The sequence below is a fragment of the Cygnus olor genome, chromosome 3 (genome assembly GCF_009769625.2).
Source record: "Cygnus olor isolate bCygOlo1 chromosome 3, bCygOlo1.pri.v2, whole genome shotgun sequence".
Lineage (NCBI taxonomy): Eukaryota > Metazoa > Chordata > Aves > Anseriformes > Anatidae > Cygnus > Cygnus olor.
Genome location: NC_049171.1, coordinates 92,788,499 through 92,905,490, shown reverse-complemented (window position 1 = coordinate 92,905,490; position 116,992 = coordinate 92,788,499). Strand labels below are relative to the sequence as shown.

The 116,992-nt window shown below is 40.9% G+C and overlaps 1 protein-coding gene across 2 annotated transcripts; it reads left to right on the top strand.

Annotated features, from left to right (window-relative positions):
• Window positions 1-2,175: 2,175 nt before the first annotated feature.
• Window positions 2,176-116,543, top strand: EPAS1 (endothelial PAS domain protein 1). 2 transcript variants are annotated; one of them, XM_040550879.1, is made up of 17 exons: window positions 2,176-2,213; window positions 31,635-31,709; window positions 79,627-79,817; window positions 90,980-91,131; window positions 91,572-91,656; window positions 92,146-92,264; window positions 92,418-92,620; window positions 101,786-101,892; window positions 107,073-107,220; window positions 107,981-108,189; window positions 108,514-108,701; window positions 109,617-109,727; window positions 110,920-111,404; window positions 112,486-112,609; window positions 112,700-112,817; window positions 113,347-113,535; window positions 114,245-116,543. In XM_040550879.1, the coding sequence occupies exons 1-17, from the start codon at window positions 2,191-2,193 to the stop codon at window positions 114,394-114,396; spliced, it is 2,679 nt and encodes an 892-aa protein (XP_040406813.1). In that variant the 5' UTR covers window positions 2,176-2,190; the 3' UTR covers window positions 114,397-116,543. The 2 variants fall into 2 exon arrangements, with proteins under 2 accessions (XP_040406813.1, XP_040406815.1); XM_040550881.1 differs by lacking the exons at window positions 2,176-2,213; window positions 31,635-31,709 and adding an exon at window positions 35,788-36,131.
• Window positions 116,544-116,992: the final 449 nt, after the last annotated feature.

Sequence of the window (116,992 nt, the reverse complement as noted above, 5' to 3'; positions counted from 1 at the left end):
GTATTTGGAGTATTGGTGATATTCCTGTGCTGGGACCCGTAGAGGTGCAGTGCGTTTACTAGAGACCCGAGAGCTATGTTTTTGAACAAGTGAGGCCCTTAACAGTATTATTTGGAGTGCAGCACTTGGAGGTATCTAGCTAGGATTTAATCATGTGTCTTCTCCACAGTGTGCTGCTAGTTATGCTATCCCCCCTTCCCCCCAGCCTTTATTTTCCCCTTCCTGTGTTTTCTTTCAGCCAATAGAAATTTGAAAGCTATGAAAAGAAAGGATTTTTTTTACAAGGATCTAGAAGTGCACAGTTTTTCCTCTTATTGTAAGTTTTAATATTGCTGATATCCATCAAATTTACTTGTTGCTTGACATGTCAGTGTGAATATATACAACTCTCTTTCCTGAGGATAGCTGAAGTGACAGATGATTTCATTGTTGGGTGTACAATAGGCATAAGTACAATGGAAAAGAAGAGCTGACATCTGCTACGGTGATATGTTTTCAAAAACATGTATTGTCATCCCTTTCTTTTGTGTGTTATGCAATGATAATTAGGAGTGGCAAAGTGAGCATCAATTTGACTGCTTTGCAATGATTCAGAGTTTCCACTCAGCAATCAGTATAAGTGCCTTCCAGGGTCTGACCGTGTAGCAAGCATTTTCAGATGCCACATCTTTCTCTTTCTGAAGTAGTGTGCTAAATGTGCAGAGACAGCAAAGGATCTGCACTTTACATGAACTGCAATCTACCCGTCCTTCTGTAGGCCAGCTCCAGGTACCTCCATTCTGTCTATGCAATGCCCACAGATTGATCCACCCTGGAAAAGCCTCAGGTTAATTTTCTATGTCATGTGCTTTTTTTCTCTCCTGGCTTTCTCTACCCTGAGCATGAAGTTTCCATGATGTTTCACACCCACAGAATGCCATGCTGGTGAAAACTGTAATACTGTAATGGCCGTTCAATGACTAACCTGTTTCTGAGGAATAATCTTTACATCTATGCTGAATTTGACTCATACTTCCCATTTGAAAAACTGTAACAAGCCCAGATATGATTGATGGGCAATAAAGTAACACTGTCCACTTGAAATATTAACATGTTTTCTCAGATGATAGCCTTATTTCCAAGCAGCTCAGGATCCCACTGTGTGGGGGTCTACATTTTTAGTTAACGTGATAGTTCTTGCCCTAAAATCCATTTCTAATCTAAGATGAAGAGTGAACAGGTAGATGAGAGAAGCAGAGGAGGGAATGAAAAAGCTGTATTTGAAAGGTAGATTGGAAATCAGTAGCTGCAGTCACAGCTGTGAGCACAGTGCGGTGCTTGATGTGCATTGTACGGAATGGGAGTTTTGAGCAGGGAGCTGAGAGACATCAAAGGTGGTGCTTGCAAAGCAAGAGCTGATTCTTTGTGTAAGAGGTAGTCTGGGAAGAAGTTAAAGAATTGGCAAGGGAATCAGATTTTGGCAGAGTAGGGCTGATCTTTTAATGAGATAAAGATACAACAGGAGAGGGGAGCTGCATTGTGAAGAGTTTTCAGAGAAAAAATACCAAAGAGTTTGCATTTCCTTTCTCCTTGTTGAGCATTTCATTTTCCCCCCAAATGCCCTGCTTACCACATCACCTGGACATATTGTGCTCTCCAGTCTATGCCCCAACCACCTCCCTAAGGAAAAGTTGCATTCCTTGTTTTACAAACACTGACTAAATGATTTACTCATTCAATCTTTACGTATGTTAATTTTTTTCCCTATCGAGGGCTGGCTGTGGTTCCCATAGCATTTTTAATTACTGGTAGCTATTCGTAGAATGTCGCAAGTTGGAAGGGACCCACAAGGCTCATTGAGTCCAACTCATGGACTCGGTTCTCCACATGGAGGTGACATTACTCAACCCTCTCATTCACGTTTGGAAGGCTTTGGCAGCAGCTCCTGCTACACGTGGGTTTGGGAGGTTTTTGCCTCCAAACATATCTGGAGAAGCATGTTGGGAGAGTATGCTTCCTTGCTCCCATCAAAGGTGCAGGCCATTTAGCAGTGATGTGGAGCTGGCCAGGACATCATGAGCAGCAGCTGTGCTAAGGCCAGCACCAGCAGCTGGGGCTGATGAGAGCCGTGGTAGCCATAGCAGGCCTTGAGCATGTCCTGCAGTCATGTCTGAAGATGTTCTTTCATCCCTCTCTTGAGATGGGCTTGCAATGCTGCTGCTGGAGAAATACAGGTAGCATACTAAGCAGTGAAGTTGATTTCTGAAGTGGTGTTGTAAGGGATTAGTTTAAGGGGCGGGAAGGGCAATGTCATTTGCCTGTGTGCATACTTGGTGAAGAGGCTGGTAAAATTGGTCCCTTGTGAAATATGACTTAACTTTCAAAGGTGTTGGGAGAATTTACTGTTCCCTTGGAAAACCTCTGACATGTGGGGTGTGTATTTTCCTGCTACCAGTTACATAGTGCATGTAAGCACTCAGGGTTTCCAGCAATTTTCTAATAATATGAATATGGGGGTTCAGGGTTATTAGTAACTGAACTATTTCTTGTAGAAGCTGATGAAAGTTTCAGTCAGGCTTCTGTTGCGCTAGACTGTGTTCAAATGCCAAGCCTGTGTCTGAGTCTGCCCCCCTCTCAAAAAGAGTTTTCTGGTGTTTGTTACTAGATACAAGGTGCCTTATATTTTGTGAGCTCTGTGGTATAATAGAATATGGTAAAAATAAAGCATGCTACTTTGCTGATATGTAATTAAATGAATTTACTGATATGCAATGTAAGAATATTATGTGGTACTAAAAAAAACTTGGTGTGTGAAGTCTACGCTTGAGCATAAACTGAGTATAATCATTAGTCTCTTACTTTATTTCTAGAAGAAACTACCATTACACTTCACTCTATGTTGATGCGTAGGTTGATGTTGGGTAACTTTTATTGATTATATTTATCAGGAAAAATAAAACTAAGAGGAGCTACTGAGACAAAATCATTCCTCAAAATATCAGCATCATATTAAAGTTTCAATAACTGTTCCTTGATCTCTGCTTCTGATGTACTATAATTTTGGTAAATTAAGTGAGTTCTGGAGGCTGATCTATACTGGCAAGGTGTTTTGTGTGGTTTCAGTAGTAGAAGAGCAAAAGCTATGAGGCAGGATCCTCTAACTTTAAGATCAGCCAATTTTTGTCCCTTTCTCACTGTGGAGATGACTAGAAAAAGGAGTTGTACGTGAAGTTTCTTTGTGCTTTAGGCTTGCACAGTGGCTAAGGAATGCTTGTGCAGCTGGACAAAGAGATGAGTGGTATGTGAAGGGTTGTGTTTCAGTATCCATGTGCAAAAACTACCTATTACTGATAATTCTCTGCCTCTTTGAAGGACTGAAATATAATTAATGGATGAAGGTTCAGGCTAGCTTCATCTGTGCATGGTTTATCCTTAGTTTAATGGCAAACATTTCTCTTTTTCTGGTAGGAAGTTACATTTTTAATGTTACTCTGTGACTCTCCTCTCAGCAGGTGTGGGACCTGTGTTAGATTTCTCCTGAAGGGAGAAAAGACCATTGAATTTGGCTGACGACTAACACTTGGCCTGATGTTGATAACAAGAGACAGGAGGTCTCTTGTGGTTAAGTACTAACTTGAACAATGGAGGCTTTGCCCCTTGTCCTGGAGCCTGTGGAAAGAATACAGAAATTATTCATATTGTCTGGGATGGTTCTTGGAGTGGGACAGGCTGTGGTGGGATGTATAAATGAAGCAGTTCTTACTGTCAACCTCTCTTGGTTTGTTTTTGGCTACCAGCGCGTTTGCTATTAATGTGGTGCAGTGGGTGGTGTCCTGAGCTGCCATTAGCTGGAAAGCAGAGGGAAGCTAGTATGTTGGCTTCAGTCAATTCTTTTTCTTCACCCTGTGTGTGCATGTGTGTATATATATATATATATATTTAGCTGCTCTTTTTTTTTTTTTTTTTCCTAGAGGTAATTTCCCTGTATAGGTGTTTGGAAAGATGTGAAAATCCCTGTGGGAAACCACATGTCAAAGTGACCTATGGAACTTGTACAGTTTTCTGGGCAGTGACAGAAAGGCCCACCTCTTAACACCTCTTCCACCAGGCTGAGGCCAGCCCTCCTGTTACATTAGGAGAGCTTTGCAGGAGTTAGCATCAGTAGGCAGGGCAGAGTCAACCAGAAAGTGCTACCTCTTGCAGGAGGAGAAGGATGGGCAGTGTGGCAGGGGATTCTGCTAAATACTGCTGCTGAAAAGTGTCTTCTGCTAGGTTTACAGAGAACCTTCAAGTCAGAAGCAGGAAGAATGCATTAATTAAAGCAATATAAACACCGCTGTAAATGGAGGCTGAGACTAAGGTCTCACAGGCACTTTTGAGGTGGCATAGGTTGCAGTGGCACTACCACTGTTCAGGGGAAGAAAAGTCCAGCCATTTCCTGCTGCCTCTGCCCTGTACTGGCTTCGTTTGTATGCGCTGCGTGGAGACCTGGTCTGATGGTGCTGGGAGGACTTCCCTAAGTAGCAGTGCTGGCTTATTCCAGCCTCGAAAGCGTTTGTGAAATTAGAGCCTGTGAGAGAGGATTTACACTTGTATAGCTTGATCTCAGAGAGCTTACGGAGGCAGGGTCATATAGAATAAATACTATTAGAGTTGCTCCATCTTGTGCAAATTTAACCCCCTACAAAAATGCAACAAGAAAGTGAGAAGTGAGAAGCCCAAAGGCAAGGCTACTCGGATTTCTTTTTCTTGGTCTGCGCTCATGTAAACAGTCATTTTCTTACAGTGCTTTATATTACAGTAGAATCAATTCTCCATGTGTTTTCTTGTATTCATGAAACAATTAGAAGAAAGGATGCTATTGCTGTGGCTCAGGCAGCAATGTTCACAAAATGTCAAGGAACATCTCTGCTGAATTTTTACCATTGTTACAGTCTTTAAGATTGAAGGTCTAGAAGAAGCACACGATAATTCCTTGAAGAATTTTATAATCATGCCCTCAGTCTCTCTGTAAATAAAAAGATTTAAAACACTCTACTTCCCTAAAGTGAGGCTTCTCAGATTTCCTAGGGGAGAAAAATCTGCAGACAATTGTATTTTAAATACAAACTAGATGCTAGACTGTGTTTTGAATATTGGCTATATTTGTTCAACTTTGTTGCAAGAAGAAACATGCTAGTGGGTTGTCTTTTTCTTAGTTGCTTGGACAGCTGCTGAAATATCTCAAACTGCAGACTGAGAAATACTTCCTTGATTCATCTTTTATTCAAATTTTGATGTCTATTCTCTCTCTTACCATTTCCTTTCTCCTTTAGGCAGCCTAGTTTCTCTTCTGATTTTTGAAAAGAACAACAACAAAAAAAAAGTGTAAAAAATAAATTAAAACTGCTCTTAATGAGTCTTATGCCAATTGAGGGTGGATTTTTTTTTCTGAAATCTTAATTTCAAGTCACTTGATTGTATCTCTGACTAAGAGGAAGGATGGTTTTGTTTGTATTGTGAAACCTTTCTATAACGGATGAAGTTTGTACTTAATTTGAGCTACAAGAACAATATCTTTTTCTTTTCTTTTTTCTTTTTTTTGTTATATTTTAACCTTCAGTTTATCACTTGCAGTTTTCATTTCGGTATGTACTTGCATTACTGTACTGGGGCCTCTTTATCCCTCTCTTCTCACCTATGTCCATTGCTTGGCTAATGAAAAATGTATAATTGAGGTAAAGCAGGGAGCAAAATTGGTAGTATAGAGCTCTTAATAGTGATTATCTTTATTGTCACTTGTGTGGTTCTGCAGAAGAGGAGGACTGGAGTGGTGTTAGAGGGCACGGGGGCTGGGGGAGCATCAGTGTTGGAACAAGGTGCCCTGAGGGTGACATAGAGGTTCCCATAGCATGGTCAGTCTTTGCTTTCTCCTGAACAGGAAGCAAGAGGGCTCTTGATGTATATAACCGACAGGTTAATAACCCAGAACTTACCATCTACATCTCCTCTTTGCCAAAAGCCAACCAGGAAGACAATAGAGTTCCGGGTTGGGTGGCAGCAATATAGATGGAGGGCAAGGTGCAAGCTGTGGGAGGAGTCTGAACACACCTTTCATAGAGAGAGCTCTCTTAATCCTCCTATTTACTTTCTGTTCCTGTTTTACATGCTTACTGGTACACACCAAGCAGAGTTGTGCTGGTTGGACCAAACTATGAATAGTCCCATGCTAAAACTAAACATTTCTGGTAGGCTATTTTTAACTTGAGTCAGTTGTTATTTGGCTGAATGCACAACCGTACGAGCAAATGTGCTGGCATAATGTGAATGAGAATGCAGAGCAAATGAGTAAGAGTGAGGAAAAGGGATAAGGGGCTGCAGAAGTTGGAATTGCTGCTGAGTAACGTGCTGTCAAATTACAGTGTAAGAGTCTGCTTACAGCAGCAAAGCAGTGTGTGTTGTGCTTGAGAGCCACCAAAATGCATCTCCTGAACAGGCTGCAGAGGCACCTGATCTTAGCTTATTGCATGTGTCAATGGGTATTTCCCACAATAAGGAAAGACTTTTTCCTTTGATGGCAGGAATACAAATACCATGTACTTGAGAGATTCACAAGTGGGGAATAATTTGTCTCTTAAGGACTGGTAGATGCCCAGCTTCCACCAAAAGCTATTTTAAGTACCTCTTAAATGCTGTGTTCTACTGATTTCTGTGAAGTCTTTGGAAAGAGAGGACTTTTGACAAGAGGTTTGGTGTCATCAGTGACCCCTGAAGTAGTTCCCAGAACCTTTTAATGGGACTTAGTGCACAGCAGAGGTTTTCACATCGCTTACCAGGATTTCCAACCTCTTGATCAAGCAGTGTTATGATTGCAATATTTTAAAAGATTGAATTAATTCTCTTTATATCTAAAGAGTGGATTGAAAATGTAAATGGGCAACATGCCATAGTGCTTACATACAGCTGTCCTAATTTACTGTTGACTTGGCAGCATAAAGGCTTGTGACTCTACAAATTTGCAGTTTTGTACAAACAAAAAAAAAATCCCTTGCTACTTGCCAGCTGGGTATAGATCAGTGGTGGTAAATGATGGAAAGTAAATAACAAATCACAGAATGTAGTATTTGTGGTTCAGTTTCTGTTGGTCTCTGCAGCCAACTACCTTTGAATCGCAAGATAAGAGTACATGTGCATGAAGTTCATGGATGTTTACAGTAAATAAGGTAACATTTTGGAATGTAATACTGAAGGCAGTGCATCATTTCATCACAATCTTCACCAGCATTTGCTCCAGAATGCCTTAAGGGTGCAATAGCCTGTTGGGTCTCCAGGAGATAGAAAGCATAGTTTTGTATTTGCATTCTAAATCATGCAGAAGAGGAGGGGTTAAACCTAAATTCTCTGTATGCAAACAGAGCACTACTTGAGCCCTGGTTATTTTGGAGCATGAATATCTTGTTTTTTCATGGAAAGGCAACCTGTTTAGATATCTAACTCCAGAGGGGAGAATTTCCAGGGAATTAGGCACTACTTTGTGAGGTTGCTATTTTTTTAATTATTTGTATGAAGAAGTCGGCTTGCAGCCAGAAGACAGCTGTTAGCTGCAGCTCTGGGATATGTGAAGGAATAACAGACTAGGTGAGAATATCCAAATTCATCCCTGTCTAGAGCTGCAGCTTTAACATCCACTGGCCCTTTAAGAGCTGCCTGTATCACTTAGCGATGTTGTTTGTGGATGCTGGAGTCTTCTTAATCATGATGGGGAAGGTTAAAAGCAGCCTAATAGTGCAGGCCTTTGAATTCCTAGATTTGATAAACTTTGTTCAAATGAGGTATGGGTCCAAGAAGTCTGTCTCCACTACCAGCTATTTTCAGCTGGACTAATTGTTCAAAAGACTGCTGTTCAAATTTGATGAGTGCCGATTACCTGCCCTTGCTCAAAATGAGTGGGCAAGAGGAAAACAAACAGGCTCTTGTGCATTCTTACAGAAAGATTTCAAGTTGGGAAAGGCTGCTTACAGGTGAAAGTAGTAGAGTATTTCCAGAAGAGAGATAGCTGATGTGAAACCTTTGCTCTCATTCCTGAGGATTTTGACACATAATAACTTTCTACTGCCTGTCCCTCTCTCTTCCCCTATACCTGCTGTGGGGCTACCCTTTGCTGTTTGCATTCCTCACTGCCCCTTTCTGCAAAAATTGCCTTCCCATTTCTCCCACATGCACCCAAAATAATAATAATTTTTTAAAACTATATTCAGTTGATGTTAATGTTCTCTAGAAAGTTTAATCACGTCCTAGCTGATAGTACTTCTTCAGTATTGGTTTTTCCTGCTTTATTACGAGCCCTGGGATATGGATATGTACTTAGATCTTTAATTCAATTTGTGGTGTTCACAAATAATTTTCTAGATTGAGGCTGGAAGAATGCATTAAGGTACACTACCCTGACCCTCTGCAAAGAAAGCATGTGTGATCTCGGCCAGTGATGCCTGCAGGTAACCCAGTGACTTATGAGTGAACCTAGCATATCTTGCAGAAACTACTCTTCAGCCTCGATCTGAAGATCGTTACTTCTGGCACATTGATTGTATCCTTGTGTAATTTGAATTTCTAGTGCTTGTTTGCTTTTGTCTAAGAAATGGAGCCCTCTAGTTATAGCTATTCTCTATTCTTACACATACCTGTAGATTATGATCAAGTTAACTTTTGACCTTGTCTTTGATAAGTTAAATCCCCAAGTCATTCTCGCTATGAGCCCTTGTGTCAATGCTGTGTCACTCTTCTAGACAATTTTTTGCAGGAGGCTTGGGGGGGAGGGGGGAATGGAAAGGTCAGATTCTTGGTGAAAGGAGCTCCCATGTACGCAACTTGTATTTCTAATGTGGAAGTACCATGGCCTTTTTGGTATTCATGTGTACAAGTTGGTTTGTTTAGGTAGTTAAACATTAATATTCCCATTTCACAAACTGGGAAACTGGAGCTGAACAGTCAAATACCTTATCCAGGGTCATGCTGTGATCCAGCAATACCTGCTCCAGTGCTCTGTGCTGGATGTCTGCTGCGATGCTACTGCTCAGATCTGAACTTGAACACTCCTTCCACAATCCTTTGAGATGATGGGCATTACCACAGCATGCATGCAACGCACATTCTCATTTTAAATATATATATATATATATATGTTAGAATATTATTAAAGTTCAAAAGTCTAGTGCTTAAAAGAAACAAATCACCGGTAATTAAAAATTAGACACTTTCATAAGGTATGGGAAAAGTGATAAATATGTCAATGCACATGTTTTTATTTTATATTTCCACAAATACTATTTGTCTTGCTAAGCACACAGAACAAAAGCAAATACATAAGTAGCCAAAATAGGGACTCTGTCAAAGATGTTAAAGTAAATTCAGCTTGTAATTGAAAAGTGCGTGTTAGGCATTTCTTCCAAAATTATTCTGAGAATAATTTTGCTTTTGAAGTATTCTTTGAATTAACATCTGGGTTGGACTTCTGTCGTCAAATTGAGGAAAAACAGATGATCTGATGTGAACAAATATATGTTTTGTTTTGCTTTTAACAAACATATCTATAGAACTTGCCTTGGTTACAGATACTATTAATGCACCAGCATCTATGTTACTGAGACATGAACACTTGAAGCAATCTGTAACCTAGGCTTTGAAGAGGCTTGCAAATCCATTTGGCAGTGTCTAGAAGGAATATGAATATTCTTACCGTGTTGTGACCCTGTAAATTCCTTCATAGGGCATGTTCTTTGTTAATATCTCTGAGGCTGAAACTGTTGAATTTCAATGCATTTAAATTCCTTTCCTTTGTTTGCCCTTGGAATGCACGTTCTTAGTCATACAGCTATTGAAGAGTTGGATATCTTTTTGTCTCTAACCTGCCATAGAACATTACTGTCTTCATCGTAGAAAAGGATAGGTATGGCTGATAGCTGTATCAATTTAATACTTTCCTCAAATAAAGCCTCCTGACAAGGAGGAACAGGCAGGTTTGAGCCTGCTTTCAGGTAGTTTTGTAAGCTTCTATTATGGTATTTAAGACACTTGTTACAATTGCTGGGGGTGGGGGGGAAATATGTTTTCTTAGTTCAAAGGGTCCCCAAATGGATAATGTAGTTTATCAGAAATTCAGTTTATTCCCTGACCAAGCAAGTTTGCTTTTGTGGGTTGCTGGTTTTTGTTTGGCAGAAGCAAGCATAGTTTATAAAGGCTAGCTTGATCTAATCAAGAAGCACAACAGCAGCCAAGATAGATTTTAAAAGAGCCCAGTTGGGAAACTGATATCCAACCGGTGGAAATGTTGTTTGTTTATTTTAAATAGGGTTTCACCTTTTGATTTGAGAAGGAGGTAATTAAAAAGATATCTGAGAATCCACCTTGGTAAGTCTCTACATCTTAGACTTCCTAGTAACATGCTTCAAAAATCTGTGCTGGAACATTTGCAATCAGTCTGTTAAGTCAGATGTTTGATACAACCATCTTGAACAATCCCAAACAATATGAGGGAGGGGAGGCCCCAGACATGTCTTTTCCTTATTAAGTTAGCACAGGAAGGATAAACTCATCAAATCACAGTAAATATTTCAGCGTGTTCCCATAGTTATCTCCTGTCTTGTCACTACTAGGACTAGAGTCACTGGGACTTGAGTAAATTTGGGTTTATTATTAACCACAACTTATGTAAGAGGTTATTGCATCTGATTCTATTTTTTGAAATTACTTGGACTCTATTGATCTCTTTCAGGCAGGCAGTGTTTTGTGCTGCCTGCACACAACTGCTCTCATAAAGCAAATGTAACGTGCAATGGGTAGGCAACAAACTGGGACCTCTGAGGTGATGGTCTCCAGTCGTGATGGGCACCCCACCAGCTCCTGGAGGCCATGCAGGCTCCATCGTCTGCCTGTGGAGTCCCAGGAAAGGGTTCCTTGCACACCAATAGCAGAGCCCCTCATATAAATGCATGTGTGGAGGAAACAGCACAGGGTATGCAGGCTTCCCAAGCAGCCTGCTGGCCTATTGTAGGAGGCCAGCAAAATCAATGTTTCCTGGTAACAGTCCCTATGCTGAATCTTCTGAAGGGAGCTTGTCCAGAGCTGCACGAGCCTAGGGGGAGCCAAAATGTGCTGCTCTTTGTTTCACAGAAAAGCACGTGTTTGTGCAACATGTGACGGGTGCAGGATCAATGCATTACTACACTCTGCAATGAGGTGCCAGTTTGACCCTTCAGGTTTTCTTGGTGTCACCACCACTACATTGATGTTTCAGGGAGGCATAAGTGGAAACAGGAGAGTGCAGGCAGGACACAGGAATTCCAGCATGGATGTGAATGGGATTTCTTTCTCAGGAGCAGACACAGCCTTGCCATGAAGGATGGTTCTTATAGGGAGTAACTCATGCCCTTCCTCTCCTTGCCCACCCCCAAACCACGTGCTGGTGCTGAGCTCCATCTGCCCTGGGCAGGTATGTGGCACCACTGCCATGTTCCCCCATGTCTCCCACCCCAGCCCTATCAAATTGTGCTAGTGCAGTGCGCGGGCTGGTTCTCCCATACAAAGCTGAGGAACTGTGAAAAAAGCTGAAGTACAGCCTCCTATCCACCAGTACTGCACCCCATGTCCACCATAGCAAGGGGTCAAGATATGGAGATTTAGCAACATAGTTAAGTCCCCCTGCCGCTGTGACACAAATACATGATGCATTTAAATGTGCTGTGTGCATATGCAACCTGACAAAGGAGGGAAGGGAAGACTTTTTCTCATGTTTTGGGTTTGTTTGTGTGCTAAACATATATATAAATAACTGTGAGGGAATTCCTTAAAGCTTTCAGTTTCTGTTGCATATTTTATCCCACATCACATGGGAAGGAGTGGAGGGTAAAAACTGGAGAGCTGCAAACTGGGACCTGTAGCTCCTGTGTGGAACTGCACGTCTGTTTATGGAGAGGTATCCCACTATCTCCCATCCACTTATCTGCAGGCAGGCTGTGTTCTTTACTGATGCTGGCACCGTAAACACGGCACTTGCAAGGCATTCTTTGCCATCAGGCAGCGTTGGAGCTTCTCACCTGTCACCCCCAGGCTCTTTCCTGCTTGAGTCTTCAAATTTTCTACCTAAGTTAGCCCAGGTGAGATAGTGTCCCTAGAAACGAGGGTATTTTGCTGTCTGAGGGTCAAATCTCACTTTCAAATCTGCTTCGTACTTCTCCTTGGGGATGAAAACATTCTGGGGCATGGGGGCATCCTGAAGTTTTTGAGATGGCTGTCTGTGAGATAATTGACAGAGCATGTAGCAGCCATCTCTGGATGAAAAAGGCAACGCATCTGTACACTGACATGAAGTTTGTGATAGCTCGTCCACAGTTTGCCTAAGCCGGTTCCTTTCTTTTCTTTTTTTTTTTTTTGGCTGTTCTTTAGGAATATGGGGTGTATTTCAGGGTGTGCCAAAGAGCCCCAGTGCATTGAGCTGGAGCTGTGGGTGTCTTCTGCATGAAGGCTGGTCTGTCAGTGTGAGCACCTCTGTAGAAAGGTTAGTGTTTTGAGGAGGGGAGCATTGGACTTTGATGTGATCGTTTGTTTCTCTTTGACTTAACCTGAGTTGCAGACATAAATGGCTGAAGAACGTAGGCTAGTCAATAAGTCTTGTTGCTAAAAAGCATTCCAAATCAGTCTGCTTTTTCCCAGGAAAGGGGAGAGGGGAGGAACTTATTTTTCATCTTTCTCCTCTATCCTCCCATAATTTAAAATAATAATAATAATAATAATTTAAAACCTTCCAGGACCTTAATTATCTTTTGATATCTTTGCCAAGCTGGATTGACATCAGTCAAGTCCAGAAGCTGTGTAAGTGGATGGGCGGTCTGAGAGTTTAATTACCTTTTAGGATCACGAGACCTCTCAGGTTGGAAGAGGCTCGAGTGGATCATCTAGTTCAAATTCCTTATCGGAGCAGGGTCAGATATTTTAGCTTATGAAACTAGGCTATCAAAACAAAACCTATTGAATCTAAATTCTGCAGTAATTACTGAAGACCAAGGTGTAGCAAAACATATATAACTGTATATGTGTGTGTTGTATGTATGGGTGCGTTTAGCATTTGGACAACACTCTCAGTCTTATTTTTTTGGGCGGTCCTTTGGGGACCCAGGAGTTGGACTCAATGATCTGTGTGGGTCCCTTCCAGTTTGGGATGATGATTGGGATTGGGATTATGATTTTGTGATTCGTTTTACCCAGGCTATGATTTCTGCGGAGCAACAGGCCTATTCCTTAGGCTTTTGTTACGCCTGTGCTTGTATCTCCCCAGTTCTCTCCTTGGAGTAGGGAGGGATGTGCCGGATAAGAAGGGTTTGAATGGGCTTGAAGTCCTGGCCCTGCTCTCAGTCTTAGCTAGAAAGTGAAACCGTTCTGAGGGCTAAAAGAATGAGCTTTCCTGACAGGCCCTGGAAGAGGGCAAACCTTTACTTGTCTCTCTCAAAGTAGTGGCATTATCCATAGGGAAATTGAGCAGCTGCAAAAAGACAAGCACTGGCCTTTGGTACCACTCAAGCTCTCAGTAAAGCTGAAAGGGGTTTTCTGGAATAAATAAGAGGAAAAAATAGAGAAAAAAAAAAAAGACTTAAAAACTAGGGTGGCTTTTTTTTTGTTTTGTTTTGTGTGTGTGCGTGTGGTTTTTTTCTATTTTTAAGAAGCATGAAAACCAAGGTGGCTTCTATTAAAATCTGTCTTTAAAAGAAAGTGAGCCTTCTAACATTTTCCTACGGTGCAGTGAATCCAAACATAACAGTGACAAGCTGGTTCATGGGAACCGGAAACTGAGACAGACTAGAAAACAACATCCTTGGAGGAAAATAAAAAAAAAAAAATACACCACAGTGCTGCTTTAAGGGCTGTTTCTTTCTTTCTTTTTCTTTTTTTTTCCCCTTTCCTTTCTTTTTTTTTAATTTTAATTTTTATTTTTATTGCTGTTGGAAACAAGTGACCTACTGGAGTCAAGTAGGCCTGGGGCTAAAATAAAAGGACCTTAAGAAGGCAACCAAAATATGCAGCCCAAATGCTGTACTCAACATGTGTAATTGCTACTGTGCTGTCCTTTTCCTCTACCACTGTGTATCATTTTAATTTCTGGGGGAAAACCAAATGTAACTGGAAAGTTTCTATTGCCTGAGTTATTGTTCCCAAGGGGGAGAAGAATTGAGCTAAAGGGGAAAACAGACAAGAACACGAAGTTTGTATGCAGATAGTTGTCTGTGGGGAAGGGACTAGAGGAAGATTTGGTGAAAAACATTTCTCACCAACGTAAATGGAAAGATATGATATGCAGAAAATAAACGTTACTATATTTGTATATCTATGTGCCATAAAGCTGACAAATGCCAAGCTTTAGGCAAGACAACAGTTACAGCTTATTTTAAGCTGGAAGGAGATGCAGGAAAGATTGCCAGTTTTCAGCAAGACATAGTAGGTCTAGGAGTTGGAAAATACTTATTAGATCACGGTAGCCTGTTGTTCCTGCCAATACACTATTCCCTTGTGAGACACCAATCTGGTAATGTAACTGTGTGCTCTAATGTAATTAAATACCAAAATAAAAATGTACACTTTCAACTAATGCGTCAGTCAATATTATAGACATAAGGATAAGAAACAGCAGAATTATGTGCTCTGTTCATTTTTCTGCTTTTTTTTCTGTGAACTTGAGAAGACTCAGTTTCTGACAGTGAAATCAAAATGCTCTGGTTATAGCTGTGTTCTGAGGACTTCTACAGTACTTACTGTATTTTATGCAGTCTGTTTTATCACTGAACAAATGCATGCAAAATGGTTGTCATCAGTTGTAACAATTTTTTTTCCCTGTGAGGATGATCTTTCTGCATAAAATTGCAGGTCAGTATTTTTATTTTTATTTTTATTTTGAATAAAGCATTCTCCTAGATGCTTGAATTAGCAGCACTCCAATTATTTCAAGAATTTAGGGGAATACTTTAGACTTTGAATTTGGAAAACACCAAAAAGTCTGTCATCCATAGGATGTTATTTTCTGTTATCTCAGTTTACTAAGTGTACTAATCCTCAGAGCTCTGTATAATTCCAGTAAATAACACCCCATACATTTGGTCAGTACCTGATAATCTGGGCTGACACAGCTGCTTTCCTCTCCTACTTTCCTCTCCTATTTACTTCACAGCAGAATCATTCCTGGGTACACTTTTCCCTACAGCTTACTTTCTATATTTTAATTTTAACCTGTGACACTAATTTGCTTTGTAGTTATGTGAGAAACTTCACTTCGCTTTTGGGCTTCAGGTGAAGACTCTTTCAAAAATTCTCAGGTCTGTCTCCCATTGCTGCTGGAGACTGCTCGGCCACACTAGATATGTTTAGCTCTTATGAAGGAGCCTCATTCCACATAATTGTTTTGAACAACCACATAATTGTTTTGAAGCTCTTCTCCGAAATCCCTCACGATTGCTTACATCTTTCTGAAGTGAAGATGAAAAATCCTGCTAGGTTGTCACTGGGCTTACAAAGAAATGCTTGCTGATTCAAGCCTCTAAAGACCATCTGTTGTGGCTGATGGGGTCCTGAAGCAGCAAATCTTGTTCATGCATTCATACAATTTTATACCTTAACTAGCTCATGTGGTTTAGTTAAGGATAGATCCTTAATATCTGAACTGTCCATTGGAGGTCTCAGGCTTCATCAACATCACTGCCTCAAGGATTGTACTATCTCCATATATTTTTATAGGAGTTGCCCCTTCATTCTGCTCAAGTTGGACACTGTGAAATCTTAGTATTCCTGTTATCCTGGAATAATTTCAAAACTATTCATTAACTGCTCTGTGATCTCCAATTCAGCATTCTAGGTGAATACCTTCCCAATCTTACATATGTGACGTCGGTGTTTAAAGTGAAGTGTATGCTCACTGCAGTGAGCAAGGGGGTGAAAGTGAATTCAGATGTTGACTAGTCCAAAGTAAATGGCTAAAAGTGAATGCTTGTGGTTTGAAAAAAGTCAAGTTTCACACTTTACTTGCTGTGTTAGAGTACCTCAAGTCTTTCACCTACTCTGTATTCGGCACACTCAGTCAGCCACTTTTCTTTGTAGAAGCACATACAGGTTCTTGCTTTTTGTGAGAACTGACCCTCCGAGGAGGAAAATGCTCTAGGACCAGATCAGAATGCAATACTAAGCAATGAAGATAACCACAGCAAAGCAGAGAAACTGACAAACTTGTAGATGACTTGTGGAAGACGCATTGCGCTGCATTACTGCTTATCAGCTGGCACGGGGTGCATTGAGGTATCATAGTTGTGTGGCAAGCTTCCTCAAGCCTTTTGTAGTCCTAGAGGCAGCCCATCTATACCAGCCATTAGCAGATGGTTACATTAGGAAACTCACAAAATGTTTATTGTATCACACAAAGTTGCAGATTTCCTGTGATAAGATTATTTTTTTCATCCTGTTTGGAATTTCAAAAGCTTATTGTAAACCTCCTCCCTCTTTCAGCCCCAAGGTTTGTGTGAAAGAAAATACCTTTCCTATACCAGTATGTCTAATAGGGTAGTGCTGTACTGACATGCCTGTTTCTTCTGCACTGTTCCTGCGTCTCAAAGCGTGCTCAAGTAAATGTTGCATCTCCTGAGCTGCCTGGTGAGGCCAAAGGCTTTTAACCCCCTTCTCCTCTGCCCCTTTTGGGAGAGGCACCAGGCAGAGCACGAACTGGTGGCCCCACGTGCCAGCAATTCCAGGTGACTGGTGGAAAAGCAGCCAGCTACTGCAGGACTGGCGTGCAGTTGATGTAAGGCAATTTAGATTGAGATCAGGGCTGGTATTGTTTTCCCCTCTAAGAAGAGGGAATTCAGTGCAGCGCCTGTGGCTACTGCTAGGCATGAACACTGATGGCATTGCTAGAGAGCCTCTGCAGTGCATTTCTCCAGTGGTTTTATGAGCTAACCACACCCGCCGCTGGTTTCTACAGTACCAATTTACAAGATTGGCTGGTTTGGATGAGGAAACCCACATTTCCTGAGGTATCCCAGGGAGCTCGAAAGCCAAGATCTTCAGAAAATTCACAGAAGTGGTGATTTTTTTCAGCACTGGGCTTTAGGAAAGCCTGTGTGCTTCTCCCCCTGTTGAGGAGGGAGGTGCAGTTGCATGCTTACAGGTATTAGGAACTTCTGGCATTTCTCTTGTCACACAGCTGGGATCACTACCCAGTTGTTTGTTTTGTTTTGTTTTTATCTTGATCCAAAACTAACATTCTGCCCAAAGGCCTTGTGTAGCCTTACTCAGGTAGGCAAGGGGATAGCAAGTCTCTGGCCCCACAAAAGGGGAAAAGCAGATGCATCAGCTTTTCACTAGAAAGAGGAGGAGGTCTGGCTCACTTCTTTGCACCAGCTGCGTAAGATTTTATTTATTATTTTTTTTCCTGGTATTAAGACTGAATCATCTACTTTATTTCTTGCTGGGTTGTTTTCCTCCTGGTTTAATAAGTTAAAGTGGCTGATAAGAATAGTCTAATTAACATCAGGCCTGGCACAACTTAAGGCAGGCATGGGTGTGGAAAGGTGGAAATGCTTTTCACCTGTGGTGAGCCATTAGGTGGCTCATTGGGTCTTGTGGAGCTCTGGACCTATTCCTTCAGCAAGGCCGTAATGCTTTGAAGAATTCCTGGGAATGGGGTGAGGGCTGGAAGTAGGAGCCCCTGGTCAACACCAGTTGCAGTCCTCTGGCCTCCAGTTGCCCTCCTGCTGAAATAGGAAAGCGGTGCTTTCCTGCTGCCTCTGGAGCTCTGTTGAAGTGCTAGAAAGTGTTACACAAACTCTTGTGCAAGCATAAGAGGGTGGAGGCTTTTTTATTTGAGTTGCTTAACTCAAAATTTTGAGGCATTCCTTTTCTTTTTCCAAAATTACCAGTAAATACACCGAGATAAACATTTCTTAAAGAAGTAACAACAACAAAAACAAAAAAGCAAGACGTGCTTGTCAGGAATTGCTGACATAGTTGTAAGAAAATCATTACTAAAACTAGGGGATAGCTGTTCAAAAATACTTTGTAGTATAATAATTACTGTTAAGTGCTGGGTAGTGCCTTTGATACTTCAAGGAACATGAAATGCAACTTACAGTTCTAATTCTAGCCTCTGTAGTTCTCAACTGCTATTATTGCAAATGCATTATATGCAAAATCCGTTCTAGGATAGTGCAAGGCTAAGCCTATAGACCTGGAAACTGCAGAGTCAACCCATGCAGGATATCCAGCTGGAAGACAATGATGCAGTGATGTACCCACATGATTTTTATGGCACATGTTTAGCATATGCTGAAACATGAGAGTCTACTGCTTAATGACTGTATCCCACTTAGTGAAACTCCCTGGGAGCTGTCTTCATATTTCCAGGTAGTGCTTTGGGCATCTTGCAGGAAAAAGAAAATGGAAAGAAATGTTCCATCCTTGAAGAAGCTACAGCCCAGTGCTGGCAACAAGTTAATATAACGTGGAGAGGGGAAGATACAGGGAATTGTAAGGGTCACTCTTAGATGGCTGTGTGATTACACAGCCTGGGCATGTTCATGACTTGATGGCTGATTCCTGATCCACCCACTTGCTGCAAATCTGAAGACCCAGAGACTTTGGGGGATTCTGCAATAGGTTCTCAGTGTGGTACATACTTCAGGAAAAGTTTTTTGAAAATAACAGTAGTGGATATTTCACAGCTAAATGCTAATTGCTGTTGGAAACTTAATTCTTAAATTTCTTACCTTTTAGGGAAGAGGTTGTTTGTTGTTTTTTTTTTTTTTAATTTGGTTTCCTTTGAAAATAATAATCTACTAAACCTTCCTCATCGTTCATCCTACCAGTTAGTTTACATGTTCTTTTTGAAAGTGGTCATAGTATACATCTAAAATTTGAAAAGGTTTTCTTATGTGTAAGATATCTTTATGCCCTACCTCCTAGCAAAGAAACCCTCTCACTCAGGTGTCTGCAAGGAAAGCTTTGGATCTGGACTGCCAGTCCCAATTAACCTTGAATGTGTTTTTGTGTCAGGAAATGAAACTCTTTTGGCCAGTGAAAGGATTTGTCATGTGGTCATGAAACATTCAGAGCACAGTGGTTTCATCCATGTATGTTACCTGATAAAGAATCCAGGAGCTAAAAACCCAAGTACTGTTACTTACATAGTTAAAATACTGTAAATGCCTACCACACCCTGTTTGGGTCCTGTTTGAAGGAAAGTAGCACATGCCACTTCATCTGGCTTGCTCTTTAAACCAAATACTCTTTTCTTTGCCTCAAAGTGTTCCATTTTAAATGAATGTCATGTAACTGTGAGACTTTTTTTTTTTTTTTAATGAGGAATAAGTGGGAAACGACAGTTGCGTTTTCATTACTGGGGAGACTAAGCAGGTGATTTCTTTCAACTTCCTTTTCATTAGGAAGTGTCCCAGAGGTTTGCACAACTGGGTTAGAAATTAAGGATCCAGCCAAATACACTTCAGTAGTTGCACACTTGTGCTCAAGGATGAGTTGCTATGGGATTTACTGATGCTCTTAAAAACTAAGTGTATGCTTTATGTCACAGAGCTAAGGCAGTTGGCTTTCTAACTTCAAGATGATCTTTTCTTCTTTCTGTTGTTACAACATGAACCTAAGGTAACCAGCACAATTATAAATGCTGACGCAGATGCATACATTTGTTCATTGCTGCAGATGGCCCTGAATCTTCCCATGAAAAATATGGAATAGGTTATCCAAAATGTAAGCTGCTTTACCCCAAATGCCCCTAAAATTGCTCCTTACTTGCTCTGCTCATAAAGGGATAAAGAAGGTATTATCTCCTCATGTCTTTGGCTAATGATCTGGCCAAAAGTAAACAGAGGCCATATCACAGGAATGTGCAGGGCTTAACTGTTGCTGCTCTCTGGCTCGGGGACAGCCCTCCTCTGTGTCTGCCTCACTGGCCCAACAGCGACTCGTGCCGATGGGGCTCTGCCGATGGAGCATGTGCGTGCCCTTGGAAAGGAGCGAAACCACAGTGCTGGATGAAGATGTGGGGCTTCCTGTGAAGCACACAACCTGGTGGCAGCTATTCCATCTTAAAAACATTGCAAAGAAAGCGTGTTCTTCTGTGAGTTTGTCCTGGTTCTCATGTTTCTGCTGTGCATGATGATATGTACTGGCAAAGAGGAAATGGGGTTTCTTTTTTTAGAGGTGAGAGACACCCCTACATGAAAGAAACAACCATGTGTGGTGGCAAACAGCAAATCATTAACAGCAGCCATATACTCTTATCTAGCTATAAGCGTATCAGTTCCACATCAGAACTATCAAACCTATTCTTCCAAGAGCCCCAGACCAGAATTTGTGTTTTGCTGCCTGATAGTCAGTCTCTTGAACTGTTGATGAATAACTAAATGTCATAAAGGCATCAGCAAGCACACTTTAAAAAAAAAAAAAAAAAAAAAAACACGCAACTGATGTTTCTTGGCTCTTTTGATCTGCTATGAGTAACTGCCCTTAAAGGATACTCTCTTGATCAATATGTCCGTATTACAGATTACTGAAAAAGATTAATTGTAGTCTTCTCCATACATTGAGGTCTGGAGATGGAGTGAATAAAACTCCAGCAGGAAGGAATCAAGATGGAGACAAGAGTAGGAACTGTGTTTTATTGGGGGAATTTGTGGACTTCTGAAATTTGGAAGAGTGCAGTCTTTTTAGTCTTTGCCAGATGGTCACACAGTTTAAAAAAATAAAATAAATAAAAAATCAGTGCAGTTGTAAGAACTCATTTTGGTGCTCTTAGTCAATATTAATAATAGTCATAATAAGGCTTTAAATACTTGGAATAATGGCATGGCTTGGTTTGAAAGACACCTTAAAGATCATCCTGTTCTAACCTCCTGCCCTGGGCAGGGACACTTCCCACCAGACCAGGTTGCTCAAAGCCCCACCCAGCCTGGCCTTGAACACTTCCAGGGATGGGGCATCAACAGCTTCTCTGGGCAACCTGGTCCAGTGCCTCACCACCTTCTGAGTAAAAGGTTTTTTCCAAATATCTATTCTAAACCTATCTGCTTTTATTTTAAAGCAATTCCCCATTGTCCTATTACTGCATTCCCTGACAAAGAGTCCCTCCCCAGCTTTCCAGTGGGCCCCCTTTAAGCACTGGAAGGCCATTATAAGGTCTCCTTGGAGACTTATCCAGGCTGAACAACCCCAACACTATCAGGTTTGGTTTACAGGAAAGGTGCTTCAGCCCTCATCATTCTGGTGGCCCTCCTCTGGCATAGCTGTAATAGTATCATGTCCTTCTTGTGCTGAGAGCCCAAGAGCTGAACTCAGGACTCCAGGTGGAATCTCACAAGCATGGAGCAGTGATACATCTTAATATGTTTTTTCTTGTGTTACTATGAGTGAGTCAGGGTTAGCATGTCTAATGAATGCAAATAAAATTGAAATAAAACACAAGGCAACAATAAAGTGATTTGATTGGAGCATAATTCTGGGATTTACACTGATTTCGTAGGTTACGTATCATAACACTGTGGTATTTTGTAGGAGATGCGTGTGTTCGGGGATGCATGTTTATATTGCAGTCTTAGTTACTGAGCCATGAACACTTATATATTATTTTTCCAGGGCAGGAAACCCTGAGCTAGTGTGAATTGACTAAGTTCATTTATCATGATGTTGGTGTAGATCAGGTGCCTCTGATCTACAGCAACTGAGTGTCAGCATGCATTCAGGCTTCCTCTGCCAGGAAGTGACAAATGAAACCTGTGCAAATAAGTAAGAAAAGGCTTTCTTATACTGTAGTCATATTCACTGGACACCTAAGACAATTTCTGACTTCTTGTTAATTAATACCACGTGCAAAAATTGTTCTATTGTTATTGGAAGTCACTGGTTTTTAGATGGAGTCTGAATATGTGGTATTGGTTATGAAGCTGGGAATAAATCATTACAATTTAATTCATACAAATCTCTATCAGAGTTTTTCATTATAATCAAAATATTGTGTAAAAGCTTGTTGTCTGATCAAGCGTGCAAACTGGAGCTGTTGCTCACCTGTGGAATTTGCATGGTACTTAATTTGATCTAATCCCCACTGCAGTCAGTGGGAATCTTCTGACATTGTTATTCGAGAATTGGTTAAAGCCTCCAATCCCTTGTTGTTCCCATGCTAGCTGGGTGGCTGAGTAGGGAAATAAACTTGAAAATGATGTTAAATTTAGACATATCAAAATATCAAAAGATTATTGCGGTAAAGGATCAACTTGAGTGAATTCTTCTGTTTTTCTAACTTCTAAATGAAGATTTATTTATTTTTTTTTTTTAAAGGGTGATAGCGGTGAAGAAAACTTCTTTTAGAAGCTGAGGTCCATAGGACATATTGCATAGATTGAAGACCAGATCCTCAAGCAGAGTAACTGGTGCAATTTCTATAAAGACTTGACCTGTCATCTCTTATATATATTGACCATACGTATGTACGAATATCCCTGTTTAAACACATTATTTTAATTTGCTTTATCTTGCAAGTCTGCCACACATCCTCCCATTCAACATACAGGAAAAAAAAAGTAAAAGATGACAGGAAGTAGTTAATAATTCATCACTTCTGCAAACCATGGGTAACATTTAAATGCCTGTTTGTTTCTGTTTTAGTGCTTAAATGGCAGTATCAAAATGTACTGTAAACAAGAGATAACCTTCTGTGAGACAGCTGCTTTAAAATCCTTCTTAGAATTTTTCTTACTGCTGAAAGAACATTTAAAAAAAAAAAAATGATTTCAGGAGCTGATCAATCCTTCTAGGAAAACGCCAATTAATAGAGGACTCACCCTATTTCTAACAACCACACACAAGCCTTTTTTTTTTTTTTTAACTGAATTAAAAAATACTTCCTCATGCAGCGCAGTTGGAGAAATTGGCAAGCAGTCTACATTTAAATGGAGTACAAGTACTGTCTTTTCTTCCTTTGGACTCTCTCAGCCCAGCTGTAGTGGCTTCCTCCCTCCGCTGGCTCAGCTCCTTGTGCCAGGTGGAGTCTGGGTCTACAGCTATTTACATCAGAGATTTAATTCTGCTCTTCCTGCAAAACTTCATGGTCTCTTGCTTCACCATATTCAAATATTTATGCTCGAGAATAGAAATGTTTATTGTGGAGACAGTAATAATATATATTAAAAAAAAAAAAAAAAAAAGTATATCTATTTTCTATTTTAAAAGGATTAATAGAAAACCTGACTGAGAAACAGATGATGGTACATCATCACGATATCGAGAGATATGTATCACTTGGCTGCTACCCACGGCGGTGGCTTGTATTGGAATTAGTCATGTCTAGAGCTTCATTAGGAGGTTTGTGGCTAAGGCACTCGGAAACTGTCTGTGAAGTCTCAAAGGCTGATATCCTCTCACCAGGTCGCTTCAGTGGTATTCACTTTGCACTTGGGTACATGGTAGTTCTTTGACACTTGTGGCTTTTCTTTGAAGCTAGTTTTTCCCTATTGAGTCCTAAAGAAGAGGAAGCAACGAAAGACATCTGACACCTCTGGCAAAATTGACCAGACAGTTTCAGCGCAATTAACATGTGAGTTGTCATAATTTCTACTTTGGGTTATATTGTGCAGTTATCTCTGTGTTACAGACCTCTGCCCAAAGGTAGTTCTGCACTGTAATGGTGTTAAATGCCTGGTTTTGTTACTCCCATGTTGTACCACGTGAGAAAAATCAAAAGGTCTCACCCATATGATTTTGTTGGCTTTCTTGTGAGGCAGTGAATAACTTCAGGAAGCTTGAGTGCACATGCACCCTCTACTGAGATTTGCTTGCATGCCCTCTCTGTAACACGTGGAAGCAGATGACTCGGTGCAGTCAATCAGTTGCACAGAAACCCGATGGCTTTCCCTGTCCTCTCAGCTACCACCCAGCTCACTCTAACAAGAGCTAGAAGTTGTCAAGTACCTGTATCAAGGTGCTTTGACTCATCTGACTTTCTGACTCACCTAAACTAATCTCTCTTATTGCATACGAATGTAATAAAACCTTTTTTTAAATGTATAAAGTGACATCTGAACTATTGTCTTCCCAAATATTTTTGCTACACGGCTATGTAGGCTGTTATTCCTCCAGTTCTCAATGTTCTTTTCAGCCTGAACGCCTTATCTTGCAGAATTGCTATTGATTTACCAAAAGTTATATGTTAATTGATTACTTTTCTAGAGGGTAAGGAATGTAATATAGTTCTAGTTTGTCTTCTGTGTACAACAGATAAGTTGTGTTGGAGGGTTTGCAAAACCTGGTACCTGGTCTATGCAGCAAAACAAAACCAGTACCAAGTTTTCATGGAAGACTTGTATATGACTGTTTCATGCTGCAAGCTCTGAACAAGTGGTAAACACACAAAAAAAAAAATTTTCAAATGCAGAAAATGGATACCCACCATTAAGGAGGAGGAAAGAGAAGATGCATCTTCAAAATATTATACTACCATAATTCGTCCTCTATTATAAAATTAGAGCAAAAAATAGTGGAATTGCATTGATCAAGTTTTAACTCCTCTCTTCCACTCACACCGGTCTGTAAGCTGTGTCCTACGCACATTTTCCAGTTTCATGCTGCTGAAGCTGGGCTTTCCCATGCCAACCACAAGAAACACAGGACCGAGGCACCTGAGGAGATGATCTTTCAGCTGCATGTCTGTCCTCATCAGCTAGTCACGCATTTTCTAAGAACTGTTTGTGTAAGTCAATATCTAGTCACAGCTCCCTCTTCCTATTGTTTAGTTTTCACTAATATCAGAGTCCGTATAACTTAAGTCTTAGTTTTATCCTTCTCACCACAGATGATGATTACCTTTTTTTTTTTTGAAACCTTTCTGAATTTTGAATGCAGTAAGGAAGATGCCCATGCTCATAAAACTAAAGGGTAATGAAGATCAGTCCATTGATGACAGAGCACTTGCAAGAAAAGGAAATCAAAATGGTAGAGCCATGAATGGTAGAGTCTATGAAGATAGGGATTTGAAAATATTATTTTTATATATATATATTAGTTCACTTAAACATAAAAACAGAAGAATAATCAGTGATGGTGAAAAGCTGAGCATGTTTATTTGTGTTTTGTACTTGAGAGAAGTCCAATGACAAAAATGACAGGAAGAAATCAAACGTGTTTCAGTATTACTCAAAGCAATATACAAATGAGAAGTTTCTTGACTTGCATATTGACAGACTCAAATGACTTGCATCATGAGCTTTAAAAGACATGGCTGAATGGGTCTCTGAGATGCTGATTTCTTCTCCAACAACTTCCCCAAATAGTTATTTGAAACCTTTGAAAAGATTAAAAGATTTGACCAAAATGTTTTTAAAAGCATAAATTATAGATGTATTTGGGGGAAAATAACGAAACAAACAACATGAAATGTGATAAAGAATTAACAGATAAACCTAGTAGAATGCAATAGTGCTGCAGTGTAACGTACGCCCCATTAAAAAAATCTTTCTGGAAGTTTTGCTAATAAAAGTAGTCTTTTAGTAATATCTTTTACTTTCTATAAAACAATTCAATTGATGTTATACATGCTTTAAATTAGAATAGTGGCAGGTACTGAGTGGATTAAAACTACATGACTGATGGGTCTCAAAGAGTTACTGTGAATAGGGACTGTTTCTAGAAAGGTTTGGTCAAGTCTAGTTCTTACCAACTCTGCTTGCTTTTAAGGACTGATGTGATCCTTAGATTTATGAGCAGAAGAATTCCGGGTAGATCAATAGAACCTACCCTTGTTCTGTATTTGACACAAGAGATGCCTTTATAACATGTTCTATTTAGGCTAGTATAGAAATAACAGGAAATCTGCATGGGGGTGATTAAAAGAGTAGAAAACTGTGTTTGTAGTGCAACCCAGGGAGAACATACTTACTTGAAGAGTCAAGCAGAAGGACAGGAGTTGAGTAGGACACAGATCATGAGCTTCTCCACAGGAAAAGGGAATTAAGTTGAAAAAAAACTTATTTCTGATTTAGAAACACACATAGCATGATAGTAGAAGCCAAGCCATTTCACACTTAGTGTAGATTTATAACTGCGGGGATAAAACATGAGAACGGTTACCAAGAGTTGAGATGTATTCTCATCAATCACCCAAAATATACTAGAAAACTTATCTGGGATGTGCTGTTTTACTGGCTTTTATCTATGGATTTATGACAACTGTATTTAGTGTATGTGAAATAGAGCATTTTGAGCAAAAGTGAACTGTCAGTTTGAGAAAAATGATAAAGAGTGACATGGGCAGAGATATGTGAAGGGGGGGCGTGGAACAAGACTTCCAGCTGCTAAGAGGGAAGGAGGAAAAAAAAAGTGAGGATTTAAAGGACAGTAGAGAGCTGACGTCTCATCAGCAGGCTCCTGCAGGAAAAAAAAACTAGTTAGGATGCAGCTCTGACAGTGTCAGAAGGCAGACAAAGCCATGGGACTGGCTGAAGGGGGAGCTTGTGGCGATGCTTGAAGAGTGCTTTCCTTCCTCCCAGCTTGGGTGCAACCTCAAGCTGCTAACAATACCATTTACTTCTCTGTTGATCCAGAAGGGATGTGTTAGGCTCCTCAAAATATAAGAACTAGAAGTATAATTTTATGGATCTCTTCTAAATTATGAAGATTAAAATCAGCTCAGCTTCTATAGGGGGAAAAAAATCCAAGAGAAAATCAAACAAAGCCATTTACAAGGCATGGAATGTTTTCGTCAGTCAACAATACTTAGTGATTTTCTCCTTTTCTTTTCCCCTCTTTTTTTTTTTTTCCCCTGCTGTTATAGTCCCAAGTCCACTGCCTGCTTGAACACTTAATTTGTGGTTGAAGTTTCCCTACCACTAAAGGGGTACTTCACCGAGGGTTTTATGTTTGAAGCTAATAGGAGCTAATCATCCATGTTGTTTACAGACCAAAAATCTCAGCTAGAAAGCGAAAGTTATCCCACATAAGTATAGCAATTCTTAACCTCTGAGCTCAGGACTAGTCCTGGTTTGATTCTGATACTTAACCATATAATTACACACTTCATATCAACACAACTTCCAGTCGCAACTCTTTCATCTGAATCCTTCGTAATCTGTGTCTGTTATTTATTACACAAATTTAAATGTTTTGACATACATTACATATTCATCTCTCAGAAGATTACTTCTCTATTTGCCAGGTTTTGCTGGAAAAGAATTGAAAATCACATTCAGAATAGATATTCAAGTCTTGTCTTTTTGTTTTTCATTGTTTTATGCTGCATGGTAAGGGATATCAGGTGTTTTCTTGTTTAAAAAAAAAAAATGTCTAAAGAATATTCAGTATTTTTATGTGAATTAGCTTGTCATTTGAATAGAAACTTCTCTGTTGCATGTATTCAGACTACAAAAGTCACTGTTTCCATAAAAAGGCATCTGTTCCTCTTGTTTCTCTTCCAAAACATTTTTAGGAGACAAGACTACAGAACACAGAAATTAAAATTAAATAAGAAACAAAAATATTTAGGGACAAAGTGAAAACTCTGTTAATGTGAACACTGGGTTAATTCAGCTTGTTAGAGAACTGCTGAAGTCATTTATGTGCCTGTAACTTTGGATGTATGCCAGCACCCTGTGTTAAGCCAAATCATATGAGTATCCAGTCAATGAAGGACTTAAAAACTTAAGTTCTTTACTGTGCTTGGAACAAATCTGGGTTTATTTAAGTAAGATGCTGATTCCCTGTTGTTACCTTGCCTTTGGACATTGCTAAAATGTATGAATGTCCTTTTATTTTTCTGACAACATAATGTGTGCAGACTTTCAAAAGCTTTTCTGAGGCCTGGATGCATTGAATGGAATGGCTCGTAAGACTTCTGCTAAAACATATGTCTGGATAACCAGATCAGTGTCTGGAAGTGTATAGGTTTGGGGGAAAGTCTTGATAGCCAAAGTGGTTTTAGCTAAATTGTTGTAATAACAATAGGTGTTATGATTTCAAAATCCTACTGTTTTATTGAAAACTGGTGTCAGTGAGGACTTAGGAAAATCCCACCAGTGATCATTTAGCATAATGAAAACAACTCGTGCTGACAGTGGGAAATGTCTTAGATTGACTGATGTAGATGCCTTTAATGTTAATGAGGGGAGCTGTTTTCAGTGGCATAATTTGTCTTGATGTTCTGCTGGACTCTTTTAGCAAAGTTTATACCTGTGTTTCTCTGAAAATTTGAGCACAGAGTTCATGTATCGCTTGTTGTTTCCTTCTGATGCAAGGCAAGTCTTGGGCTCTGCTATACTTGTTTCAGGGTTGGTGACACAATTCAGGGAGAAAACCTGCTGAGCCTGTCAGGCTGGCCAAGATTTTGGGCCATACTGGCCTAACATGCTCCGTCCGCTATTTGAAAAATGTAATAGGAGGTTTTAACCGGGTTCCTGAAGCCTCTCTGTCTAAAGAGAAAAACTCCATAAGTCAGCAACTCCAATAGCTTGATCAAATGTGAGGGTTTTTTTTTCTTGTTTGTTTGTTTTGTAACTGTTCTGAAGAAAGCTTGGTGTAGAGCACTAAAAAAAACATCCTGGAGATGAAGATTCACAGCTTTTAGCACTTTTTAAACTTAATTTAAAGATAGTTGAAGGATGATATGAGTCTTTGGGCTAATTCCTCTGTCACCGGTAGAGAGAGAAGAAAAACAACACGTGATGACGTCCTGGATTCCATGTTACTGAATTGGATTTTCAGGTACTTGAAACCTGATTAGTTGTCTGTATCAATGGAAAAGTGACTTGGAACCAGTGACTACCTAAAGGTATTCATGTGGTCCCCAGTTTTGGTTTTGTGGAAATGTAAGCACATATAGTTGTTAGTTCTGCTGCTTAATATTAATTTTGTGTATGCAAAAATGGGATGATGAGCTCTTATTTGAATGGATATGTTGTGACCAAACACCCTGCCAGTTTGGGGTTCACCATTAGGGAACCTAAGCCAAAGCCAGAATGGTGGTTCTTGTTTTCATTCTTATGACTAATGAAACCCAGGAGGGTAAGGGTTTGGCAAACAGTAAAGCCTTCCTCTTCCCCCTTGCCAAAGCAACTTGCAATGAATTTCTATTTTTCCCAGAAATAAATGACTTGGGATACAACAGTTGCAGTTTTCTACTTTTTTTTTTTTCTTTCTTGTTAAAATGGTACATAGTATCATAAATCATGTATTGTAATCTAACAACATTAATGAAGAGAAATGTCTCAGTGTCATTACTGGTAGAAGGTACTTCATGCAAAGAGTGCAGCACGTAGAAATAGGAGAAAAAAAGAAAGCTCAGAGATGTTATTTGTGGGGGAACGCGGGACAGCTATCCAACTCCTTGTCTGTATGTGAATCACACTGTTACCAATATCTTATGTTATCAGTACTTCAGAGCCTATAAATATTTCCAGGAGCAGACCTGCTTGAGAAGCAAGTGTTAGGCCCTGTGCCAAATGGATCCTGGAGTGGTTCCCCAAAATAGAACAAGTTTCAGGGTGAAGGAGAACAAGGTGAATGTTACCAGCACTTGAAATAGTCAGTGTGCCATAGTCTCGTGAAGGCTGAGCAGGCAGCTCATGAGCAGCTTGGCTGTTTGCGCAGGGCAGCTGTGGGAGGGAGGTGGAGGCAGTCCCACCTGTCACTGAGCCCCAAGTTAGGCTCTTGCTCTAAGGCACTCTGTCATTGAAATTATGTTTTTTGTTGACTTAGAGGGAGCTAAGGGAGGTTTGGCTGGGGGAGACCCACTGTGATTACCCATTACTGTCTCAGATAGATTAAGGTTTAAATTATCCAGGATACATCTGGGAGCTGCACAGAGTAACTTAGGGCCTGGGATTTCAATTACCAAGAACACCACACACCAAAAAAAAAATAGCCTTTTATATTTTTTTTAGGACAAAATGAAAAGGTTTAGAAGTCTAGGAGCTCGAGCAATAATTTCAAAGTGTGCAATGATAAATTCTTTATCTCTTTAATGACGTTTTCCAGTTCCCAGAAAAGCTGGTATTTTGGAGGGCAGGGATTTGTCATTTGGTATGGCAGTGTCAGGAGAATTTTGGGATTTTTTCCAGTTTCACAGTAATTTGTCACCTTCTTTAGGTGACAAGTGTCCATAGGGTTAACAGGTTCAGTACCTTTGTTGAACATCAGTAATTTTAGAATGACTATTTTAAAACAAGCACTTTTTGAGGTCTTTAAAGTTAGACTCTTTGGGGAATAAAAACAATGCCCAAATCTCTAGAAGAAACTGCCACAGATTAAAAGATTTAGGAGCAGCATTTCCAATGGCATTTAGGTTCCTAAAATAAAATACACACAGGCGTGAAAAATCTCTTGGCTCTTTTTAAAACTCAAAGTTCTGCAGTGAGCACGTTACACTGCCTCTAAATAAATATTTGGTGAGTGACTGAACGTTAACTATTAGGCACTGGTATCGCTGCAATGTTGCAAAAATTCTCAATCACATCTTCCCATCTCTTTTTGGACGTTTATCCAGCACACAGTGCTTTCTGGGAGTGAGAGCCTCATGTTTACGAGGCTGTCTCTCACATAGGAGAAGCAACTCCTGTGTGAAGACAGTTGTTTCACTAGCATAGGAGGTAATGAGTATGAAAAACATTGCTACAAAATTTGGCTTTTAAAATCCAGTGAGAGGAATGTTTCCCTTCCCATCTGAATGTTACTGTTGTTTTTGTTGGCTCTGGGTAAAACTTGTCTCTGGTGATCCCTCAGTTGTGCTTCCTTCGAAGAGCTACTGTCGAGGAGCAGCAAGCGGCTGCAGACCTCTGCTGCCTGACACGAGGGCTGGCAGCTGGTGGGGGATGGCGGGGGACAAAGTAAATGGGTTAAAATCGAGTAGGAGGTGGTGATTACTGGTACATCTATATGGTGCCTATCTTCCAGAAACACTGGGTTAGAATTTCTGTAAATGAAGGCTATATCTGCCTCATACTTTATTTTCATTAAATCGAACTACTACTGCCTTATGTATCAAAAAGCATGCAGTAAAGTTCTGTATTTCCAGATTTTACTCTCTCCTATTTGGTGGTTGTGTTTTTTTGTTTTTTTTTTTTTTTCATTTGTTTGTTTTTGGATGTTGGTTGGTTTTAGTTGTTCTTTCTGGTTGTTTTTTAGTATGCCATAGTCTAACATGTGCCCTAAGTTTTTAAGGTTTGGGGTGGTTGCCCTGGCTGCATTGGAGTTGTTTGTGCTCTAAATGATGTATTTAGCCTTCACTCTTTACAAGTCAATAAGAAAATGTAGCTGAAGCGCAAACAAAAATGTAGCTGTGAATCAGTATTTCTAAATAATATGCTATTGAAGGTCAGGGGAAAAACCCAAAATAAAAGCCTTCTTCATTTAGCAAGCTGGATTGGTTTCTTGATTGAGCTTTCCCAAAATTTCAAAATGATAGTTCCCAGTACCAAGCCAGGAGTGTTTCTGTGTACATATTCATCATCAGTTTTCTTTTCCAGCTGGTCCTATTACAACACATCACTTTCTTTGTTTTACCATCTTTGCTTGGGATCAGTTTGAGACATCCTCAGTATGTAATTTTGAAAAAGTCTGAAAGATAAGCTGAGTAATTTTAATCCTTTTAATATTTACAGGTACATTCCCTACATTTTGGCCATCATGTCTTTTTTTCATGGGAGTGTGATGACTGAAACGCCTGGAATGTGTCTGTAAGTAATCAATGCCTCAAAATCCCTGGGCTTATCAGTGAGCCTTGCTCAAAGGTGTGCTCCTAGTATTTAGAAGCTTTGAGTTACATCTGCATGTGTTCCCTCAAAATAGCACTTTACACTAGCAGTTACAGTATTGCCTATAGTGCGTTGCTTTCTGCGTAGGGCAACAGGGGTGAGTGCTGTTATAAATTGTTGGTAGTTCTATTTTTTTTCCCGATTTCCTTTCTAGTATTAAACTACACAGAAGGCAAAGAAATCTTTAAGAAAGTCCACGTTTGCTAGCTGAGCTCCTGTTTACCACTGATAATTGGTTGGTGCTGCTGTGTGAAGAAAGGGCCCAGCTACTGACTGTGCAGGAAGTACTGTGGGCCAGCAACCATGAAAGAAGGTGTAAATGAGCATAAGTGACTGGTGACTAAGAAACACTATTTCTTTGCACTCCAGCTCAGGCATTTTTGTTACATCTTCATCTGAGTAGTCTCTGCCTTGTCCCATGGACCTTTGTGTTTTATCCAGTTTACAATTACCACTTTTTCCCCTTCAGAAGGTTAATATATTTTTTGTCTCATTTGCTATCACATATAATAGTGTTCTGTGGCTGTAACTTATTCTGGTATGAGTAAGTGAGGAATCTCTTCTATTTTCTTCAAAGGATCAGATGTGTTGCAATAACAGGACTCTCCTTTCTCCCCTCCCCTTTCCCATAAGATAATTGTTTGTTATTACAGGTCTCAACTTTTTGTTGTCATACTTTCTGGTTGTGTTGAGGAGCCAGAAAAAGAAAGAAAATGACCAGGGATTACTTATGAATCTGAAACACTTCAACCTCTCAAGTTGTTTTTAATTTTAATACTAATGCCTCCCTTGAAAGAAATGGAGTGTCCATGTATTCTTTTGACTGCCCTGGAGCATTAATTGCTGAACAATCTTGAACGTCTGTATGTTTTACCAATACTTTTCTAGTAAATACAGGTGCCAGTAGCATGCATGCATAATACAGAGTCCAAGAAGTGCTCTTCCTTCGTGGCTGATAGCTATGCGCATTCAAATTGGCACACGCACTGATTTGGATGGTTGATTACATACATATGTATATCCTGAGAAGACGCCATGTAGCATAACTGGTCCTAAATCAGTGGTGTGTTTCAGAATAAAGGGCAGTAATCAGGAGCTTGCCTGCTCCTTGTTTGGGTGATGCGGTGTTCCTGCCTTGGCACACCAGAAGAATGAGTTGAGCTCCAGTGGCCTAGTCCCTGCCGTATGCAGATTTTCTAATTTCTCAGTGCAGTTTGACCTGAGGGTAAATCATGAAACTTGCTAACACAACATGGCTTTATTTTTGTAAGTCTTCCATTTGTTTTCTCCCTAGAGTCTAGTCCAAAAGCAGTTGACATAAACTGGTCCCTGTTGACTTGAGGGACACTTTGAGAACAAACCACTGTTATCCTGGCAGATGGTAACGAGTCATTTCCAATGCCTCTCATCTGAAGATTGCTCTTAGGAAATCAAGAACTTTCTGTTCCTATATCATTTCTAGAGTAATTCACACGGGAGCAATGTGGGGCACTTCCTATAATTCCCAAAGTAGAGGGGACCAAAAAAAACTGCTTATATTTTCACTGACCGCAGAGAAATCTGTGGATCTAGGAAGCACATCTAGATGAATTGTTGCATTGATTCTGCTGTAAACCTTCACAGTGTGGGGAAAACAGAAGCTAACCATGTTTTCTGAGTACTTTTTCCTCTTCTGTGAGCTTTCCTCCGAGTGATGCCTATAAGCTAGCTGTAAAATGTAGCAAATATGAGATAAAATGTAAGGAGTAATATAGGAGTATGAAACAGAAAGAGCCCATACAATGATGATAGTAATTGAGAGGGCAAGCTGTGTTTACTGCCTTGAACCAAAACTGTTTGAGGTTTCTCTTGGCTTTCCTGGAAGTTGTCATCTCCTGCATATTAAATATGGCATCTCTCTGAAGTAATTTCATTCCCAGTGTGGCTCCTATGGAAACTTCCAAGAGTCTAAGACCAGAGCAAGTCCACCTTATGGTGGACACTACTGTTAATAAATAGTGAGTGTCAGTAAAGAAGATTAAAGCAGTAATGAGGTGCATTTGAAAATAAACTCTTGTGATTCTCTCTAGTGTTCTCCATCAAGGCAAAATCTTCCTGCCTCTCTCTGTAGGAGCCATGAGCCAGGATTGTCACAGAATGGGTTGAGTAGAGTGACAATGCTATTAAATATATTTGATCTTTCCCTCCTTGAGTAGTCCTGGGAAAGGGAGGGAATTAACAAGTCAAGTAAGCTCCAGAAGGCAGGACATTTGTTTGCCTTGTGATCAAAGTGAGGAGCTCAGCTGCCAGAAACAATAGTATAGACAGCTTCGGGAACTAACATTGTGATGGAGCTGCAAGAACGGCTCGGTCTCACTCGCTTTACCTTAGTGACTCAGCAGCAAGGTTATGGTTTTGCTGGACACAGCTCTGCCCTGAAGGCCCACCAGCCCCTCTCCACAAAGGAGCACAGCTGGTGCTCAGAGGCAAATGCTATGATTGTGAAAGCACTTTCAGACCTCACTGGTCAAGAGCATGAGAAGTTTAGGCTGTTAATCAACTACACTAGGTCCATGTGGGCAGAGCCAACAAGAGCTAGGCCAATGGGCTGGACCTGAAATATTTGAAATTTACTGAGTGGTTTAGATTTAGCCAGTTTAAATGCTTTTCTTGTCTGATTTTTGAAGGCAAGTTGTTTATCCAAGTGAAGTGCTCTAAGATACAGCAAGGAGCATTGACATCAGCAGAGATCAATGAAGGACGAAGAGGTCTATTTAATCTAGGAAATGAGTGACTTGGCTCTTTGATCCTGTTGCATTCTTTTATTCCCAGAAGGTTAAATTTAGTCCTGCATACACAAATTCTGTTTAACTAAGTTTACTTAGGTTTTAAATATTTGTGGGTTTCTTTTGTTTAGGTTCTGTTGTATAACAAGAAGGAAAAAAAAAAAAAAAAACCTGTTACCACATAATTAGGCTGTTGCTGTATAAGCATATGTAGCTCTTTTCAGACCTGAGAACAGCATATGCAAATTCAAACCCAAATGCATTTCTTTAAACACTCGTATGGTATGAAAGAGAAAAACCTCTGACCCATTGTACACAAAGCAGCCTATGATACGGCCCAGGGACAATGCTCAAATTTGAATAACCGAGGAATAAATCTAGTTTGGCTCATTTTGCCTGCAGTACTTCCATTTCCCAGAAGTACAGGAAGCCTCGCACAGCTTAGTGCGAAGGTGTGCCTTTGGGTTGGTGATGGGCGAGTGTAAGTGTTGGAGAACATGAGGGTGAGTGAATTTGTTACTGTGATGAAGGACAATCTCAAAAAAAAATCTCATAATCTCCTGTCCAGAAAGATTAGCTCCTCTCGTGTAAAATAAGAAAAGAGAACCTGTGGTTTCATTTTTATGTTGACCCTAACTCCAGCAACCTGTAGCAAGTGCTATCAGGAGCTGAGCTTGCCGCGCAGCCCTACCTCACTGTGTTTCCAACAACCCCGAGCTTTTTGAAAGTTCAGGCAGCAGAACCCCCCCGCAGCCCAGGAATCGAACTCGAGAAGCAAGGCGGAGGCAGAAAGCCCAAATTGCGAGTCCCAAGTGCGGTGCACCGTGGGGGCAGCGGCACCGCGCAGCCCGGGGCTGGTGGGGGCGTTTTGCGGGTACCAGAAAATCCTTTATTTTTTGCGTGTGTATTTTCTTTCTTTCTTTCTTTATTTTAGAGGGTGGTGGGAGTCCCCCTTTTATCGTAGGTGCGGCGGCGGCGCCCCCAGGCCGGCCGGGAGGCGCTGGGAATTACGGGGCTCAGCCCGCCTTATTATGGACAGGGAAATAAGGCGAGCTGGAAGAACCGGAAAGTAAACGGGGTTTGGGGAGGGGGTCCCGGGGCCGGTTTGTGAGGGGATGTCCCGGCGCCAGAGGAGGGGCGGGGGGGGGGGTCCCGCTGACCCCGGGGCCGGGGGCGGGGAGGCCGGGGCTCGTCGGCAGCGCCCTGCCGGCCCCATGGGCGGGCGGGGCCGAGCCGTGCCGTGCCGGGGCCGTGCCGGAGGGGCCGGCCCTGCCCCCGCGGCCGGCGGCGGCCCAAGGTTTAAAGTGAGAACTTTCTGCGGGCGGCGCCGAGCCGCGCAGCCCCGACATCGCCACCCGGCCGCTGCTGCCCGCCGTCGCTGCTTCCCCCCCCACCCCCGGGCGGGCCGTACAATCCTCGGCAGTGTCCTGAGACTGTACGCCCGCCTCGGGGGCGAGCCGGTGCGCCGAGCCGAGCCGTGCCGAGCCCCGCGGGCAGGTGCTGAGCCCGCCCCGGCCCGAGAGGCGGCGCAGGAGCCGGCCGCTGCCGCCGCGATGACAGCTGACAAGGAGAAGAAAAGGTGAGGGGTGGCGGGAGGGGGGGGGGGGGGGTCCCGAGGTGTGGAAAAGAAGCTGAGGGCCGGGGGAGAGGCGCTCAGGTCCTCTGGGCTCCTCTGCAGGGGGAGCGGCGGTGCCCGTCCCGCTGCCACCCCCCCGGGGCCGGCCGCCGCCACCCGGAGCGATGTCCCCGGCTCTGTCCCCATCCCCATCCCCGGGCAGGTGCACCCGGAGGGGCTGAAGGCAGGGTGACCCCCCTGCCGTCGGCTGCGGGGCTGCCGCTGAGTTTCGTAGCGGAGGACGAAGTGTTTTAAGGGAAGCATCCCGAGCCCGGCGTGCCGGGGGGCTGCAAAGGCCTGGCTGCGGGGGGACCGTGGGCACGGGAATAAATCTCTAATAAATGCCGGCTCCTCCTGGCTGCAGCCCCTGGGGTGCCCGGGGAGGTCCCCCCGGCTGCCGGCCGCTTTTCCCGGTGTCCGGTGCGGGCCGAGGAGCGGGGAAGCAGGCGATGCCTTGCGCCGGAGCGGGTTTTCCGAAGGGAGCAAAAGCGGCTTGGAGGGCTGGAGTCCTGCCGGAGAATCCCTCTGCCGGCCCCGGAGGCTGGACATGGAGCTCCAGCCGCGATCCCTACCGTAGGAGGTGCAGGTGGAGAGTTAGGAAAGTAAACACGTCGTGGGGATGAGCGAGGGCGCTGATAAGGGTGAGGAGTAAGCAGGGGAATAAAGGTCCACGAAGTCTCACAACAGGGTGTTTATTCGGGCTGTTCTGTACAACAGGCAGGCACAGGGCTGACCCTGTTATTGGCTCAGGTTGCTCTTCTTTTCTGACTGGAGATTGTGTTCATAAAAGACATGATTTACCGAGTAAGAATTTTATCTTGTTATTTGTCATGTGTACTTTCCAGTTGATGATGCAGTAAACACTGGCTTTGGTTTGTAGAATAGCTGCTTTTTTATTGAGTCACCATATGACCACGGAACAGGGGAGCTATCGTCGTACATCCCATACGTTTCCCATGTAGCCAGTCTCTGTCTATCAAACACTGTTAGAGAATTACCTCAAGTGTATTTTGTTCTAGGCATCAGGCTTCTGCTCAGGGTATAAAACGTGGGTACGTTACCTCTTTTGTGGAGGTCTTTTGTTGGAGAGAGTAAACAATCACAGTGCAGTAAGATGCGCTCATAAGAACGTGTTATAGGAGTTTATGGGAACTAGAAGAATGAAATAGTGTACGCACCAGGAATACGCGGCTCTATGCATTTATCCTATCACCTCATTTTATGAGCAATTCTTAATCTCTTCGGGTTTAACCTCTTATGTTCAAACACAGTAAGGGAATGAGTCTAATCTTTCAGTACAGCACACTGAAGTGCCCTGTAGAGCTACTCTTAAGATACAGCATAGAAACTTCACAGAACTAGAAACTTGGAGCGTTCGAATGCTAATTCCAGCTCTGTCCTCAATTTCACGTAAATATTGTGACATTCCACTGGCAGTTTTCTGTCTCTCACAGAAGTAGGCTAATAGTTGTTATCTGGCTCATGGGATTGTTGTGTAAATTGATGTTTGTGAAAGAACTGGGAGAGTATCACATGAGTGATTGAAGATAGCACGCTCAGCGCCTCCCTGGCCGTGCGAACATGTACCTCGCTACTGGAGTACTCTGTAGCTTACTGAAGCAAGAGTATATATTTTCTTAATTTTCCAGTACTATTACAGAATAGATTTATTGCCTTGAGTTCAACAGTTGTTTTATTATTTGCTTGATTTCTATCCAGATGTACAGCTGGGATCTCTAACCTGACTTGCTAATAGCGTTTATAAATCAATTTCAGGGAGAAAAGGTGGTGGGGGTAATCTGGTTTACCAGATTTGCAGGCAGCTCTGGAACATGTTTGGAAGAGCAGTTCTCTTACTGTTAAGCAGATACTCTGTGGAAGATAATCTTTGATTCTTTTAATGGTCCATTTAAGTTGAAGAGCATCCTCAGGTTTTCATTTAAAACTCTGTCTGTCAATGGAAAAGAGCAGTTGCTTTCTCTGCAACAAACATTGTAGCACATTTAACTATGGTCATTTCTTACTTTTAAAGTTAGTACGAGGTACCGAGTTGAGATTAATGTGATTATTGTTTTTAATCAACAAAAATGTTACCTCTACATAGTCTTAATAACAAAGTCTGATGTTTCTTTCAATGTCAGTAATTAAAAACTGAGAAATGGATGAGTAATGAAAGGGTAAAACTCATTTTGATAAAATAATAAAAGCGGGGAAAAAAATCTGTATTTATGATCATGTGCAGCACAATAACAATTCGTAAATAGGTCCCATGGGGACAGCCTTTTAGAATATCCTTTTTTTTTTTCTTTAATTATTCAGTCACCATGTGTTTTTGTTAATTTTATTTGAGGGAAGTTGTTATTTTGTTAGGAATGGATGGTTTGTTAAATGGACTGTTCTGGAAGGACAACAGCTTATGTTTGAGAAAAGTTTGAAAGCAGTCTCAGGATGAATCAGGTACCAGTGCGTAGAATACATAATTTCATCTGGGCTTTGTAATTGTGTTGTTTGTGGGGTTTATGTTTGTTTTCTAGTAGTATGAGAAATAAGCCAGTTTTGCAGCTTAGTGAGATTCTGTAATAGTGGTTCCCATATAACTACAAAGTACTGTTTTGGTCCCAAAGTTCAAAAAAAAGTGTCTAGTTTTGTGATCCAAAGGCTGTAATGTTATATAAATTTGTTTAACTTCTTATCCAGAGAGTAAACAAATGAGATTCATCCCAGTTAATGACTAGATAACTAACTGCTTTCAGTTACTCTTTCATATTTGGCTTTATTATTTGTTGAGCTCCTCCAATGAGACACTTTGTGCCTGAATTTCCACTTACCTTTACTTCAGCAGAGTGATTCTGAAGTCACTCCTGGCTGTTCCTCCTCAGGATGAGGAAACGGGCCTGACAGCACCGCTCTCCAGAGCTCAGGTAGTCACTTGCTCTTAATGGATGCATTCAGATGCCAGGAAATGCGAATGTCTCGATGTGCCAAGGTGTTAAACTGCAGATTTCAGGAAATGTACACTCTCAGCTTTATGCTACCCAGCATGCTTTCTATTTTAAGGGGTGTCACTATTGTCTGATATAGTGCCTCTTATCTGTTATGTTGTGATGACGATTAGGTCATCCACTTGCCACTGTAGTTTTGTCCTTATATTCCTGTAAACCTCAGTTTACATGCTTCAGATGATGGAGCTTTGAACACTTTCCTCAGCAGACTATTACATAGATTACTCGACCTCATCTAAAATTTTTTCAAGTTTTATTATTGCTCAACATTTCTCTATACGTGGCGCACGTATTTAATTCACTTCTGATTGCTTCAATATTAACATCTGCCCAACATTTTTTCTTACTGGAGTTTCCAAAAGGAAATGTCATCTCCTGAATTCCTGATGAGCAATCTGTTTATGGTATGTTAACAAGAAGTTTGGACTTCAGCACCAAAAATGCAGGTGCTTCATAGCATACAGGTCTTCTTCAATGACCGGGGCCACTCAATCAATACTCATCAGTTTAACTGCAGAGTGACTGGATGTCTGCTACCGTGTCTGGATGGGACCTTCTGACCCACATGGCTTCTATGCACATTGTACAATATTGGTCTATGTTGTGGAACAATTTGGGAAGTTGGAAATGTTTGCAGCTGGTGTATTTTCTGTCCAGAGGCTAGTTACCAGTTCTGAAGGACCCAGCATATTCCCCTTCTCATTCTAATTCAAAACTCAGTGATTTTTAGTTTATTCTCTCTGGAAGAAGGTAAAGTGAAGAGTAGTAGGCACCTGAGCTGGAAATTCTTCCAGTAGGCCTACTGTGACAATTACAAGTGCTTGAGAGGAAGTTTTTATTGAAAAGTTACTGGCAATGACATCACCAATCCTTTGAGAAGTCTTGAGTGTGACATTTGATTTTGGCCCTCCTGCTTTCTGCATTAACCACCCTTTCTGTATTTCTACAGATGTGGAAAGGGCTTTTCTACCATGGGGTGGCCAAAGGGCACAGGAGTGAGGAACAATAGGCTGCACGTGGGTACATCCCCTTCTGCCAGCAGTGGCACATAGCAGAGGTTGGGCTGAGCTCTGACTTGGGTGCCCTGGCCTATTTGGAAAAGCTTGACTTGAGCTGCCCAGCTACTGTGGCTTCACATCCGTGGAGCTGAAGTGTTCGAGCTTAATGAGGGCTGGATGGCTTGGTGTGCAGTGTGAGTGCTTCCTGGTGTGTGCAATCCTCCCAAAGTTACCTGAGCTCCTGAGGATTTGTGCATTGCACAGATGCCACAAGGGCCGGTTCTGTTCATGTGCAGCGCTTATCCCAAGAACAAGCTTATCTACGACTGCTGTATATGATATAGCATCTTCTGTTGTCATCTCTTTTTTACTTCATCTTAAGATGTTGTTTGTATTCTATCATGTTTATCCTGTTTGACTCATTGGGAATATCTTGCTTATTGGTGGTACTTCACTGATAGAAGTTTTGGGATTATGCTGCTAATTTAAGAGTTCCATCAAGAACATTAAAAATGGGTCTCTCTGCTTTTCTATAATGTATTTCACTATGATGGATTCATAAACACTAGGTATTTTAGTTTTCAGGCTCCAGGTAGGAACTGCTGTTAGATGTGGTGGGGATAGAAGGGTTCCATTGCTTAAATCTTTGCCAAAATTTACCTATCTACAGCCAAGTATAGAATCACATTCTCTAAAAGTCAACTTTCACATCTTCAAGAGCTTTGTAGAAAAAAGTGTTGTTTTTTTTTTTTTTCATGATTCTGAATTTTAAAATCATTTGTTATCATGGGAGGCAGTCTTGTGCATGTGAGACAGCCAACATTGGCAGCGGGACAAGGGCAGTAAACTGGTTTGCAAAGAAGAAGAGGCCTTAATGAAAACAATAACAGTTGGCATTCTGACGTTGTGTCAAATTTCAGCGTAGCTTTTCCAAAAAAGCACTGGTTAAATGTGCTGTACAAAGAGTATTTACTGTACAAAGATTTAAATACTGTACTGGGATCTATTAAGTGAAATCTGTCACTCTTCTTGAGCAATGATACATATGCTTTAGTTTCAAATGCAAAAAAAACATTAGAGTAAGCAAATAAACAAAGAACAGGTTGAATTTAAATAATTTGGATATATGGAAAGTTTTTATTCCTCTAAAGCTATATGTGAAATCCAATGATCCTATTCTCTTAATTACACCAATATTCATAGTGCCATGTATACATATCCTAGTAGTTAAAAATACTTTTACTCCTAGCAGCTGGAAAAATGGCAGAACCTTTCTCTTAAATTAGGCAAAACTGCAAGTGTGGTTATTGTGAAGCTGGTTATTTTATTTTATTTTATTTTTTCTCCCATCATTTTTCAGTCTTGTGCTCTATTTGCTTAAAAGGGAATATAATAGTTAACTGCTCAGGGTAAAAACTTGACTGCTTATATAAGAAGAAATAACTGCCTTCTTGGATTTACAGGGCTACTTTTCATGGTGTCTCTTTCTGAAGTAAGTTAAATAGGAAACTATTTTACTGTGCATTTAGAAAGTAGTTTAATGAAGTACAGTAGGCCAATTGGCTGATAAATAAGTAATGTTCCAAAGTAACTCTCATTTAATTACGCTTTTTACTTCTTGAGCTCAAATCTAATTATGATTTTGGTTTTTTCCTCTGTGACTTTATTTAGCTCTAGAAAATTAAGCTGAAACAAAATCTATCATAATATATTTTGATTAAATGTGCATATTTAGCTCTTAAAACAGTTAGACTTGTAATTTAATTTACTTGACTGCTATTACGAGGAGTTTGGAGTAGGATAAAGTATCCATTATGCTTCTCTGTCCAGTGCATTACATGACACAGCAAATATTCAATATTCTATTCTATAGAAACTCATCAAATGTTTTGCCAGGCAAGAGCAAAGTTGCTTTAGTTGAATTTTTATGTCTGATCTTCAGTCAAAGAGGTGCCCTGGTCTTGACCCTTCCTCTGTGCGTGAATATGTGGAATCAGCAGTTTTCTTTGATTAGGGAAATGTTTAGGGTGTTGCCTCCAAAAAGATTGTCTGAAAAATTCAGAAACTTTACAAATGCTTTATGTTAGCCTGTGGGTGTGCGATTAATACTGGCTTATTGCAGATTTATGAATGTTATGTGCAGAAGTTATGAATAAGTTATCTGAGCAGAAGGAAAAAAATATATATATTTTTATTTCTGCTTCCAAGTGGGACAAAAACAGGATAATAGAGGCCCTTAGCATTTTTTCTTTCATTCTTAATACAAAGTTAAAAATATTTCTTCATCCTGCTGTGTTTGCATTAGATAGCGATCTGCTTTCAAGCAAAGAAACTTTTACAACATATATTTTAATCTCAAGTATTTAACATGTATCTGTAGAACTAAACAGACTTTTTCATAAATATCTCAACAATTTATTGATGTTTCCAACAAGATACAGGAGAAGGGAACACATCTCTAAATATATGTCTTGTCCATGCTTCTTCTTGAGGCCCATCCCTCAATCTCACCGGTGACCCACATGAGTTAAAAACCTGGCCAGAATGCACATGGGCTGTAAAGTAGAGTCATCAAGGAGAGAACAACACGGCTGTGGCTGTTTATGGGATATATGGCTAGGATATTTGTGTTTGTTTGTTTTCTTGCTATATCGTCAGTAAGGCTAAGAGTTAGTGCCCCACCAAGATCTTATGATAACTCACAGCGACTGCTAGGTCTTCTCAACTATTTTTTCCAGCTAGGTGTAGCAGAGATTAGGTCACCTACCATTTGCTCTGTGAAGGCAGTGCTTATTTTACAGTTGCATATGTGGTAAAACAAAGGTGAAGTTAGGAGTGATGGTTCCCCACAAGCATCTGCTTCAGTACATCAGATCTGTAAGATAAAGGACACGTTTATGAAATAGGTGATGGGAAGAGGATACTGTTTCTTAGGGATCAGAGCTGGTGTAAAACCTGCCTTAAGTTTCTTTGAACTCAAAAAATAATTTGTTGCCCCTTTTGCACCGGTGTAACCGCTAGCGCTTCCCTGCTTAGAGGGGGCTACTCTGTTGACCAGCACACCCCATGAGACCTTCCTGACCTGCCACTTCTGTGTGCCTACAACCTATCTAACATCCTGGATGTCTTGCTGGTCTTGGTATGGGGGCTGTCCCTGGAAGCCAGAGCCATGGCATCACGGCGGTGGGCACACAGGGTGATGGTGCTGGAGTGGCTGTCACACATTTGGCTGCTGTCCTGTATCCATCTCAGGGTTTAGGATGAACCCCATCTCATTCCCATTGTCTCACTGCTACTGAGCTACTCCAGTGGGCTGCCCTACTGCTGCTGCTTCCAGAGAAAAGCTACCAGTGGTGTGCGCCAAAGTATCTATTCTCTGTTGGCCATCTCAGGACTTTGATTTTCTTTTTTCTTTTCAAAAATTTCTATGTCCCTGTTGCTTTCTTTCCCTTTTTTGCAGCCCCAACAGGACAAAAGTTTCAAGCAGTGCAGCATCCCTTTACATTTGGATATGAGTCACTGTGTATGTTCAAGTATTTTTACAAAATTTTTCAAATAACATTTTGGAACTAGAGTCTGAGCAGGCTCACCCTCTTTTTTTTTTTTTTTTTTCATGTTTCAGGAAATTGTGTTATCTAACAAGGGGCTAAAATTAGTAGGAGTATGGAGAGGTGTTTTTTCTTTTATAAAACTGAGCAACTCTGCTAATGGATGAATCATGTGGGTGTAACGTAAGGCACTTGATAGCAAGCAGTCTGGAGATATATGTGCAGTAAGATTACTAGGATCATTCAGAAACTATTTCAAATGGCTGAAACATGAACTTAATCTATTGTAAATATTTGTTACTCATATTCTAATATATCAAAATACATTTGGTTAGAGTTAGGCAAATGAAGGCAACATACAAGCTACAAAGTTTTTAACAGTGGGTTACTAACCACTGGAAGAGCTATACTCGTACTTGGTGGAACTGGGTGCTTTTTCAAATGAATGTTTTCTGTAAAAATAAATATTTTCTTGGAAAATAATTTTCCAAGGAGGAAATGAGAGCTCATAATAGATTAAAATGAAGGGATGGGATTGAGAAATTCTCAAAAAAAAAAAAAAAAAAAAAAAAAGGAGAGTGCTTAAATGTTTTTTAAGTTTTACTGTATTTTAATTATCTTTCTGAATTCCTGTGTTGCACTCTATTGCTCATCTAGAACTAGACAATTTAAATTTAGCTTGAATAAGGCTTTAGATAATGTTTAATCTCTTTACAGTAACAGATTTCTTTTTGGTATTTGACTTAATTTCTATGGTTTTTCAGATGTTCATTTTTTTTTACTGAAAGCCATGATACACATGCATAAATCTGCTTTGGTGGCTTGACCTGAATCAAGCTCCAGTCTTCCTTTGGCGTAGACTCTTTTTAAGTTTGTCCAATAAACCAAAATACTAAATATTCCTTTTGCACTTCTGATGGAGCCTTTGTCACTTGAGGCCTTGAACTAAAAACAGTCACAGTCTTTTTAAAATGGCAATTGCTCAAACAAATTACTGGGTCTGATGAAAACATTTAGTTGACTTTGGATTGGTTTAGGCAGGAAGAGTGACTCGTTGATGACAAAGGTCTTCTCTAGCTTTGGTTATGGCAACAGATTTTTAAAAACGTTAATGTAGTGGAAAACATAGCAGAAAGGTACACCCTCAGCCCACATCTTGTGACAACTTGTGACATTACGAATGAGAAAGTCAAAATGCGGAAGAGATGAAAAAAGCGTGTTGCCAAATTTCTAACTTGGTTGTTCTCAAAGGACTGATAATTTTAGAGTCACGTTCTTGAAAACCTGCCTGCGTATGGTGAGAGATAGAAATGTTTGTCTTTCCCACAAAAGCTGTTGCTTTAAGTAACAAATACAATAATATCTTGAAATACACAGATCCTAGGTGACATCCACCTTTGGCCTAGTACATACGTTTTCTTTAGGTAGTCAGGTTCTGAGTCCCTTAATATGTACTGTTTTATGTACAGAAGGTGGCTTGCTGAATTACTGCATTTTAAGAAGCCAATGCAATGACCTGATTTAGTTGAGTGATATCTAAAAAATGTGCCCTATTGCCCTTCTTTTCTTGAAAGGGAAATATTTTGCTAATTTACAGTGTCAGAGTCCTTATTAACTTCTTAAAATCACAGTACTGGAAAAAATCTTTTAGGAGCTGAAAATTTTGCTCCAAGTCATCTCATAGTGTTCAAAAGTAACTGTATAGTGTTTTTCCTTTAAAATATATAAGATAAATAATGGTTAGAAAATAAGCTGAAGGAAGGATGAAGTATTGTGTTTATGAAGGACGTTTTTTAAAGGTGGTGGAAGTATACTTAAAGAACATTCCTTGTATTTAGTTTCGGCCCTTAACATATCTAAAGTCTTTAATGCCATAAAATGGTCCTTAAACTCTTGGTATCGCTGTTGCCTTCGCACTTGCATTTGTATGATAAACTACAAAGCAGCCCCATTCAGTCATTGTTTTCAGAACATTGTAGAGGCAGTTGTTGGTCCTTTAGCTCTGTCCATTCACCATTGTATTGCCCTCTCTGTGAGTAAATTCTTGGTGTTACTGGCTACTTGTTGTCACAATACTTCAAAGGTCTTTGTGACATTAACAAACACTAAGGGGAAAAAAAAACTCTGATTTTTTACATTTTTAAATGGGAAATGTTGCTATGAGTGTACCAAACTTTAACTGTCACGGACTTTGTATCCAAGACTTGTTGCAAATACCAGAACGTCTTCTGATACTACACACTGTTGTTCTTGGTTAGATTTTCATATCCCGTTATGACAAAATAAGGCACTTTTCAGGTGATGTCAGTGACAGTATTATCAGACTTAGGAAATTATGGAAAGTATTGACTTTGAAGCTGGTATGAACTTCGCTGGGAACAAACATGTGGAATACCAGAAGCTTACAAAGAAGTACGAAAAGAAATTCTCACATTAGGTGTCTTTATCGTGCCATGATTTTTTAAGCGGTATTTCTCTGGAATACAAGTTCATTGACCAACAAGAGCTATATTCAGCTCCAGGATTTTAACAGAGGACTAGTACGGTGCCTCTTGTGCATTTGATAACTTGACAAAGGAGACTGGATATTGGTGGAATTCCTGTAGACGTTTTGCCAAGTGATTATTATGACAAGGCTGCATTTGCCCACTTCCCCAGAGGGGGTGAGCCTTTAGGAATGGCCTCTGCATGTAGCTTTAACCAGGTAGGGAGAGCTTTCTTTGAAGGACCAGTCAAGCTTTGCTCACTGCTTGATCTAGCTGACCCTGACTTTTCACATCCCTCCTTAAAGGGAACCTTTGTTGCAAAGGAAATCTCAAACTGTAGGTTTGGGGGTTTACTTCTAGTGTATCCCCATGGTAACCTGTCTGATCCATGTCCCGTTGTCATTTTAAGCTGACTCTCGCACTTTATGGAATGCGGAGAGTTGGAATTGGCCAACTTTTGCCTGTGAGATGGGTGACCTTCACTTACACAGGAGTGCCTCTGCCTTCCTACCCTATCTGGTCAAGAAGACAATGTCTGGTCTTAACAAAGCAGCATCACTTACATTTTCAAGGAAACGTGTAGACATCTGGAGGGATTTGACCCCTTTTATTGTTTTCAGCAGGTTACTGCTACACTTGTACAAGCGTGATTTGGAGGAATATTTATTGGACTGATGGATAGTCTTTCTGGTGGTTTGGTTCAGCTGAGGGTGGGCTGTTTATGTGCTAAAGCTGTAAGGTTATCAGTCACATTTAATAACTTCAGTTCTTGTTTTTGTGTCGTCGTCCCCTGTCCCCGTCCCCCCCACCCCCCCGATTTGAAGGATGTGTTACTGCCATTACTAATCAGAGGGACATTTTTATGAGAACATCCTTTCCACACTCAAATTGTCTTAACACTGCTACTGGCTTTTACATAACAGTGAAGCTGTATTTGCCTTCCAAGTGATTCACAAGAGGGACTATGCTATTCGCTTAGGCATGTGCTGACCTGAAAGCAGAATAGAAGCAAGTGCAGGTAACTTGAGGGAAACTTAATGCTGGTGTTTTGAAATGCCCATTATTTCCAGCTTAGGGAAAAACAAACCCCCCAACCCTACTTTTGTTTGTTAACCACACGGCTGGCCCGGACAAAGCCTCTCTGGAACGGGGGACCAGGGCCAAAGCACAGCACAATGAGTGGCTAAGCTGAATAAAACCATTTTCTGGACTCCGTCTCTTGAGCTGGTTTGCCACGCTTTGCAGAGCTGGCTGTTAAAATGGCATCTGGCTATTAAAATGGTATCTGGCTGCTGAACAGCCACTCCAGCGAGCAGCTCACATCTCTGCAGTTTCTTCTGCCCTCACTTTTCCTCCACCATGCTCACTGAAGGCCCTGCCACCTGGCCAGGCTCCCTGTCTTGCAGGGGCCTGGGGCAGCTGTTGGATTGGTAACGTAGCTCGTCTGGGGCAGCTGATCTCTGTCATTAATCCTCACTCCCTAGTCTGGAAAACTGGGATGGTAGTATATCCTTCCTTCCCCCTTTTGTGCGTCTTATTTATTTAGACTGTAAACTTCTTGAAATGGGGACTTTCTACTTCCATGCCTCACACAATGCCATAGCAGTGTTGGCAAGAAGCTCGTCTGATAAACCTCACTCGAAAATGCTCAAGCAGGAGGTTGTCAAATGCAAGGGGCTAGGTTATCTCATGCTCCCGTGGCTATTTGCTTTCTTTACTGCACCACTCCATTTTATCCCTCAATATGTTGGTTACACCCACATGCTGACGTGTGGCCTAAGCCCTCGTTTGCGTCACCTTTGAAGTGGGCCCTCTTGTCGTATGAGATCAACGTGCAGTTTGGGAGATGGAGTGAGGGGGGGGGACAGGGAGTTGTACCGCCCTGAACATGTCTGGGAGGTGATAAACCCCCTTATTCCTTCAGATTTCCTCAAGACATGGACAGGCAAGCAACCCAAAGGTGTGACAAAAACGAAAAGGAGGATCTGTGTGTCGCACCGATCTAGAGCTGTCTGCACACGGGGAGGTTGACTGTGTTTCAAGTGGCAATTGTTTTGTCTCCATTTCTCTGAACTGAGAGCTGCAATGGAGGAGAACACTGCCAAATTACAAGGCTAACCTGGAGTGGTTTTAGAAAGGTGAGCATGCACAAGCTCCTTTCCTGGGCCCACAGGTCTTCCATCAGGATAAAGGTTCTCCTGCCTGTGCTTGGCAGGCAGGCCTGGAGAGGGAGCAGGCATGTTCTTCAGGCTGAAGAGAGTGAGAAAAGCATAACATTTTATACAGGCTTTTATTGGCAGCTTTGCATACTGTGTAAGCAGGACCTGAAGAAGATAAAGCAAGAAGCCACGTTATCTGTACAGCACCACTCCTGTCCTTTAGCCTGCCAAATCTTAGAACAACCTCCACCCCCCACCCCCCAAAGCTAAACTTCACCGTAAACACAGTGTGACACAATTGCAGCTTCTCGAAAATGAAGTAATGAACGACAGTGAACAGTATTTTTACTTTTTTTTTTTTTTTTTTTTAAAGGGTGACAGCAGATAGTGCCTATTCTAACAGTATTGACTTTTCAATACTTTTCAAACCTGGGAAGTAAAATGAGCAGAATGCTGCAGGGAGCAAAGTCAGCATTGCAGGTCGCAGTAAAGGTTTCAGGTTTAATGATGCCTGATGTGGAGCAGAAGTCCAGCTAGACAAAGCTGAAGGAGGAAAGGTGTCTGGAGCCTGACGTGTTAAAAGCTTTAAAAGCAAATCATGCCAACATGAGGTCAATGTAACGTGCTCCTGTGGAGGGAGTCAGTGTAATGGATATAGTGCAAGCATGAAATAATTTCATGTTGTATTGCATTTTGAGTAAGTTACAGCCATGGAGAGAACCTACTGAGTCATTTGTGTGCTGGGATGTGTGCTGCTGTTTGTTGGGTTTCTTAGTTTGCATTTGTGCCTAATTTAGCAGATTGAGTGCTCTGGCTTTTGTACCAAAATAACTCCCGCTCCAAAATCTATGAAGTCTGATAATATATGTAGACCTTCTTGCAAAATAGTGTTCAGTCCTTGTCTGAAGTCTCTGCAAATTGCTTTGTGAAAATACATTTGAAGAAAATAAGATAAGCTGGGTAATGTGTGAACCTTTATCCCTCTTAAAAGGAAACTTCATGATCAAGTGAAGAAATTGAAAATCAAATGGAAATTTGGATTCTACCTCAATTAAGCAGATAATATGGTCAAACACTCAAAAAGTTATAAGAAAAGCAGGCTAACAATCTATTCTTATGTACTTATTTGTGTGGGAAGTAGCTTCTCATTTACCAAGTTATAGAAGAAAATATTTAGTGGGCAAGTCTATTTTAATGCACTGTTCTAAAAGTATTTAGTTTGCTCACATACCAGGCATTGTTATAGGACTTACAGGGAAGCTCTGTAGTATGAAATTACGGTACCAAAGGAATATAAAGAGAAGGCCTGAAGCTAGAGATATCACAGAATCATAGAATATTCCAAGTTGAAAGGGACCCACAAAGCCCACTGAGTCCAGCTCCTGGCTCCACACAGGACTACCCAAAAATCAAACCATGTGTCTAAGAGTGTTGTCCAAACACTCCAGCAGGATTGGTGTTGTGACCCACTGCCCTGGGGAACCTGTTCCAGTGTTTAACCACCCTCTCAGAGAATAACCTTTCACTAATATCCAGCCTTAACCTCACATGTCACAGCTTTGTGCCGTTCCTTCGGGTCCTATAGTATTAGCTATACTAGCTGGTGAGAGTCAAAACATCTCTCACTCCACCCAAAGACAGTAAATGCTTTATTTCTTGTGGTGGTAGGTGTATTTTAGTTTGTTGTAACTGAATATGAATTGGATATGTGAAGTTCAGGGAATCATTTTGGGTCGTTGTGAATTGCCTTTAAACTAATGCAGTCATCAAAATAAATTTCAGTATAAGATGTAGTTTAATAGTAATCAGGCAGCGATTAGAAGAGCTGTTCTCTTTCAGTTTGTTCTCCTAAACAAGCCTAGTGGCAGCAACTCCAGCCAGCCCCATGCTTGCAGCTCACGGCTACAGATACCAGAGTCCAGCAAGAGTTTGTGGAGCACTGAGAAGCAAGGTTTTGCTCGCGCAGTAGTTTGCAGAACAACTCATTGCCTTTGTAGAATGATTTACTAATTTAACTCCTGTGGCATTTCAAAACTCATTATGAAATATTTGCCTTGATATATGGTTGAAATGGAGGCATATAAAAAGTTTTTCCTTACTCTTGGTATTTCAGGGTAATTCAGAATGCTTAAACCTTAACAGTTCTAGACAAAAGTGAGAAATGATTAACATTAACACTTGATACTACGAGATATTTTACGCTGGCCGGGTTAAAACCTTCATTGTGAGTTTGACTCAAAACCTGAGTAGAGCTGTTGGAGTTCTTTGTTCTGGAAAGGAATCGCTGTCTTCAACTGGAGAAACAAATAAACTTCTGAACCAGCAATAGCTTTGGATCCAGCTGTAGAAAGGTCAGTTTTGGTTGGAGAGGTCCAATTGTGTATGCATTTGGTATTTATTGTCAGATTCATGATTAATTTTGGTCATTGTTATACTAGCGTAACAATGAAGGCATTGTCACCAGTAACATTTTCACTTTCCTGTGTTGCTGCAGTGGTCATTTAATTATTTTTGCAAAAGTGCTAGGTTATGGGAACCTTTTCATGAGTGAACCATGGGGAAGACGGGAATCTCCTATTAAAAGTGTGTTTGTTGTTCCCGTAAGTGATGGTAATAAGGGAAACTTCAAATCATTTCATTGCTGTTGGCAGTCCATATCAACTGAAGATCTATTATACTTCTCAGAATCTTTTCCCCCTATCAAGGCAGTAGGACTGTTTGGTTTTTGTTTGTATTGTGTGTTTGCTGGAAGGAGAGCCCTATTGTTTTTTAGGAGGTTGATTACAAACATAAAATAGATTCTCTTGAGAATGCTTTGTCTACACTCATCACAATTGGTAATTGTTTTGCGTTGTGTAATACTTTACATGCTGCACTTCTTATTTGGGGGCATGTGTGTGAATCTCAAAATGGATTTCCACCTCAAACCATTGATGTTTTTAAGGTGGGTCCTTGAACGAAGCATGAAACTTCTCCATGCTCAAGTGTTTGTAGATGATGATGCCAGACAGAGGCCACCTTTTTCAGCCGTCAGCCGTTTGCAGACACATTTTGCTGCACTCGAATTGATGTCTTCTTCAAGTAAGACCTGGATAAAATAGTTCTTGAAAATGAAAAAAGAAACAAACAAAAAACCCACCACCAACTTTATGCATGAAAGCAGATTAAAATAGCACCATTGAGCGAGAGGTGGGTGTCGTTTTATTTGCGCCAACTCCACTTGCAGCAGTCATTCCGAAATGCCAAGGGAAGAGGAATCCAGGACCTTCACGCATCCTATTCGCAGAGTATCTTGAGGTGGAGATGGGCAAAACGCATGGAAAAAATGAGGCTTCTGCCACACATTTTCTTTGTAGGTCACTTATTGTAGTTGAAATTATAGGGAGCGTAAGAACAAGCGGTGTATTAGCAAAGCCATGAAAACAAACCATTTGCCACTTCTAACAAATGTCGGACAAAAATATGCTCCAAATTTTAAAAATAAATGAAGACTTGGCGAAAAATAAGACCTGGGTTTATCTGCGTCTCATCAGGTACATGGCGTCCTGGACCGCAGCCCACTGGCAAAAACATGGGGAGTGTTATCCTTTGCAGCACTGGGAATGTTCTCTGCTGAATTTGGCGCCAACGACCGAGCTTTGCTTGTTAGCTGAAGTTCACACAGACTCCTTGCCAGGCCTGCCCAGAATACTGTCTCCTCTGACTTCCTGTGGTCTTGCATAATATTTCCTTGCTCCTTGTATAACTGCGACTTGATCTGGTCACTGCCCCGTCAGACGGCTGACTTTTAAAAGGCCAGCCCTGCAAACGTGCGGGCGAGTAGCCTCGGCTGCGGGAGCCATCCCAGCGGTGACGCTGGCGGAAATGTCCTTCCACGGGGAGCCGGGAGCACGGCGTGGGCGTGCAGCCATGCGGCCACGGCCGGGAGCAGTGAGGCTGCCTGCCTCGACCTCGTGATGAGACAAGTGCCGGACAAAACGTCGGGCTGAGTACACCTTTGAAATATGTGCCGCTGTTACTCTGATTTCTGTGACAGATAGAGACGTCGATTAACAAAGGGGAGACAATGCCGCAGGCAGCGTTATCAATGAATGAGCACGTTTCCAGAGCAGTATGCAATTCTCATTATGGCTAGTCGTCACTCAGTTAGGAGTCCTCACATGTGCCTTGCAAATGTGCTCCAGGTACCTTGAGTACTAATTTTGAGACAAGGATAGCAAAACTAAGGTATTGAAGAAAAAAGTCTTCGAATTCTGCTGATTTGCAGCGCTTTTGCACAAGTTGTTTCTGCAGTCGTCCGTGTTAATAAAGTAATGCAAAATTAATGCGTATTTCAAAGTTTACTGCTTTTTAGCCTGGATTATTTTTATATATGTTTTAGAAGTGATTTTTATAGCAGTTTAAACTGCGTTTATACCAATAATTTTTTTAATACTTGTTTTCACGTGTATTTACACATACAGCACTGCATGTAATTACAGAGCTTTGTCCGGAGCTCATTTTCAAAAAGACAGCTGTCTGACATGACACCTTCAACAGTCCCCTTTCTAAATGCAGCTTTCAAGCTGTTAATCCTGTTCTTTGGCAACCCCATTCCTGGCATAAGTTTGAAAAGCTGAAGAGTAAAGATTACAAAATAGTTGTTTCAGTACACTTGTAAATTTCCTCAATAGACTTTCCTGATTTGTGCATTACAGTTCTCAGATCTCTTATGGTCTTTCAGTTAAATGTTATCTGCTGTGAAGAAATAGAAGAATCATTTTAGGGAAAACATTTGAAGTGGCTTAGTCATCCCAGCTATGTGAGACTTTGTTTAAATCAGCTCATACTGTCATCTCTTCCACAAATCCAGGTTATCCAGTTGCCATAGTAACTTTGACATGCAAAAGTTCATGCTGCCTACACATGACTTCTTGCAACACTGTTTATTAATCTGATTAATTTAATGGAAAATATTCTTTATCAGTTAATGTGTATTATGAGGTCGCTTTTCTGGTCAGTTAAGAGCAGTTTATTACTTTGTATTCTTAGGATCCAAACCTTAACGACTTTATGATAGTCTAGCTGATAGGGCAGTTGGAGAACTCTCCAAGTAACATAATGTCAATACTACTGACAACTAGCAGACCATTTTGAAGTATTGTGAATACCACCATTTCTGGGAGGATTGTTTAAATATACCACATTTTTGGAAGATGGCTGCCTGATAAACCAGGTTCATCTGAGCTTTTTTTTTTTTTTTTTTTTTCAGGTGATGGGGAAGCCACTATATGCCAGTACAAAGCTAGCTTCTCACTGATGGTTTTGGGGTCCTGGATAAGCCATTCAAATATAAATCACGTTGTACAAGTAGACCAATGCTGGATTGGCTCTAAGATTACAGAAGAAGTGTAAGAATTAGAAAAGATATTGGGCTGATCATAGCATAGCCAACCATAGAACACATGCCACAGCCAATAAAGAAAGATTTCCCCTCTAAATGGAAGTAGTTAGAGATGAATTTTAGTACACAGCAGCCTGTCTTTCAAAAAATATTTGTCCCTACTGTGCAAAACATCTGAACAGTTTTATAAGATTTTAGAAAAAGTGGCTTATCAAGTCACAGGGCCACAGAATAAAGAGTTTCAGAAGCTCTCCTTCAAATCAGATCAGTGCAACCACAGTAAAGAATTACAAGCCTCAATTTTTACATGAGCTTTAGATCTGAACGGCAGTGCTAGAGCACTGTAAATGCTCTCTTGAGTTAAAATGCGGCTGAATGTCTGAGAGGCCCACAGTCACATGGTGATGCTCTCCCTCCTTTTATTTTCTTTTCTATTCCTTTCTTTTTCTTTGATGATTTAGAAAGGTGCAAGTGATCGCTGCAGAGCGTTTAAGGGTTTACTCCTCAGCTGCGTCCGCAGACAAATGCCCACTGCATTCAGCGGGGTTTCATCTGAATAAACAGCTCAGGGTTGTGCACTTGTACACATGTCTAAATATGGATCTCGGTCAAGTAAACAAGCATGTAGCCCTGCACAGTAATCTACTTTCGGAGCAGGGGAACACCCTGTGTCACTTGCGTGGCTGAGTACATGTCTACAGGTCGAGCTCGGAGCAGGCTGGGGTTGAGGACGGTGATCACGAGTCCACACGCGTCTCGCCACAGGAGGGGAGCGATAGCTATCTTTGGGGGGTAGCAGCCTCCGTCACTCGCCTTTTGGTGCGGGGAGATACTGTTCGCCTTTGAAGGATGTATCAGGGCAGATACGTGCTTTCAAAATGCCTGTGCTCACAGATAAAGGGAGAAGGGAGCAGCTTGCTTAACGCTGGATGTTTTCAGTCCTGAATGCCTGTCGATTTGTGAAGCCAAAGATCTCGCTCCTTGCTCCTCAGGCTTAACTTCTGCAGGAGCAAGACTAACCTTCTTATCTAAGGAAGAAGCTGTGTTCAGACTAACTGGAAACATTAGAAATGAGGTTGTGCTTGTGGTGCCAAAGACTATTAGAGCATTTTTTGTGGACTGCATTCTGCAGCTGACAAAGTAGACGACATTTGTGTAAACCTCTTCGTATGTATCATGCAGAGAAATACTTGTGACTTTGTTTAGATACTCCTCGTGTGTATTGCAGTGGAGAGAGAGTTGATGATAAATATGTATATAAATGTATATTTTATACATTTTTTTTAATTTTCATATTATAATTTTAAATTTCTTTATGAAACTTGCCTGTAGGCTGTAGTCCATCCCCAAAGAAAGCCAAACTTGTGATGCCACTGCAGAGTACGCCATGTCTCATGCAGTGTTATAACTTGTATGCTGTAATTAGTGATCTGTGCACACGAAGGAATGTTGTAGGTGTGTAATGATAATTTTCTTGTATGCCATAAAATCCAGTCTCCTTAAGACCGCAGGAGTTTTGGAACAACTTCTCCTACTTTCTGAAGGAGTAACTCAGCATACTTAGCCCCGTAGAGGACAGGTCTCAATAGCAACAATTAGTACATTTGTGTGTCTAAGTATGCTTGAAAAGCTTAAATGGATGTGGTTTGAAAAAGTGAAGTGAAGGAACTGTAAAATTAACAGTGAAAACCAGTGCATGCTATGGTGAGGAAGTCTAGTCTTAGGTATACTACAAAAAATAGAGATCTGAAAAGCTCCTGGTTGTCAGATCTGCCAAATCAAGCAGAAGTGAATAGTAAACATTACTGTTGCTTGTGGTGCATTGGTTTTTGGTTGTGTTTTTAAAAGCATTAAGGAATCATGCAGGAGGTCTGGAATCAAGTTATGAAAATGCACCTTTTGAAATGTCAGCAAAAAAGTCCCAGAAAGAACAATGACATCTTACAAATTTTGTACACTTAAGTTTCTCTAAACAGCAAAAATAAGGAAATTTCTGTTTCCTTTAGTAAGGAAATTTCTGTTTCCTTTAATGGGGGACATTGTTGAAACAAAGGCAAAGAAAAGCGTAGTGCTCTGCACTGTGAGTGTTGCAGAGGACAAGAGGTACGCTTTCCTTTTCCTGATCCTAGTGCTAATTGAGGCTTGGCCTTTCTGCAGAGCCCTCTTCCCCAGCATGGGTCTCTCCTGATGCGGCTGCTGTACGGTGCCTGCTGCATGGCAGGGCTGGCAGGACAGTACCATGAGCAGTTTCAGCTGTGAGTGCCATGCTGGCCTACCACTGCGTGTAATTTGAAAGGTTTTTGCTGAGGATTAGGCATGTGCTAGTCATCAAAAACATCTGTAGCCACTAGAGGTTTGACTGAACCAAACATCTTGGGGACAGTACTCCATCCCCACAATGGACAGGTGGAGGTTTTGGGGAAGCACTACTCTGCTTTCTGTGCCATTTTTTGGGTATCCACTGATTGAAACAGTCAGATGGGAGGACGCTGGGTTAGATCTACCCCTCACCTGGCCCCCCAGGGCTATTCCTCTGCATTCCTCTACAGACGAGGATACTCCAGGAGGGCAGAAAGGATTGAAGAAGTAGGGACACAAATCACCTAAACGGGCAAACGAGCTTTACTTTCACTCTATCTAAATTCTCTGCAAAAATCCCTCCTGCTGATTTCAGCGGCTGTATACGTTTTTTAAGCAGACATTCTCATCACTATGTGTCTGTTATTAATATGTGTGTAATCAACTTTTAATCTGATGATTAATAAGGGCTGTTATGAAATAAGTATCTTTGTTGCTTCTGCTTTGCTTTGTTTTGCAGGAAAATAAACATTTGCTACTAGCAACCGTAATTATTCCTTAGCAGTTATTGCTTCTTTTCTCCAAATGGTATGTTGTTTTCTTTTTCCTCAGCAAAGCACATTTTACATACCCTTAGCACAACTTTAGCCTTGGTCTAACGCTGGGGGATTACTTCGATAAGATACCAGCCATGGCTAGCATAATCTCCTGATAAACTGGAGCATCATTAGGGTGCAGAGTTATAGCCTTGGAAGGCAGAGAAATAGCATTTGAAACTCTTCTTTAAGGTTTGAATAAGAGTCATGAGCAAATAGATTTTTGCAAGGATTATGGGGATCCTGTTGTTAACTTTTGCAATAATCATTAAACTCTCTTCTTGTTGCTTAAAAGTTGGTGCTCTCAGTTGTTTGTTACTGTTAAATGAATGAAGTGAATTACTTGGTAATAAATTACAGCATATGGAAATAGTAGCATAGTCTGTTTCAAGCAGAATTTGAATACTGGAAACAGGTAAAATGAAAGGTGAAGGTTAATGATTTAATAACAAGGTCCCTGGGACCGTGCCTTATATATGGAGGGCAGTAATTTGCATTTGCTTCCTGTAGGATGACTTCAATGAGGAACAGAAGGCATTTAGCATGTGCAAATGCAGAGTCTATTTTATGCATCTGTTGTACCTGGAAAGTGTAAAACCTGTGATGGAGACTTGTAAGATGTTGCACAGACAGGCTTGAGAGCGCTGGTGTAGGCAGGGAGTTGGTGAGGAGAGGAAATGGTAATGAGCACTCCAGAAAGCTTGGGGGGCATCAGGGTAGCTAATGTGGGGTTCTGTTTGAGAGAGGGATGTTTATATGCTAGATAGAATTGCATATGCAGCAAATAGCCTGAAATATATTTTGTGGTTACCACTACTTATATACAAAGCAAAGCCATAATTACAATGCTGTTCTTGTTTTTGGAACATCATCATGTGCCAAACAAGTTCTGGATATTTGTAGGGCACAATAATGTCAAAGATCGACTGAGTGTGAAGAGGATTGGTTTACAGGTACCTGCCATATTCACAAAAACAACAAAAGCTAAATTCTCATTCACATCGTGTTGTGAAGATGTTAACCTTCAAGTGTTTGTCTACGGCTTCTGCAGCACCTGCTCGTGCAGCCCGCGTGTCCCAGCAAAAGCAGCAGGCGGTGGATGGCTGGAGAAGGAGCAGCTGGAGCAGTCCTTTGACTCTTGCCCGGTGATGGTTTGGGCTGTCATATGTGCAACAGCATCGTTAAGGTCCCTTTGTTCTTCTCCAGTGCTGTACGAACAGCTTGGGGCAGAAAATTCTCCTTAAACTGAGTTTGTTGATGATGACAACGTCTTTTGAAACACTGCAGTTTTTCTTTCCTGCTGTGATCATTCTGGTAGCTTCTTTTGGAACAATCCCCAGTATATTGGCTCTTACATTTCTTTAAGTGTTTTAGAAAGTTCAAGGAAAAAAAATGGCGTTATTGGTTGATTGGAAAGAGTTTTAGAATGAGCAGTCCTAACTGCAGTTGGAATGACAATTTCCTAGACAGTTTAGCATACTTATTCAACAGCCCTCCCTGTCCTACCAATGTCCGTCCCTGCTGTTGGTTTTAAGATAAATGATAGATCTGGAATAGCATGCAGGTCAGAAGCCTGGCATAAGAGCCAAAGATTTCATCTTTGGCAGTGTCCAAGCTCCCCCTGACCACATGTCTCCAGGATTTCTCCAGGTTAGCCATAGGGTATGATCCTACTCCTTCGGTCCAGCTTGGAGAGCTCATGGTCTCAAATTATTCATTGGACTTCTAATGAAAACAAAAAAATCTGAGCACTCCCAAGTATCTTTGTAATGCTTAATAATTGATCACTAATAGTTTAAATACATTAGAAAAGAATACACTGCTTATGATGAAACTTGTGTTACCATCATCCTCTCATAGTGTGTTTTAAAGAGCATAAGAAGCACTAACTTTTTACAAGGATGAGTAACAAAGCAAAATGAAAATGTGGAGGATCTCGTGCCTTTGTCTGCCTTTATTTATGCCCTGTTCAATACTAATGGGACTGTATGGGATGTAAATGGCCACAGCACTTGGGCTGTTATATGTAAACTAAATATGGGGAATTCTTAGTGTTTGTTATGCACAGTGAACCTCTGGGAAAGCTTCAACCTTTGACCTCTGTAGTGGGTTATGACAGGGAAGAATGGTAAGAGCTGGATTTAGACCCATCTGTGGAAAGCTGGTTAAAAATATTCAACTAACATGTTCTTCCTCCTCCCCCTGCTCAGTAAAGGTCCTCTTAAAACACATGCTCTGTGACTTCATTTTTATCATTGCTTTGGGAGCCCTGTACCCAAGCCTGCTCGTAAGGAAATGATTAAATTATATTCATGTTTGCGCTTTGAAACTGCCTTGGTGGAAGTCCAAGAAGTTTTCTTTTTTTTTTTTTTTTTTTTGCTCTTCCAAATTTCCATGCTCTTTAATATTAATCTATTTTCATCAGGGTGCCTTGCCCCAGCAGTAAAATTTGTTTGTAATTGGTCATGTAATGATTGTTGAAGGGACATAAAAAATAAACTAAATTTATCTCAGACTAAAAAATGTATTCTAGGAAAAATAAAGCTTTTATTAGAAAATGAAATGGAGTTTGACAAGTATCAGTGGGTAATTTGTCACACAACTGAATAGTCATTAAAGAAATTATGGTAGCAGAACTCTAATTTTGCTTTTACTATATAGAATATTATTTTCTTTGAAATACTTTGTCACTAGCTTTTAATTTTGCATTATATGTTAATAAGTGTTTATGTTTGGATTGTGGTGGCAATTTCAAAGTGAACAAACTGTAATGACATCTATTGCCTTTGAGAACCTTTTTACATGGTTTGTATGTCACGAGTTAAAACTATCCCAAATATCTAGAATTAAGAACTTATTATAATTCTTTTCTTGAAATATTAGCCTAGGTGGTCTTCAACAAAAGTCAAAACATCTGGCTGCAAGTTCACAGACTTGAGAAATTCTGTTTTGCTAATGAGGCTTTTTTGTCAGGTTAAGGTTGAAAGGATGTTTCATGGAAGAAAATAATTGACTTTATTGCTTACGAGAATGGCTATTACTAATGAAATATTAGTTGCATTTTTAGAGGAGTTGATAATATTTTGTTGGTTTTCTTGCAAAACTGTTTGTAATCAAAGCCATTATGCTATCACTTAAATGGAAAGGCCAACGTTTGCCCAGAACAGCTGTGAACTTACATTAGCTTCTATAAATAAGTTTATTATTTTAGATGAAAGTTATAAAGCAATCTGTCTACCTCTATTGCGGTAAATAGAATAGCTTAAAACATGCCTAAAAAAGAGGATAAAGAACAGCATTGGAACAACATAACATCCTTCAAGGGTTCTGTATGCATATATAATAATTTAATCAAACACAACTCTGTGGTTTTGTGGTCTTGAGAAAACTGGAAGGAAGGAAAGTGCTATTTCACTGTTCAGCTGTCTGAGATGCGGTAATGTCCTTGTTTAAGACATTGATTCTCTCTGTTTTCATTTAGATGTGTTTGGAAGCAGAACAGAGAAAAATGTGAGAATGTGCTATGCCATTTTCTCTAAAATACGAAAGGTTCTATTCACTGTGTGGAGAAAATAAAATCATTAGCATGCACTCTGTTCTCCTTTAGAAACATGTATTGGTTAGGTACAGAAGTTTCATTACCATGCATGCTGAAAATATGGTCTAAGAGCTTTAATTTACCTTCATCTGTCAATGTTAATGGACAGAGCAAGTGCTGGAGCTGCTGTAAAACAAATCTGTTTTCCTTTTGTCTGCTGTGCTAGATAATGAAATAAAAGCTAAATTATCACTGATAAAAGTAATTTGCAGAAAAGCAATGATAAAAATATAACAACAGAGCTTGCTATTAGCAGTTTAAATGGATAATGTTTGCTAGTGCTTCTAACCTACTTTTGTCCTCTGTTTTTTGTTGTCTTCTCCTCCTTCCCATGCTGGCAAGGGCCTTTAAAAAGGGTATACTAAATCCCAGCACGGGTATCTTTTTTGGGGGTGGTGGTGTAACTATTAAATATAATAATAATGTGTGTGTGCATATATATATACATATATATATATATATATATACAAACATATAATCTTTTTCTTTACAACAATATTGGCAAGTCCAAGCATGTTTATAGTGCTTTGAAGTGCTGTATCAGTATAATTTTATCCTCCCTAACTTTAGGAATGTATCTGCTAATGATGAATACTGAAAAAGTGGTTTATCTCATTGCAGCGCTGGTATCTCTTGTAAACTTATCCTGAATTATGTGAGGCTGTGAATTATGAACTAAGGTTGTGAACGCCTTAGGTCTTAGAGCCGTGTGTAGGTAAGGCTCATACTTCCCTTTTCTGTCTGTCTTGTGTTTTTTGTTGTTGTTGTTTTTAAATTTTTTGACTCTAAGATAGAAATAAGTTTGAAGCCATGTCCCAGTCACTCACATAACTCAGAAATGGGAAGGCAGGTGCACAGACTGCTGAGCCTGGTGGTTTTGTGTGCATTTTGCGATTCCAATGTGTCTGTTTAAAGAAACATAAACATTCACATATTCTTAAATCTTATACTTTACTTTTAAACCAGCCTTACTCAGTTGAAGTTGAGTCATTTTTTTAAATGGTTGGAATTCAAACTACTTTTATGACGGAAAACCAGTGTCCAGGGTAAAATATTAGCCACGGAATTTTTAGAAGAGGATTGATTTCTTGAGGACATGCTGATTGTTACATTTGTAGTCTGTCAAAGTATTTATTTAAAGACATTCAGTTATGCATGGCTACATCGGGAACAACTGCTAAACTCTAATTGCAGTACCTAAAAGTATTCTGTGTTTGCGGCCTGGATACTGCTGTACAGTGCTTGCCAGTTTGAAAATGTCAAGGACAGTTACACTGTCACATTCCTGAATGGCTTGCCTCTGACCATCCTTCAAAAAACCTGCCCTTTCTCCAGTGCTCCTTCTGCAGCTACTGCTGCCAATTGCTATTTTGCTCTATCGCTGCACTGCCTGCAGTCCTCGGGAAGCCAGGGGCCTTGCTCAGCTGGGGCCTTGCTGGGCCAGGCAGTCTGTGAAAGCATAGGAACTCACTTTACCTGCCCCAAAAAATAAGACAAGGGCACCTTGGAAGTTAGGGAAACTCTTACCATCTGTGTGTCTGTGCAGGGTATCGGCTGCAGCACGCAGTTCTGCTGCTGCTGGTCAGACAACTTCTCATAGGTGCAGGCTTGTATGAGGTACAAAGTTACTATTCTAATGTTTTCCTGTGCAAGAATGTCCTGATTTTCATGAGTAACGTAGGAGAAAATATCACATGTAAGAACTTCTTTATGAAGTACTTTTATCTGGCAAATATGGGTCTGTGTTTTTGTAAACTGCTTTACTATTTATTGTGGCTGAATACTACTGTTATAAGTATGATGTTATACTTCTTCCAGCTTTGCTTCTATATTATGCCTGTTTTGTGTTTTTCTTGTATTCCCTCTGCAGCTTCAAAGTGTTTAGGAAAAAAGAAAAAGTGTTCTGTTAAAATATGTTAATACGTCAGTATAGATCATTAGGTTCTTATTTTGTAATACAGTTCAGATAGATGAATGCCAGCTGTATTTCACGTAGTGGCCTTCAGAGATGCTTTTGTGGCATAATAATTAGATATCAATGTAATAGAATAATCACAATACCAGAATGGAAGAAAACCTAAATCTTACTTTACTAATATAAAACAAAATTATGAAAATTTTGTTCAACCTGAAACCATGATGGCAGAGGTCTGCTTGCCAGTAGCAGTTCTTCTGTTCCGAATAGCTGGCTGTTAACAGGCAGGCAGGATGTGATGCACAAGCTGATGCTTTTCGCAGTGTGTTAAACACAACTTCAATGAAGTAAAACTTTGAGTAACATCAAAGCTATATCACCATAGCTGGATAGCAAAGCAGTCTAACACATCGGCACTATGTTCAAGTGCTGGTTAACAAACACATCAGAGAACAAAATGGAGCAGCAAAATTGATGTTCATTTAGAAACAAAGGCCTGAAGGTGAACGAACTCCAGTGCACAAGCAGAAACAGGACTAGCTCCACTGTTGGTCTTATCTACATACGTATTTGTCGTCTTGTAGTTATGAATGGTTGTTGGACAAAGCTATTTCACTGCAGAAAATAGTCCCCTATTCCCTGATGACATAGGAAAACAGGGGAGAATAGACCACAAAAGCACTGAAAACAGCAGCATTGAAACAGGGAGAGCTTTAGGAAAATGGTCTCTTTGCTGAAAAGTCAGTGTAAAATGCATGGGGAGATGCACACTACTGCAGAACTGAGTCCTGAGACTAGCTGGTCTCAGCCTAAACTCTTGTATATCCCATTCCTCTTTGGGAGGAGGTTGCAAAGTGCTCAGCACCTCCAGGCCTGCTGAGTTGTGTTACAGTTATGCTAGAAAATTTACTATTTTAAGGGAATTTAGGTGAGCAGCCAGACCAGAGGGTAAAGCATGCAAGACCAGAGCTGTTTGGACTGACAGAAGTTTGTTCAGGCCAGAGGTAGGAAAAACAGTGTCAAAGGCTTTCCAGTAAATGAAATTGTCGCTACTGGAAGGGAGAGTTGTCCTTAGGAGAGCATGTAGCTTTCTGAGCAGGGCAGAGTGGTCTCGAATGTGCAAGTGCTAGCATGAGGCTTACTGAGCAGACTTGGGAGATTTGCATGGGTGAGGAAAGAGCAGCTTGGTGGGCAACAGCATAGGGAGGAGGGAAATACTTGCGTGAATAGAAAATAGATCCTGATGTAAAGTTGTGTCTGCATGGCTGTAGTCTTATATGTTTATGTGAAGGTATTACTGAATATAGAGGGTATATTTTTATCATTTCTAAAAGTTTTTATCCAGTAACTTTTCTTCTTGTGGGGATGAGATGTGGCTCCTTCTTTAGACCATTTCTGATTTACTAAGTCTTGGTACATCAGGCTGATGAAGCTACTGGGCTGACTGGACCCTTTTGATCTTAAAAGTGCTAACAGAATTTATCTTTGTCCTTCTGACTGTTCTCAAAACCTGGTTAATTAAGGTGATCACTGCTTGCATAACTGGGACTTAACAGAGTCCAGATGTTCCTGTATTTCAGCCACACTTGCACCTTTCACGCTGTGTGAAGCAAGACACTTAGGGTGAAAAGTTCTTCCACTTCTCCCTCTATCTAATTCTAGGTCTGCACTTAAAAATATTTTCCATGCCCTTGAAGTCTTTCTGCACCCATGGGATTTTTTTTGGTTGTCTCCTTTCCCCTTCCTCTCCCTAAGTCTGCTGACGGCACTCCCAAATCTTTCTCCCATTTTCTGAATTGTGTTATCTACTTCCGCCAGAGAAGGTTTGATAAAAATCTGGTTTCCAGTTCTCTCCATGCTTCAGGCCTCTTTATGGTAGAAAACATTTAATGAAACTCTGTTAGTGACCCTTCATGCTTTACTTAGAGAGGTATTGATTTCAAATATTCCTCAATACTTTTATATATTAATATAAATATATAGTGAATTTGTCAGTGATTTTTTATTATATAAGCTTTTTTTTCCCTATAATAATATATTTTTGAGGCACTGAAAATACTGTACCATAAGTTAGCTAAACATTCATTCTTTCCTGGACTATAAAATTGCATGAAATTTTCATTGCTTTTTGTAATGGACTTGTAGAAATAGTTATTTCTTCCATGCAGACCTCTTGTTTTGTTTGAAGTTCCCCCCAATTTGTTGTTTCTATCTACTTTATTTTCTAAATCTTTATGCTCCTCTCTTGGCAGCCAAGTAACAGAATCAATATAGAAACTTGGATGGTCCTGGCCACGCCGAAGTGTCTGTCTTCTTCTAGCAGCTGCTCTGATATAAGGAGCATGACATGTCAGAGGCAAATCTGAAAGCAAAGTTTTTTATGTTTATTGGCATTGGCACAAGACAAGAAAACAGAAGACAAAACCTATTTTGAAGAGGTGTGTTCTAGTTTCTTACCGATGGATAACTCCACTCCCCATTAACGTAGTGAGGTGAGACTAGGTCCCAGGGATGGGTGTGATCCCCCGTAGGGGCACTTGCGAATGGGAGACTTTGCCTTTGCAGCATTGCAGGCTAGTTCTTCGTCCTGGACTCTGCTGGGTCCCTGCTGTGTCCTCTTCCCTTGTAACACCGCAAGTACCATCGCTTGGATGGAATTTCTGATTATTTTTATTTTATTATTTCTTTTTTGCTGATCCCTACCATGTTTAGGTTCCTTGTTTGTTTTGGGGATAAGCGTGAATACTGGAAGTGTGCTCTGGGTTGGAGTCCGATGGGGCAGGCTTGCAACATCCTGAACCACATGTTGAGGGTGATTTTCCCAGTTGTTTTGTTGCTGTTTTGTTTTTAATGCTAAAATGAGGTAGTGCGGTGCTTAATATTTCAAGATGATCATTTAAGTAGCAGTAGATCCCAAAATACATGAGAAAGACATGTTTGGAGGCTGGCTGTGCAGAGTTGTCCTGAGTCAACCCGAAACCAGAGGGTATGCTCCTTGGCAATTCAGTTCTTCCCATGCAAGCACTGGGGAGATGTCATAAGGCAGCAGCAGGCTTACTTTATTTAAGAGCAGGCTTACTGGCACTACCTCTAGCTACCTATAGATTTTTACAGTCACAACTTGTCTGTAGAAATGTTCATGACAGGCAAAGTTGTGTGATGGTGAGTACTAGTGAACGGTGTAATTCCAAAAGCACCTAAATAACGATTTGCTGTGGCTGGTACATATGTAATGCAGGAGGAGCATTCACCAGGGTAGGTGCAAATGCTATTTTCTGGGAGTTGTGGGCTGTTTATTTTTTTTTCCTCTCCTCAAACCCTGCAGCTTATCTTGCTTGTTTCCCTGTCTTTCCTCTCCCTTCTGGCCAGACTCCAGTTTGTAATTCTGCATTCTTTACTGCCTGAAGTTTTCTCATTTTGAATGTTTGTTTTGAATTTGCACAGTGTTTTTGCACAGAACGTATCAGTGATGCAAGACCTGCTAGTTAGAAGATTTTTTTGAGAATATAAAACAGAGGCTGAAAGTCAAGTGGTATCGGGCTGGCACGCCTATATGCCCTAAATAACTTCAGACCTATAAAAATAGGCAGTGAGAATTAATTCTTATGCAGGAAAAATAAAATCTGTGCAAATATTTTGACAGTGAAGGTGACTGACCAGTAGAACAACATACTAAATGTTAGAGTGGGTTGGTTCTCCAGCCCTGAAAGTTGCTTAAATTGACTGGGTTGTTCTTCTAAAGAAATGCTCAGGTTCAAATTGTATTAATTCAAGTGAATCCTGTAACCTCTGATGTACAGGTTAGGCAAGTTGTCGGCATTCATCCTCTCTGGGCTGGTGAGGTTTGGCACTGTCATTCATCCTTCTCCCAGAGCTGTTAGTAAGCCGGAGCTTTGGGGAAACATGTCTTCATGCAGGATTTTAATAAAACACACTATAATCATAATGAATAAAATCCCTGCATCTGCACAAGCATGGGCCTGCGCCCTACCTCCACTCTGATTTGAAGCTTTATTGAAAATACAGTAGATAAGTGGACTTTCCTGTTTCTTGTCACACTGTGGACAAACTATACTCACTGTGCTTTCCAACACAGCTTTTTCCAACTTTTGTAAGATAAGGCTAAACAACCTCTTCTCAGCTATGATAAACATTTATTGGTAGATAATAAAGCTTTATTTAGTACTGTTCATAAAAATCACCTATTTGATCCTTAGGCAGTGATCTGAGATAGTGGACCCTCTAAGGCGAAGAAGTTGTCATTGAAATGCTCAACCAATGTGGGTTTGTGCTGTTAATGACTTGTTCTTCTACAGTCCTTGGAGATTTATTCCAAATGTTTTCAAGTTTTCTTTGAGAGACTAGTGGGAAGGTCAGCAGAAATTGGTGGCAGTCCATTACATGTATGAAGGAATGATAATAAGAACTAGGGGAATTTTTGATGTTGGTGGTTGTTGTGTACAGTGGTGAATAACACACAAAAAAAAGGGGAGTGAAACGATGTACATAATCTGTGTTTCTCTATGGTTTGTTATTTCATAAATGCACTATTTACAAAAAACTATACTAAATCATCTTGAAATCGCATACAATGGTGTGGCATGCCTTGCTCTTTAAAACTAATTATTGATGTTGTTTACCATACGCATTGCAGTGTAAAGGTTTCTTAATCTTAAATGCATTTCACACTGGTTGTTCCAGTAAAAGATTTAAATATTTATTCATGTTCTGTACTGTGTATGAAAGCACTTTATCTTTTTTTTTCTGTCTATGAAGGGATAAAAATTCTTTTATAACTGCTCTTGGCCATGGCACCATGTTTTGTACAAACATAGTTAACCACACTGGCATACAAATGCAACTCGAAAGGATACACTAATACAAGCTACGTTGCCTTTTGGATTCAGCTTGTACCCACACAGGTACATCCTGCTCACTCTGTGCCTGCCTCATCATTCTTTTGCACTGGCATTTTCAGTAGGCTTGTTGTACAATTGTTTCTCAGCATACCTCATCTTTGGCCTGTGTACCATCTCAGTTCTGTTTTCTAATGACAAAACCATGGGGTTTGGCAGTGAGTGCAGCTTCTCTCCCTGCCCCCCCAATTTTTTTTTCCTTTCTGCTTCTCCTGAGAAAGCAGTCATTCTTGGAACAGCCATTCAGTTTGGTTGATAAAGCTATTTAATTTAGAAAAGAACAAGAAGAAAAAAAGTTGCATTTTCCAAGAACTGCTCTAAGCAGAGACAAGGTATGTTTCCAAAACGGTGCTGGTAATTATTGAGACTGTCAGCTCAAAAAGTCTGAGGGCACCTTCGCTCTCGTCTTGGGGAGTACCATCTGTTTTCTGTAATCCTTGCAACCCCTTATGCATGTACCGATACAGTTGTGTACATTTCAGCATGTGTATCTTGGGCTGTCTTGTCAGAAATTTGGCTGCCTTACAGTTAGAATCAGAATAATGAAATATCGAGGTACCACGCCCTGACAGATGCGAACTGGAGCGTCACTGCTAAGCCCATGAAGTCATGCTGATTTACATGAGCAGAGAGGATGGTTATTCTTCCTGTGCTTGTTTCATTGCCCTGCTGATGCTGACTTAGGCACAACTGAAAGGCGAAGTTCTGATGTATGTCCAAAATCTGGATGATTGTAGTGTGCCTTTTGTTAAGAGAATGCAAGGGCTTTAATAATAAGATGATGACTGTTAATTATAATGAATTAAACAAAAAAGTAGACTATTTTCTGGAAAAAAATGAGTTTTATCAACCTCATACTGTTGTCATAACTATAATTTATTACTGTTCTTAGACTCCCCTCTCCTGTCCTTCTGGGGTGATGGGATGGTGATGAAGATGAGAATTAGGCCCGGTATATGCGCACATGCCCTGTTTGCTTAAATTTGGGAAATAAAAGCTTCAGCAGGAATAATGGCAAAATACTGATTTATTTATTAGTTCTGAAGTTAAAAAAATAAAAATTAAAAAAAAATGGAGAAATCTGGCATTGTGAATATGCCTTTGTATACGCTCTGAATGCTCCCCAGGTTTGGGGCCTCCATTCATTCATTATCATCTTTTACACTTGTCTAGAGCAGCTACCCTTTGGTTCTAGATACACAGAATTTTAAAGAGTTAGTAGTTAGGAGTGGGAAAAGAAACCCAGATAAAGCAAGAAATGCTGAAAGAGAACAGCTACATCCGGTTATTCACGGTTTGTAATACAACTGCAGACTGCCCTTATTACTATCAGTTCCCTTTGAAAGTCTTTGTGTAGCGAGCAATTAATTATTCAGGGCTACGCATCAGAAGAGCTGGCGGCCATTTCCTGACAGAACCAAGCCTTAATTTTTAAAATACTTGAAATTCTGCAGTTGAGCATGGAGAGGCCACAAGTGTTTCTTCCTCAAGTACCGGAGTTTCGACAGTCGCCCTCACTTCTGCCGTATCCTGCAAGGCAGGTAGCCATGAGAGCACTCACCATGGCACTGCCAGCAGCCGAAGGAAAGGCTTTGCTAAGAAATGATGAGGGTTTTGTTCGGATAAATAGCGACTTGTGCTATTGCGACTTGTGTGACTGGTGTTACTTTCTTTAGATGACACATACGTTGGTTAAGCTCACCTCTGGTGCAGCCACGCAGGGAGATGGTGATAGCGCCAGGGAGCGAGTCTGGCTGCCCTGGCAGTAGGAGCGCAGCGTTGCAGCGTGTGTTAGCCCAAAGCACTTGACCTGAGGCTGGAGCAGAGGAACGTCATATCTGCACACTGGGAACAGAGCAGCAGAAAATGCTGGCGTGATCACCGGTTGATTCTTCCCAGTATAACACTGCAGTTGTCTTAATGATCCAGACAGGAGGTGATTACAGGGGAGCTGTGAAGAGGTGTGTGTGCAGAGGGCACTGATTCCCCTGAAGTACATGGCTCCAGTTTGTGATTTAGCTGTAAATCTAGAAGAATTGCCTAACACTGCTGAAATGACTACTGCTTTTTTGGCCAGATAGGTGAAACAATCTCAACCTTTGGTAGGTGACTCATTTTCCTGTGTAGAAAGAGGAGACCAAAATCAAGCCACTAATCTTTTATTTTATCAGTTTAAACTAGTGACAGACCTAAATACCAATGGGAGATCGAAATCACACCATGTGAAGTTGTCACTATTTCAGTTTACCTGATGGCTTACTTAAGAAGAGACAGACAATTAAAGAGCCACTGCGTAAAGTAACAGCCCCCTGGAAAGAAAGCAGGGACTAAGAATGAGGTTTGTCCCAGGATGTTTGTACAGACAAAACTTGCACCCCGAAGGGCAAAAAAATGCAGCCTGGCTCTGAGGATTTACAATGGATAGTTGTTTCAGGAAGTCGAGGAAACTGCGTTACATGGAATAATCAAAATTTAGAAACATCAGTATTGTTGTTCTGAAGAATTATTATTCCCTCTTTGCCAAAGAAGTGGCTGTTTAATCTTTCTGGGTCTCTGGACATCCGCCTTATTGTGGATGTCTGCAATGACCAAGAGAGGGAGATGGAGAAACCATTAAATTGCATTGTAACTGATCACATATTAAAATGATATAGGTCCAAAAGGGAAAAAGAGAGTCAACATCATTCCATAAAGATTTGTATTGCAAGAGCTGTTTTCTTAACTTTATTAACAGAGGCGTTTAAAGGATTTGACACTTAGGGAAGGACAAGACGCAGCTTATTAACAGGCAAAGTAATGTTGATGATTGCTTTGAATTTGGTTGTCAGAGCACCGTGGAGGGCATCATCACAGAGCAGCCCAAAACCTTAGGAGAAGAAGGACATCATTTTGTGTTCTCAAGGCTGGGAGTGTCTCACCTGTGCAATCTTTGCTTTTCTGGTAACCTCACCGTCTGCAGTGGAGACAAGCCTCTGTGAAAGCCTGGCCTCCTTACCTTGAAAACTGGCCTCTAGCCTTTGAGGATGTGCTGATTTCAGAGACCTATTTCATTATGTATTGGTTTTATTGCTCCTTTTCTGACTTGCAGCCGTTCTATCTTAAATATTTTATTAGTTCTAACTACTGCCCTAATTGGTAAAATTAGCAAATGCAAGGCAAAACGCACAACTGGAATGCATTGTGGAAGGCCATTCACTTCTCTAACAATTTTTTGAGTTGTCACAATATATTTACTTTATGATCTCTATAAATGCTCACTGTCATTTCTTTACCAGCCAATGCAGTTTGAAATTTTGATGGCTTTACTCTGAAAATAAAGATATCTAATTGACTCTGATTATATAGAGAGACTGGAGACATGTGAGACTCCTGGTGGGGGGAAGGTTACAGTGGATGCTTGCAGACCTCTTACACAACTCTGCTTGGTGAAGATTTCTGCAGCATTATGGCTTGCTGATCTTTTTTTTCAGGGGTTGAAGAGCCTACAGCATATTGAAGGGTGGGCTGTTTGTTTTCCCTGTGTTGTTTTTTATGTACTGAAATATTGTAGTGAAAATAGCTGGGTGGGGTGTAATGAATGTTTTCAAAGACCTTCCTTTGAAAGAGGCTTTTTTCCAGTTCTTGGTGGTCACCACCCATTTTCCTGTTCTGTGCGCGCCTCTCTCATTGTTTCTATCCACAAAGGCCCCTTGTGTGAACCTGTCAGCGTATGTGCCAGTGCGACAAGATAAAATGTTGTGGGATATGTGTCTGAGCCTGGTGAAGCGCCAGAGATTTTAACCACAGGCTCCACAAATTTCAGTGGGTATTGCCCACATTGTAACGCAGCATTAGATCGTAAAATTCCGGATTTGTCAACAAGCTTCAGCGTGACTCCTTCAAATGTTTATAGTTGAGGGGGTTTCAGGCTGAAGTGCTACCAGGGTAGGTATGTGTGCTGGTGATATTATAGTCATGTGATGGTAATATTTGTCCCTTAGGCTTGAAATAAAGCTTAATTGAAAAATTGCCCTTGTTTATGTGTGCCATCTTGATAAATAATGCCCGTTGTGGTTGTGTACGGGCTGGGATGTGGTCAGTGTCCCATCTGAAAAACGAGGATGGTTTTGAGTTTAACTTCTGGGCCTGTGAATTGCACTTTGTTCACCTTTAGCTTAAACCCACTGGTGAGGAGATAAAGCACATCCTTTGGTATGTGTTTTTTAAAGTAGGTAAATAGTTGGGTTATCTAAAAACAGATCTCAGCAATACCTGCTGAGCTTCTGAGCAACAATATCTATGGACCTTTAGATTAGCTGTCAAAATTGACTGATTACTATAAGTAAAGCCACAGGATAAGAATCTGTAATCTCTCGGAACACAAATCATTGATAGAGATCTCAGGTCATGCATTGTCATAACCTTATCCCCGCTGTTGCGGTGCGATTCCAGCTCTAGCTGGGCTGCAGGTACATTTGAATGTGTGAGTGGAAACCATGAAGAAAAGCAGACTTGTACATTTATCACCCCCAAAATGGCTGTTTGGAAGCATGTTCAGTTTCAGCCATTACTGAAACAGTCCTTTTCCGTAGTGTTATTCAGTGGGTCTGTTTTTCCCTTTTAGTCTACGAGTTATCTCTGAAGCTTGCTATGTCTTGGCTGGTATCAAAGAGTTGATTGCCACAGGGAAGGAATCCATGATCCCGTATCTTGACTGAGCAGAGCAGTACAAAACCAGTCTTGGGAGAGAAGATTGAGTTTAGAAGCCTTTATGCTCCTCCAGTCGAGGTTTGGCCATGTGCTGGGCATTTTGTTTCTCTCACAATTTCCTTAGTATTTGAGAACACAGGGGAGTTGGTTCTCTGATCTGTTTAAGCGTTGGCTCTGGCTTTATGGGATGACCAGAGCCATCCTCCCTCTTTCTGTGGCTGGCACTCAGGCTTGCTGAGTGCACAGTGACTTGGTGAAGTAAACTGCTCTGACTGAAAACTAAGCCATGAGAAATGTTTCTCACCATGCTGCGCTCCTCTCACCTGAATCCAGGGAATGGGTTGAAAAGGCAAAAAGGCAATGCCTACATCTGCTCTACCTGATGATCAAACAACAGTCTGGCATCTTCTCTGCATGGCACAGTCCTCATACAGTTCCCAGGAGCTACATCTTGCCCCAGGAGCAACGTGTTTGGCGTATCTTCAGAGGTGCCAGGTCCATGCTGGCATGGTGACTAACGGACGGACTGCGCTCCCAACATCATAAAATAATAATCCAGGACCAGATTAATAGCTGCTGAAATCCTAACACTTATCTCTCCAGTTCAAGGTACTCATAATCCTAGAGAGAAATGGTAGGACATAAATCCTGTGGACATTATTTTGCTTACTGTGATTAAATTTATCATACTTTGGTGACATATTGCAAACCTTAATGCTTTAAAAAATACAAGGGCTCCAGCAGCATCAGTAAGATTCTCATCATTGAACTCCCAAAAGTACTTTTTAGCTGCTGTGATAGCTAGTATTCACAGTGGTACTTCAAATTGGAGGTACAAAGAGTTATCTTACAAGCTGCATAAAATGGAAGATGCAAATGATAAAAATGTTTTAAAATGTGTAGTTATAATGTTTTTTGTCTCAGCATCCCTTTTTTTTTCAGAAATGGATGCCAGGAATTTTCCTTGAAATAAATAAAATGCAAATCCAGTAATGCAGAATTTTCATATAGATTTTAGATACTATCAGAGCTTTGGATGTTGGGGAAGTTGGTCTCACATGTGGTTTTAAGGTTCATATGGGATTTCACAGAATCACAGAATGGCTGAAGTGGGAAAGGGACATCTGGAGGTCACCTGGTCCAACCCCTGCTCAAGCAGGTTTACCTACAGCAGGTTGAACAGGACCACGTCCAGGCAGCTTTTGAAGATCTCCCAGGATGGAGGCTCCACAGCCTCTCTGCGCAACCTGTACCAGTGCTCCATCACCTGCATGGCAAAGCAGTGTTTCCTTGTGTTCAGAGGGAACCTCTTGTGTCATGGTTTGTGCCCATTGCCTCTTGTCCTGGCACTGGGCACCACTGCATCTTCCTTGTACCTATCTAAAGATTTGATATGTTCCCTGTTCAAGAAAGCATACTCATGGCTATGTTACTGTCAGCTGTGGTGGTCCTAGAGTGATGTGGACTTAGTGAACCATCAGTATGCCCAGCTTAAAGACACCAAAAGTTTGGTGTGTTCTCTTAGGCCTCATCTCATGATACTCTACTTGTACTAGCCAATTCCCATATCACACTAAGCATTGTTTGGAAATGTCTAATGAGAACAGAAATGAGTTCCTTGCCCTTAATGTGAACTCTTCCCTGATCTGTCCCTGAGTTGTTCGTATTTCTCATTTTCCCGACTTTCATTAAATCAACCCTTTGGTTTTAAACTTGGAGGAAAGAATGGCATCACCTATTGATATGGCAGTTGGTGCCAACGTTTACTGAACTAGCCATGATTTGTTGTTTAGTGGGTATGTACATAAATTATAAGAAATCCCCTGATCAAACCCAAGGAGTCAGTGGTGAGATGCTGTAAGTTAGAGCAGCTTTAAAGGAAGGGTGGAAGGTATTTCATTTCCTTATTTTTGTAATGGCCTTTTCTGTTAGTAGTTTTTCTTGTTACCTTCGAACTCTCATTTCCTCTATTAACAAATTCCCTATTTTGCTGGAGTTTATATTTGTTTTGTCTGTGTACTGGGTGCAATATCCCAGTGTGCAACAACACTGCTTTAGCACTTAACAGCCATGAGCAGTACACATATTTTCAAACCATTTTTTTCCTCTCTGTCCAAGAATAACTCTCCATCCTCCTTCCTCCCCTCTTGCTGCTGTGCTGAACTCACTCATCTAGTGCATATTCAGATTTTAGAAATAATTATTTTCACTGGAAAGAGTTCAGGTATAAGGACAGATCTGTATGGCACTATGTATGGGTTTCATTGACAGCTTTCATATTTGGGCCTGAGTTCCTGGTGAGTGAGTAAATTGCTGTTTGTAGCACTTTTTATTTACTGATGGTCACTTTTATTACTTTAACGGAGGGGGCTTTCGAAAAGCACAGCATGTCATCCAGAATAAACTGCTTGTCGGGTAGAATGGTTACAAAGCTGTGTGAATACTTTTTAAAGGAATTTTAAGGCTAAGTAAGCATGACTGCTGGCTGCGTGGTGCCCATGGAAGCACGTATCTGGAGCCGTCAAGCTGTATGGTTCTGAGATAGCTATGGAGTGCCTCACAGTGAGAGAAACTCCTTTTTAGATAGTACGGTAGATTATAAATCATCTAGGGATTTGCTAAGCAGAAGGTAAAGCAAAATGTAAACACAGCAAAAAAATGGACTTGCTAGTTTGAAATAAATTGTTGTTGTTATCTAAGATAGTACTGCCCATTAAAATATTTTTATTGGTTTTTTACTGGTTTGAATTGGAAAAACTTTTTTGTGATATATTTTGTAATCCTTTCATCCCTAGAATGTATTTTTCTTGCTCTGCAAGTTAGCTTTTGAAACTTTAAGGCATTTTAAATGAGAATTTACTACAGAAATTTCATGTGACAGCTTAATTAACTGTGGATTCTTGACCTTTAAAGAGCTGGAGCTAGAAGCATTTAATAACCAGCCACTGGATATAAAGTAATATGCTTGCTGTTTTACTAGCTTGCATACAAGGCAGTCTGAAGCAAAGTCCAAGGGTCACCAAAATAGTGAAGGAAATAGAGGGAAGTCAATCTGAACTATGTATTTCAAAAGGTTTTATGTGCGTGTGTCACAGTGTGCAGGTATGAGTGAAGGCTACCAGATATAAGGTATTCTCATTCAAGGTGCAGGCTGTGATTTCTCTAAAATCTTCTGAGATCTGGGGCCTACAAGGTGGGAGAATAATTCAGCACAGTTACTGTGCTGCCTAGTCTTACACACGCATGGTATCGACCCATGTGGACTTGTTGAGAGCAGCAAAACCCTGAGCCGGAGGTTGGTATCTCAGCCTGGGACGCAGAGCAGGCTGCTCCATGAGTTTCAAGGAGGCCACCAACACTCTAGACATCGGGAGGATGGCTGAAGCTGACTATCCAGCGTCATCGTTGGCTGGGTAGGTACCAAGGGCTTTGACGGGTAGCCGCAGGCTGGGATTGCTCCTGCCTGCTGCAGGGGGTCTGAAGCCGCCGGGAGGATGGGTCCCCAAGCCCACATGATGGTTTTGCAAGGTTGTTTGGACGGGAGTTGTTATGTGGGGCTTCAGGTTTTTCCAAGCCTAGAGTTTCCAGTACTGCAGCCAGAGAGGCTGCTGAAAGCCAGATTACGATCTGAACCCCAAGCGAGCAAGCAAGGCCTTCGTCTGCAGGCATTCCCGCTGATTTCAGTGGAGCCGTGTTGCAAGGGTGCCAGGGTGAGTGAGGGGATAGGAATCCAGCCCCCGCCGGCACTCCTGGGCCTGCTCGGGTGCTCCCCACCGGCGGAGCCGCATGCTGGGCGAGCGTGGGTGTACCCTTTGGGCTGCCTTGCTGCCTGGGTTGGTGGAAGAAACGCAGAGAGCTTTGGCTCCTGTCAGCTTGGGAGCTTCACCTGAAACTGCCACACTTGCTGGTTGTTGGGTGTCGCTGCTTGCAGGCTGCAGCCCCTAACTTCTGTTTTCTGAAGGCAAACCGAATGTGGCCGGCAGCGAGTGGCCTGGGTCCTGACTGGAGACCCTAGGCCTGCTCCTGAGCTCCATCACCCTGTTTTCAGTGGAGATTTGAGCTTTCTCATTCCCCTGGTGTGATTTTAAGGGGAACAGTCTGTGATCACACTGCGATTACAGTGTGAGCGTGAGTGTCTGTGTAGCGGGGCCTGATTGTGCCAGGGACTCCTGAGAGAAAAAAGCCGTGAGGGAGGCTTCCCTGCAGGACCTCCCGGCCTTGTCAGTGAGCTTGGGTGGGTTGACCTGTGGTGGCTTTCTCCTCTCTTTTCCCTCTGAAGTTTTAAAAATCTGACATGGGTTTGGGTGAGGAAGGTTTCTGCCTTTGCTTGCGTCACTTTCTCCTAGCAGTGACGCACACATGTGCTCGATTTTGCCACATAAGTGGGCGGTTTATACACTGGGAGGGAATGATTCATAAATTAGCTGGAGCCTATGCCTTTGCTCTGTTGCCCTAATGAAGTGTGAGAAGGATTCAGTGTAGACCTTTCTGCCTGGCCCTCAAACAAGGTTGTTGTGGAGTTACGTTTTTGCTTTCTGCCTGCAGGTAGTCAACCCTTGCCCAGGGAGAAAAGCTCACCCAGTGAATAAAATGGGGGCAACTGCAGGGAGATGTGATGGCCTGCTATCTGCAAAGGAAAACCCTGCACATACTGCATTCTGCAGAGTTGTAGCACTTGACTGCAGGTTTTGGAGGCTTTTGTGTAACCAAGATGAATGAGGGCTAGATGATAGTCTTTGAAACAGGGAAAGAACAAACATACCTGTCTGCTTGGGGGAAATGCTATGGGGCGTGAGGCCAGGGGGTTGTTTTGTGCCTCCATGCACTTGTACTTGTCTGGCGAAAACAACAACACAACTTGAGGGTGTGCTGAGCTAGGGAAGAAGAGGAGGAAAATTGAGGTACAGGGAAATGCTTAACAAGCAAATTGTTTATTTAAAATGATAATGTGCAAGCAAGAACATCTTTTGATAGCAACCAAACAGGCTGATTCTTCCTCTCATTTTCCAAGTCAAGAAGACTCTCAAATGGTGTACGATGAACTGTGTCTTGTTTCAGAAAAGCTGCAAACTACCATCGGAGGCAGTGGTGAGGGAAGGCATCTGCAGCACAGAGTTAAAAATCATGCTTTGCTCATAGCATTACTTGTTAGAAATCTGGGGCATCCCATGGTTAATGAAACCAGCTTGTTGTCTTATTAGCCACCCTTGACAATTATATTTACAGAGGTTAGCAAAACTAAATATTTTTCTTCGTGGCTGGAGTGGCATCTTGAGAGACCCGACCCCCTCTTATAAAACCCATTTTTCCTGCTTGAATTGCGACATGGCTTTGGCCTTAGTTCCCAAAATTCAGTATTTAAATGAGGAGAGCTTGGACCGTGTTTTCCCCAAGTTGGTTCAAATGTGAAAATTGCAGGCTCTAGACTTAGAGTAGAGCTCAAGCGTTTGTGGTTCAAGTTAGATTTTCCAAGCTGCAATTGGAAATTCTCATAAATATTGCTGTGTAGCTTGCTTTTTTTGATTTTGCTTTGTTTCTAACCTTTTATTTCAATGGCAGAATTAGAAACTGGGAAGAATTTTTCCCAGACTGGAATCTTTATAGGCGCAGCATAGATGCATTTTTATTTAGAGAGAAGGAAGTACCTCTGAAAGTGTAATTATTTTACCTGGTACTCCCATTCCCTGCGTCTGCCCCAGGATGACATAAAGCATTTTCTGTAGTACCTTGAAAGACGTCTGTGTATGAAGTTGTTTTTGTTGTAGTTGTGGTTGGTTTTGTTTGTTTGTTTGTTTTTTAATGTGCATACAATCTGACTCCTACTTGACAAGGAAAAAAGTAAGAAGTTAGTGTTACCTTGTAAATATCTGATGCTTTATGTTCAGACTTGGATGGGTTGGTGCTCACTCCAGTGATGCCACTGAAGTCATTACCAAAGTTGGATCCTGCTGTTGTATACTGAAATGTGTGTTAGTCTCATCCTGTGCATACCTCCTCTATCAGATACCATGTTAGAAAATATTCACCTGGAGCAAAATATTGTGAAAGAGGTTTGCCAAAGGCTGATCATGGATCTTGAGAAGATATCGTAAGCATTTATTAGGCCCTGTGCTCTGTTAGCACACCCACTACTGAGCACCTGCCGTCCCACCTATCTGATCCCCAAGCCCATGCCCAGCTTCAACTGTTCTGCAGCATGGGAGCCCTGCTGATGTGCTGCGAGCAGATTTCTGCTTTGGAAGATGCTGTTGAATGCCCAGCCTTGCATGTGCCCCAACAAACACCCTACTGTTCCTTTGGTCTTAGCATTTAACATGTACCCTGGCTATTTTACTTTCATATACATTTTTTAAGCGACATGAGGTTTCCATGCTAGAAACTTCTGCAGTCGGTCTGGCTCTTCTAGAAATGGTCATCTTCTCTAAAATACGTTAGTATGTATTAAAGTTCTTTTTCTATTTTATGCAGTGTTACATTGTACCAGCCACGATTTAAACAGCATCTAGGATTAAGTGTTGTGGTTAATATGTCACATTGTTTGTTTTCATCGTCTTCTTCGCATGAAAGAATATAGTTTAATATCCTAGTGTGATGGGGATTTTTTTTTTAAACTTTATAGACTCATTACTTTATACTAACATTGGAAATAGCAGGTTATGATAGGCTTTTTATTTAGAAGCCCTGTCAAGTGGGGAGCCACCAATGGTGATTCTGGAAATGAATGTGCATCAGCAGAAACAGTGTGGTTGATCTTTTCCCCAGCCTGTGCTCATCCAAGCTGTGATATTTGCACTAATACAGTGTTACAGGAGTCTGCTAGAAAATAAATCCATTATGTATTGAAGTGACTGAGGTGTGAAACATCGACTCATGCAAGCGAAGGAAACTTGTAATATCAGCAGAGCTACCTGGGTTTGAAATGGTAGTATTTAAGCACAGGCTCTTCGCGCTCCGAAATAAGAATCGTACTTTATGAAACACTAGTCAGTGGAGTTTGCTCTTAAACTAACCCATCCCAAATCCATAATGAATGTAGCCTTTGTGTTTCTCACACGTTAAATTTAGCTTTGTATCCCTTGGTGGCTTAGTTTTGCATACTTGCTTCATAAAATGTCTTCCCCTTTGTTATTTCCTGCTCTTCTGTTCTCTGTAGAGTTTGAGGGAGGCTGACTCTGTTGGCCTTGTTATTTCTCAAGAAGAAGCCCGTTCTCATAGACAATGGAGAGAGGGTGATTTCATTAGAATAGCTTTTACTAAGGAGAGGTAGGTTTCTTGCATGCAGTAGTATTTTCTTTCCCGTTTTATATTCTTCGTGGTTGAGGAAAGTTGGTTTTTCAGAGTACTGCTAAGGGCTGAGACAGCTGTATATACAAGCACAATTGGATACCCTATTATTACCTTTACTTTAATGCAGGGAACAGCAATTGCAACTCATTTTATCAATGACACAGCCACACACTCTGCCATTTCTCCAGCTTTAAAATTGATTGTCATCTTGTCCTGGAGTATTTTTCAAGTAAATAAATACAGACTGAACAAAACAAATTTAGATATACAATTTTTAACATTTCCTGAATCCCAGGAATAATAGTTTGCTATTTTGTTTTGAATCTCTGACCTAAGACAGATCTTGTACCTGTCACATTCAACAAGGACTCAGGGGGTCCAAAGGCTGATTTTCCCGTTGCAGCAGTTCCCTCCTAATTCCTGTTTTTAAAGGAGCAAATAGATATTAGCTTCTCATCAATTGAGTTTAAATCAGTTGACAGAATGGATTCATCACTGTTGAGACTTACTCTTCTAAATGCCTCTCTTAAGTCGTGAATTGCATTTCAAGAAATGCTTTTTCCTTTCTCTCCTTTACCTGCCAGGAGCAGTTCAGAACGGAGGAAGGAGAAATCAAGAGATGCAGCAAGATGCAGAAGAAGCAAAGAGACCGAAGTTTTCTATGAACTGGCCCACGAGCTGCCCCTTCCCCACAGTGTCAGTTCCCACCTGGACAAGGCATCCGTAATGCGCCTGGCAATCAGTTTCCTACGCACTCACAAGCTTCTGTCTTCAGGTAACATCTGGCTAAAAGTTGTTAATGCTGGTTGGTATCAGCTTGGTGAAAATGTGCATGGTCATCTCTGAACACAAGGTCTTAAAGTGAGAACAGGACGCAAGTCCTTGTGTTGTGAGAATACAAATAGACTTAAAGTTGTTGTTTTTTTTCCATCAGAATTACGTATATTTGAATTGGGATAGGAAATGTGAGTGAATCTGGTCATATAAGATCTTCATTACCAAACTAACAACTGATGCAGTTCTGCATCTTTGAAAAAAAGAACTATAAAAACTATTGGATATGTTTTATTAAACTCATTAACAAGGCTTTGAGCTTTTAGGAGTTAAATCAGAATTCAGACATACACCTTATAAGCTTCTATGCTGAAAAAAGTAAATCAGGACTGGTCATGGCAAGCATGTGTGTGCCAGTGCATTCAAAAGGCAGCTTGAAAGTTCTGAAGGTCCAATATTTCATTTTAGAGGCCTGATTGTGCTATACACTGGTAATATATAGTAGGTTGTCCAATACATGGTAGAGTGAGATAGCTAAAGCGAACAACTTTTAAATACTTGGCATGAATGGATTCTATTTAATCAGTCTTAATTATTTTGGAGTAGTATGAAATGTGAACCAGCGTCAATTTCATAGCCTGTTAAAACCAATAAAATGAACAATGTTCTTGTTTTACCCCTATGTTTGCATAATCACTTTGATAGAAATCTATAGTTTGAGTAGCCTTTAAGATCAATGAAAACAACTGTATTTTTTCTGGGGGAACTTTCACACAGTGACTTCTGTGTGCCAAGAATATGTTAAAAAAGAAATCCTGTATTATTTGTGAAAGGTAAAGCCAAAATTTCATCTTTTCCTTCATTAATGGCAGAAATCCCAATAAGGTCACGATTGCACTTCCTCTCTTTAGAAAAGTTGAGTCATACCATAACAACTGCTTTAATAAATGCCATTAGGAAGTATCTCATTCTCTGGAAAAGTATGCTGTTGGTTAGTTGTTATTAGTCTCAAAGATATGACAAACTCAGTTCTATGTCTATAATTTTTGTAGCTTTTCTGGGCTCTGCGAAGACTATTTTATGAAATGTATGTTGTGTTTTATACTTTTTTTTTAAATCTTAGCTTATAGAATCTGATATTAATGTTTACTTCTGTAAGAAGAAAACTTTATTTGCTGAACAGCATTTGGAAATCATCTCTGATTTCTTCATGCAATTAATGCTTGAAGATGCATAAAATAGGTAAATGTTCTTAAAAATACTGTCCAGCGAGCTAATTTGTTAGTAGCTTTCTCATAAAAATGCAGCTTAAGCTTTACAAATATTTATATTAGATGAGCTAGAGACTGGCACAGAATAGGAAAAGCAAACTTCTGCAGGACTGTAACAGATAATATAAATAATGTTTGTGTCTGTGAAAGCTGAAATGAAATAGTTTGATGCTGTCATCATGAGAAAAAGATATTTGCTGACCTGGAAACTGCTCAGTTTAAAGTGAACTTTTCAAATACACTTACATTTCTTGACAAGGAAAAAATTCTACAGATAAAATATTTGTTTTAGTGCTTCTGTAGTGTCAAGACTTAAGCTCGTATCAATTGATAGTGATGACAACTACATATATTTATTTAATATTTATACATTTGCGTACGTTTCTGTTTTTTTTCTGTGACAGTGTTTGAAAAACAATGTGATTCATGTAGCTGATTTACGTTTTCTTGAGGTATCATCATGACCCAGCAGTTCGAAAGCAATCTGGCAGTGAAACGTTACAGTTATGACAGGCTGTGTTTCAATAATATTCAAAGCTTCTTCTAAGTTAGTTATTTACTTCGCCTTAAATCTGATCTGCTTCCCCAGTTACAATATCAGTTTGATTTAAGTCCTCTCATTAAAATTTGTGTTGTTAGTCAAATGCAGGTTTGTCCCTAAGATGTAGATCTGAATTTCAGAATCTTTAGTGCTTCTATTATGAGGAATTGAGCTTAAGGGGCTGCTTTTCTCGAAGAGTTGGGTATTATTTTCTGACATGGGGAACACATGGAAATGAAAGAACTCAAGCCAGAAAACCACTGGTTGTTTGTAAAGGCCTCATCTGCTACTTATATTCCTCTGGGTATAGCTAACATTTAAATTAGCCAAGCTAAACAAGAAGGCTGAAAATTTGTTTAGCCCTGAATATTTGAAAGATAAAATTTATCAGGCTTTGGAATACAGTGGCATAAGAGAGAGAGAGCTTTCTTTATCGCTATCGGAATAATGACTTCAGAGTATTATTTCTTGCTCGTTTGATTGTCCTACAGTGTACACTTGCTAAGATTCCTGAGATTTGCAGATGCATAATGCTAGTCTAGCCAAAGTAAATTTCTATCAGTTTGAGAACTGTTTCTTCCCCTCAGGAGACAGGACTGGAAAATTGAATATAGACGTTTCTAAGCAGGCTTCTGGCAGGTGAGCTTTGTTGAAAAACTGCTGCCTTTCAGGCCTGATTAACACTGTCGTTGCACAATAGTTACTTAATGCAGCTAATGTTTGAGGGGTGCTGTTCTTCTGATCCATTCCTGTGGGAGCAGAATCAAAGTCTTTGATTGTAGGCTGCCGAGTAACGTCAGTCTTCCTAAGGATACTGGCTTTCACGAGAAGGCTCTCTGATTTGATTAAAAGCTACAGGGTTTTGATACAGTTTTTGGCTCCTGTATGAAGAGGTTTGCTGCTTATCACATTTCGACAAGAGCATGGAGCAAAATGGAAGTGGCTTGTGCGTGCCTGTCCATCCCCTGCTCTTGTTTTGCTCTAGACCCCTTTTGAACCCCATGCCAAGCTGCCCCTTTTTCCGAGGCACGTTTAGCAGACTGGAATTTGGCTGTTAGCTCTGCGTTGCCTCTGAGGAGCCTAACCCCAGTGATGGGGAGCATGGGGCTTCCTGTTTTCTCTGGCAGGTGAACAGGGAAATGGGGAGGTGGAGAACTGGAGGAGCATGCATGAGAGACAAACGTCTTCCCCAGCCTGCAGACATCCTCCTTGCTTTATGTTGTCTTCATGGAAAAAGTTTTGATTATTTGGGCTAGACATTTAGTGTAAACTGGAGTTAAGTGGGAGTATATGTTCAGTCATTAATTAGGACATTAAAATAACATTTACTGCATTTATATATATACAATGTCACTAAAATAAGCCTGTAGTGCGGCTTGAAAAATACTTCAAAATTTAGCAGAGAAAAAAGTAGAGCTTGATTAGCATTTTTGCTATTTATTATTAATTCTATCAAAACCTCCTGCCACAACAGATTTTATTTTATACTGCTGTTTGTGGGCATGATCCTCACATGAGGACTCATCTCCTCATTTCACAGCAGTTTTGCTGGGAATGAAGCGAGCAAGGGCCTTCCCAGGGCTGCATCCTCATCTCTCTGCAAGCCCACGCTCCAGATGGGATTTCAGAGATGGCCTCAGGCAGCGTGCCAGCCTCAGGCCCTTGGCATCGTGCCTCTAATGCCCCATCGTGCTGTTCCCTGGCTCGGAATAGGGCTTTTCGCTTGTGTAACTCGGGTTCTTTCACTAGCTGTGTCTGCATAGCTATTATTTATCAGTCGGGAAGCCGAGCCCTCGAGAGATCTATGCCTATATTCTTCCAGCAGGTGAATGGCAGAGCCCAGAGCCTGAGTCGGCACCGAGAGCTCGCCCGCGACGCGCCTCTGGGAGCCCCAGTGCCTGGGCTGCAGGGCGCGCTCCTGCAGGCATGGCGGGGTCCCGGCTTGGCCCTTGTATCCTATCATAATAGGAAATAGCTGGTTGTATATCTCAGAGTTCAAAAGGGTAAAAAATACCAGGCTTTGCTTTATAAAAGTTGCTTCTTTACTTAGTAACACATTTCCCTTTGATTTTCACAGTAGGCAATTCTGTGTGGGAATGTTGGAGAGGAAGCCTTTAACATTTAGAAATGCAGGCTGTTCGTCTGACGGCCTGATTGAGATTAGTATCACAGGAAGCAAACTGAAACAATGGCTTTATAATACTGTTTCCATGTTGTGCACACAACAGTACGCGGTATAATTGGAATGTTAGTAGAAATATCATTTAATTATGACCTCTTAAATATTTTTCAAGATGTCTTCTAATTCTGTTGGCATAATACATTTTGCCATTGCTACGTTAACATCTTTGGGATAAATTTAGAATAGATGTTTGTTCATTAAAAGTAAAGATTTTGATCCCAGGAAGCTGCTTCTGAAAATAGTCTGGTGGATGCTTACCAGTGTCAGAGCTTGTGGATATAGGGCCTTATGTCCTTTAACGTAGTCACAAAGTCTGATACCGGTATTTCTCTCCTGTTCTCTAGTGTAGCTAATTTTTTTGAGCATTAATAGGTGGCAAAAGGAAAATATCTGTCTTTTGCTAAAGAACAATACTGTCTGAATATTAGGAAGAGAATCCACTTTAGGAAGCCTGTATGGGGTGCCAATAATTTCAAGTGTTCGGACCACGCTCGCGATAAAGGCGTTACTGGAACCAGAACTCCTTGGCACCAGCAAGGGTCTGTGTGCCAGGGCTGCAGACCTTTCAGTTAGGCTAATCAGGCGAACACGACTTTATCAGCTTTCTTCAATCCCATGCTAATTGCATGGTCACCCGGGTGTCTTTTCGGCGTGGAGAGTCCAGCAAAGGAAACTGGATGAGAGTCACTCCCGTGCAGGCAGGCGGCAGGAGAAATGGGGAGGGAACAGGGAAGCAGACGGGAAGTTGTTTGGGAGAAGGGAGGCCACAAGGAAGCCAGTGTGAAGTTGTTTCAAGGGAGGGAGACAACAGAGCCGGAAAGCCAGCGGGGAGCAGAAGGGAAAAAATAGCTTTTCTCTACGCTTTTAAGGGAGAGCGCAAACTGCAGGGAGAACTGATGTGGGCATTGTTTTTGAACGTCTGGACAAGCTGCATCTAATCTCAGACCATTGTGGCATAAAACAGTGCTTTAAAAATAGCTTGTCTACTTGTTTGCTTTTATTACACTGGAAAAGTGGTTCTGTGCCAGCCGTGCTGCTAGGAGTGAGTGGAGCTGGGTACCGAGTGCTTCAGCTGCCTGAAGTGGCATCCCGTTTCTGGGAAGGTGAGCTCAGAAAGCCCGATCTGATGGGATGCTGCGTCCCGCCGCTCAACACCCATTGCTGCACGACTCCAACACCTTCCTCAGAGCAGTATCTCAATGATTTGGCTAGATACAAACTCTGCAATAAACTTGCAAAGCAACAATAACGTAAGTGTTTTCTTTATCGAGGTTGCTTGTGCACTTTGAGATAAGAGCCCTTCAGGAAGCTTCGAGTTTAAGAGCAGGTTTGTCTTAATGTATCTAAACTGAAAGCTTTTATTGGGCATATTGAAAATATCCCTTTGAACAGGATGTGGTGTCCTGTCATGACAGAAAAAAAAAAATAAAAAAAAAATAGTTGCTTTCTTTTGATGTGAAACAAGAAACTGGGAAAAGCCGAGTCTGTCTCAAAGCTGCTCCTTCTGATGCAGGATAGAGCTGCTTTTAGATCTTCCCTAACTTCCGCTTAGCAGCACCAGGCAGTTTTTACCACCCTGTGAAGGAGTTGCAGCTATAGCCTAGTGCCTATTATGCACAATATGCAACCGATTTTTTGGTACTTGTAGGATCCAGGGTAAGAAACAAAGCCTTGAAAATTGTGTGAAGGTGATGATGTGACTCCTAGTAAGAGCCTTTTTTACACTTTGTACCTCTGAACTGACAAGAAAGGCACCTTTGCGTCAGATCAAAGCTGCTGAAAGGAGCAGAGGCTGTTTGCTTGGAGTCTGTTTATATCTGCGCAGTTATTTCTTGCAAGGAGAGTTTGGGTTTTGAGCCCTCAGACTTGTTCCAAGAGGTTGGACTGAAGGAAATGAGCAAGCATCTACGGAAAAAGTGTTCTTAAACTTGGGAACAGTGCACATCCTGACAGTGGGAATTAATCAAAGCTTGTTTACATGAGCTATTTTTAGCATAAAAGGTTATCATAAACACTGCAATAGGCATTTGCCATTGCAGTTCAAAGTTTCTTGTTGATGAACACATTCTACTCTGGTCGTCAGAAATTTTTTCAAAACAGAGCTGATTAAAAATACATTTCAATATTTGATACAGACTGAGAAGCAGAGTGAAAAAATACCATATCAAAATTTGATACGGACTGAGGAATACTGCCTTGGGGCAATGTGAACAGTGGGTGACGCATCAGATGGGGGCTCGGGACACCGTGGCTCTGTTCCTGGCTCTGCTGTAGCTCTGACAGTTGCTGCTTCACTTCTCTGTGGCTCTCTGACTTATTTCAAGATCTTCCCGTCTCAACCAGATAGGGATTCTCCCTCCTTTACGGGCTTCCTAGTGCTGCATGAGAACAGTCTTGGCTGGGGTCCATAAATGGAACCATAATATGAACAATTATATTGCAATACCTCATTCTGCTGAATGCGCTATTAATTTTTAGAGTTAAACTGGAATATTTGCAGTCCACTCTCCTTTCTGTATTTTTATGGTGCCTGAATTGAGATGCTTCTGTATTAGAGGGGAAATGGAAAAAGTCACAGGAAAACAAACAAACAAAACAAGAAGCGCATCCTTATTTCAAAATTTATTTAACAGCTAGTTTAAACAGCAATGATGACAATACAATTTCTGCCTAAAAATCACAGTAAATTGAATCCAGTTACCTTCCTTCAAAACCTGGAAAAGGCTGGCAAGTCTACAGGGGATGCTGCTACCCAGGTAGTGACCTCAGGCCTACTGGAAACCAGAGGCTGAAGTTCTGGCCCCTCCTCCTTGTGCTAACCTACTTACATTTGGTCCCAGCTTTCTCAAATGCTTTCCATCTGAAGCTGGAATTTCTTGTGCTAATGCTCCAGTCCAGCCTTGAGGTAAATTAATGAAGAAAATTTAAAGCAAAGTGAAAGACATCAGGGATTTCTGGGAGCAGCTTGCAGTAGCAATGGCTTTGTTTGTTTTTCTGCTGCAAGATAGATTCATTCTAAAGAAAACCAGATTCTTGCTAGTGGCAGTAACTGAGTTGCTTCCAATGTATCAGTCTCCTAATGTGCGTATATACCCTCTGTGTATTAATCACGATTTTCACAGGAAAAGGGGAACAAGCTGTAACGCTGTAACTAAACAGTAGGGATTTTATATGAGGGATTTTTATTAATATAATTATTCTGCTAAGCCACCTGATACAGGGCCTACTGGGGCACCACAGTGATGCCCCCCAGCACATTTCTTTGCTGAAGACGAGGGATCTTCAGCCAGCCCAGCTAGCACAGTTCAGAGGTTTAGCACAGGTCCCACCTCCTGGGACTGCACCTCCGGGCCATCTCCCTGTCCCTGGGCTTCCTCTGGGGACGCCGGTGGGGCTGGCAAGGAGACGGTGGCAGGAGCAGCACAGCAACACACCTGGCTGCGTTTTCCCCTCTACGGTCCCTGGATGTACTTGTCACGCATCTTTATGAGCCTGCTAGTGCCCCCAGTTTCCTCAGTTCAGGTGATCCATCTTGGAAATGCGGGCGTTTCCCGTACTGCCAGGAGCTGCGAGCTCCCCTTGCCTGCTGCAGCCGGCTGCTGAGCAAGGAGGGAGGGATGCAGCGGGGTTCGAAACGCACCGGGGGTGCTTTCAGGTTATATGAGGGGGGGCACAGCATCACAAACCCTCTCCCCTCCCTCCTCCCAGTCCACATCACAGATGCCTCCAGCTGGACGAAGGTAATTTTAATAATAACATTAAACTCTGATCCAGCAAATCCCTGTAAGCACGTGCTTTAAAGCTATGTCTTTAAGTGCTTTGCTGGACTAGGATGTTACGGGTTTGAACCTGCAGCCCTGATGTGAGTGATCCTATGTCCTCTCTGTGTGTTTGTACAAGTAATATAATTTATATACACGGAAAAGCAAACTTAATCATCTGATAATACAAGTAAAGTGTTTGTCTTTCACTGTTGGAGGCATTTAAGAATACAAACGCTTTGAATAGCCTTCCTGCCTTTGAATGGTGATGTTTTGTTAATGCAAACTTAATGAGCTGGAAAAAAATTGGAAAGGAGGGTCTGGGGTTAGAGCTGAAAAGTCAGTTTTTTCTCTGAACCCACACTTGGCTGATTGTCTTGGGCTATAGCCATGATCCCTGCTGAATAAACCATTTGTTTGCTTCCGGAAAAGTTAAAAAAAAAAAAAAAAAAAAAAAAAAAAGACCCTTGACATTCTTTACACAGCAGAAACAAGCTTGGGAGCAGATGTTCACTTACCTTTTTTTTTTTTTTCCCCCCCCTCCTAAATGTCATTATGGTCAAAGTGCATACCATTCAAATATATTATTGTGTAGTTTCTGTATTTTAAACACTAACCCTGATGTAATTTCCTGAAATCAGTTGCTTTGTACTGAGGAGGAATTGGCCCCTGCCTGTGTAGTTAAAATTGCACTGCAGGCACACAAAATGGTGCATCCCCAGCCTGTGCTGGCGATCTCCAGCATCTTCTCTTCCCTGACACCAAACGATTGCATTGAGAAGCAAAGGATGATGAACTGAGTGCTCCCAGTGGCTCTGGGACCGGTCAGTTCATTCCCGTGCTTACACGATGGATGATGGGCCAGAGAGGTGTGCTGAGGTGCAGCAGGAGGATGCAGAAGCAGCAGCTGATGTCATTTTTGTTAGCACTCCTCTATTCCAAACAGGGGCCGAGTGTGCTCTGCATTGCAATCCCTCTGCATTTGCTCCCGGTCTAGCCTTAGGCATTAGTGGATGCTGTTGCAGGAGGTACGTAGATCAGACTCATCCTTTAACAGTAATTCTGTAATACTTCAAAGTAAAGCCTGTGGTAGTTTGCCTCAGCTTCTTCTATATTTAAAAAAAAAAAAAAAAAAAAAAAAAAAAAAAAAAAAAAAAAAAACCACACAAAAAACTTCTAATGATGTGCTTTACAAAGCAATACCTGATTTTTGTTTCCAGACTGTTTCTGAAATGAACATTTTCACTAGAAAATTGAAGGAAAATGATGAATGTGCTGTTTCAGAGTGGAAAAGAAGAAAAAGGAAATACTTTTCTCAAGTGCGCTGGAGAAAAGTGTCTGTGTGCTGAAATGGAACATTAAACCAACAAACAAAAGCAACTTCTCCAAGAAACTGGTTTGAGTCTCCCTGCTCTTGCAGGTCAGGCTGACACAATGAGGGCTGGAGCCTCTGGCCAGTAAAACCCCGCGGTGGGCCCAGCCTGGAGCACTCCCATGTACCCAGGGAGCAGAGACACTGCCCCCTCGGCTCAGGTCAGTCTTGCTGCCTGCCTGGGGAAGTGAAGGCTCCGGGGAGACCTTATAGCAGTCTTCTAGGACCTAACGGGCCTACAGGACAGCTGGGGAGGGACTCTTTGTCAGAGTATAGTGATAGGACAAGGGGGGAATGGCTTTAAAATAAAAGCAGGTAGGTTTAGATTAGATATTCGAAAGAAACTCTTTACTCAGAGGGCGGTGAGGCACTGGCACAGGTCACCCAGAGAAGCTGTGGGTGCCCCATCCCTGGAGGTGCTCAAGGCCAGGCTGGATGGGGCTTTGGGCAGCCTGGTCTGGTGGGAGGTGTCCCTGCACATGGCAGGGGGGTGGAATCAGATGGTCTTTAAGGTCCCTTCCAACCCAAACCGTTCTATGGTTCCAGATGGGACTTACCCATTGCCTTGTATCTTTGGCAGTGTATTAACAGTTTGTTATTCTTTATTCTGAGACAAGAAGGTTTTGGTTTTGGTTTTGTCCAAATTCAGAGCCTTACCCTTAGGTAAATTTGTAATGACTGATCACAAATGTGCGGGCTAACTGATAAAACTGTAAAGATAAGCTCACCATAGCACGTTTGAGGGACACAGGCCAGACTGTGATAACTGTAAACAGTTTTCTAAAAAAAAACAACAGATGTTTCCCACTAAACATGTCAAGAAATTAATGGCTATGCTCCTACATAGAAATGTTTCAATACAAGCCATGTACTCCATGTACTACAAGTCATGTAATAGTCTCCTGCGGGCTTCTTGTTCATGGGGCTGAACATGGCTGAGAGTTTGGCAGAGTTGGCTGAAACCTGCTAAAGTGGAGGAGGCGTTAGGAAGAATAGTGTCTCCCCTCTCTTCCCGCCTGTGGCCATGCCTCCGTATTGCGTCCCATCTCAGGAGATGGAGCACACACATTGAGGGCATAGCAGTGCCATCAACCATCTCTACAGCAAAAAAAAAAAAAAAAAAAGCAACAGGAAAATGAGTAACCAAAAACAAACAAACAAACTAGCTGTTAGCACAACAGCCACATATCTTCCATGGAAACGGTAAGATGCACTGGGTTTGTGAACGCTGCATAGGCAAATATGTGGGATTCTTGTGGGATCCGAAGCTTTATTATTTTTTTTTTGTGGGTCAGGAGGAAGGTAGATGGGTAACAGAGTGTTTCAGAGTTGGTGGACTGGTGTGTAGGGAGTTCTGACTCCTACAGGTAAAAAAGCAGGTATTGATGGGACGGACCTCTTTTTTGCAGATATTTTGAGATTCATTAGATGAAAGGTGCTCCTGAAAGGACTTCAAGGGAGAGTTTTTCTACCTTTTCTGCTAAAGGTAGTGTTAACAGCTATCTCCATTCTGAGTGGGGAGGTCTACAGGCATGCTTCATAGGAAAATTTGAACTCCTTGGAAAAACTGTCCTGATAGAAATGTCTTTTGTAAGACTGTTTGTTAGGAATGCATGAATTTGCTTACCTTCTGTAAGATTTGCCCTGTACTTGGCACCTGTTAGAAGATATAAAGGTAGCATGTGGCTAAAACGATGTGCACCCAGAACCTGCACTTCATGTCTGGGTGTTGCCGGTGTTATTGTGCTGAGAACATGTACTGCAGAAAAGCAATTAAGGTCAATAGAGGATCTATTGCATTTGTCAAAAGGTTTAGAAAAATATCTTCTGCCTTTCCATTGACAAGGACACCCCTTTTATACGCTGTCCAGATGGCTTTCTTCTCGAAAAAAGACTCCATCAGAAGGGATTTACGGAAAGGAAATTCAAACAGAAAAATATTTTGTTGCCTTGTTATTGGATGAGATTGTGCTGAAAAGGCTGGCTAAGGTGCCGAAGATTTTAGATGTTGTTTTCTTTTTTTTTTTTTTTCTCAGTATGTGCTGACAATGAGAATGAACTAGATGCAGACCAGCAGATGGACAACTTGTACCTGAAAGCTTTGGAGGGATTTATTGCCGTGGTGACACAGGATGGAGACATGATCTTTTTGTCAGAGAATGTCAACAAATACATGGGTCTCACCCAGGTAACTTGTTCCCTAACACTTACCTGTGTTTGTAATACAATTCCTAGAAACTAGACATATGCCTAAAGGCAGAAAAACAGGTGTATGTTACTGCAAAAAAGATGGAAATAAAATGTCGTATTTGTCAGACAGGTACCCTGAACACCAGCCAGCACTGTTTCTGTTGTTTGTTTTTTTCCCCTCTCCCTTTCTATCAAACCTATAGCATCTTTGGACACTGGAAATGAGCCCAAAGCTGTTGTCAATGCACTTAATTCTGGTGACTATTTTCTTGTAAACAGGTAGTATTTAAAAGCAGATAAATGAGGAACTGCAATTTTCATCAAGAAAAGATGATTCCCAAGAAATTGTCTCCTGGTCCATTTGATTCATTTTGTAGTATTTTGAATACATTATAAGTTGCTTTTATTTAACTAAGTATAGTTTTTGTTTCTGAACAGGTGGAATTAACTGGACACAGCATTTTTGACTTCACTCACCCATGTGACCACGAAGAAATTCGAGAGAATCTGAGTCTGAAAAATGGTAATTGTGAAAATACAAAAGGGTCACTCTTTGCCTTTTAAATAACCAAATGAAGTAATCGGCTGATAGTAGAGGTCTGTTAGTCATGGTAAAGGGACTTTTAGTTCCTAGAGTAATCATTAACTGTTATTCAGTGCTTTGCAGATTTGTTTTGTTTTGCCAAATATTGCTTAAATATAATAGCCCTCAGAACTGTTTGTATAGTGTTTTCCTTTCACCAAGTTAAAACGAGGATAATGGCTTCACATGTAACACTTCACAAAGATTTATGTGCTACAAGCTAAAACATAAGTTTAAAGTCCCATTTAAGTTCCACTTAAAGTTTAAGATCTACAAACTGATCTTCAGTGGTCCATGCATCTTTGATGGTCTTTGCAGCTAAATTACCTGAGAATTAGTCTGTCACTTCTCTTGAATCCTTTGTGATTAAAAATAGGAGAAATCAGGAAGGGAAACTCAGAAAACTCATTTGCCATTTTCCTTTTATAGGTCCAGGCTTTGGAAAGAAAAACAAGGAGATGTCGACTGAGCGTGACTTCTTCATGAGGATGAAATGCACCGTTACCAACAGAGGCAGAACTGTTAACCTCAAATCTGCCACCTGGAAGGTACTATATTTTAGCCATAAGAAGTGTTTTTTGGTGTTGTTTGTTGTTGTTGTTTTGTTTTGTTTTGTTTTTGTTTTTTACTTTAAAAGATATTTTGACTTGTGGAGAACATACATTCTAAGTTTATTTTCCATTCATAAATCATTATTTCAGGTTTTGCACTGCACTGGGCAAGTTAAAGTGTATAACACTTGCCCTCCTCACACTTTGTGTGGGTATAAAGAGCCTCTTCTCACCTGCCTTATAATAATGTGTGAGCCTATTCAGCATCCTTCAAACATTGATATACCCCTGGACAGCAAGACCTTCATGAGTCGCCATAGCATGGACATGAAATTTACCTACTGCGATGACAGGTAAAGTCTCCTGATTTCTCCTTTTCATGGATGTTTCTACTTTCTTGAACAAAACAAGCAGTCAGTTCCTCTAAACTGCCCTACTCTGTGGACCTGGTAAGCAAGGACTAAAAGAAAGTACAATCTGTGACCAAGACAGCTATTCAGTGGTTCACTTAATCCCTCTAAAATCTCAGTTTAGACAAAATGATACTTATGCTGTATTTCCTCCCTCTGCTGAATGAGGAATTCAAGCTCACTGGCGGAAGATGAGACAATTTAGAGCCATAAGCGTTAGCTTCTTGGGTTTTAAACTGAAGAATATAGGGGATTTCTGTTGTTTTTAGAGAAGGCCTCTAAGGACATGCCTTATGGACCTTGGTCAAGGACTGTCTAATAGTTGGTTTGGCCCAGGGCACAATTATCAGTTAGCTGGAAAGTACTTTATGCTCTACATTAACTAAGAATTGCTAAGGCACACAGAGCATCTGCAGCTCTGAAACAGGGTTGCAGTCTCCTCTGCTCAATGAGGAGCAATTACCCTTTGCTGTTTATCTGTCATGAAATGGAGAGGAAGATCTTAGTTCAGGGGCACTGGCTTCCATTCCCCACACTCTGAGTGAAAAAATGCAGATTCCCTTAGTCTCTGCCTGCTTGTTTTTGCCTGGGATCTCCATGGCATTTCATACCATCCATCTCTTCTCCCTGCTTACATGTTGTGGTAACTACCTGCCTGTGAGTGAACCCCAAGTCCCTTCCCATGAAGATTTCTCCTGTTCCTTGCTTTCCCAAAAAGTCCCACCTGCACTACTGTGGGTTATTTTTTCTTTTGTTTGTTTGGTTTTTGTGTTTATGAGATCATCACCTCAAGTACTGTGTGCAGGTTTGGGCACCACAATATAAGAAGGACGTAAAATTGTTAGAGGAGTGTCCAAAGAAGGGCTACAAAGATGGTGAAGGGTTTGTAGGGCAAGACATATGAGGAGCAGCTGAGGCCCCAGAGCAGAGCAGGCTGAGGGGAGGCCTCATGGCGGCCTGCAGCTCCCTCCCGAGGGGAGCGGAGGGGCAGGCGCTGAGCTCTGCTCTCTGGGGACAGCGACAGGACCCGAGGGAACGGCACGGAGCTGGGACAGGGGAGGGTCAGGCTGGGTGTTAGGGAAAGGTTCTGCACCCAGAGGGGGGTCGGGCACTGGAACAGACTCCCCAGGGCAGTGGTCACGGCACCGAGCCTGCTGGAGTTCAGGATGTGTTTGGACAACGCTCTCAGACTTACAGTCTGGTTTTTGGGTGGTCCTGTGTGGAGCCAGGAGTTGGACTCCATGATCTGTGTGGGTCCCTTCCGACTCAATGTATTTTCTGATTCTCTGATCCCTGAAGTTAATTTGAAGTTTTCTGATGGCTTTGTCTAATGACACTGCTCTCCTGAAAGTTGGAGATGTTTGCAACTGTGTAAGGCTGCTGGTGGGATTATACATATGCTTGAATCTTATGTAAACACTTGCAGGACCGAGATCTTGGTTATTTTCTTGATCCTTTGAAGGTTTTTTAAAACCTGTTCCAAGCAAGATTATTATTTTAAATAGTATAATGAAGCAGCCATATAAACTAGCTGGGTTAGCAGCTGTGGATGAAAGCAAGATTACGAGTGTGAAACATGTGACTGACCTTCTTCTGACCTCTCTGAGAATTTAGCAGCCAAGTCTGTTGTAATTAGAAATGTGCTGCGATGTAACTGCAATAGGAGACACTTTTTTTTTTTCTTTAATACTTTCAGGGTGAGAAAATTGAGATATCGATAGGATTTTGCTACTGGGGAAAAATCCAACGAGACAGTAATGACTCATTACGAAAAGCAACTTACTTCAGAACTGCTGGGGCCATAAACTTGCTCAGTGGTAGGTTAGAGGAGACTGACAGAACTTTGCTGTATTGCAGTATTCGTATGTCTCTAACAGACGTGATGCATAAGCATTTATAAATGTGAATTTGAGGGAGTGATACTTTTCCATTAAAGATACATATGATTGTTTTAAAAATAATAAAGTCGTATGCCCTGTCTTAAATAGCGCAAGTTGATTTACAGGGAATACTTTTCATATGGCAGAGAAATGCAACAGCCTCCTCTGGATGATTCAGCCCACAAGGAATTTGAGAGATTTCTCTTTAAAACCAGGCAGCAAAACAGCACGTCTTTTACTACGTAGTTTTACTTGAATGTTTCATTCATGTTTTACTGAAAGTATGATAAAGCTGTAAAAAGCCAGCTAGGCCAGAGAAGCAAATAAACTTCACGCACCTTTCAGGTCCTTCCCAGCTGATCCTTCTGGCTCTCTCTTCCCTCCCAGAGGAATGTTGGTTTCTCTCCAACAGGCGACACATCAGTAGCCACGTAAAAATGCAAAACATTCAGCTGTTCTTATCAAATTCAGTGCTGCTAGACAAATGGTATTGAGGGAGCAGTTTATGCCAGGAATGTAAATCCAGGCTGAGGAGCGGGGGAGGAAAAGCAGCACGTGCCAGTCAGATGCCTAAACCTCTCTCAGTGTACTCCAGCCTTCCTGCAGCGACACAGCAGGGCTGACAGATCATTTCCCTGTAAGAGGTTGTGTCTTCTGAGCTCAGGGGTGATATCCTTTGAGGGCAGCAGGCCTCCTCAAGCAGGCTTCTGTCGCAGTCTGAGTTTTGCAGTTCATCTGGTGTGAGCAGATCTGCTCACAGGGCTGCTTCCACCGCTCAGGAAACTCTAGGATTTCTGGGGAAGTATAGTAATAAATGGTGGCTGTGCTGGACCTTACTTAGGGAAGCATCCACCTTCAATGTGCCTACAAAAGATAGCTGCATGAAGCTGAAATTTATCTGGGCAGAAAATTAGGATGACATCTGTCATCTCCTTAGGAAACCTCATAGTTTTTATATGTGGCAGAGCAACACACCGACTACCTTTCAATAGTTTGTAACGAAAACTGGATGGCTAATATAAAGTGCCTTGATTATTTTGGCTTTTCCTCAGGAGGGCACAGTGACAAATGAGACATGAAGTTGGATAAGACTGGCCTTCCCTCATTTGAAACGTATGAGACCAACCCATATATTTTGCCCTCCCCAATAACACGCATATATACATACATATGTGGTCCATGACTTGCCTGTGGCTAGGTGGGCGGTATTTGTATTCCTGAAGCAACTTTAGTGAGGTGATAAGCCTGTAAAGAAAGCTTTTTAAGACAAATATTAAAAAGTTGGTCCATAATTCAAATTCTTGTCTTGTTAAATGCCCGCTTCAGCCATTCCTGGAGATCGACTTAAAAACATTCCCTTGCTCCACTTATCTTGGCTAAGTGGTTTACAGGAAGGATTATTTTAGCTGTAATGTGGAAATGCTGATCAGTGGCACAATTCAATAATCCAAGCGAGGACATAGTTCAGCTGCACGAGGCTCTGTGTAGGGGACAATCTCCAGTGAGGGTGTCAGAAAAAGGCAAGTCTTTGCATGAGAGGAGTTCTGTTACTTTGGTGGCACTGGCGTGATGGGTAGATGTAAATAACTGCAGTATGTTTCTGTGTAGGAAAAAACCACAAAAGTGAAAACTGTCTGCATTTGGCAGAAAACCCCAAAACTACATCAGGTGCCCTGAGGTACAAAGGAAACCCATACGCTGTTTCTTGGAGGGGACTGGGGCTTGGAAAGCACAGAGGGTAATGTGGCATTGGGGGTGGCGTTGCCTTTCCACCTTCATCCCCGCTGCCTCTTTGGGGTGTTGTGGAGGGGAGCAGGAAGCAGTCTGTGCCCCTGGTAGCTGTGGGCAGAGAGGAGAGGAGAGAAGGCTAAGGAAGCAAAGCTGCCCTGTGCAGTGAGAGAGGGCTGACAGCGCAGGCTGTGACTCTGGAAGCAGTTGGTAACCAGTTCCCTGGCACCGATACGCTGGAAAGCATATGGTGTCCATTACTTTGAAGGCACGCTTGCTTTGGGGAATTGCATGTTCCTGGTTAAAAGAAACCCAATTAGTTACACTCTTTTGCTTTTTCTCGATTGGAACTGTGTAATGAGAGAGTTGAAGGAGAAAATGGAGCGATGGAGGATGGATGGTGATTCACAATAGGACTGCGCAGGACGGTGCAGTTCCAGTAGTGTTGGCCCCAATCCGGTTTCTTCTAATATGAGCACACATGTGGGAGCCAGCCTGTGCCAGGCTGAGAGGACGCTGAATTGTATTATTTCCAGTTATGTCTGCGTAAAATAGAAATATGCAAGCACAGGACCTTACAAGAGGTTTTCAGTCAGTTTGCCATTCGACCTATATTTGGAGAGTATTTTCAAATTAGGTGAGAAGGCAAATAAGCATTTGAAAGGACTTCCTGTCCCTCCTCTGTCCCTGCTCAGGGGGCAGATGCTGCAGGGAGAGGGGAGTGGTGATAGCTGAAACCAAAGATTTGCATTTGGCAAAACTGACTCTGGTGGTGGTTTGTTGTTGTTATTTGATTTGTTTGTTTTTTCATAAATATCACATAGAACAGGAACAATCTGTTAAAATTAATTATTAAATTAATTAAAAATAATCTTTTGTTAACAAATAAATTTTGGTTCAGATAGACCAAGTGAGTAGGAGACAGAGAGTCCCGCTGCAGTTCTTGATGTACCCATCTAGACTTTTTGCCTAGCAGGGCAGATGCACCCCAGCAGGCCAGCTCTGCCTCTGAGGAGCAGACGGGGTCCCAGGCTTGTGCATTTTTGAGCTTGGGTTAGAGTGGAAGAAGTCACGAACATGTCTCCAGTGCCGTACCACAGTGCTTGTCCAGCTTTACCCCAGAGGCAATGGCTGTTTGGGCTTGCTTTTTTTTTTTTAGTGTAACTTTGCTTGTTTGTTTGTTCCCGGCAAGACCAATTTAACTTCAATAACTTGGTAACAGTTTGAATACAGAAAGGCTTTGTTAAGGGATACACACCCTCACACACAGAGTCCACACAAGGGCTGACAAATACACACCCAGCTATTTTTTATGAGCAGTAAACATTACAGTAGGCTTTCACAAAGAGCCTGACTTCTCAGTGCTGTTAGCTCTTACCATACTATTTTAACTCAAGTAACAGTATACAATAAAAAGCTCTGTGCTCTTGTAAAGAGACAGAAAAGCACCAAAGCCCAATTAAAAAAAAAAAAAAAAAAAAAAAAAAACACCTGAAATAGCTCATCTCTTAGGAGACGTAGCCTTTGAAGAAGTGAGCTTTATTTATGCTTTGCCGTGTCTCAGAGCTAAAGAAGGCCAAAGTTGCATTCATCTAGGTGTAGGATTCAGATATTCTGTTTCTCTGTTGTGTACCTTAAGCACAAAAGTTTCCCTTTACTCCACATCCAAGAAATGGATGCATTAAAAGAAACTGAAATAGCGCTCAAAAAGCATTTAAATAGTGGTAGTTGAGACAGACCTGCACTGGAGGCCTACTGCTCATCCCTTTAATGTGTGCTCTGAGATTTTGACCCTGCTACATCACGGTGACAGGTGACTGAAGTGCCAGTTTGGCAAAATGAAGGTTCCCCCAAAAGTCTTTGTGCTTTCAGAGAAGTGTGGGTTAGCAGGAGAATAAACAGTCTCTCAGCCCACTTGTCTTCTTCAACAGAAATTAGTATTCTCCTTCTAATTAGCAACAATGCAGCTTTTACACATGCAGAGAAAACACAAAGCCTAACATGGCAGGAAAGCCATCCAAACCCACCATACAGTTTGTTTTCCTATTTTGTCATTCCACAGCTTGCACAAAGAGTAATTTTCTGTCTGGTGCCTAAGCAAAAGTAGAAGTCTTGTGCTTTGGACTCAGGTTTTGTAAATGACCCATCGGTCCCATGGGGCATATAAATTTCTGTGACTTTTTTAGTTTGGTACTTCTCATAGCTCCTCCGTAGGACGCTTTTTCCTTTCCACTTACTGCTCTGTGTGTTCATTTGCTATTTTATCTCTCTGAGAGGCTCTTGTGGACAGCTTGCAGAGCTTGGAGGATGCTCTAAAATGGCCAGAGCCAAAGCCATGCTCAAGCAACATCAGCGGAGTGGCTGCTAAAGCACCTGCTGTGCTTCAGCCCCAGTGCTGCTCAGGCTGGTGGTTCGGCCAGTCTTCCACAAACGTCCTGGAGAGGCACAGGACAGGGATGACAGAGACGGGGGAAGCTGCTGGCCCCAGCCCTGCTGCTCATCTCACGCCAGCCCCGCGCAGCCCCTGAGCATTGCAGCCTTTCCAAGTCAGCAGCACCAGAGGAGGAGTAAAGGAGTGTGGGATCTGCCAGCTCTAGCACCAATACTGTTAACAATTCTTGTAGAGAAGGTGTTTGCTATAAAATAGTAGTATTTAAAAATGTATCTAGGAAATGTTGTCAGCCAGCTTTGGTTTTGGGGGCTGGGAGAAAGAAACTGTTGTTGTTTTTGAATAAGTATTTTCTTCCTAAGAGTGTTTAAAGAGAAATGTAATGAAGCTGAGTAGTGGTAACACATTAACAGATCAGTTAGCTACGGCAGAGAGGCTGATGAGCCATTTTTTTTAAAGTAACTATTCTAAAACAATTACTCTTGACTGGTATTTCACCGTTACCTGGCCTAGGTTTAGAGTTTGGTCGGTATTTTGGGGTTTGTAGGTATTTTAACTTTATCTTTTTGTATACATTTCAGTTGGTTGAGGTAAAAACCTACATACCACTTGCTAACCTTAATCCAAGACCAAATTCAATCTAATTAAATTTGACATCATCACAGCAGGATTACACTATGAGTCTTTCTGTGCCATGCAATGACACGAAGGGTAATTTTATAGTAAGGATACTTGTTATGACCTGATCAGTAACGAATAATTTGAGAGGGGAATTACAGGATCAGAATAGACAATTTTGGCACACAGATTGCAATTCATATATGAAGAGAGTTAAGAGTCCCTCAGCTTGCTGTAAGGCATGGTTTCTGCTCGCTATCTCAGTTCCATTGTTGATACCCATTATGGTTGTGATGTGGTTTGGGATTTGCGTTGGTGCTGCTCGGTACATGATGCTTCCTTTTTTTTTCTCCTATTTCTTTTATTTCCTTTTCGTTCTCCACATGCAATCCCCACTTGTCTTTGAGCTCCAAGTGACTGGGTTAAGATTAAATCCTGCTCTTTAAAAGCCTTCCCCTTGTGCTGAGCTCCATGCTAATCTTGATGGCTTTATGATATGATGCCAACCAAAAGCCAGATTTGCTGTTTTTGAAGGTTGCATGTTTACACTGGTCCTGGCAAAAGCCTCTGGCCATTACACCAATGTATGACACTGACTGCATAAAGGCAAGCAGCAAATGTACTTTGGGAGCCTTTATTTTATTAGGGCTCCTTCTGTATTCAGTGTTTTCTCCTGACGTTCAGCTCTTGTGACTCACTTGTTATGAGAACTTCTGCTTTTATTGAAAAGAAAAAGCATTGTGGTTTCAGAGAAAAGTTATAGATTTGACTGTGTTGCAATTTAAAAGATCAGAAACTTGTCAGTGAAGACAGTCCAAAAAAAGCAACTCTTTGAAACTTGATTCAAGAATTTCCCCTTTGTTGGTCCAGCTGTAAGCGTAAATAAAGCTGTAAACATAAACAGAAGACTTAATCTTCTGGGGGAATCCAGTAAAATCAGCTACAGTCTTTGCTTAGCAGAGCCATTGCAAACTCAGGTTCATTTTGTGGAGATCAGGACAGAGAGCAGTTTTCAGCGTGACAAACCAAGGTGTCCTGGGGGTATGAGCTACACGCTTCTGTGGAGGCAAGGGAAAAGCTGACTCAACACCTTGGCTTTCAAACCGTACACAACACAGCTACATCTTATTCGTCTTCCTTGCTCGAGGGGGATCCAGATCCCTGCCATGCTCTTGTTCTGTTTGTTTTGCAGTATTTACGTGTCTGTTTTGTGAAGGCATGCTTTTGTCTGGAGGGCTGGGCCACAACTGTCCTTCCAACAAGTACACAAAACCCCAAACCGGGGGTGTGCATCTTAGAAGTAGCAGTGCGGTAACGCCACTAATCAAAGAGTTGTAGAGGCAGATAAACCCTACCAAGGGAGTTTAGTTACAAGGCATAAAGCTCAGCTATTACCATTCGCAGCAGTGATGTGCTCTAAGACGTGATCATCCCTCTCCAAACTTCCTGGCTTTTTAAGGCTTATGGCAGCATAGCAAACCGTTTGTAGTTGCTTTGAGATATTGCTCTGCAACATTCTGGGCTGTTATTGCACTTTCAAAGCTAGGAAAAGGCATCTAAGAGTGTTGCTACTGGCTTGAAAAACAGTAATGCTTTTCCTTATTACTCCAGATGGTGATATCTTTGCTTTTGCGTGCATACAGAGCATTATATTTTTACTAACTGTATTTTCGGTAAAGTTGCATGTGATGGATTTTATTCAAATTTAATTTAGGAGAAAGCAACCCTTTTCCTCCACCCCCTCATTAGACAAAATCATCTGCACACTTTGATGACCTATTTTCATTTATTCAGAAACTTGTGACAAATCCTGCCTTGCCTGAGTACTGAGAAAAACTCTGAAAAAAGTCTAGTTTTTCAGACCATAGCTTTCTTTGTGTAAAATCCTACTTAGTTTGTGGATTAGTCACCCAAGTAACCTAATCCACATGGTAAAGTTCTCATACAATTGAGAAACACTAAGTAGAAGAGCTGATTTGATTTTTTTTAACTGCCCTTAATTTCTCACCTTGCTTTATTATTTTATTAAATGTAATACCCAAAGTAGTGAGTTAACACTTACGTGTATTTTTTAAAAACTTACATAAACTTTCAAAACTGATGGTGCCAACTACTACTACCTTGCATGCATTTAATTTTGGATGATATAGTGGGAGTTTCTGTATGTAGTGGACAGCTTGAGAACTTTGCCAGTAATGGTTTCCCTATTGCAAGCTTCTATAAGAAATGCTGTGCAATAGGCCTGGGAAAATTTGCAACACATAACTACTGTAGGATTTATTTTTTTTTACAGAAGGAGCAAAAGACAACCTATTCTGAACATGGAAATGTTTAAGAATGTGATTGGAAATTCTCTACAGCTCCTAATGAGTTTGGAAGTTCAGGACTTCTCACATTGTGGTTTTAATTCTTTTAGTTTAAGGACTAGGACTGAGAGCTGTGAAGTGCTGTCAGGTGATAGGAGGTTTAAATGTTTGTTTTTTCTTAACCTAGAATAACAGAACTGATTGGATACCACCCAGAGGAGCTGCTGGGCCGTTCAGCGTACGAGTTCTACCATGCCTTGGACTCAGAGAATATGACCAAGAGTCATCAGAACTGTAAGTCACGTTCTTATTTTTTTTTGTCACAGTTTGCACATAAAGCGCAGCTTGCAGATACCTCAATAAATAGTTAAAATATAAGTGCAGCTTGTGTGTGAGGATGGGTATTTCTGTGTGTGTATTCTCTGAGGAAAGAATTTACACTTTGCAAGCAAGCTTACATGTTACCATGTTTGTCTCCCTGAAAACTGCTGTTGCTCTTTCCACAGGGATTTTTTGCCATACTTCAAAATAAATTTGGATTATAGCTAAAAGAGGATCTTTCTCTAAGGGATAATACATAGATCAGCTGAAAATTTGAAAAGATGGGTTAGGCAATACTAGCTTGGTTTTACCATGCTAGTGATAATGAAGTGCATGAGTGCATTTACTGGTATTAGTGTACCGTTGGGCTCAGCAATAAGGACAGCTGTAAAGGGCAAAAGGAAGAGCTTAATACAGCGTATTTTTGAATGTCTTTCTTCTGCTACCAAATAAAAACTACCTTCCCCACCCAAAACAGGTGTGCAAGAAGATTTTCTAAAAGGGATAGTCATTGTACGGATAACATATACTTCTAGGAACAGTTTCTTCTTGTTATTCTTATGCCTTTGTAAAGTGCCACTCTTAGCTGTTCTTAATATAAAATACCTGAATCATTTTGGGAACAGGGATCAGAGCCAAGCTCTGTTCCCTCTATTCAACAAGCCACACAATTACACTTTCTCTCCTTCACATAAAGTGTCTTAAAATTATTCAATTCAAGTCTTCGGTCTCTGTCCTTAAAAGTGGCACTTATGCTGGAGACAGCATGGTGCCCAGTGTACACACAATGCTTCCCACCTCTGGCTGTTACAACCACTGAACTGGTAGTGCATGGGAGAGTACTCAGCAAAAAGTCACTAAAACTGCTGCTGCTATTTTTATAAAAACAAGGCAGAGCTGCTACACTGGAGCACACGAGGTTTAAAAAAAAAAAAAAAAAAAGGAAAGAAAACATAAAACCAACAACAACAGAAACCACATGTAGTTAACTATGATCAAGGTCTCTGTGGCTCAGGAAAGTCCATGACTTAGATCATGTCTGTGGGGAATTACCCACCAAATATACTTACAGAGAAAGTATTTCTGTACATCTCAGAGAAAAGTAGCAGTAAAGACTAGCTGTCTGACCTTAGGGGGAAAAGGGAATATGTGTTAGGTGTAATGGCAAGGATTCAGGATAGCTTTGAGTTGAAATGTTATTTGAAAGAATGTTTGGCAGTGATTAAAGTTGTGTGCTGTAGAACAGTGTTGTTATGAATCATTCTGTTTCCAGAACTGCTTTAAAAAAAAAAGAAACACAACACCATCCTTACAGAGGGATGTCTGGGAATATATCTTTTAAAATTGTTTCTTTGAAAATGTGTTCATGGTTTTAACAGTGAAAAGGAATTAGTGATATTCATAGATAAGATGTGCATAGCCTACGCTGAGCTATCAAGAGTCATCCTGTGAGAAATCAGTTATGCTGTACAGTTGGTTTTGAATTGTTGAGTTTCATTTCTAAGAATGGGATAATGTGTTACACTTCTAAGAATGGGATAATGCCAGAGAAGGAATGAAATGAGAATTGGCAATCTCTTTGGTAGCAGGAGAGAGAGCCCATGTTGGTTTATCCCTATTTAATTAATTAGATAGGACCATTGAATCAAGACTAGTCCATGTAAAGATTTCTGGAGAGCTTCTGCTAACCATATTAACCAGGCATTGATGGAGGCTTCTCCTCCCTGTAGCAATTGGATTCATCTCATGGAGGGCACAAGTTTACACCTAGATTATCTTTGTGCCTATAGAAAAGGCCATGTCCTACAGATAGTTGCTGTTGGGCATGGACTGGTTGAGATGCTGGATGAAGTCAAAGGAAGGCGCAGAGGGGTGAGTTAACTAGCAAAAGTGCTCAAAGCACAGTGCACTACACAGATAGTAAATATTTAGGATTGAACTCTTCCATAGTGTCTATGATACTGTACAGGATCAACATGGATGATCTCTACTGTTGGAAGCACTGGACCACACTCCATGCTGTGATTAACCAATAAATGTTGTTGCCCACAACAGAATCGTCAGGTTACGTCGTCAGAAAATTTGACCCTTTTAGTCCTTCTAAGATAAATGCTTCCTCTATCTTCTGGGACAGTCAGGGTTCTTAGTGACTCACAGAATGACCACAAAGGCAAAGTGACAGCAAGCTGTGCCTTCAGCAAGCACATAAGCCCTCGGAGTAGGAAACCCCTAGATTTCTTAATGTGTGCCATTATTACTGAGATGTTGTCTAGTGCACAGGGTAACCAAGCAGGCACATAGCTTATAGAGAAGTTACTGGTTCTTCCTGGCCATGTTCATTTACACATGGAAGTATGCAACTCGTAGCTTACATAAGGAGACACAAGGCAGAATGCAGAACCAAATATGGTATTTGTGTTCAGTACTCCTGTATTTATTAAACTAGCATTTTTATTAGAAATATTTTATATAGAGTATATATTCATACAACAATATAGGCATCAATTCTGATAGTGCCAACTGTTTAGTATTGTCAAGATACATAGGAGATAGGAGTCTGAAGATTGAAGAGAGAGGGAGAGAAACCTCAAATGAGTCTGTGAGATAGAAGCAGAACTCTTTCCCTTCTTTCCAATTTAGTGGAAAATCATGCTCTGTGCAGTTTTACTGTGATTTTTGTTTACAGTGCCAAACTTTTTCAAAAGCAACCTTGCATTCAAGCAAGGCACAATAGTCTGTGTTCTTAGTTGGAAGTATAGTTGCATATAGAATATGAAAGTCTTAATTAGTCATCATCAAAAGGAAGATTAGAAAGCATTTGGCAGCAGTTAGCATACTCAGTTTTTCACACGTTATGCAAGCAAGGTGAAAATCTCTGTTTTGTTACATAAATCTACACAAATGATTGACTGTAGAGCTATATTTTCCATTCAGGGATTAATAGTCAATAAACACTTCTAGTAGGGTTTGGTCGTGTTGCCATTAAAGGCAATTGGAATTTTGCTGTTGACTTCGTTGGGGAGCTGATGTCACCATCTGGGGCATGTCATTTGGTAGTACAAGCAGAAGTTCAATAAGCCTTCCAAGTGAATCATATTTCTTAAACATTTCTCAGAAATTTAAAAACAAACAAAAAAACACCTTTATATTCAATTAAATTCATCCCTGCCTCCCCCCTTCTCTTCCCCAAGATAAGGTATCTCATGTGAGCGTGTTTCATTGAGATGTTACTAATTCTGTAAAGATACAGGCATGTATGTATATAAGTATATAAATGTATATGAAAGAGAGAGAGAGAGAGAGAGAAAGAGAAAGAAAGAAAGAGAAATTCACTCCAAAGCCAGAACCTTTAATGCAGCATTGATAACAAAGTCAGCAGTTACAAGTGTATTAGTAATTTATGAGATTACCCCAAGGAGGGATTCTGCTGTACTTTATTATATCAGAACATGACATGCTTTGAATAATATTAATAAAAAAGATTAAAGCAGTAAAAAGCTTCTTTGTAATGTAGCAGGCGCTTACACTGTGACTCTTATTGATGAGCTGATGATTAGAAAGCAGTGTAATTATGTTTCACAAGCAGAGCAGAACAGTTCAGTCACTAAAACACTTTGAAATGAAAGGCTTTTGATTTTGTTCCACCAGAAGTATTTAATCAATAAAGGTAATGTTCTACTTTGTCTAAGTAAATTAAATAAAGGATTATTAGATACTCCTAGGAAGAAAACAAACAAACAAACTTCAGAGATAGAAAGATAAACACAGTAACAATTATCTGCAAAACAGTTGTGTTTCACAGGCCTGCATTGTACATTTGTGTGGTGGCAATGTTGGAGAGACTGACAATAAATAGTTTCTGTTAATGGCCACATTCACAAGGAATTTTTCTGTACAAAGACTGCAGAATCAAGTTCCAGCCTTCCTGAGCCAATTTGCTTTATTTTTAGGGCATTAGTTTGATGGTGTACTGTCTTAGTGCATAAAAGCTGTTTAGAAGGAAAGATTGCCAAAGTGTTCAAAGGTTTTGTTGTGCCAGTTCCCATTTTGCCACTTGGTGCGACTATGCCTGCTTACAAATACAACCTCTTGTTTGTACTGCCTGCATACTCTAATGCTCAGCCCTAATTTTACCACTTTCAATCAGCAATATTTTTCCCAGATTGATGACTATAAATTGCATGACAATATCCCTTGCTTTTAGGAAAGGGTTTGCACCTGGCAGCACATCATAAAACTACATGTCTCAGAAGTCCAGAGCTCCATACTGAAATCTCATTCTCCCCAAGTATTACAAAATACCTGGGGGATCCTTCACCTTTCAGACATCTACATGAACCTTTAAACCCAAATTGTACTGTCATCAGTTTAGTGCTTGAGAAACACAGGCCAGTGTAAAAAACACACAAACTTCTTGTCTGCTACTTTCAAGCTATTACAGAGGACCAAAACAGCTCAAACAGCCAGAGAAAACAGTTCAACTTTATTTTCTGTACTAGGCAAAAGAATCCCATTTATCTTTCTTACTGTTGATGCCTTTTAAAGTGATATTACTTCTTCAGTCACCTAAGACCACTGTTGTCCTAATGACATCTTCACTTTCTTTGTGTTATCTCCAGCTCCTTACTCTAAGGCATAGAAAAGAGATTGGTATGGAATGCAATCGTGACAGTTACTTTCTGTGGAGATTGCTTTTAAATCATCTGATTCATGGGAATATCCATCACCTAAATAAGGAAACTATTGAATAGTTTCCTAAATAAATTTACTTTCCCACAGATCAGTTCAGGAACTTAAATTGAGAGCAATTGTACTAGAAAAGGGACTTTCAAGAAATATGCAGTGGGGTTTATTTGTGGAGCAGTAAGGATCTTATATTAAAATCAAAAAAATTCCACGCCCTGATCTGAATACCCAGTCCATCCAAAGAACTCAAATGCCAGGCATCTTGAGTGGGAACCTCAGCTTAACAGCCCCTTTTATACCAAAAACGGCTGAATTTTCCAGAAATTAAGCATCCTTGCTTACAGTTGTTTTTGTGCAGTTTTGTGTAATGAAAACTCAGAAACAGGTTTATTTAAATTAGTGTTACATATAGTGCATTCTTACTCGTGCTGCAACGTTATTTATGCCTCTCTGCTCTCATTTTTCAGTGTGCACAAAAGGTCAAGTGGTGACTGGCCAGTACCGTATGCTTGCCAAGCATGGTGGATACGTATGGCTGGAGACTCAAGGGACTGTCATTTACAACACACGCAACCTACAGCCTCAGTGTATCATCTGTGTCAACTATGTGCTGAGGTAAGTTGCGCAGAACAACAAAAAAAAACCACACTTAAATCCACGTGCTGGAAGAAGTGCATTAATCAGAGGTATTTTGAATGGTCTATTTATCCAATGCTGCTATGCTTAAATCAGTTTAGTCATGTTTGTTCAATCTTGTTTACTGATGTTAGACATTCATGAAGAATATGGCATGACCATGCCCATACAAGCTGTTGAAATACACTATAGTCTCTCTTCCATCTACAGAGCAACTGCTCTGCTAGTGGACCAGAGCATAAAGCTTGCACTAAAGATTTTGTTGTGTGACACAATGACTAAATATGTTTTATTTTTCTAGTACTGTGACAGAGAGATAAAATTCAGTAGTAATTGTAACTTGGGTTGCTAGGAAAAGCCATTTTCCTCCTCAAAAATCAGGACCACAGAATAGTCTTTGTCTGACAAAACCCAAGTATTTTTGGCCCTGGATGAGGCCAAAATAGGAAATACTTATTTGAGTCTGGGTCATTATAGCCTTGACTACATCCCTTGAAAAAACAGAGCAACAAAGCCCCGAGTATTCCCACAGAAGTCCTGACCACACTCTCTGCGTCATCTGAGATTGTGGTGCTCAGCAACGCTGGAACCGTGCCTCGCCTGTCAAGAGCCTGGCATTCCACCGAGAGCCACCAAAACGCTCTTACAGCTGATCTTTAGAGAGTCTGTAATACCTGTGTTACCACATCTTTTTCCTTTAGAGAGCAAAATGCCTTAAACCTTTTTTTTTTCTTGCTAGTGAAATAGAGAAGAACGATATAGTGTTCTCTATGGACCAAACGGAATCACTTTTCAAGCCTCACCTGCTCACGACGAACACGGCCTTCAAGAACGGGATCCATGGGACAGAGAAGAGCGATTTCTTGTTTACTAAGCTAAAGGAAGAACCAGAGGAACTTGCGCAGCTGGCACCAACACCTGGAGATGCCATTATTTCCCTGGATTTGGGTTAGTATTTGTGCAAATAATTTTTGTGTAACAAAGAACCATGTATGAACCTACATTTAAGAACTTAATAGACAAGTTCTGTTTGCTGTGTATAAATTAGGAGTAACAGTCATAAGAGCCCGTGTGCTCATATCAGTGGAAAATTTCTGTGAATGAGAGCAGAATCAGGCTTTCTTGCTGACTAAGTAAGATACGGTAAGTCTTTGCCAACTTATTGTTATGGCAACTAGGAGCAGGGTTCACTTTTAATGAATAGCTGTAGTTATATCATAACAGGGCACATGAGCTAAAGGCATCCATTAATACTGTTATAACTCTTCCCAGGAACACAGAACTTTGAGGAAGCCCCTGCCTTTACCAGCACTGTTTTGACACCAAATAAACCCTGGCCAGTGGAAGTGAAAAGCCATGCTGCTCAAGGTGAAACAGTGACGATACCATCCTTTACCATGCCTCAGATTGCACCCGGCAGCAGTACTCCAAGCGCAAGCAGCAACAGTAGCTGTTCCACGGTAAGAAAAGCTTTAAAAAAAATGTGAAAGTGGTGTTTTTTGTGTAGGTCCCATCAATATATGCAGGTGATATTTTCATATTAGCAGTCCTGTCTCAATGCTTGTAACCAGACCCAGCATAACTATATTCCTACTGTACTGTGTATATCTTGAGCATCGATAGCAAAAATATCAAATGGGAACTATATCATGCCTTTGTATTGTAATCCTCATTTTGTCCCAGCTCACTCAGTAATTATGATAGTCTATAAACCAACTGGCAGATGAACTTGCTACCACCATTCACGGAGTTAGCCTTAAATGAAATGCCAGTGTAAAATGGTCTAGCCACTAGCACAATCTCCCTTAGATCAATCCTCTTTCTGTTTGTTCACTAGAAGCTACAGTCTTCATCCAGAAAATTTATCCAACACAGGCTCCAGAGAAAATTTACCCAACAGAGCAGCTCCATGCAGTTCACCACTGAAAGAATGAATGTGCTTTCAGGGCATTGCCCTCAAGAGCTGGAGCCACTCTTAGCCCGATCTTTACTAGATAATGTCCAGTTTTAATAACATCATTGAGGTGGTGCAAAGCATTTCCTTTCTTGACAAAATAATTTATTAGTGTACATATCATGTTACTGGTCTGAGTTTCCAAAATACCTTTAAACTAACAAGACAACTAGGTTCCTGTATTGGGTGCCTCTGTTAATTGGTATGTCTCTCAAATTTTGTAGCGACAAGTAATCTTGTGTTGGAGAAAAGGATGTGATAGAAGTGCAGTTTTAGGTTTTGAGGACACTATATATGCAATCTTGCTATTTTCTCTTCATAGAGAAGATCTGTTTACTGACTAGCACAGTATAAGCTGCATGATGCTAAGGCAGCACTGCGGTTGTCTTGCTGCTTATAGCAAATTCTTATTTCTGTGCAGCCAAGCAGCCCAGGAGATTACTACGGTTCTGTGGATGAAGATCTGAAGATTGAGGTGATTGAAAAACTCTTTGCCATGGACACAGAATCAAAAAATCAGTGCAACTCCCAGGTAAGGAACTAATATCTCTTCCAAATCCATGAAAATCAGTCCTATGCTAGCAGGTAGTAGAGATGCATGCTGTATGTGCAGATAACAGTGACATAACATGCAAATTGCATTTGCACACATACACCAAAACTTTGATGCACAACACTAACACAAGCATACACTTTCAAAAGCTGAGGTGTACATTTCTATCCCTAACTGCATGAAGTAAGTGCCTTAGGGTATCACTGTCGTGGCCCTGCTAAGAAAGAAGCAGCAGAGAGCTTCGGAACTTGGAAGCTTCTGTAGACTGGATAAGAAATACAAGCAGCAGCATATTTTTTTAATCTGGCCTGATGAACAGCAAGTAAACATCCTTTCTAGGACAAAATATAAATAAATTAATTCCTGCAAAACCTCAAAATGAGAAATGTTTGAGTTAACCCTAAGAGGCAGCAAAGATCCACACAGCCACTTGCTCTTTCCCCCCCAGTGGGATGGGGAAGAGAACTGGAAGGGTAAAAGTGTGAAAATTCATGGGTTGAGATAAAGACAGCTTAATAGACAAAAGCAAAAGCTGCACGTGCAAGCAAAGCAAAAATAAGGAATTCATTCACTACTTCCTATTGGCAGGCAAATGTTCAGCCATTTCCAGGCAAGCACAGCTCCATCATGTGTAATGGTTTCTTGGGAAGACAAGCACCATAACTCTGAATGTCTCCCTACCCCTCCTTCTTTCCCCCAGCTTTTATTGCTGAGCACAGTGTCGTGTGGTATGGAATATCCCTGTGGTCAGTTGGGGGCAGATGTCCTGGCTGTGTCCCCTCACAACTTCTTGTGCAACCCCAGCCTCCTCGTTGGGGGGTTTTGCAGGGAGAGAAACAGAGAAAGCCTTCATTCTCTAAGCACTACTCAGCAATAGCTAAAACAATGGTGTATCAACACTGTTTTGGTCACAGGTCCAAAACATAACACTATATGAGCTACTAGGAAGAAAATTAACTCTGTCCAAGCCAAGATGAGTACAACATTTATGCCATTTGCAGAAATAAGACATTTCTATAAATAGGAGCAGGTGAGTTTCATTTATATAAATTTGTGACTTTTATACAGTGACTTTTTAGCTTTACAATCTCCCTAGTAGTGTTTCCCATCACACCACCGCAACTGTTATTAACTTCTAGGTTCATTATGAACTTATTTCATTTTTGTGCAGACTGACTTCAATGAACTGGACCTTGAAACCTTGGCTCCTTACATTCCTATGGATGGAGAAGATTTCCAGCTCAGCCCGATATGCCAAGAAGAACGTCCTCTCTCTGAAAGCGCACAAAATACCCAGCAGAGTCTAAGTAGCATGAGTACTATCTTCCAACCCCTTGCTTCTGCTTCACAGAATCAGTTCCTCCCAGAGAAATACTGCCCACAGCTATCAAATAAAAACATTAACCCTGGTCATGGGTCACTGTCATCTGTGTTCTTCAACAATATGAGTAGGTCATCGCTGCCACCGTACCACGACCAAGCCAGCACTCCCCTGTCTTCGATGGGAGGAAGACCAAACACCCAATGGCCACCTGATCCCCCATTAGAATATGTTCCAGCTAAGTGGAGACTCATGGATAAATACTCAGGAACCCTATCAAGTTCACCCTCAGGGCCCCCAGTACATTCTCCCGGCATGCCCATATATAAAAAAAGGTAAGAGCTTTTGTGTTATAATTGTATTTTACTCGGGAAATATCTGGGGGAGGGAGGCTGGGTCATAATCTTGAAAAATTCTTTTCCTCAGTTCAGCTGAAATAACTTGTTTTGATAGGCATCAGATTGCAATTCTGGGGAAATTAGTGTGGTCCTCTCCCAGTGGCAGTCAGTCTAGTAGAAGCACAAGTGGGCTATCTTTTTGTTGCTTGTAAAGATGTGTGACTGTGTTTCTAGGTGGTCAGGTAAAAATTACCCAAAGTAATTTTGCCAAGCCTGCTTTACTTTATGCAGTTTAGAAAAGTTCTGAAAAGGCTTACTGGTAAGTTGGGACACATGCCTACTTTCTGATTTTGCACGTATTTTTTGCACAACAGAAAACAAAGGAGAGGCAGGGATGACAGTACACCTATTGCTGGCATATATAAGTACTACAACTAAAATTTAAAATAATTTTTTTTTTTTTTTCCTCTCCAGCTCTTCCTCATCTCTGTTACTTTCTGGTACACACAGTTTGTGTGTGTGTAGCTCAGAAGTCACAGTCCTGGCAGTTTCCTATCATTCTGTCTGTAGCTCTTGGGTAGCATGCAGAGTGTGGGTTTTCAAAGCTTGTCATGCTGAAACAGTCAGGAAGTGCATAAAATAGGCACAGTCCTTTTAAAATAAAGAGCTGTGCAGTTTACCTGCAGTTTGCTTTCAGGACTTTTCTTGTTGCCGGCAGAAATACCAGCATCTGAACATACACTTGGAAAGAGAGGGTTTGTCCCCAAACAGCAACTTGTGTGTTACTATGCAAAGCAAAGGTATAGGCATGGCTCTCAAAATCCTAAACTTAAAAAAAAAATCTCAAGCTTCTTTTCCATGGTATTTTTATGCCTGTCTGGAGATTTCTAGAGGCTGTTTATGCTAATCTTTCATTAGTCTTTGATCCCAAAAGTCGAGTGTTTCCAAAGCTTGTAGGATGACTGACAAAAGGAAACAAAAACACGTGATGTCCAGCGTCATGCGTCAAAGGCAGCTTAAACGGAAGAACGTCGTTTAGATTTGCCTCCCTGCTCACCCAAAGATCCTTTCTCAACAGGCCACTGGATGCTTTTGGGCAACGAGGCATAGATATAAACCCAGCAAGAATTGCTCTGTCTAATAGTTTGAAACTGAAGCGACAACTGGATTATGAAGAACAAGCATTGCAACAACTGAGTGGGGTAATTATAAGAAAATGCATCCCCTTCAAAACTTTGAACATACCAAGATCATCAGTGTGATCATATGTTTTTCTTTTCTCCAAATTGTAGGGAGATCCATGTGTCACTAACCCATCTCACTTAATGTGGAAGAGAATGAAATTTCTCAAAGGGGAAAATTGTTCCTTGGTTTCAGAAAAGAAGTCTCTCAGCACAAGTGTTCTTACTGGTAAGAGAAAAGAAATTGACTTTGCAAAGTTAAGTGTTGAAACAAAATGTTAAGAAAATTTGAATAGAAATAAAAACTCTTTCAAAAGGTGATGTTAATAAGCACTGTCAAAAAATCAGTAAACTAAAATTAGAGATCAGTTTGTATCACTAAGAGCTAAACAATTTATGGTACAGTCAATAGCTACCAAGCAGATTGATTCCTATAGGTTCATGCCCTTGCTTTGGAGGCAATAGGGATCAATTTAATGGAGGTGGGTTTACCTAATGCTGATGTAATGTGCAGACACCTCAGAGATAGAACTGATACTTCCTCTCTGCAATATTGTACTTCATTATTTGACTGTGTCTTGAGTACAGTACTACTCCCAGAGATAGCACTGGTTTTGGACATGCTTTGCTACAATATATAGGTATGCCTACACCGTGTGATCATCATGCTGATGATCACTTTGCTTTGAATTAGTATTAGCTACTCTAATTATTACAGTAGCTTAATTTAACTTTTGTTTTCCTTCTATGTAAATTAGATGAGTTTGTCTGTAACTCAAGAGGTCTGAGCCAACCAATGAATCAACTGCAACAGCAGCAACAGCAGCAGCAACAACAACCCACCTGTGGCAGTCCTGGTGAGAATTTGAAAGCAGGAGCATTTCCCCCTCAGTTTTACAGTTCCCATTATCAGGACTATCCTGTCCAGCCAACTCATAAAGTATCAGGTAAGAGATGTCAAATACAGCAATTGGAAAACATCATTTAGTTCTGGTGCTGATTACATGAAGTAAAAACTATAACAACAACAAAAAAGAGAATGATAAACTGAGAACCAAAATTTTGTTTCCCTAAATGCAAAGTTAATTGTTTAGTATGAAATGTTAATGTTTACATTTGTGATATATGAGGGAAAAATTATTTTTGCTCTTCATTTCAATTGAACTTAATGCCTTTGTGCCTTGGTGGTCTAGCCATCCTCTTATGTATTCTTGCCTTGTGATGGAATTGATTAAACTATACTAAACTGCAGTGCAGCATTGATGCCTGAATTAGGTTCCAGTCTAACATATGCCTTCTACAAATGACAATCACTAATGAAAGGGGGTATATGTAGAAGGAGTGCAGGCGTCAGTTTAGAAACTTTTGTTTACTATAGCTTTCCTCATTTGCACCAGTATCATTTTCCTCAGAACAATCTAAATTGGGGATAGAGGTGGAAAACTTCATGCTTGTAAGCCGTTACGGCAGAGAGGCATAGGTTTGCTCTAAAAACTGTAACTGTTGGTGTTCTGAGGCACATTGACATAAGTAGAAAATGAAATTATAACTGGTATAAACAGAAGGGGGAGGAGAGGAAAGAAATTCTCTTTCTCTCTCTCTCTCTCATTCTCTGTCTCTGGTCTCAGTGCCATGACTCACTTTACTCTGTTTCAGGTGTGACAAGTCGTCTGCTGGGACCCTCCTTTGAACCATATTTGTTGCCTGAGTTGACAAGATATGACTGTGAGGTTAATGTCCCTGTTTTGGGCAGTTCCACGCTTCTGCAGGGCAGTGAACTGCTCAGAGCCCTGGACCAGGCAACCTGAGCAATCCTGCAATATTCCTTGGCCTATACTGTTCAAAACAGCTTCAGTTTTTAAATATATTTTTGCAAGTAGACAATTTCTAATACCAATACACTTTTACAGGATTTTACTTAGATATTGAACCTGTCCACGTTACCAAATAGTGGCCTTTTGAAGTTACTCACTTTATTATTCGTATTGAAGAAATACATCTACTGTATTTTCTCTATTGCAATTAATGTGTTGTTTACAGAGTTTGATTACCCTCCCCTTATCTCATTAGATGTAATTTATACTCAGATTTTCTTCAATTTTCATGCTATTAAAAAGCTGTGGTATAAATGCCTCATCTTGTGATACTTTGGCTGCAGTACTGCAAAGATTTATTTTTATTGCCAAAGATGAATGAAACAAATTTGATCTCCAACCACAGTTTTTGTTGATCTGCCAAATTGATATCCTTTGAGTCTTTCTGTTTTCCAGCATTTATTGTATTGTAACTTTAATAACTTTTGGGAAAGCATACTAAAGAAAAAATTCCCAGCCTTCTGACCCCCTCCCCTTCCCTTCAATTTATACACTTTGTTGAAAGAAATGTGAATGGTGAACTACAATGTTTGTGGGTATCTGTGAAGGTTGCACGTTGTAAGCTTTTTTTTCCTCAGAAGCAAGCCACATTTTCAGCTGACTTAACCTGGCTTAGCTCTACAGACAAAGGAGTCCTACAGATTTACCCCAGTGGAGGATTTTTGTTTGTGTTGAGATTTCTTGTTTTGTGCTTTGGTGTTCTCTTTATTTTTACACAAAACAGATTTTTTTATTATTATTATAATATCTTTCTTGGTCAGTTGTTAATCATCTCTTGGTACTTTTGCTGTATTTAGGACACAACAACTATAAGAGCTGTTTCTGCTAGAACTAGTACTATTTCTTAGGATGTTGCTGACAGTTCAGGAATCTCACCAATGGCCAGTGCTAACATCTCTGAATAATGCTAGCCTTTTTCATGTTATATGCTAGCTAGCAATATAATTTCAATATTGAATCATTAAAACTAAAAGTAGTATTTCCCAGTATATTAGGCTAACTCAGTTATAAGTAGACAAAAAGAATTAAGGATTGTGTAGTGAGATGAATTACTGGCAGACAGGTCTCTCTCATTTTAATTTACCTTATATTAATCAAGATCTGAAATGTCATTAAATTCAGCCAGACATTTTCAGAGCTTCTTTTCAACTATCATTTATTGTCATGCACATATTTTAAAAAGTAAGGCTTTGAATGCTTTCAAAGGCTAATGTTGAAGGTTGAAATTACAGTGTACTTAAACAGCAAAAATATTAAACTAATAAAAGGCAGGTGAGCAGTTCTGACTCTGAAATGCATACAAACCAGGATAATGTATTGGAATATGTCCATCTTGTTTCCTCCACTGGTATAAATCATTGTAGCTTTGCTGAAAAAAATGGAACAGTGCAATGTACAACAGGTAAAAAATCTGGCCCAGAAACTTAGAACAAAGATAGGCTTCAGTGGAACTGGAAGTCTAAAAATAATGTGTTTTATAAATTTGCTTTCTATCATGCACTGACGCTTGCAGAGAGGGAGCCTTGGGTTCATTGAGCACTTCGGAGATCGCTGTGTTAAGTGAGTCTTAATCATACACACTGTGCACTCTTAGAAAAGCAGATCTTTTGTTGTTATTATTATTGGTACATAACATTAAAAAAAAAAAAGATAGCCCCTATTGCAGCTAGATTTTTCAAGAGTTTATTACCAAAAATAAGCTACTCCTAAAGTGATCTTATTTCTATGTGGAAAAAAACATATTTTAAGCATCAAAATGTAATGAAAATTGACAAGCCAGATTTGACAAACCTTCAGTGGCAAGGACTTAAAGGCTTCAAGGATTAAAGACACTTGAATACTGCTCTTTTCTGTTTCTTATTTGTGTAGTTTCAGCATTAAAAATGTTATACCCTAACAGTTTACTAAAACACTCTGAAAAATATTCCATGTCTTAATATTAATCATACTTTTTATCATAATTATTTCATAATCTATATTGCTGAATTCTTATTGACAATATTATAACTGTATGGGAACTTTAACTTGATAAGGAAATGTATTTTGACACTGATACCTTATTAAAGTATACTGATCCTAAATTCTTTGTGACTCATTTGCTATGAATTTGTCATTTGTTGTATCATTGTAAAACAAAAGTATTTATTAAATTATTTATAGAAAATAAAGGTTTGCATTGATCTTTAAAGAATGAAAGAACAATCTAAGGTTGCCCATATTTGAGACCTGAGAAGTAAGCTGACAAGGGCCGGTACTGTCCAGCTCTTTTTAGTTTGCCCAGCTTTCCTCATACGGAGTAAAAATACCCTGTAGACCACACTTCCAGAACTTTTCTTATTACTTGTACTTCTGCTTCAATTTCAAAAGTGTATGTCCACCTAGGAGCTGAAGGTACCTGTCATAATGCTACTGTGAAAAACAGCAATAATAATAATTTGTCAAAACAAGTACTTGCCTAGAGCCGTGGTCTGGGATTTCAGGGGCTGAATTGCTGCAGCATCCCACTTCAGTTTTTGTGGCCATCGTATTC

Excerpts from the sequence above, each read along its gene's own strand:
- EPAS1 (XM_040550879.1), top strand. The coding sequence starts at position 2,191 with ATGCTGCTGCTGGAGAAATACAG. Across the intron at positions 31,710-79,626 it reads GAAACGCCTGGAATGTGTCT|GAGCAGTTCAGAACGGAGGA; the intron begins GTAAGTAATCAA and ends TTTACCTGCCAG. Across the intron at positions 111,405-112,485 it reads ATGCCCATATATAAAAAAAG|GCCACTGGATGCTTTTGGGC; the intron begins GTAAGAGCTTTT and ends CTTTCTCAACAG.